Below are 110,000 nucleotides of genomic sequence, written 5' to 3' on the forward strand. Positions count from 1 at the left end.
GAATAATACTATCTTGATAATAATCCTGGAAAATTTACCTCAGAAGTTCTGGAAGTTTCATTTCGAGGAGCAACAGATCCAGCTGAGGAATAGGTCAGTTATATATTTGCTTTGTTCTAATCGCAAGTGTCTGTACACGCATAAAGAATGCGCGTTTCTGTGTGTGAATGAATGAACATGAGCGTTTCCACATTTAGCTCCTAAACTCTGGAATAACTTTTCTGATAATGTTCGTGGCTCAGACTCACTCTTCCAGAATAAATCTAGATTAAAGACGCATCACTTTAGCCTAGCATTCATATACAGGGTGTTATGTTCTGTGATTAATGTTCATGGACTGCAATACTGAACCAGTCCGCTAGGGGCTGTGAGACATTATTGTATGGTGTGGAAAAAGTAAGGAGAAGAAGAGTGAAGTAAAAGGAAAAGGTAAAATGTTGAAAACAACTGTTCTCTCGTCTGTTTGATTTCTTTTCATTACGAGTCTGAACATTACAAATTTTGGCGACGAGGATGTCTGCATCTGTACCCATGCCTGCATGTTTTCTTCCGACGGTAGGAGAGCCTGCTATACCGTTTTCTACATGGAAGAAAATTTTCCAAAACTACTTACTTGTCATCGGAGCGCAAGGTGACACATGGCCTGATGCTAGACTTCGTGCAGTTCTTTTACATTGTCTCGGTACGGAAGGCCAGAGACTTTTCTATACACTGCCAAACGGTGGTACAACGTATGATGAAGCCATGGCAGCACTTGATGCTCATTTCACGCCAAGAGTGAATGTTATCGCTGCACGGCATAAATTCAGACAACGCGCACAGCGCATTGATGAAACAGTAAGTCAGTTTATAGCGGAGTTACGTCATCTGGCGGTGGATTGTCAGTTCGGAGGAATGGAGGACGAAATGCTAAGGGACCAACTGATTGAACAGGTTTTTCTGGCCACGGTGAGAGACAGATTGTTACTTGAGCCCAAACTTACATTTGAACGCGCTTCTGCGTTAGCGTTGCAAGTCGAATCGGCAGTACAAAATGCTACACTTCTTTCAACTACTGGTTCATACAAAGGCCAGTTTCAAAAGAGGTACAAACTGGGAAGCCACAGATTTCAAATAAAAGACGCTGTTTTCGCTGTGGATCAAATACTCACTTGGCCAACGCACACACTTGTCCTGCTGCGTCTGACACATGTCACCAGTGTGGAAAGAAAGGACATTTTGCAAAGGTATGTAAATCTGCTGCTGTCAGAGAAGTGGTGGTGCCTGAACTGACTGTACTGTGTGTAAATCAGTCTCAGGAAAAAATTCGTTGCCAAGTACAGTTGGAAGCACCGCAAGGGAATAAAATACCACTTGAATTGATTGTAGATACAGGATCAAGTGTGTCCATCCTTACAGAGACCCTGTTCATGAAACATTTTGCAAATTGTGAACTGAAGGAACCTCAAGTGAGGTTAGTCACATACTCACGTGAACACCTACCAACCTTAGGCTGTTTCACTGTTTCTGTGTCACATGACGGTGTTGCAACCACTGCAAATTTCTATGTGGTCAAAACGGGTTCACCACTTTTGGGCATGGACTTAATTAAAGCCTTAAACTGTCACATTGTGGGAGATAAGATTGTTACATTGTTGAGCCCCGCTGCTTCACCAGTGCTAGAAATATGTAATACAGCAGCCAGCTCACCAGGATGTTTCAAAGGATTTGTGCACATTGTGCAGATTGATGAGTCTGTGAAACCAGTGCAGCACAAACTACGCAGATTACCACTGAGTGTACGGGAGGAGGTTTCCAAGGAAATTAATCGCTTACTGGTTGATGGAATAATTGAAAAGATTGATGCTTCGCCATGGGTGTCACCGATCGTCGTAACCAGGAAAAAATCGGGAGAAATTCGGGTGTGTGTGGATTTGAGAGAGCCTAATCGAGCGGTAATTACTGACTGCTACCCACTGCCTCATATGGAGGATCTTTTCACAGAGCTCAGAGGCGCTACAGTGTTCTCCCAAATTGATTTGCAAAGTGCATACCATCAACTTCCTCTTCATGAGAAGAGTCAAAATTTGACTGCATTCATCACACACGATGGGTTATTCAAATTCACAAAGGTTCCTTTCGGGTTGGCTTCGGCGCCTTCCGCCTTTCAGAAAATGATGAAAACTGTACTTGAGGGTTTACCAGGAGTACAGAACTACTTAGATGACCTCATCGTGTATGGCCAAAACAAAGCCACCCACGATGCCAATCTACGGGCAGTGATGACTCGACTCACAGACATTGGTCTAAAACTTAACATGAAGAAAAGCAAATTCGGCCAGAGCAGAATTCGGTATCTAGGCCATGACATCTCAAAAGAGGGACTACATCCTAACCCTGACTCAGTTGAAGCCATTGCAAATGCACCTGCACCAACCGACCTACCTTCATTACGGTCCTTCTTAGGTCTTACGTCTTGGTTTAGCAAGTTCATCCCGAACTATGCAATGGTGGTAGACCCTCTGCGTGAGATACTCAGATCATCTCAGAATGGATTTACATGGACGGAAGCAGCTGAGGCGAGTTTTCCAGGGCTAAAGCAGCTGTTAGTCCACAGCCCAGCCTTAGCTTTATTCGACCCCTCCTTACCAACATTTGTGTCCACCGATGCTTCCGATTACGGCATTGGAGGTGTCATCTCTCAACGGCACCCAGATCAGACAGAGCGTCCAATAGCATTCGCTTCTCGTACATTGACGCCAGCCGAAAGAAAATACAGTACAGTTGAAAAGGAAGCATTAGCGTGTGTCTGGACAGTAGAATGTTGGAGGACTTACCTTTGGGGCAGGAAGTTTACACTGAAGACGGACCACCAAGCACTGACCACATTACTGGCCACCAGAGGAATGAACAGAGCAGGAATGAGGATAGCGCGCTGGTCAGCCAGACTCCTGTGTTTCAACTACAATCTGGAATACAGACCAGGTAAAACGAATTGTGTTGCTGATTGTTTGTCGCGTTTACCATTACCTGATTCAGATGCTGGTCAGGAAGAGGAATTAGGCCTTGTGGCAGAGATTTCAAAGGACCTTTCAAAAGCCATTCCTATGAAGGATCTCCTGGAAGCCTGCAAATCTTGTCCAGAGCTGTCCAAGCTGCATGCCCAAATCACACAAGGCTGGCCTAAATCACAGGAACAAATGGATCCAACGATCATGGCGTACTTTCAGATCAGGCATGAACTAGCTGTGGATGATAAGTATATCTTGAGAGGGCAGAGACTAGTTGTGCCAGTTGCACTGCGCTCTAAATTAATTCACTTAGCACACGAGGGGCACCAGGGAGTGGTACGAACTAAGCAACGGCTAAGAGACTTGTACTGGTGGCCTCGTATGGACTTTGAGGTGCATTCGACCATTGCTTCTTGTTCCGCCTGTCAGTCCTGTGACAAAACCGCCCGGACATGTCCAGCTCCATTGCAGCCAGTGGACCTGCCAGATGGTCCATTTCAGAAAGTTGCAATAGATATTGTAGGACCTTTTGAGAGAGCCACACAGGACTGTCGGTTTGCTATTACGATGGTGGATTATTATAGTAAGTGGCCGGAGGTTGCATTTACCTCAAATGTTACAACCAACACCGTTACAAAGTTTCTAGCATCGGTGTTTGCGAGAGAAGGTAACCCACTCACCTTAGTCAGTGATAATGGCCCTCAGTTTGTTTCTTCTGCATTCGCTGATTTCCTGGCTGAAAGAGGAATAAAACACATTCGTTGCAGTGTTTACTGGCCCCAAGCGAACGGTGCTGTGGAGAGATGGAATCGAGTTTTAAAGAACTGCATCCAAGTAGCTGAAATGCAACAACTTCCATGGAAGTAAGCGGTCACAGATTTCCTCCTGAACTACAGAGCTACACCGCACGCAACCACAGGCGTATCACCTTTTGAGCTGTTAAGAGGGAGGAAGATGCGCACAAAGCTAAACACTCTGTCAACCACAACAGCTCAGGGTGAGAAAGTGACAATGGGCATACATGACCGTGTACAGCGGGTTCAGCAAAAGATGAAACTGTACACCGATAAGAAACGTGGAGCAAAACCACCACCCTTCAAGTGTGGAGATCGGGTACGTGTAAGAAAACCTATGCATGTACCAAAGGCTGGAAGGAAATTCACTGATCCAATGTTAGTGAATGAGAAACTGGGACCGAGCACTTATGTCTTGAGTGACGGGAAGAAATGGAACGCGGCTCACTTGTCTTTGGTTCCAGAAAACACTCAAATGACATTAGAAAATGCTCATTAACCCTGGAACAGAGGATGTTGTGTATGAGCCAGTTAAGAGCACACGGGCTAGACAGCCTCCAGTATGGTTAAAGGACTATGCTACAGAGTAAAGAAAAACCGAAAGTAAAAGTAAATGAAAGAACATTAGTGTTGTGGTAGGGAAGTAACTGAAATATATGGTGAATGTGTTCATATGTTTATTCATATGTTAGTTAATTGATAGGTTCTAAGATACAGAAGTAAATTTATAGTTTAAGGGCATCATTTATAAGTGGTTGGAAATTGGGGGCTGAATAATTCCACTTGTTAAGAGTCTTTCCTAAAAGAAAGAGGGGAATGTTATGTTCTGTGATTAATGTTCATGGACTGCAATACTGAACCAGTCCGCTAGGGGCTGTGAGACATTATTGTATGGTGTGGAAAAAGTAAGGAGAAGAAGAGTGAAGTAAAAGGAAAAGGTAAAATGTTGAAAACAACTGTTCTCTCGTCTGTTTGATTTCTTTTCATTACGAGTCTGAACATTACACAGGGCTCGACAATAAGGACTACCCGAATTCCCAGGGCCAGCGTGAAAGACACTCGGGCAAGTTGACAGAAGTGTTACTTGCCCGATCGGCTCAGTGTTACATCTTTACGGAAGTGGATAATTTGCGTGTATTTAAGCCTCACCTATTTAAATATTCAAGCGCACATAGACACTTCAGTAGCCGCATCTCTCAGATTGGTACTCGCATGTGTGATAAGTTTTGTGTGTGCAGCAACACACATCCAAAACACACGTCCAGAGCACTGTGTCTCACTACTTAACTTAAAAGCGTCTCTAACTTAAACGGATATGTTATGTTTTGTGTATGTGTGCGGCAGTTTTCCATGAAGGGCTGCTGCCTTTACTTTTGTTTTGTGTTTGTTTTTATTATTACAGTGTTTAAATGTCCGCTGGTTCCCGTCTTCTTCTTTCATAACAACATACCTCACTACAAACTACACGTTTAGTGTTCATATAAAGCGGCTTGCCCCATCAGACAGATACATGTGCTGACAGATAGATAGGCCTCCTTCATTGCTGTGTAATGTGTCTGAGATGTGCATAACCAATATTTCACAGGTATATTCTTCATCTGTAAATGTTAGAAACTTGTGCAAATATTTCCATTTTGCGGTCAGGAGTGAATCTCCGCCAAACTCTACAGATTTCCGTGAACGAGCGCAGCCACGCGCATGCGCGGAAAACAGATGGAGCGCAATAGAATAGGAGCGCAAATATGACTAAAATATACATATTGCAAAAAAATATTTTTTGTTGAACAATAAATGTGCCATATGTTAATTTTAAACCTACAAGTAAGTGTATTTTTATAACAGCAGTAACTAATGTGACTATTGTAATGGGGTAAACTTAATCAAATGTAAGTTAATTAGTCTTTGCTTTTGTTTGTATTTATTTTAATTTTTAGTTTAGTGAATGTTCTATATGTTTCAAAGATATCTCATGTGTAATATAATAATTTAAGTAAATAAAATTTTAATAGATAGAAATGAAAATATAATACACATATGTGATGATGTGATCATTATAGCTCATTATAGCATTATAGAGGTGACGCATCTAAATTTAGTATTTTCTGATTTTTTTTTACCATGGGACATGCGGTGGGGTACAATAGCTACGTGTTTGTCACCATTACTGTGGATTTTTTTGTGAATATGTTTTCATTGTTTTATATGTTTTAATTGTTCATTGAATGTTTTCATCCGAGCGGATCGCATTGCGGAACTAACGGGGAAAACGAGAGGTGGTGGATTGTACATATGAAAGCGCTATATAAATGCCCGATTCTATTCTATTCTATTCTATTGTGTTTCTACTTTAACGAAAGTTGGTGTTCAGTTGTAACAACGCTGAAGAAGATGTGCTCTCCTCATTTAGGGGCCAATTTCATAAACTGTAAACCTTTCTACTCGCCACGGGAGTTTTCCTCTTTCATTCTCGTGAATGTGAACATCCATCCAGATGCATGTGTGAGAGCAGCGCTACAACAGCTGGCTGAACAAACAGCTGAAACAGAAAGGTTCTCTCTTTTAATCACGCTTGGGTGAGCTCACAGATACTGTAACATCATATATCAGTTTCTGTGAGGATACATGCATTCCTACCAGGACATTCTTATCATTCACTAATGATAAACCATGGTTTACTGGGAAACTCAAACAGCTTTGTCATGCAAAATAGGATGATTACAGAAGTGGGGATATAACCAGGCCAGAAACAGACTGACAATGGAGATCAGAGTTGCTGAAAGAATCTACTCTGAAAAGCTGAAAAAACAGTTTTCAGCCAATGACCCGGCATCAGTCTGGAGAGGCCTGAGGAACATCACCAACTACAGGTCACCATCCCCCCGATCTGTGGAGAATCAACAACTTGCTGATGATTTAAATTTATTCTACTGCAGGTTCGAGAAGCCCAGTCTCACACCACACACCCGCTGTGATCTGCACTTCACAGTTCACACATTCACCATCACCTCCTGCACCCCCTCTCCACCCCCCTCCTGCCATCCAACCTGAGCTTAAGATCTGTGTGGAGGACGTGAGCCGAGTCTACAAAAAACAGAAGACTAGGAAAGAATAAGGCTCAGACGGCATTTCATCTGCTTGTTTAAAAGCCTGCATTGACCAACTGGCCCCAGTCTTCACGCAGATCTTCAACAGATCATTGGAGCAGTGTGAAGTTCCCTGCTGCTTCAAACGCTCAACTCTCATTCCGGCCCCCAAAAATCCCAAAATCACTGGACTTAATGACTACAGATTTGTGGCTCTTACGTCTGTGGTCATGAAGTCATTTGGACTGGTGTTGGCCCACCTGAAGGACATCACTGGACCCCTGCTGGATCCCTTTCAGTTTGCTTACAAAGCAAACAGGTCTGCGGATGATGCAGTCAACATGGGACTGCATTATATCCTGCAACATCTCGACAGACCTGGAACTTATACAAGGATCTTATTTGTGGACTTCAGTTCGGCCTTCAATACCATCATGTCTAATCTTCTCACAGCCAAACTGACCCAGCTCTCCATGTCATCCCCAATCTGTCAGTGGATCACCAGCTTCCTGACAGACCGGCAGCAGCGAGTGAGACTGGGGAAACTCACATCCAGGACTCTCACAATCAGCACTGGCGCCCCCCCAAAGGTGCGTTCTCTCCCCACTGCTCTTCTCCCCGGTATGGGTTGTGTAGAGTCATTCGTTAGTCTGGTTGTTTGATGAGAAAAAGATGAAATGTAGTTGCAGTAAATGAGATAAGAATCAGCTGCAGCAGCGGAGGACTCTTATTCTGCTGTGCGGAACTGAGGAAGAACTGGGCTGCGGGAACTGGGGATTGCTTAAGGTTGTGCCAACGGTGTCTTGACAACCACTGGACTACATAATTTACTCACTGCCCTGAAGCGGGAAAATCAACCTTTTAAATTCCAACCACCTGTTGGGCTCATTGTGTTCTCATTCATCATCGAGCAAGGATACGAGTAGGCTATTGCGTTTAGCCTACCTCAGCTATCAAACACAACCTACAACTTTAATTTTTAATGTGATTAATGTAGCCTCGCTTGCACAGTTTAGTTTTTCGTTTGATTTTCTGCTATTTAGTCTCATTCGTTTCTTTGCTCCTCTGGATTTGTGGATGTTTCCCTGGTGACACCTGCTTTCGGAATACTGTGCGCCATACAGACCCGGGTTTGTTCATTAAATGTTCTGGTCTGCCTTTGCTTTTTATAATTTATTTATTATACTTAAAATAAATTTGTATATTCGTTTATTTCTTTTTTTTTCTTTTTTTTCCCACAAATGTATGACTTTTGGAAGTGCAATTTGATTATATGCAGTTTTAATAAAGTTGAATTAACGAAACCTTCTGTCATTTTTACTCTTCAAAGTAGGCTACACTTGCAAGTGTTGATAGCCCCATTTAATAATATAGATAAACAATAAACGATAAAAAGTATATAATTATCTAACAAAATACACCATATAAAAATATTGTCAGAACGTCGTCTCTTAGTTGCTGAATGTCGCGCAACAACGTTGCTACAGCCCTGTCGCGTCTTACAATTCTACGTTGTTACAATGTTGCGAGCACGTAGACAGCGACGTTGCCATAGCAGAAATGCAACGTGCCACAGACGTTGCCACAACGTAAATGTGTTTGCTGGGATTACGTCACGAAAGTGCGGACTCAGAGGAAGACCGCAAATGCTTAGGGTTCCATTTGGGACAGGGCAACTGACTTTATTTGTAGTTCATTCTGTTTTAATACCCTGTATTTTCTTTCTCATTTTTAGGAAAAACACTTAAATACCATTGTTTATTTCTATTCTAAATGTCATACACTTGCAATGAAGCTAAAAATATAAACAACTACATCATTATGTTGATATCCTATATTTTTACAATAAAACTTACAACAAACATGTCTTCTAATATCCTCAGTTGTTGCGTATACCGAGCTGCATCGAACAAATTTGTAAATTAGCCTACTTTTCTTGAACCCATTGTGCGAGTTCACTTTAATACCACATGCTTTATATACATGTTGCTGCTGATTGGACTGCGGTTCTGACACACCCACCAAACAAGAGAAAACGTATCTCAAACCCCGTTGCACACCGGTGCACACCGTTTCCAGGAAACATGACGTTCAACCCGGAAACCGTAGCAAAACGTTGTGCACTGTTTTGAACGTGCCCCTGATGACGGAACAGTTTGATCTTCAGCTGACAAATCAGAGGAAAGGGGCGTTTCATTCCCGCCCACGTGGAGAAATCGAATATTCAAGCTGTTTATTCATTTTTCTACCTCAGAATGAAAAACTAAAATAATCAAGCTGAATTCTTTTTGTAAAAAATGAAAAAATGAAAAGGGAACTGTTTTCTAATTTTTCTACTTTCAATATTAAATCAAAAAATGACTGAATGAATGATACACAAATTTTTGTCCTTCCCATGACAGAGCTAAAACAACTTCCTTGTTCTGACTCACTCATAAAGAGTCTTTGCCACCATCTAGAGGCGTAATAATGTAACTTTCACTTAGTCCATATCACGATCCTTTCTCAATACTAAATACAGCATATTATATATATATAGAACAATATTTATTGAACAACAACATTTAAATTAACAACAATAGCCATTATAAAAGATAATAGGAAAAAAATTGTCCTTCCGGTTTGTCACAAGTTTCGGAAAGTTTTTTTCGAGTATGGCTCTGTCTTACGAAAGATAGAGCGGAATTTCCTTATATGGGTCCTAACGGTGCGTTTCCACTGGCACGTTGCGAGCGGAGCGGAGCGAGCGTTTTCAATTCATTCCTATGGAAGTTGAGCTTCACGCTCGCGCAGTGCATTTTGGGATTGCCAGCGGACCGGAGAAAGCGTTGAGAGCGACCGAGAGCGTCAAAAAGGTTGGGCAGTTCTCGACTTTATGCAAATATCAAGCGAAAAACGCGGTCGGTAGCCAATTGCTGTGAGGTTCGGGATGTGACGTCTGTTTTGAGAGTTTAAAAATATGCAAATTGTGCCGGAGTTTATGCTGGATTTAGTGCGTAAATCATTTTGTTTACAAATTAGACGCTTTGCAGTTGTTATATATATATGTTAAATATTTTAATTTGGATGTGTTCATTGTGATTTATATTGGCTGGGTTTATAAAAGTTTATAAAACTGAAAGGATATCTTTGCTTGTTGCATTTGGAAACAAAGCGTATCTATTTCTAAATTTAATCGCGTGCATCGCTTGATTACTGTCCGTGTGTTTAAAAAAACTTAGATTAAACATACTCGCAACAGACACACCCCAAAGCAGAGACGTTACAGCGTTGCCAGCGGCACTGAGCGGAGTTTTGCAGCTGTAGTGGACACGCACCGTAAGGGCACTTCTCCGCGGCCGCGCGCGCACTCGTAGACCAGAGAGAGAGAGAGCGAAAGCAGTACCTCATCAAAGCGCTCCTCTGCTCGGCTTTTGGAAGTCAATGTCACCAAAGAAGTGTGTTTTTGGTTCCCAGAGCAAGACAACCCTGCACATATTCCCAAAGAACCCAGCGTTAACGGACCAGTGGATGGAGTTTGTTTTTTCAGAGCATCAACGGAGCTGTGTAAGACTTTGTTCCCTGCATTTCGAGATGATTGTTTTATAAACAAAGCCTAGATCGACGGATTTGCAGATCGTCTAATGCTTAAGGATCGAGCAGTCGTAATGATAAAGGTTTGCGGTCGTGATTGGAACCGGTGAGTAAAACTGGCAGTTATCTGCTTCAAATGTCTCTGTGTTGTTAGTGTGGTGCGTTAGCTCACAGCTTTAGCTCCGCCCACACGGCCCGCCTTCAGCCGCTGGTTTTTTTCCGGAAAGACTCGGTACAGCCTATCTGTCTTTTTTTAGATATAACTACTTTTTGGAGATATAAAGGATGCAATACTACTCTATAGGTACTCAGGATTAACAGGAGATTGAGTGAAAATGAGCATTTCACCCCCCCTTGAAACTTAATTTTCCCCTTAACCAAAATGTATTTGCTCTGGAACAAGTCATAGATTAATAAGAACAAATATCATCAGTTTGATATACCCAAATTAATTATATATCATGTTTAACCACTATCTACATAAGAGCAAGCCGCAAATTGCGGAAGGACTGGCCAAGATAACGTTTCGGTTACTAAACGTAACCTCTGTTCTTTTTAGAAGAGGGAACGAGTATTGCGTAACCCGCCATGCTCGCGCCACGAGCTCATTCGCTTCATGCGACAGAAACCAGTGAAGCAGCCTCTGAGCCCCTCTGAAGCAGCCTCTGAGCACCCTCTGAGGTAACTGAATGGCAGAGCGAGCAGCGGGTAGGTGTGAGCACAGAGTTGTGGGCACATTTACTACACTTAGTACTCGAGCGGCGTGTGTCCGCTTTTTGAGAGAGCGTTCTGAGCGCGTTACCATGGGGACCGTGTTTGTGTGAAGCAGTAAGCACATGGGAGTGGGCACATTTTCTACACTTATGACACCTTCGGCCGGAGCCAGAATGTTTGTGAGCTTTAGAGGATCTGTAACCCGGGGTAACTGTGACAGAGCGGGCAGTGGGTAGGTGTGAGCACAGAGTTGTGGGCACATTTACTACACTTAGTACTCAAGCGGCGTGTGTCCGCTTTATGAGAATGCGCTCTGTGAGCGTTACCGGGGAGACCGTGTTTGTGTGTAGGAGTGAGCACGTGGAGTGGGCACATTTTCTACACTTATAACACCATCGGCGTTATAGGAAACTGACGGGAGGGTGTGAGATGCAGTTTCGCTTTCTGTATGTAAGAAAGCTGGCCGCGAGCTCGGAGAAGCCAGCAGAAAAAAATATTTATCTGCCGCCAGAGCCGGATTCGAACACGGGTCTCCCGCGTGGAAGCCTAATGTTCTGCCACTGAGCCACAGGGGCACACATAAGCTTTCAGTTAGTGCGAGCATATGACCGAGCGTCGTGTTTCGTTTCGGCGTCTGTTAAAACAGGCTCGTTTACTACAGTATTAGTATTTCCAGCCGCCTGAACTCAGAGGGGACTGAGAAATAAGCGGGAATTGGAGGTAGTCCGGCCTAGGCGGGACGAAAACACTCTCTCTTTCTCCTTTCGCCGGTGCTCGTGACGTCCGCTCTGATATCCCTTGAGAACGGCGCAGTTGCGCGGCTCGAACAAAGGGAGAGAGAGCGGGAAGATGTCATCATGTGCTGTGACATCGTTTGTTTGCAGGCGTGCGTGTATAAAAACAGGCTCGTTTTCTGCAATATAGATATTTCTAGTCGCCTGAGCTTAGGAGGGGACTGAGAAATGTGTGAGAAACGGAGGTGGCCGTTGAGTGACGCGCGCAACCGAGACGCGGGGTAGCTTTCTTATAACGTAAAGGAAGCCAGCCCGAGACCGTCTACTTCTGACATCCCTTGTGAGCGGCGCGTTTGCGCGGCTCGACAGAGGGGAGTAAGCAGCTGTCTATGATAGCAGCGCTGTCTGTTTCATCCCCTGAGGCGACGGCAGTGCGGGCGAAGCCGGCCGCTGCGCGCCGGGAGGTGGGGGGGAGAAGGAGATAGCGAGGCTCGCGGGAGGGGCTCCGGCGAGCGCTCAGCTGTCATAACCGGCTCGGGAGGCCTTTGAGAGTGGCGTTTCTTCTACGCGGCCCGGAAGAGGCAGCCGGAGAAGGGGGAGGATCATCAAACATGGCGAGTCGAGCCCGCAGGGTCGACATCGGCAAATCCTCACACTGTTCGCAGCCGCCCGAGGACGCACGAGCCACAGGATGAGCGAGGCATTTGAAACAACGCCTCGCGCTCTTTTAGATGCAAAGTGTGTCGCGGGGCGAACACACAAACACACACAACACAGAGCAAAGAAAGGATATATTCGCCGGATAGCGAAGCAGGCAGGGAAAGCTGAAGGTGGCGAAGGCGGCCGGCTTCCTCAGTCTGAGATCCTCGGCTTGCTGGTCGCTTGATTCAACGGCGGCTTCCTCAGAGTCCAGCGATGCAGAGAGCTTTGCTGAAGAGACAGAAATCAGTGAAGCAGCCTCTGAGCCCCGTTTATATACGCTAAGCCACACCCCTTTTGCGGGCTGTGACGCATTAAGCGCGCCAAGCGCGCTCATTGGTCGTGACGTCACGCCAAGGGCTCAGCGGTAGGCTGCTGCAGTTGCCGCAGGGCAGCCAATGGGCACGCTAGTAAGCCTGCCCTAGGTCTGCAGGCTGCCGCACTGCGTTGACAAGATTATTAAAAATTAAGGATAATTTTTGGCTTCAGTATCTCGAGAAAGAAGACTTTCCCGCAGGTTAAGCTACTTACGCAATACGAGAGAACCTCTCGTAAGAGAACGCTGTTCTCTGTGGAAACATGAGCGCTGAACGCCCGCTGAAGGCCTGGAGCTCGCATCTGCGAATGCATTTCAACAGATCGTAAAATAGGCACAAATTTTACATATTAGTCACATAATTGCAGTCTAAATAACTACATTCTATGCTAAAAAACACAAAAAATACTACTGTAGGATTTTTCAAAGAAATATGGTGGATTTTCTCAATTTTCTTGTTAAATATCTGGACAATTTAAAATAACTGTTTTCTATTTTAATATATTTTAAGATATAATTTATTCCTGTGATCCAAGATGAATTTTCAGTATTATTACTCTAGTCTTCAGTGTCACATGATCCTTCAGAAATCCTTCTAATATGATGATTTGATGATTAAGAAACATTTATTATTATCAATGTTGAAAACAGTTTATGTTTTTCTCATATTCTTTGATGAAAAGAAAAAAAAATCTTTTGGTACAATATAAATGTCTTTACTACAACTTTTAATAAATTTAATGCATCCTTGATGAATAAAAGTATTGATTTCTTGTTTGTAGTGAATGTGACAGACATACATTTTACTGCAATTACCATTTATATATATATATATATATATATATATATATATATATATATATATATATATATATATATATAAAAGGGTGTAAAAAAAAACTGACGGATATAAACTACCTAAAATGACAAAATATCTTTGAAAAAAATGTATTTGAAGTGTAATTTAGTTTCCATCACGTTCATTAGAATTTGAGGTGGGGTTTATGACCTATACTGGGACCAGCCACCAAGGAGCGATCAAGACACGTTGGCTTCACTTTTCAGCACTTGTGCGGCACACTTGATGTGAACACACCTACAGAGAGCATGCACTATTGAAACGCAAATGATCTGAAGCAACCCATGCAAACCTGTCTACGCCCACATCAACTCGATAAAACGCAGTTTAGTCAGATTAATGTACTATACATCATCTTGCGACACTGTGAGGAATAATAATAGCATAATAGTATTATCCTGGATAAATTTACCTCAGAAGTACTGGTTTAGTTTCGTTTCGAGGAGCAACGGATCTAGCTGAGGATTGGGAATAGTAAGTTCTTTATCCTTAAGTGCTTTGTTCTAATCGCGATATGGAATAGTGTCTGTAAACCGCAAAAAGACTGTTTAAATATGAATCGTGTGTCTATGTGTGAATAAACGGCACAAATGCGCGCTGTTGTTTACTACACACTTACATTAGTAAACATCCTATTGGTTTAGCTTTTCCCAAACTATATTGCTATACTGAGATGAGTAAAAATCTACTGAAATATGTTGAAATAAAATGTCTTTGAATAAGCAACGTATTAAACTGCAAATTAACATGTATATGCCCTATATTAAAATATCATTAAAACAATATGTTATTGTTTTACAAAATATGAATGTTTAGACAAGATTTCGTTGACCAGTTTTGGACAGATTATAAAGTCTTTTCTGTAAAATAGGCTACGGCCACATCAGTGATGCTTTTTTTGCCAATTTCTGCCATTCCCTCGGCGGTAAAATTAGGAATGTGTATTTGCTGCCTTTTACCGCTAAGAGGCACTACAATCACAGACTTTGAAAAGTGTCAGTTTATTCACTCTATTACGTAATCTGCCACGGTTCATTGAGAGCTGGTAGCAGATAAATTATGTGAAACATTGTAGTTAAACGATTACTTAATCACAATACTGAAATTACAGTACAAATTTAGAACTGAATCAAATGTAGCTATTATGTAGCATCTATTATTGCATCAAATTTAAGCAAAGTGGGCTAAACGTTAACATTGTGTGCACATATTTTTTTATAATTTAGAAAGGCTATGCATGTCAATAGGTTGTGTCTTATACTTTGTGTTATTCGAATGTGTTAGTAGATTTATTAACTGAAACATAACGGCGAAATAAATTAAAACATTGTCAGGACTTGCTACCTGATGTTAGTTGGCAGCATTTGTGTTTTAACATTCTTTATTTAAATAGGCTTACAGTAGGTTGTTATGATTAACATTATTTTCTTTAATAAAGAATGAAAACATTTAAACATAAAACAATCACTGAGGCTTTGCATGAGAGTAAGACGTTAAGCTCATGCTCTTCAACTTTCAGACGATAGCTCTGTGGTCAACGCCTCAACATGTGCGTCACGGAGCTTCAAGCGTTCTGAGTTCAAATCTTAGCTCTACCATCTTCATTATTTTGTGTTTAGTTTAATATTTGTCAAAAATAAAACTTCTGAAATCTTCATTTATTGATTTGAAACACTTTTCTGAGCTTTGTATTCATTGTCTGTTTTTATTAATAGGCGTTTAGACGATAACATTGTAGCCTACATGCTGTTAACCGATGTTGGCCAACATTGTTTATGTTTTACCGTTCTTGATGCTTAAATAGGTAACAGACTATTAAAGTCAAGCATTTTGTTTAATTAATAATGGCACATTACAACATAAATTTGCTATATTCCAGTAAAGCCTCTGTTGCGCTGCACAGACAACAAAAACCCGAAGCTGCTGATGAAGGAAAATTGTCAGTCAATCGCAATAGAAAAAGATAAAGCTTGTCTTTAATCTGCTAAATTTTTGTTTTGTGAATCATTCACAAAATTGAAATGACTGACAGTGATACCCGGCCATAACAACGAAAGAAATTTTTCAAAACAGATCCATACATTGAACAAATCAGAAAAATAATGATTTTGTTGACTGCAAAAAAATAACAGACTAACTAAATAGTATTGCTTTCAATATAAAAACCAATGAAAATGTAAAAAAAACCCACTAAAATAAATTAAGTTTAAAACCCCATCGTACATTTCAAGGTTTAAATAAAGTGTTGAGACAGTTTATTTATTTAAAACAGGGTTGCATCGAGTTTAGCGTTAAGCCTACTCCCTTTGCGATGCAAAATGAGAAATACAGAATCTTATTTTTGTGACATTTTGTCACAATGTGGGTTTTGTCTTGTTCTTGTCTGTCATGTGTTCCCCTGTCTTTTCATGTTTAGCTGTCTCCAGTTATGCTGATTAGTCTTCCCAGGTGTTTCTGTTTAGCCATGCCCCCTTGTTATCTTGTTTAGCTTGTCTGTCTGTGTATTTAAGCCCTGTGTTTAGTTCAGTCTTTGTCAGTTCTTGTATATTGTTGCACCATGGTGGTTGTTCTGTTCCCGAGTCTCAGTCCTGAGTTTGTGTATGTGAAGTTTTGAGTTTATTTAATAAAAGACTACTGCACTTGGACCTGCACCTGCTTCCTCCTCTGCTTCAACCAAAACGCAACAGAAGAACTGACCAAACAATGGATCCAGCTGCCGAGTAAACCCAAACCATGGACCCAGTAATCCGTCTCTTCCAGCCTGATCTCACGACAATTCGTACGAATTCGACGAGGTGGCTAATTCGTACGAATTCATACGACCTCACTCGTATGAATTAGTAAGATTTTTCCTAAATCGTACATATTTGACGATTTACCCAATTCGTATGAATTCATACGAATGACCTACCCCTGACCCCGCCCCTAAACCTACCCATCACGTGAGTTTAGACAAATCGTTCAAATTCGTACGAGTGAGGTCGTACGAATTCGTACGAATTAGCCAATTTTCCCACACTCGTCGAATTCGTACGAATTGGTCGTGAGATAGCGTAGTCTCTTCCGCCTCAGCCAAGGTAACCGCCTGATAGAGGAATATGTTGAAGAGTTTTTTTAGCTCTGCCATGGGGTGGACTTAAACGATGCTGTCTTAAAGGACATGCCTCATGCCTGACAACACGCCTCAATGGTCTTTAAGTGAATATATTGACCTCGCCTTTCGGATAAGTGGTTCGTCCTTTACTGTGGGCTTTGTGGATGAGGGGTCCCACAATCTCACAGTATCCCCTCGGCCTAAGCTTCACGTCATGCCTGTGTCTTCGGACAAAATGGCCGCCGCCGAGCCTGTTCACGTCACATCTGCCGAGCCTGTGTCTTCAGACAAGATGGCCGCCGCCGAGCCTGTGTCTTCGGACAAGATGGCCGCTGCCGAGCCGGATCCAGTGTCTGCGGACAAGAGGGTCTCCACCGAGCCTGTTCACGTCACGTCTGCCCAGCCAGAGACTGTTCACGTCACGTCTGCCCAGCCAGAGACTGTTCACGTCACGTCTGCCCAGCCAGAGACTGTTCATGTCACGTCTGCCCAGCCAGAGACTGTTCACGCCATGTATGCGCTGCCTGAGCCCTCAGTGACCGCGACACTGGCCATTATGGCCACAGCCATGTGGTGTGTGTGGGCTGCGCCCTGTGTTTATTTCAGTCTTTGTCAGTTCTTATATATTGTTGCACCATGGTGGTTGTTCTGTTCCCGAGTCTCAGTCCTGAGTTTGTGTATGTGAAGTTTTGAGTTTATTTAATAAAAGACTACTGCACTTGGATCCTGCTTCCTCCTCTGCTTCAACCAAAACGCAACACATTTTATACACATATATATATATATATATATATTCTTTTGTCCTTGCATTCTTGTGGTTCCCTCTCAATGACATACCTGACTAAAAGGCTCATTATGCAGGTCATTGTCTTCTCAGGTGTGAATCACAGCATCATTCATGATTATTCATAACACATATTGTCTTTCTAAACAAAAAGTGTCTTAAATTTAAATCAATGTATTGTTTAATGTGAATGAGTAGGCAAAAACTATAGTCAACAACATTCATTAATCAAAAGTCTTGTGGACACATATTTAGTATGAGTTTTGTAGCCTTATTTCAGAAACTTTCATTTTTTGTTTTTTCAATAACCATGCATAAACATTATTCTCTCAAAAATACAAACATGTACCTACATGTTGCTCACATATTATTGTAGCCCTGTTTGTGCTGAATAGAGTGTAATGACACCTTTGCCATTAATATGTTTTTTAAGAAACTGAAAAAAGCACAAATGTCAGTGCATGTCAAAACATCTCAAGGACCTTGAAAACACATTAGACCGCTAAGTGTTAAGGCACGTTAAGCATTTTCATGTTAAGCATTTTATAACGTCATACTCTATTTTTAGTGGATGAAATACTGAGGTGGGTGTTGTATAAGAATGAATCTCAAACCTCAGTATCTTAAGCTGACATTGTGGGTTCTTCAGTCCATCCGAGAGCAGCTTCACTCCTGAATCTTGCAGGTTATTGAGACTCATGTCCAGCTCTATCAGAGAGTTTGGTGTCTGCAGGGCCAAAGCCACAGTTTCACAGCAGGTGTCATTGAGATCACATTGGGAGAGTCTGTAAAAACAGTACATTTGTCTATGGCATGTATTGTGCCATAATCTTTTAGGAACAGTGCTAGTAGTAACAGTGATAGTTTGTCACATTCTTTGTGAACATTGAAGATTACTGGAAAAATATAAATGTTATGTAAGCTGGAACTGATGTGACAGCCAAGTGAAAATAACGTTCAAATGTATGTCTATACAATCACTGTCTATACAGTCACTGTTTAGTAAATCAATTAAATAAAAAAAAAACAGATTGTAATCAGTAAAAACTAGGGCCGGGACTCGATTAAAAAAATTAATCTAATTAATTAGAGGCTTTGTAATTAATTAATCGAAATTAATCGCATTTTTATCGCATATAAATTAGGGCTGTCAATCAATTAAAAATAATTGTGTTGAACATGTTATTGAAATAATGTTCAAAGGGTGAGCATTGAAATAATTGTGCCTAGCAAATAATCATTACAATACAATTGAACATTATTAAATTATTGAACATTATTAAATTATACATTTAATATTAAACATTAAATTATAAACATTATTTACACTTGCTTTACAGGTTTTTAACATTACTTCGAAAATTCTGCAATTTAAAGTTTGAGATGTTTTTCATCTGTTTTAGAAAGTATTTTTAGACTTTTGTTTTTTCAGAATAAAACTTGTTTTACAATCTTGAGCATGTGTTATATTTTTATTAAATGTGTTTAATTAAGCCATTGCTGCAAGTAATTTGACAGTTAACAATATTTTAGTGTACAGTTAATCACAAATTCAGTCAGCATTGTCATGACTCATTATCCCATGATGAAAGGTAAGACGGTGAAACAACGTCACGATATCAACGTTGATTCAATTTGCAAAACCAAAGCATAATTCAACATTGGTTCAGCGTCAACATACAATCTTTATTCACCCATATTGAAAGAAGAGACGGTGAAACAACGTCACGAAATCAACAATGAAACAACGTCACGACATCAACGGTGAAACAACGTCACGATTTCAACATTGATTCGTTTTGCACAATCGAAACATAATCCAACATTTTGGTGAATCAACGTTGAAATGTCGGCTGTTTTTTTTTTTTATAAGTAAATGTTCCAATCAATGATCCAGGCAGCGCCAGTGCGTTCTCGTCTCCCTCCTTCATTTTACAGTCGAATGGTGGCTAGAACGGCTCCAGGTTCAAAGGTCAATATGGAATGGATTAATCTGCGTTATTTTTTTTAACACGTTAACATTTTTTCTCAGATTAATAAATCGAAATTAATGTTAATGTTAATGTCACAGCCCTAGTAAAAACATGATACTTCACACTGCATTGTACACTGAAACAAATTTAACAGCCGTCAAAAAGTTTCTTACATTGCTTTTCTGCAGCATCTCACAGCTGGCAGGAGATTCATGCGGCCTACCCATGATGTCCAGTACATAATCAGGTTGAGCTCATCCAGCACCTCCTCTGACATCAGCAGTACGTAAGCCATCAATGAGCACATGGAAGACGAGAGCCTTTTTTGTAGAGATGGTCTGAAGTATCTTTGTATTTCTGTATATAATGAATTGTCATTGAGCTCCAGTAAGCAGTAGAACAGGTTGACTGAAGTTTCAGGTGAGAAGGTTTCATACTGGTTTTGTAAGTATTCTTTAATGTGTTTTGTTATTTCTGTGACGCTGTCTTTGCTGTCTTCAGTGTGTGTGAACAGGCCGCTGAGCAGTTTCTGATTTGATTCCAGTGAAATGCCCAGCAGAAACTGTAAAAATAGGTCTAAATGTCCTTTCTGACTTTGCATTGCTTTCTCAACAGCCTTCTTTAGTAAATCATCTAAAGCAATATTTTTGTCAGGCCTGACCTTGAATTGTGTTTTTCCAGAGAAAAACTGCAGTTCGTCCAAGTGCTTGTTCAGGTAGCAGAGGAACACGTGCACTGCAGCGAGGAACTCTTGAACACTCAGATGCACAAAGCAGAAGACCTTCACCTCATGAAGTCCAGCTTCTTGCTGAAAGATCTCAGTCAGCATTCCTGTGGACTCAAAATCTTCACTCGCATCAATACCACATGCTGTCAGATCTTCCTCATTGAACACTATGTTTTCCTTCTTCAGTTGTTCAAACGCCAGCTTAGCTAACTTTAGAATCATTGTTTTATTGGAATCTAAGAGCTTGGTATATTGTCTTTCTGTTTTTATGTCATGCTTCTGGCTCTTCATGTTCATCTGTATCAGCAGGAAGTGGATGTACATTTCAGTGAGTGTTGTGTTGATGTTTTCTGCATTGTTCCCAATGGGGACATCCAAAACAACTGTGGCTGTGATCCAACAGAACACGGGAATGTAACACATGATGTAGAGACTAGGAGATTTCTTAATGTGTGAGATCATCCTGGAGGCCTGAGTCTCATCTTTGATTCTCTTTCTGAAATACTCCTCCTTCTGCTGGTCAGTGAATCCATGCACCACCGTGAACAACCCTACATACTCAGGAGGGATCTGATTGGCTGCTGCTGGTCGTGAGGTCACCCAGACGTGAGCTGATGGAAGCAGAGACCCGTTCACCAGACTTGTAAATAGTTCATCTATAGATAATCGCTCCTCAACACTCCTTTTGATTTCACTGTCAAAATCCAAAGTCAGTCGACTCTCATCCAGTCCGTCAAAGATAAACGCAAGCTTACAACTAAATATCTTACATATCTTTGCTGTTTCCAGTTTCTTCAGTTCTGGATTAAATTTCTGTAGAAACTCATGCAGACTGAGTTTCTCTGTGTCTTTAATGCAGTTCATCTTTCGGAATGGAAGCAGGAAAACACAGTCTATTTCCTGATTGGCTTCTCCTTCTGCCCAGTCCAGAATGAACTTGTGCACTGAGACCGTTTTTCCAATGCCAGCGACACCTTTGGTCAGCACAATCTTTTTCTTATTATTTTTGTTCAGACTAAATACATCATTGCATTTGATTGGCCTGTTCTGTGATGTATGGGGTTTAAGGGCTTTATTAATCTGCAGAATCTCATGTAATCTATTTACTTCTTTAATATTGCCATCCGTAATGAAGAGTTCTGTGAAAACATCCTTGAGATGTGCTTCATTTTCCCTTTGACCCTCAAAAATGTGTTCTACTTTCTCCTTCATGTTCATTCTGTGAGTTTTCAAGAATTCCTGCAGCCAGAAATCATCTGTTATGCAAAATATAAATAAACAGGAAAAGGTGTGAACAAAACAACATACAAAAATTAAACACAAAAAGGTTTTTCACATTAGCATGATTTTCATCAAAATCAACTAGAAAAGACATATGGTATTTAAATTCATAGCACTGAAAGCAGTTATGTTGAGTACTAAGATCAATATACAACAAACATGCTGAAATAATTTTTGATCCCACTATAAGGCAGTGTGTAAGGTTAATTCACCCTGTTTTCTTGTGTGTTTCTCAGCTGCTTCTGATGATTCTTGCGCTGTGAAGACTGAAGAGAGAGAATGAAATGAGACTTTATGTTCATCAAAGTATCCTGAAAAAGGCACTGCATTGTGTTTCCACACTTCATTAAGCAGCACTGCTGTTAAACTATCAAATAAATCCTCATAGAATGATTTCTGAAGGATCATGTGACACTGAAGACTGGAGTAATGATGCTGAAAATTCAGCTATGAAACTTACTTTTATGGCAAAATGGGATTTTTTAAAAAGGTATTTAAATAGATAACAATTGTTTTAAATTGTAATTATTTCACAATAGTTTAACAATTTCTGATCATATAAATGCAGCCTTGGTGAACATAAGAATATTCTTTTTTTTAACTTGAATATACATTTCTATGGATCTATACTGCCTCTCATTCTCTATTCCTTTTTTTTTTTAAGATATTCAAATAAAAAAAGTTCATTTAACCCCCTGGGGTCGGCGGTATCGCCGGCGGTACCAGCTCGCTTTTTTTTCAGTTCAGTTCAAAAGAAATTAATTTTGCTCTGTTGACTTTGATATTACAAACAAGTTTCATACATCAATCGATTCTGTTAAATGTGTATTATTTTTGTTTATACTCACAATAAAAACAAAGTGTTGTGCTTTTTGCTAAATTTGCTAAGTTCTGCTTTCTCTCTGTCAGTTAAGTCCATTCTGAAATGCGTCCGAAAATGAAGTGTAACTCAGCGAATACTCAGTCAAACAGACATACACACGCACAGGCATGAAGCTTGAATTCTCTTCTTTTAAATGAAGTAATTTATATAAAAAACAAATATTCTCATCTTGTGAAATCTGTATTAAAAGAGAGCGATTCCAGTCGAGCTCATTAGAGCTCATTCAAATGTAATGTGACCACGCCCCGGAGAGCGCGTGCTATTCAAACGCAAATTCTGAGAACCATTTCAGACCTGTGAAACGCCCACATCAGCTGTAAACACAGCGCGCCGCGAGTGAGGCATAATATAGCCTACCTAATAATCCTGGAGAAACGTTTCCTCAGAACAGTGCTGATATGAGGAGCAATAGATCCTGCTGAGGAGTGAGGTAGGCTGTTATCTTTTCTCAAGTGTTAATGTGGAATAACGTTATAGAATAACGTTAGTGTAGGCCTATGTAAACCGCAAAAAAATGAATCGCGTTTCTATAATATGAATTGCGTTACTGTGAGATGAATGAAGGGTACATATTTGTAAAGACTGTTTAGCCTAAATATGAATCGCGTGTCTGTGTGTGAAAGAATAAATCGCTTTAATCAACTAAAATGCTTTGCTATACCTCAGTATCATCTCAATGAGTAAAAATCGACTGAAATATGTTGAAATAAAATGTCTTTGTATAAGCAACGTATTAAACTGCAAATTAACATTTATATGCCCTAATATTTCATAAAAACAACGTTACAGTCAGGCGAAATATGAAAGACAACATTTTGTTGACTAGATTTGGGTACAGTTTTTACTGTAGAATATACTGCCACATCAAATAAGCTTTTGTTTAGTAATTTCTGCTCATATGTTATATATATATATATATATATATATAATACTATTTTTGTCAAAAATAAAGTCATAAACTAAGATGTTAGATGTTCCAATGTTGGCTATATTCAAACTAATGAAAACATATGATAAAATGTAGGCCTATAATAATTTTTTTACAAAGAGTACACTTGAAATATTGTTGAAATTGTAATTATTGTTGTAATTGTAACCTTTTTAATAAAATAGCAAAACATATTTACAAGATAGATGTAAGCAAAATCTTAAATGGTCAATACAAGTCTTCTTCTAAATATATCTTTTGTCCTTGCATTCATTCTAGTGGGGCTCAGTCAGTGTCACACCTGAATCAATGGCTCATTATGCAGAGTGGGTGGGACATTGTATTCTCAGGTGTAAACTACTCCTCCTTCACGCCCCCCTCGCATATTGGCTTTCCAAGCAAAACCTGTTTTACACAATTTAAATCAATGTATTGTTTTATTTGAACGATTAGGCAGGATGATTTTCACTTCATTTTGAAGCCAGAACTCGAAGCGACAACATTCATTAGTCAAAAGTCTTGTTGACACATATTTAATATGAGTTTTGTGGTCTTATTTCAGCAACTTTCATTTTTATTTTTTTCAATAACCATGCATAAACATTATTCTCTTAAAAATTCAAACGTATACATGCATCTTGAGCACATATTATGGTAGCCCTGTTTGTGCTATATAGAGTGAATTTACACCTTTGCCATTATCATGTTTATAAATAACTGAAAAAAGCACAAATGTCAGAGCATGTCAGAACACCTCCAGGGCCCAGAAAATCCCTCAGACCCCAGAGGGTTAAATTGTAATATTTCACAATATTTTAACTACTTTTGATAATTAAATGCAGCCTTGGTGAAATCTCCTTTGAAAAAAATCTGAATATATATGTCTATGAAGCCTAAGCTGCCTCTCGTTCTCTATTCTCTCTTTTAATACCTTCAGTGTAGTTGTTCTGTAACTCTTCAGCCAGCTGGTTCTGGTTCATCTTCTTCAGGATGTTTAGTGTTTTCTTCACAGCTTCTTCTTCTCCAAAACACTCCATCATTATATTCACTATATCAGTGACACCAGCATCCTCCAGTTTACTAGCTCCAATGGGTCCATCTTCTTTTAAGAGACTCCTAAATTTGTTCAGATTGTCTTTTTCCAGCTCTTCTAGAGTATCTTGAAGCAGCTCTAAAACAGTTGCCATCGTCCTTCATGGAATATTTGAGCAAAGGAAAAAGTATTTAAATAGTTGTTTTTTTATAGCAGAAATATTTGCAATAAATGTGTGTTATGAAATGACAGACACTGTGATCAGATCAATTATTATAAAATATTATTTTTTTTACTTTTAGGGTCTGAAACTAATTATTATGATTGTCATTATCTCATTAGTAGATTATTGTTTGGTCAGATAGATTCACCTAAATGTTGGAGATTATTGAGTCTCAACATGATTAGACTATGATTATACATATATAAGAAGTACTTTCACATTTTGTCATATTCTTCTTGGAAGACTTGTCTTTTACATTTCAGACCAGACTGGAATAAAAAGAATAAGGTGACATTGAAAATACTAAAAGTTACAATAGTGATTGTGAATGATAACAATTCATTCTAAAAAATAATGAGTATTGGAAAAAATAGTTTCACACTCTCTCACACGCGCACACAAACACAAACACTAACTCACACTCTAACACACACACACACACGCACACAATTATATTTGATTACCTTTGCTGCTTAAAAATGAATAAATTCTCATTATCTAAGTGAATCTGTATAATTACATAATGGTTGCAATGTTGAATCAGTCTGTTTATTCATGATTGGAGAACAGGAGATAAAGTAAGAGAAGTTTAGTTGAGAAACTGAGCTTTTTAACTGCTTTAGTGTCATAGAGCTAAAGCCATTTAATGTTTGACAGAAATGAAAACAAGGCTGAGGAAATACAGTGTGCCAATTGTTGAACTCACAAAACATCTTTTATAAAACATTTTTGAAAGTTATGAGTTTTGAAACTGACACGTGATCTAGAAGCTTTATTCAGTGGATTCCACTGTAAAGACTGCAATCTGAGACTCAGAGACTCGTTTCAGAAACGTAAAATTCATTAACCCTCTGAGGTCGACAAACGCGCCCGCGCGTTTTGCTGGATTTTTTACACATAGCAGCAACATAAACTTAAAAAAATCCGTAATTTATGGTCATATAAATAAAATAAATACATGATTATAAACTATAGAGTGTCTTCTTTTTTTTGTGTACACTCACATTAACATCAAAACCTTGTTTTTATTTTTAAATAAATAAAATAAACAGGGTGCGCTTTCAGCTCACTCTGTCTCCGCAAAAATCTTTCTGAAACAAGTCTGGAAAATGAGCTGAAACTCAGCTAACTTATCACACAACCATGAAACATGCGTCTAAAGAAAGCTTTAAATTTCTACTTTTAAATAAAACAATTCACATTCAAAACAAATATTCTCCTGCAATTTAATCTGTATGAAACTAAAGAGAAGTACTGTTTCTCCCATCTCATCTAATTAACTGTAATGAGTTCACACCAACTCGCAGAGCGCGCTATTCATAAGATAATGTGCTGAGGTGATCTATGCAAAATAAGGTAAACGCCCCCTGAACTGAAAGTTCTTAATACCAGCAGTTCATTCATTCACTTTCCTGCGCCGTTGGAAGATGACACGGTTCACTGTGAAGGAGCCCTTCAGCTCGTCCTGGGCTGCGTTTCCCAAAAGCATCGTAAGCCTAAGTTGATCGTAAAAACGATCGTACGACTGATCTTAATATTACGGTCTGTTTCCCAAAAGCATCGTAGCTTAAGTAGCACTTGAAAATCTTCGTAGATCTACGAGTGCTCTGGAGTAATCGTACATCCGCAAGTGCATCGTAAGAAGACAGATTTATGAGGACACCTGCAGGACAACCGCCAGATTACACCTTTAACTTTATTCAAATGTATGTGATTATAATATAAGGTTTTGATTGTACTTTATTGTACACTTTATTACTCTTTTTTGTTGTTGGTTAAATTAATGTATAAATTAAATAATTAAAAAGGTCAGAAAAAAAATAGAAATAATTTAATCTAATAATTTTAATCCAAATTAAATGAATGAATAAATAAATATATAAAAGAAATCCTTTAAATCTGTTAAAAATTACATATTTGTTTCGCTCTATCTCCTCTAAAAGGACATTAATTTCATCTTTTTGAAAGGTATCTTTTCGTGTTCAGCAATTTTGTCAGTGCCTCCGCCTGTAGGTGCTTTATATATACTTGTCTTGATTGCTAATCCACAACAGATGACAATTATTAGGTTAAACGTTCAGAATACGATTCCATATAAGGTTATATTTCAGCACTTCGCGAATGGACAGCGACTCTTAAGTAGCACATAGAGCGCGTTCTCGCGCGTTCATGTTAAGTGCAATTTTGGGAAACGCTCGTGGAATTGCTGCGAGCGTTCGTAACTTTGCACGTAGAAAGCGCTCTTAAGAGCTAAGATACATCGTTATCGGGAAACCCGGCCCTGGATAGTGATGAGGAGTTCACTTTTTCCTCAGAAGAAAAGCGGGACTCTGCGACGAACGTTTGTATTTTGAAGAGCGCCTTGATCCAGCCGTGGATAATATTTCGGATGAGTAAGTCTTTTTAAATTTACTTGCATAAGTTGACAAGCTATTTTATATAGGCCTAAACGTAGGCTACATATTTTACTGGTTGGACCATTTCCATACTTGTTGCCATTCAGAGTAATTTATATTTAAATGGTCTATGCTGTATAAGTAGGCTTCATGCAGTCTGTTTTCTTTCGTTTTTTGTAGTTTTGTTCAAAATAACACATTTCGAGCTTTCTATATATTTCTCTGGTATTTTAGGCAAAGCTTATGAGTTTGGGTTCATTTATGAGACGAGCTCCAGTTCACATGCCGACACGGAGCTCTATTGCCTGCTACTTTTAATTATTATGTATTAAATACAGGCAATTTGTTGATGAAACAACGATTAAAATTAAGATACAATTAATACAAAACGAAATTCACTTTAAAGAAAGGCTTTATACAAAAAATAAACCTAATGAAATGGTCAAAATCTTGTCTGCCCACTCCATTTGTCTCGCGATTGCACATGATCTTAGATCATGTCCTGTATGAAAGTTAGGATTTTGAAATTAATTTAGAAAATATTATGTATGTTTAGATTATATTTTGACTAGTGTTTATACTGCCTCATTATCATCAATGAAAAGTGCTTGCAAATATCTATTGCATATGTGTGTATGTGCTGATCTGCTGAAATGTGTAAATATGCCCAGCTGATGAATTGCAAATGTGTTAATGTTTGCCTTGTGCTATCTCCGTAATGGCCCATTGACACGCAATATATGCCTACAGCACGTGTCTACAATTATTCGCATCAGTTTTTCATATAGACTAATGGTAATATACTTTGAAATATTTGTTATAATAGTTTTCAACTTAAAAAAAAAAAAAGGAATGTCTGCATCACCTTCATCTGCAACTCGGAGGGCGTGCAGCAACACAGTCGAACATCAGAACGAGTAAGTACATATTTACCCATGTTAGTTAATTTTTTTTTTTACAATATAAGCCTGTATGACTTTATTTTTGGAGGTTGGTTGATAATGTTACATATTTTTTCTTTGTGTTATCTTATCAGCATGCTAATGTCTATCAGTTGTGCATGTGCTGGAATAGTACTCTAAAATATATGTTAATAATATTTTTCAACTTTTTTTGAAAGGAATGATGTAGGTTCTGCAACTCGCACTAAGAGGACACGCAGCAACATAGACAGAAATCAGAAAGAGTAAGTACATATTTACCCACTATTTTACAGATGTTAGACCTGATGTTGTTTTATCAACATGCTGACTGTCCATCAGTTATGCATGTGTACTTAGTACTTTGTTCAACCTTTATTAATATTAATATTAATATTAATATTATTATTTTTATAGGAATGTGGTAGCATCACCCTCAGCCTCACCTGCAACTCGCACTGGGAGGGCACGCGACAGGTGTCATTCAGTTTTGAGAACAACTGAAAAGTAAGTACACTTATTCCCTTTCTTTCAGATATTAGTATAATTATTTTTACATATTCTGGTTTTACATAGTCCATACAAACATTATGTGTCTGTATGGCTTTGCATCTGGCCAATGTTACTTTTAATGACTGAAATGCAGTTGTTATATTTTGTGTAATAAACATGCTCACATTGTTTGTTTGTTTTACAGCTATAAAAGTGATGGTGATCATCAGACACCTGTTGCAAAGAGACTTCCACAGAGAGGTTCCACAGACTCTGAGATTCCTGCCTGCACGGAAACCTGGCCCACAGCTGAGTCCTGCTGACGCACACACTCCTCTGAGTCTCTTCAAAATGTTTTTTTTTTTTTTTTCTGAGAATGCACACAACTCTGTGCCACAACACCAATGCTCAAGCTGCTGGTGCAATTTGGTGCTGGTGCTCCGGTTTCAGGAGCTGAGCTGAGTTTAGATGCAAAGAACATTTGCACAGTTGGTCGCAAGAGCTGTGTGCTTTGCAAAGGACAGCTTGGTAAAAGGCAGGACACACCTTGGAAATGCCAGGCATGTAATGTTCACTTGTGTCTTCAGCTGAACAGGAACTGTTTTCAAAAATGGCACCAAGACATGTAACTATATTCTCTCTGCCTTTATTTTAGTTTATTTCGCTCATTTTGCATTATTTTGCTTAGAGCCCGCCATCAAAGGGGCATAGGCATTTACTGTGAGATAACTGCAAATTTAGAACATTTAGTTCCTCCACATAGAGGAATTACAATAAAACACATTGAAAAACAAAACCTTTGAATCTCCTCTTCTTTGTTCAGGCACTTGATGGCCCATTAGTCACTGGGGGAGTGTATGTCACACCCCTGGTCTGAATCTCATTAATATTGATGGGCCTATACCCCCCCATGCATAAACCTCTTCTGACAAAAAAACTGTTACAAAGTTTAAATCAATGTATTGTTTTATGAGAACGATTAGGCAGGATGATTTTCACATCATTTTGAAGAAAAAACTATAGGCGACAAAATGCATTATTCAAAAGTCTTGTGGACACATATTTACTATATGTTTTGTGATCTTATTTCAGCAACTTTCATTTTTATTTTTTCAAATAACCACGCATAAACATTATTCTCTTAAAAACACAAAGATTTACAAGCATGTTGATCAGATATGATGGTAGCCCTGTTTGTGCTATATAGAGTGAATTTACACCTTTGCCATTAATATGTTTATAAATAACTGTAAAAACAACAAATGTCAGGGCATGTCAGAACACCTCCAGGGCCCAGAAAACCCCTCAGCCCCCAGAGGGTTAAAGCTATATTAGTTGAGCTGCATGAATCTTCTGTGATCACTGGAAACATGACACTTAAACATTGTCAGTAACTTAAATTATTTCCTAACTTACCTTGAATAATGACAATATTTGCAGATGTTTCTTTGTCCTCCTCTGAAATGGCACCTTTATCATCAAAAACACTGAACTCTCTTTGTGTTCATGAAGAACTGTGTGTTTCTCTGCAGATCTGGTTTTCAGGAGTCAAAGTGTGAGATGAAACCGAGAAAAAAAAAAATCCATTCAAGGAAACAAACACATATTTGTGTATTTTCAAATTTTCTATCATCTACACCTAAACATATCCCTCACAAAAAAACTTTTTACATATTAATTTAAATATTATTTAGTATGTTTATTTATTTGTTTCCCTCAAATTGGAAACACTAATTTTATGTTTCTTGTATGGAAAAAAGAACAAATGCTATTCTCGTAAATTCTGCTTCCATCATTTACTAATTAAGCCCTAGTCTCAGTTGTTGCGTTCAAAACCTCATACTCACTTTATAGCCTGAATATGTGTAGTATGAATGCGATCCGGAGATCATCCGCCGGCTGGTTTGAGATGCGCCTTGCCTCGCCTGTTATGTAGTCGAGAGTAGGCGGCTGTGTAGGAGTGGGAGGAGTGAAAAAAGTGCAAGCAAAACAGACAGTTCTCTCTTCTCGCAGTGGATCTGACACCTGTGAAATCAAAGACGGATATCACAGGATTTACGCTCCTGCATGGTGTTGCTAATAAACTGGATGTAATTTAAGTTCTGTTACTTTTATGTGAAAATAAATATAATGAATAAGATCCCCAAAGTACTTAATTCCATTAATTAATTCCATTCCAAATACGTGTTTATCAATAATTTTTCATCTATCATATCTTTAAAATATATATATATATATATATATATATATATATATATATATATATATATATATATATATATATATATATTATACACATACACGTGATGAAAGGTCCAATGGAGGCAAGTTGAGGTGGGAACCCAAACACAAATTATTTACAACACAAGATTAAACTTAAAACAAAAACATGACAAGGCATGGAAACTCTAAACTAAACCACGAACACGAACACGAACACAAACAAACACAGTTCTGAAATAGTCAGAGGATGCAGTGCAAACTATTTTACCCTTAAGCGGTCACCCCATGCTTCCCAAAAGGTGTAATTTTTGTGATAGTCGCAAGCTGCAATATGCTAAGTCAGTGATAGTCCGAATTCGGAAGGTCTCCTTAATGATGTGCCCCATGCTCCATTCATAGTGCCTTCAGTTTGATCTATCCTGGAGAAGCTTTGCGGAAACACCAGACGACACATTAATCTACTATGAATAATGATTTCAGAATACTTCAGAATAAATCAAGATGAAACATTTATTTGTCAGGTAAAAATGTATCATCCCAATTACACAAGGAAATGATTAAAAGCCAATTCAGAAATAATAAACATGACATCAATTACTCAAAGATTTACTCTAAAAGTAAGCAATGCATTCCTGAGAGAGACAACGGGAAAACACTGAAACAGCACTGTATGAGGGTTTTCCTGGTTACTGGCTCCCAAAGTCTGCTTTGCCACTTCCCCTTAAATACCCAGACCTGAACAAAAGGGTTATACCAATATTTTCTAGAGTTGTTTTGGGTCAATTCATGTACCCCAGGGGGTAACACCTGGTTTTGGGAGAGAGGGGAGAATTATCAGATATATTGAAGAGACATCACCCAAAGAGGAGAACAGGATTCTCCTAAGTTTTCAATCTTTCTCATAATACCAATGACTGCAATGAAATTAAGATCATTTTACCAATCGCACCAATCGCAATCGCACAGTCATTTAAAATGATATCAAACATGAAAAGGAAAAACAATAGATTCACAAGATACATAATATGTGATATATAGACATTCTTAGTGAACTTTTGGTGGCTTGACTCAGGGGGAGAGGAAGGGAGGAGGGAGAGGGGGATGCAGAGATAAGGAAGGAGAAAAGTTTGGACAAGACAATGTCATGTGCTCTTTCTTTGCGATCTTCTGTCCAGGTTGTGTTTTATTGCTTTATTGTAGGGTGCATTTATCTCAGCTTTTGTCTTGAATATCAGTTCTTACAGCAGGACGAGATAGCTGTGGTTACTATCATGAGTGCTATATCCTCTGGAACTGTCTCAAGTGCAGCAGCCATCTTGTCTGAAAAGAGAACAATACATCAGGTTTTTTAAACAAATGAGCATTAAGCTGTGTTGTCAGCAAGTCGTTTCCCATTGTGCTTTTAGGCTTGTTCGACTTCATGCAGCTCTGCGCAGACTGATTGGCGGCTGGCTTGAAGAAGTGCATGCTGGTTAGCAATTTTGTCTGACTTGATACAGTGTCGACGCCACGTAACTGTGGTGTATGCCATTAAAGTACCACGTGAGCGATTCGAGAGTAGCCGGAGAACTCAGCCAGCGCAGCTTCTCAAGAGCGGCTGCACAAGCTCTGATGACAACACAGCTGTTCCACGATTGGCCGGATTCACCGCATGACAACGATCATAATGTATGCGAACACCACGTGAGCAGTCACTACGGGAACCAGAAAGTGTCCGACTTCACGTCTCCGTTTTCAATTCCTCCCCGCCTGCACTCGGCTACTCTCACCCATCGGTTACATCCAGCTGCAGCCGATGTCTAATGTGTGCTGGATGTAACTGATCGGTGAGAGTGGCCAACTGCAGACAGGGAGGAGCTGCAAACGGAGACGTGAAGTCGACACTTTCTGGTTCCTATAGTGACCTCAAACGTGGTGTTTGCATACTTTACCACAGCTGAAGTGAAATAAATGCAATATTTGCCAAATAATACACAGATGTTTCAGAGACATTTTCATTCAATACTTTATGTACTGCTTCATACAGCGTCTGTTTGAACAAAAATAAAGTTATACAACATAAGCCTATAGCTACTATATACACAATGTAACATCGCAACAACATGAAAAGAGTGTTTACTGTTGTAAAAAACTGATTTGTGAGTTTAGTGGAACTAAAGGTGTGAGAATAAACACGAAACACACGTGATCGTTGTCATGCGGTGAATCCGGCCAATCGTGGAACAGCTGTGTCGTCATCAGAGCTTGTGCAGCCACTCTTGAGAAGCTGCGCTGGCTGAGTTCTCCGGCTACTCTCGAATCGCTCTCGCGGTACTTTGATGGCACACGTCACAGTCACATGGCGTCAGCGCTGTATCAAGTCGGACAAAATCTCTAACCAGCATGCACTGCTTCAAGCCAGCCGCCGATGGTAGAGCTGCATGAAGCCGAACAAGCCTAAACTGCAGAATCCGACACGTGCGCCTTGCGGTCACAAGAGTTTTTTGACATACGTCAGCATGACATCAGAGCAAGACGGACTTTGCTCATCTCAAACAAGCCTATTATCACAAGCAGAACAACTTGAAGATATGAGCGACAGGTGCACTAACTCCTTATTGCATCAGTAACTCGACAACCCTACGGTTTTCCTCAGAGTTTGCAATGTCTGTACAAAGGAGACGTCGTGCAGCTGCTCGAAGACTGGTATTTTTACACTCGAAAAAGGTGTTGTAAATGTGTTGTTGTGTTAAAAATGTAAGTATCACTGCTTAAAAATTAAGATTACCTCAGAATGAATTGCATTGCTAGCCCACCTCAATACTTACGCACAATAATAATGATAAATGCTGACCAATACTTAATTATATTACACATTTTCATACTGAAAATGATATATTTTAGTAAAACAAACAAACTGTTTTTTAATTCTATTGTCATGTGACATAGCTATGCATGAATACACAATAGACAAATGCAGCCCATGTGAATACATCAATTATCAGTCAAGCAGTAGATTCACTTCGTGTTCTCATGAAGAACTGTGTGTTTCTCTGCAGAACTGGTTTTTCAAACTATGTGAGATGAAACTATGAGAAAAAAACATCCATTCAGGGAAACAAACACATATTTGTTTATTTCCATGGAATCTTTCCATTGACATCTATTGATTTTATACTGAGATAATATTTTCTATCTTCTACACCTAAACAAAACCCTCACAAAATCATTTTACTTATTAATTAAAACATTATTATGTATGTTTATTAATTTATATCCCTCGTTCATTTAAATTGGAAACACTAATTTTATGTTTCTTGTTTGGAAAAAAGAAAAAATTATAGTCTAGAAAATTCTGCTTCCATCATGTGATTTGATTGGCTGACCAAATCTTCTTATTAAGCCCTATCTCAGACACTTACGCACAATAATAATGATAAATGCTGACCAATACGTAATTGTATTACATATTTTCTTACTGAAAATTATTTATTTAGTAAAACAAGCAAACTGTAATTTAATTGTTTTGTCATGTGACATAGCTATGAATGAATACACCTCTAGACAAATGCAGCCGATGTGAATACATCAATTATCAGTCAAGCAATGGATTAATGCATGAATTAATGAAATTATTATATTTTATTTACTGACAACAATAGGAAACATGAATAAAAATGAGTAAATGAATAAAAAAAAGTAACCTTAAATACACACATACACTGTAAAAATGAATACGCTGTATCTAGTCAATTAAATTGCGGAAACAGATTACAAGCAATACTATTAATTAAATTTAACAAATTAGAATTGAGTAATAATTAATCAAATTAATTTCTTAAAAGTTAACCATTTAAAATGAGTACAATTTTCAAAAAAAAATTTAAAACAAAACTATCTGAATAGCAGACAGACGTCAAAGATTAATTAACCCTCTATTGCATGAAATATTACTTAGACATGGTAAAAAATGTTTTGCATGTTTTTATTACTTAAAATGAGCTAAATAACAGATATATAAAAAAATGTTTAAAAAAACAGTTTAAAGGGCAACAATATGCATACCATATGGCAACAATATGCAATCGTGGAAAGTACCAGAAAATAAAATAAAAATGTCAAAAAACTAATTTTATTTAAAACAAGACTCAACAAATCCATCTCATACTTAGTGAAATGTTTGAAGAAACATTTATACAGTAAAAACATTATATCATTTCAACAGTTATCTGAAATGTCTGGTAATAATAACCAGGAACCTGGAACCTGTCTCACTGAAATACACTATTCATCCGTTTCTATTCATTCGTACACTATTCATTCAGTCATTTTTTTGTTGTTTCATTTCATTTAATTCTCTTCATGCCTTGTGAAAGTCAGTGAAGCAGAGGAAAACTAAACACTTGGAGCACTTGCTTCTCACAATGCCCTTGCATCCTGGCATTTTGCATCTGCCCTTCTCAGATGCATGCAAGGGCCAGTGGTCTGTGCGGTCTCTGCGGACAGGATCTGGCGGGACAAAGCTTTGGGGCCCTCTTTTATTTTTCCCCACCACAACAGCTTGTGAAGGTCTAATGTTTTTTCCTTTAAAATATAAGAAAAAGTTGTAAACATAGTCTCAGAGTAGTTTCATGCTATGTAAGTCAATGGGACTCCATTAGGTTGAATGCACCAGGACGTTTCCATATTTGCATATAGTTGCCATATGGCAACAAATGTATTTTAGCATATTACAAAAAACGTATAAAATCAAAACTGAATTTAATGTTAAAAAATTTATGTTTACTTACCCCAGATAGTGATTTAATTTTTTTATTTGATGAAAATTTTCCAAAATTCTTAATAAAAGGCAATCTTCAGGAGCCCCAGACAGTGATGTTTGCATGTCAATGTCCATGAGCAAAAAGGACTGGCAAACAGGATATACTGATCATGTGACCTCATAAATGGTATTTTCTTAAAAGTTAAAGCCCCCCCTTTTCACAACTAACTGTAACAACATAGATTTTATATCACAGCTTTTTAGAAAATTAAGATAAAGTAATTGTTGCCATATGGCAACGCTATGCAATAGAGGGTTAAGAACTCTTTATTTTTTATTGCTAACGTTGAAGACACCTGATGTTAACAAGCAGAATCACTGAAGGAGAAAACCGTCAATTTAAGTCACCGTTATGGTGATCAGTGTTTGCTTTAGTTGGGCTCTTGACCCTTAAATCATTAACTTTAGATTTTGTTTGGCTGCTGTAACTGAGTTATAACAGCCAGATGAACAAGTAGAAAAGGTGATATGATGGTGTTGGTTGTGTTTTAACATAATCATTATTTCACAATCATTTGACCTGAATCACTGAACTCATATAGAGCCCAATTTCTGAGTTAGGTTTACTTTATTAATTATAGCAACACTGTCCTGTTGATCTGTTGCCACAATTTTATTGAGTAGATATAGTGTATTCATTTTTACAGTGTATACAAGTCAACAACACATCAAACAAAGGTTCATTCAAATGTATTGCTCTAACAAACTATCACACATTCACAGGCGGTGAACCCCAGATCCTACAGCCATCTCAACACAGCTGTTCTTATTCTGCAGATTTATTTTAAAGAAACCAAGACCTCTGTGCTGACACTGTGCACAGAATGATCACGGCAATCATGTGAATTTTGAGGCGGCTGATTTGCTTTCCAACCAGAGATGACCTGCAGGCAGTGGGAGCAGGATTTGCACAGCAGGGCTGGGTCAGCATCTTTCAGCAGAGCAGTTGGTGCAATATACGTCTATCATATCTGAATTAAACCAAATAGCTGGAGGTTCCAGCTTCACAATCTGGCTCTTCTCAATGGGGAGATCGTTGATCCAGAGGATGAGGAAGACCATGTCGTCGGCTCTCCTGAACCCCACAAACTTGAAGCAAGAGAACATGTGCGGGACAATCAGATCTGTGTCTTCTCCAAACATCCGTGTTCCTGCTCTCCTTGAGCATCACAACCTGTAAAACATTTATACAGTTTAAAACGTTTTACAATTCATGTCAGCATTCTGTTTTGTGCCATATTTCATATAATATTTTTACAATTAGATGCTAATTTTTGTTGTAGTTTTATTATTTTTGTGGTGTAGTGGCTAAACCACTGAACTGGTAAGAAGAAGTTTGCTGGTTCGATCCCTGCAGTCGCAGCACCAGTGTGTCCATGAGCAAGGCACTTTACTCCAGATTCTCCAGTGGGATCATCCCTGTAACAAGTGCACTGGAAGTCGCTTTGGATAAAAGCATCTGCCAAATGCATAAATGTGATTTTTGTAAATTATTTTTTGCTCATTAGTAGATTATTGTTTGGTCTGATATATTCAGCTGAATGCTGCCGATTATTGAGTCTCAACATGATTAGATTCAAGAAGTAGTTTCACATTTTTGTCATAAATCTCATTGTAAAACTTGTCTTTTACATTTCAGACCAGACTGGAATAAAAAGAATAAGTTGACACTGAAAATATTAAAAGTTACAATAGTGATTGTGAATGATAATAATTCATACTAAAGATTATGAGTAATGAAAAATATTATTTAACATTTTCCCAGTATCCAGTTATGCTATTTATTCCAGTTCTGTACTATCTGAAGCACCAGATACACACACACACACACACACACACACACACACACACACACTTGAAAGTTATGAAAATGATGTGATCTAGAAGCTTTAATCAGTGGATTCCACTGTAAAGACTGTAATCTGACACTCAGAGACTCGTTTCAGATGCCCAAAAGTCATTAAAGCTCTATTAGTTGAGCTGCATGAATCTCCTGTGATCATTGGAAACATGACACTTAAACTTTGGTCAGTAACTTAAAATATTTCCTAACTCACCTTGAATAATGACAATATTTGCAGATGTTTCTTTGCATCTTGATCATCAAAAACACCGAACTCTCTTTCACTCTGTGTTCTCATGAAGAACTGTGTTTCTCTGCAGAACTGGTTTTTCAGTTCTATGTGAGATGAAACTGTGAGAGAAAAACATCCATTCAGGGAAACAAACACATATTTGTATTTTTCCATTGAATCTTTCCATTGACTTATATTGATTTTATACTGAGATAATATTGCAAAATGCATTAAAGGTCTATTAGTTGAGCTGCATGAATCTTCTGTGATCTCTGGAAACATGACACTTAAACTTTGGTCAGTAACTTACGATATTTCCAAACTCACCTTGAATAATGACAATATTTGCAGATGTTTCTTTGAAACTTGATCATCAAAAACACTGAACTCTCTTTCACTTTGTGTTCTCATGAAGAACTGTGTTTCTCTGCAGAACTGGTTTTTCAGTTCTATGTGAGATGAAACTGTGAGAGAAAAACATCCATTCAGGGAAACAAACACATATCTGTATTTCCATTGAATCTTTCCATCGACTTCTACTGATTTTATATGAGATAATACTATCTTACTTTTCTATCTATAGCTAAACATAACCCTCACAAAAAACTTGTTTTACATATTAAGTAAAACATTATTTAATGTTTATTAATTTGTTTCTCTTATTAATTTTAAAATGGAAACACTCATTATCTTCTTATTTCTCTTTTGGATTTTCGAAATAATTATGTTATTGTCCTCTACTACTCATGCTGTTTATATCAGCTGCAGAATTACATATTTCAATTGATCATTTATTATTATTTCATATATAACATTTGGCAAAATCATTAAATATTATTTGAAAGAGTAAGTGAATGAGGAAGTAAATGGAACTTCTTTTTTTTTGGTTTATTGAGCCTCTTAAATAATTTATATATAATTTCTTTTTTAAGATAATAGTTTTCTCACTCTTTTCTGCATCTTCTCTGTGTAGTAATTTAGTTTTTACTATAAACGTTGAGTTTTATGACTTATTGCTTAAGATGTTCCTGATTTAGGCCTATAAATCTCTTTAAATAAAAGCGTCTTCTAAATGAATAAATCTAAATGTAACAAATAATATTAAATCAACATTAATAATTTGGAAATGTAATAATAATAAATCTTTGATTAATTCACTGGTGTAATTGTTTGATGAAATCAGGCTCATCTGGGGTGTCCGTCTGCGCAGTGCAGCGTGAAGAAGTGCTTCGTCTGTCCGCCCGTTCCGAGGTCATGAAACCCGTTCAGCAGGAGTGTGATGGAGCCGGACAGCAGCACCGGACCCGAGGAAAACACATGGAGACATCCGTTACCCATCAGACCCTAAAACCCCTCTCTTACACAGGGTTCCACCATAGACAGTATAAGAAGTGGACAGAGCCATCTCATTGGAACTCAATTGAGACAAGTGAAGCCCATTTTTAGCGATTTTTTAGCACTTCCGTTCCTGACGCGCAGACTCAAACCGACTCAACCTAAGCTTGATGACGTGAGCAACCTGTCTGACAGATGTAAATCTTCTAGTAGCTGTGCGTGCAAACTGCCAACGTTAATCTTGCAGAGACGGCGAGCTTGAGCAAAGAGTTCTTTGGCGTGAGTGAGCAGGAGTAAGTATTCTGATTAATTATTTTGTATAGTATTTATTTTAAAATGTAACGCCAGGGCTTCTCCCTTGACGTCCCCCCGATTGCCTGTGAGCTTCTCCTCCAGTCTGTACGGTAATTTCTCTACTGTGCGACAGAGAGTCGAGTGGTTATGACGCAATCGTTAGCCTATTTTTATTTCTACAGGGCCATAATGTAACATAGAAGGTAATGGAGCCCTTTATACATTGTCGTGTTTCTTTAGAAATAAATAATGGACAAATGGAGTCTTTAAACGCCTCAGATGTAAAGTTATTCGCTGTCAAAGTGACGCCAAAATGAATGGGAGTCAATGGAATGCTAACGCAAGTGAAGTTCTGCTACAAGATGGCGGTGCGCAGCCGGCTCCAACTTCCGGTCGATCGATTACCCGCCTGGGTTCCACACATAGATATCCATATAAACGCTAGATGTCTTACGGCGAAGTCACTTCCAGCATCACCGGCGGCCATCTTACCACAGGAAAGCTGTGCATTAAGGTGAGTGATCAGCACGCACACAAATCCTTTTATCTCGCTGAAATCTTGACGGATTTACAAACGGTTTGGTTTCTTACAAACGTTATTAAAGTGGCTATAATTCTTTCATATGGAAGTCCACTGTTATAATTATTCATATGTATGCAGTGTCATAACTACATCTCTGACGTTTATAATAAACCAAACCGTTTGAAAATCGGTAGAAAATTTAGCAAGTTATGGTTATTTAAAAGTACAAGATGGCCGCCGTGTGCAGACGTCGACCTCCATTGGCCAGCAGTGTGCATGAGACATCTAGCCTTTATTATATGATTTCTATGGTTCCACACGTTCTCTCACCGCGAGCTGACGGTCATCACGAGCGATTGGGACAATCGCCCCCTGGTGGACGGAGGCTGTCGGCTCGGCTCCGGCGGGTTCGGCGTCGTCTTCAGAGGCCGGATGGGAGACACTTATGTAGCTGTGAAGAAGCTCAATCCTGTGAGTTTGAGCTCAGTAGTGCTGCGAAATACCACTAAACTATAAAATCAACATGTTTCGTGTGTTTCTGATAACCGTTTTACTTCTGCATTTGAGTGAAAGTAGACAGTAAATATGATCTAAGCAAAGTTAAAAAGCATCATGGTTATGTTTGTTTTGTTCTAGATGGACGACGGCTCACTCGAAGACCTGAAGACTCAGTTTAATCAAGAGATTCAAACTCTCAGGAGGTACTAATATATATTTAAAAATAATTATAATTATAAAATGACTTTTTAATTAAAATATGGATTGAATGTATTTTTAAATGCAATTTATAAAATATTATATGTACTATAAAATCTATTTATAAATAATCAAACATTTTTCTATATAATACAAAACAACATACATGTATATATATATCATACATTTTATAATTACATTATGAAAATTATGGATTTAATATATATTTAATATAAATTTATAATATATATTATTATATATTTATAAATAATTACAATAAATAAACAATAACAACTCTCTCTCTCTGTCTCTCTCTCTCTCGCTCTCTCTCTGTCTCTCAATTTCAATTCAAATGTGCTATATTGGGATGAAAATTATTTCAATGTATTGGCAAAGCATTTCCAATCATCATACACATACATAGATAAAAATAAAAAAGGTAAGTAGAACTGTGAAATTAATCAACATTTCAGAATTCTATGAACAATTTAGAATTCAGTGAATGTTTGTGTGCGTGCGTGTCGTGTGTGAGCGTGTACGTGCGAGTATGTGTGCGCATCACTGATTAGTCGACTCCTCCCTCTTTTTGTGACAGGCATCTATATATCTTGCTGCTAGTAGGATACAGTCTCTTTTTTCACCTAATAAATGTTTTGTTTTATTGTTTAATTTTATGAAGTTTGGCCAAAGTATTTAGATTTTTTGATTCGGTTGTGAATTTATGTTTGTATTTGTTGTCCTTTTTAGATACACAGTAATTTGGCTGTGATCTGATAGGGGTGTTTAGCCTGGTTAAAACCAGACCATTCTCAGTAGTAACTGAGTTATAGCCTGGCAAAGCTCCTTTAATAACTCATTTCCAAAGGGGAGTCACCAACGGACGTCGCTCAAATGCCTCTGGGCGTAATTGGATGGACCTAAAACTCCTAAAACCAATCAGAGATCGTCATGTGTAAAGCCATATGCTGCGTCCCAATTCACCTATGTTACACTACGCCATATGTACTCTTTTTGTGAAGAAAATGTATTTACTTTTGAATGTGTAGCAAAAAAGTAAGCAACTTTGGGACATACTACTTCGTCATATTTATCGGACGGATCAGTCGCGTGCATCCTGTCACGTAAACTGCCCTGTCAATCATCTTGTCACAGTTAAAATCCTCTATTAAATCGAATTTAATTTCCTACCATTTCGGAGAGAAATGTAGTAGCACGTTCATCTGCCAGTTGGTCTTTCATGGAGACTGTCCTCATGTGCTTGCCATTTGATTTTGAATATAATAATGCATTTAAAAGTTGGTGCGCAGCACTTCACCAACGGACGTCGGAGTGGACGTCGCTAAAATGCCTCTGGGCACAATTGGATAGGCTAGACCTAAAACCAATCAGAGCGAACGTCATGTGTAAAGCCCGCCTCAACGTTTCTGATTGGTGCCGCGATTTCTCGGCATGTGGAAATGGACTTGAATGAGCTCTTTGCCAGACTACTTGCAGAGCAAATCTAAATTTGCCGGAAGTTGTCTGGGTTTTCCCAGGCTAAGGGGTGTTAGTGGTTTGACCGTGAATGCTCTGAAAGAGAATAGATCTAAGTCTGTGATCATGTAGTCAGTGTTGAGCAACCATGAACGGAAGTGTTGGTGTATCTCTAGAACCCCCTCTCGCCCTGCCGTTGACGAGGTACAGACAGATGCTCCGACAGAGCTCAAGTAGAAGTCTCCCGTTTTTATTGACTTGGGAATCATATAGTTATACCTTGGGAGGTTTACAATGTTTTGTGGGAAGCTCTGTCCAGAAATATAGTTATTCCCATTATCTGTGGTGTTGTCAGGAAGGGTTCCTGTTCTGGCGTTGAGATCTCCACAGATCAACACACGCCGCTGGGCCTGGAAGTGGTTGATTTGACTGTGGAGAGATTCAAAGATGTTCTCATTATAATATGTAGAATCAGAGGGAGGAATATAAAGAGCACATAAGATCACATCTTTTGTTGTTTGAATAAGATGTGTAATTCTTCTTTTTTAACTGTTTGGATGTATTTATTAATTTATTGTTTGTGCCAGATTATGATTCCCCCTGAATCTCTCCCACGTGTGATTCTTCTGTGCTTTCTGGAGGATAGAGATGTTTCACAGTATCCTGAGGGACAAACGGTGACTTCATCAGTTTTGCGCAAAGTTTTCTGCAATATTATTATGTCCATGTCTGATATATGTTTTTTTTTAAATCTAAGGTTTGGGTTTTGTTACCAAAACTGGATGAATTAATACCCTGTATGTTCCACATTGTGATAATTAATGATCTCATTTTGTCAACAATTCTATAATCTAATATTGCTCTAGAATAATACAAACCGTGTTATTATTATGTATATTTTTAAATATACTGTATGTATCTGTTTTACTCTACTGTTCCAGCAATGTGCATATAAGTTTGAGAAGGTCCTTAATCTCTACTAGGTTGGTGTGGCTCAGTCAGGGCTGCAGCATAAAGGCATGTTTACACCAAGCACGATAACTATAATGATGACTATATTTGTGTATAATATATATTTATTATTGTCAGCCCCTTTTTATACAGTATAAAACCCCAGTTTGAACATTAACACTGCACTGTGCCCCTTACAGCTAAATAAAAAACTTAAATAAAGATTAAATGAAAATGAATTGCACCTAAAAGTGAAATTAAATATTTACTTAAATAAAGATTTAATGAAAATGTATTTTACTTAAATGTTAATTTCAGGGAACAGTGCCCATTTTTGCTTGCCTGTCCCTGGCTACAGAAATACAGAAAAAAAACTACCTCGGTCCCCGTTTTGTTTTTGAAGACACAACATTAGGTTTTTTAATCAGATTGTTAGCCAAAATGTCCGGTTTTTCCCCCTTTTCGGGGATTATGTTCCCAGTTTTGATCTCGGACGTCTGGTCACTTTATATCATATATCAGAATATTCTATTACTGTTAAGCCCTCTATGAATATTATAATATGCCGAACCATGTGTCCTGTATCATAGCTACATGTATGACCTTTGCAGAAAAGAAAAAAAAACCCTCGGATGAAAATCAGTTCGGTTATTCAGTGAGGTATGATTAATTAAATGCGCTGACAGCTCATTGCACCTTCCAAACAGATTACACTGAGTGGAGCGGATGACCGGTCTAAGATGGCGGCCCCACGGCTCGTCCGCGCCAGTAAGCAGTAGCGGTCGATAGGGCATCTATCTATATATTATGTCTATGGTTTTACTCACATACGTACTACCGGTGTGGTGAACAAATGAGTCCTATTGAAGAGATGAGTCCGAGCTTAGGACCCCATTAGTATGCCAGTAGTATGCCATATCTACTCAATAACTTGTAGCTAACGTGAGCTGTCTAAACTGTTAATAAGAAAAATAGTAATATACACAAATAAACATTATTTTATGGTTATTTTAATTTTTAAAAAGTGACAATTATAATTGCATTACGAATTGCTGTGAATACGGTAAGGCAGTATCAGGGCAGTATAAGCTCAGGTAATGCTCAGCTAGCACGATCATTGGATAACGTTAGCTGTATGCTATGCTACTATCTAAGCTAACTAAAAAAAAAAACACTAACAACGAGAAATGTTTAATTTCACAATTTATAGCTTTGGTTAAATGCTAGTTTATGAAACGTAGAAGTTAAAATACATTACAGACGTCTTCTATAATAAAGTGATTTTGTATGATTTGTAACCAGGCACTAAAGCGATTACCCATAAAACGTGCTTTGAATCAATCGGATTGCTTGGGTCCAAAGCTCTGACTCATCTCTTCAATAGGACTCATTTGTTCACCACACCGGCACATCCGGGAACTTAACTGCCAATTTAGTCACCGCCCCTTTTTAGGGGAAAACAAACTAGACTTCCCATAGACTTCAATACAAAATAGCGGCACAAAACAACTTTCGTACACAGCCGGCAGGCGTGAATAACTTAAAGGGGTCATATAATGTCATTTTTGTACAAGCTAATATGATTCTTTAGGGTCTAAATTAAAAGTTTGTAATATACTTTAATTAAAAATACTCATTAGTATTGTAAGAAAACACTAATTTTACCTGGTCAAAAACAGCTCTGTTTTCAGCATGCTGTTTAAGTGCATGTGTCTTTAAATGATAATGAGCTTTGCTCACCCCGCCCCTCTGTTCTGTGCGTACACCATTTCAAATAATAATACAAAAACCATAATGCGTTGTTCATTATAAACGTGGGATTATGAATTATATTGAGAACGTCGTACATAGAAAACATGCCATAATGTACCCTGAGTGTAAAAATAGCCACATTCATCATGAAGCATGCAAGCTATTTGCAAAGATTAATATAAAGATTAATATAAAGGTCAATAAAACGTTACACTCACTTCTTCTGGAGGTTCAGCAGGAACACGAATAGTTGGTACTGATCCTTTTTTCTGGAGCAGCTTCTTAGCAAAAACAGCTTTATACTGACCCTCCTTTGTAAAGCAGTCTCGACTCTCGAGTCTGGTGAAATGATTCGCGCAAACATGACAGCATTGACGTTGATCGTGGGGAATATACTCTTCGAAAACAAACTCAGCCACTGCGTCTTCAGCTGTACGGATTTAGAAACATCATCAATATGACTGCTGTGTTCGTTATTACACCCAAGAACAGAACACCACAATCGCTTAGACGCCATTCTACTCAGCACTCCAGCTATCAACAATGAACGTGCCAGTCGGCGCGTGCTATGATTGACAGCTCGCTCACGAGGGCGCGAGGGCGGGTCTGTGTTTGAAACGCTGCTGTCAATCACCCATCGTGGGAGGGGCGTCGATTTTGTGACGTCACAATATCGAACAGCTTGATTTGAGACAGGAGGAAACATATAAGAAGATTAAAAAAAAACCACTGGATGGATTTTTATCATTTTATGATGGTTGTGTACAGGCACTGCCAACACACATTTCAGTACAATCAACTTGTAAAAGTGCATGTACCATTATATGACCCCTTTAAGAAATCACTCATATCAAAAATGTCAAGTAATTATATGTCCACCCTGCCTGCCATAGAGCGTAAAAAATACATCAGCAAAGTTAATTTGGTGAATTTAAAAATGTCCCTTCATTCTCCCAGCGTCAAATTGGTGTAACAACCCAACCCAGTGGCCAGAGGTGTCTTATCCGGACATTTATTTTTCTTTTTACAAGGCAAAGGAATGAATTTCAAATCTGGGTTTTTACAAACGTTATTAGTGCACCCAACCACACAACAACTCTTTGGCATGTTCTCTCTGTATGGCTATGGTTGAAAGGTTAGTCCAGTTCCTTACTGATCCGATACTGTTTGTTTCCCCCTAAAAGTGAGGGTGAACCTGTTCAGAGATATTCTATGACACTGCACTGGTTGTGAGTGTCGGTGTGATTGTACATGCGAAATTCAGTGATTCCTCTGCGTACCACTAGAGGGAGCCTGCGTACCACACTTTAAGAATCAGTGGTCTATATAATATAACTCATAACTGAACGTTTTTTATGAACTAACGGTAACTCTTATTAAAAGTATTTATAATGTACATTATAATACTTTATATCTATCCATATATCATTTTAACCAAAGTTAAAATGCATTATAACATCTGCAGATTCTGAAAGTGTTACCAAACTGTTTTGCACAGACCAGCACAGCGACACATATCAGTAACACGAGGGATGTTGGACAGACTCACCAGAGCTGCAAAGTGTTGTTACAAAAGCCTCAATGGTTCATTCTCAAAGATGTCTCTCCTTCATCAGAGTGTTCGACTCAGGTTCATACATACATATTGGGCTGAACACCTTTAGTCATGTTGTCAGTCATATTGCTTCTCCTGATTTATTACTGTCTTAGGATATGCACGCGTTGTAAAGGCCACACCCTCTTCTGGAAAGGGGGCGGGGAGCAGTAGCTCATTTGCATTTAAAGAGACACACCTGAAACTTTGTTTTTGCTCACACCCAAATAGGGGTAAATTGGACAAGCTATAATAAATTATCTGTGGGGTATTTTGAGCTGAAATTTCACAGACACATTCTGGGGACACCAGAGACTTACATCTTGTGAAAAGGGCCATAATAGGTCCCCTTTAAACCCACCCTTCGTGTTATTTGATTATTGGTTCATTTGCCCAGGGCCGGAGTGGGGCCCATTTTCAGCCCGGGATTTTAATGTCTAAGACCAGTTCACACAAGACCAATAGTATTATACAGATAAATTAAATAAATAAATAAGATCCAACTTATCAATACAACTGAAAAATAGCCACTGTACAAAGAAATTACAAAGTCAAATATTAAAATGAATATCAGAAAGCAGCAGCATATGGTGGACTATGCTCATCGATAAAGACCAAATCAAGAACAAATGATTGGGTCTGTGTGGAATTGATTGGATGATTGAATTGTGGTTGTGGTTTGCAATTGGTGGATCTCATGTGAGTGACAGGTTGCCCCACCCTCGTCATCAGAGAAGATAAGAGATGCTGCAAGAGGAACTTATTCTGATTCAAGATTATTAACACAATAATAATGTGCATCGATAAATCATTTAGAATAAACATTGTAATATTCCATAAAAAACAAGAATTGTCCATTTTGATTTCATATTGACTTTAAATGGTTTTCTAGTCTAGTGTAATTTACAGCATCATTCGGCAGAGGGCGCCGAACACCAAACAGCCAAACGTCTGAATGAAAGAGCGTGAAACTGATTTTCATCTAAACCATTAACAAACTCACTATATGCTTTACTAAACCTCTGGTTTACTGTTCCCCATGTCACAAGATCTTTATGATCAGTCACTTTTATGTACAGTAATAGTTAGATTTGTTATGAGGGACGATACTGATATGAACTTTTATAGAGGTTTAAATGGAGAAACATCATAAAACTTTATTAGCAACAACAGTTCCTATATCAATATCCTAACCAATAGAATAGCCTTAATGTTTAGCCAGAAAAAAAAAAAAAAGTATATATGGTAAATATGGTATAAAAATGTATCTTATGAAAAGGCTGTTTCACTTTTTTTTTCCTGAGAGTGCATAAGTGCTATTGTTTAATTTTTTCATTTTTTTTTTTTATGAAAACAAATGCAAAGACATTTATAAATGTTTAATTGTGGCTTAAGTATCTAAAATACTTTTAGTGGCCGCTGTATATGAACATTATCTAAATCTTTACATTTCACCTGAATCGAAACAATGTAATGCATCATCAACTATGAACACGCACAAATCACCATCATAGCGCTTGAATGAATGTGCTCGTAGACTTTCTGGTTAAACACAAAAGCAGAGGATATTCTGTACAACTGGCTAATGATGATTTAATGATTATCAGCACAAGCTCTTCTCAGGTCCCTGTAAAGCTCTTTCATAAAACTATCCTCAGAAATCATCAAATATGTGAAGAAGCAGAGAAAACAAAAAGATAAAAGAAGCATTTCAGCAGATTACTTCATCCTTTTCCCTTAGAAACATTTAAACATATTAAAGGAGAACTCTGGTCAATTTTAACATTGAGCTCATTTTTTTGTACATTTGGAGTGCTGTCAGTATAGGGAACAACGACAAAAATCGGTGTTGCCTACACCGTGTTATCCTCTTTTTAAAATTTGCACCTTGTTGACTTCAATGGGGCAGGTTTTAAACCTGCGTTTAGCCTGCTTTAACATCCTTGATTTGTCATTACAAGTGCACAGCCATGTGAGTGAGTTTATTTAGAGTGAACACGGTGAATCTGACTGCAGTAGATGTGAAAGAAATGAATAAAAATGATAATAATTCAGCCAGCGAAAATACCTGTATTTACATCCTGTTTTCGGTCGAAGTCCATCGTAGTCGATTGTCGAGTTCACGCGCATAGGTTTAGTACCTATGATCATGCGCGTGAACTCGACAATTGACTACTCTGGACTTCGACCTGCTAAACGCAGGTTTAAAACCTGCCCCATTGAAGTCAACAGGGTGCAAATTTTAAAAAGAGGATAACACGGTGTAGGCAACACCGATTTTTGTCGTTGTTCTCTGTACTGACAGCACTCCAAATGTACAAAAAAATGAGCTCAATGTTAAAATTGACCGGAGTTCTCCTTTAAGAGGAAATAATCATGACTGTATTACAACCAGTGAGGAAAATAAAAACAAACTATATAAACTGATTGTGTTGAATGTGTGTGAGTGTCAGAGACGCTGTAGAAGAACAAAGTCAGTCCAGAAACACTCCTACTCTTCTGATTACAGATTCACTGGCACAGTTCAGACTCCAGGATATTTTGTTGAATCCAGATGTACAGTGTCTCCTTCCTTTCCTGCTGATTCCTTTATATGTCACTGATATTCATTGACTGAATCCAGTCAGACTCTCTCCACACAGAACCGGAGACACTCATCAAATCTCTCTGGATGATCAGGATATGACTGATCCTCAAACACGTGTGTCATGTTTCTGTTCTCCTCAGACAGAATGAGAAGAGTGACTGCTGTGTTTGGATCCAGTGAGAGATTACTAGTGTCTGAAGACAAGAAGAGAGAACAAAACAACATTAACCACAGATGCATGTGTGTGTGTGCAAACATACCTGTGCCATATTCCATGATTTACACTATAAAAACACACATTTACTTAATGAGGACATTAATTAGAATAAAGCCATTATATATATATATGTTTATAAAAATGTGCAGTCACTCAAAGAGGAAATATGACAAACCTGTCAGTCCAAGCACAACATGGTTATATTCTTATCAAACCAGCACCAAAGAAGCAATCCATTGATTGTGAGCCAAATAAAACCTGCAATTTCTTAAAGAGACAGTTTACACCTATTTACTTCAGTTTAGGCCTATTCACTTCACACTAAACCTGCACGATTGCTTCTTTCTGCCCTGCTGCTGCTGCTGCGTTGCATTGGTTTGCGTCTGTAAGCTTCGTATGTTTCTGTTTTTAATCATTATTTTCTATCATTTCTTGTTATTTATACTGCTAAATATAACTTAAGCAACATCATACATTAACCTGACATCGCTAGCTTCAATCTAAATAGTTACTGCTAGCACAACACGCTAGTAATTTGCTAGCCTGTTAGCGTGTCATCCGTGCACTCTTTATTTATTTATTTTTTCTCTCGCGCCTTTTACGAGTTCATCAGAAAACTGTGGTGAGTATCAGTCAACAAACACGGTGAGTCATGTCATCTTCTCCTCTTATTGTCACCTGCACCTCATGTAACATGTATAGCATAGCCTTCTCTGTCAGCACAGGATTTACATGTGATAAATGCAGGGAGCTGACGGGGAAGATTTCAGAACTAGAGACACGCATCCAAACTTTAATCGAGGTTAATTGTAAGAGTGCAAGGGCTTTAAATACTGCTTTGGATGCGACAAGCTTTGTGAACTCTGTACACTGTTCGGTTCCAGCTGAAGTAGAGCCCGTGCAGCAGGGCAACTGGGTGACGGTGAGACGCTCTAGTTGCAGGACAAAACACCGCTCTTCCGTTCCGATTACAACATCAAACAGATTCTCCCCACTCAGTAAAACACCCACTGAGAATCCTGTTGGTTGTGCCCTAGTTATTGGCGATTCTATTACACAGAACGTGAAAATAGAGACACCAGCCACCATAGTCACATGTTTGCCGGGAGCCAGAGCGCCTGACATCAAAGCAAATTTAAAAGTGCTGGCTAAAGCTAATCGTAAATTCTCTAAGATTATTATTCACGTCGGCACTAATGATGTTCGACTCTGCCAGTCGGAGATCACAAAAATGAACATAAAAGAGGTGTGTGACCTTGCAAGTACGATGTCAGGCACTGTAATTTGCTCTGGCCCCCTTCCTGTTCGCCAGAGTGATGAGATAGTTAGTAAATTGTCCTCACTCAATGGCTGGCTGTCGAAGTGGTGTCCGCAAAATAATATAGAATTCATAGACAATTGGAAAAGTTTTTGGGGCAGACCTGACATTTTCATGTTATCAATGTGAAGCTGCTTTGATACAATCTGTATTGTAAAAAGCACTATATAAATAAAGGTGACTTGACTTGACTACACTAAAATTAAAACTGTAAAATGTCGTTCCAAACCTGTATGGATTTCTTCTGCTGAACACAAAAGATGATATTTTGAGGTTTTGGTGACCACTGACTGAAAAGAGTGTCTTCTTTTGTGTTCGGCAGAATAAAGGTAGTCATGCAGGTTTGAATGACGTGAAGGAGAGTAAATATTGACAGATTTTAAATGTTTGCGTGAACTATCTTTTTCAGAAGGCCTACTCCTTGAGATTGATATTGTAACAAAGTAAATCAGTAAATCTTGTCCTCCATGCAGCTCTACTACAGAGCCTTTCGACATCTCACTCCCCTGCACACTTGACTATGGTAAGACTGAAATGCACATACATATATTCACAGGATGAGATGAATCTTATTGCTCAACATACACAAGTTTGTTCAGTGTGCAGTTTGGATCCTTTAGTAGATCAGAGAGCATATTGAGCCCTGAGTCTCCCAGGCAATTGTCGCTCAGATCCAGCTCTCTCAGGTGTGAGGGGTTTGAACGCAGAGCTGAAGCCAGATAACCACAGCCTTCTTCTGTCACCTCACAGTCCTGTAATCTACAAACACACACAGAAACAATGAAGATATCTGAGACTGTGACATCAGAACTCACAACAAAAGCTTGTTAAATCTGCTGAATAATTACACATCCATTTAAGATAAACTGATAAGAGAGCTCTCATTTCATACAAGTTCTGCTGAACTTTGAGTATTTTAATTTGTTGAAACTGTAACTTACCTACATTTTAAAGCCAAATAGATTTTAGACAAATCTCCTCTTGTTAAATAATGAACTTGCTCGTGCCGGCCGCTCTAACCACCAATAAACACAACGAGAACTGTTTGACCCCTTTGAATTAAACACTACTATGATATGGGAACCGTAAAGACAGTTTCTAACTAGAGAAACTGAAGAAATTATGAATTTCCATTTTTTTTTTTTTTTTTTAAGAAATCATTTGGCCAAATATATTAAATATCTTATTTTTTTTTATGAAATATACTTGAATTTAAAAAGAAATGTGTGTGTGTGTGTGTGTGTGTGTTTGGATCCAGTGTGAGATCATAGGCCTCTGAATACAAGAAGAGAGAGACATTTAGAACAACAAAACAACAGTCACTAGACGTGTGTGTGTGTGTCTGTGTGAGTGTGTGTGTGTGTGTGTGTGTGTGTGTGTGTGTGTGTGTGTGTGTGTGTGTGTGTGTGTGTGAAAATGTGTGTCTGTGACTGTGTGTGTGTCTGTGTGTGTGAAAGAGAGAGGGTGTGTGTGTGTGTGTGTGTGTGTGTGTGTGTGTGTGTGTGTGTGTGTGTGTGTGATAGAGAAAGAGAAAGAGAGAGAGAGAGAAAGTGAGTGTGTATATGAGAGTGAGTTTGTGTGTGTGTGTGTGTGTGAGTTTGTTTGTGTGTGTGTGTGTGTGTGTGTGTGTGTGTGTGTGTGTGTGTGTGTGTGTGTGTGTGTGTGTGTGTGTGTGTGTGTGTGTGTGTGTGCGTGAGTGTGTTTGAGTGTGTGAGTGAGTGTATGTGAGTTTGTGTGTGTGTGTGTGTGTGTGCGTGTGTGTGTGTGTGTGTGTGTGTGTGTGTGTGTGTGTGTGTGTGTGTGTGTGTGTGTGTGTGTGTGAAGAACAATGTGTTGTACAGTCAGTGCTTATGTTGACTCTGTTTACTTGAATATTCACCAAGGTGGACATTTGGACATATTCTGTGTATTTGACCGTTTAGGCGTGCAAACAAAGACAAAGTCTACTATACTTGTTCGTATTCTATATGTTTCTCCTGTGTAATTTAATAATTTAATTAAATTATATTAATAGATGTAAATGAAAATATCATAATACATATATATATATATATATATATATACACAGTGAGGAAAATAAGTATTTGAACACCCTGCTATTTTGCAAGTTCTCCCACTTAGAAATCATGGAGGGGTCTGAAATTGTCATCGTAGGTGCATGTCCACTGTGAGAGACATAATCTAAAAAAAAAAATCCAGAAATCACAATGTATGATTTTTTAACTATTTATTTGTATGATACAGCTGCAAATAAGTATTTGAACACCTGAGAAAAACAATGTTAATATTTCGTACAGTAGCCTTTGTTTGCGATTACAGAGGTCAAATGTTTCCTGTAGTTTTTCACCAGGTTTGCATACACTGCAGGAGGGATTTTGGCCCACTCCTCCACACAGATCTTCTCTAGATCAGTCAGGTTTCTGGGCTGTCGCTGAGAAACACGGAGTTTGAGCTCCCTCCAAAGATTCTCTATTGGGTTTAGGTCTGGAGACTGGCTAGGCCACGCCAGAACCTTGATATGCTTCTTACAGAGCCACTCCTTGGTTATCCTGGCTGTGTGCTTTGGGTCATTGTCATGTTGGAAGACCCAGCCTCGACCCATCTTCAATGCTCTAACTGAGGGAAGGAGGTTGTTCCCCAAAATCTCGCAATACATGGCCCCGGTCATCCTCTCCTTAATACAGTGCAGTCGCCCTGTCCCATGTGCAGAAAAACACCCCCAAAGCATGATGCTACCACCCCCATGCTTCACAGTAGGGATGGTGTTCTTGGGATGGTACTCATCATTCTTCTTCCTCCAAACACGTTTAGTGGAATTATGACCAAAAAGTTCTATTTTGGTCTCATCTGACCACGACTTTCTCCCATGACTCTTCTGGATCATCCAAATGGTCATTGGCAAACTTAAGATGGGCCTTGACATGTGCTGGTTTAAGCAGGGGAACCTTCCGTGCCATGCATGATTTCAAACCATGACGTCTTAGTGTATTACCAACAGTAACCTTGGAAACGGTGGTCCCAGCTCTTTTCAGGTCATTGACCAGCTCCTCCCGTGTAGTTCTGGGCTGATTTCTCACCTTTCTTAGGATCATTGAGACCCCACGAGGTGAGATCTTGCATGGTGCCCCAGTCCGAGGGAGATTGACAGTCATGTTTAGCTTCTTCCATTTTCTAATGATTGCTCCAACAGTGGACCTTTTTTCACCAAGCTGCTTGGCAATTTCCCCGTAGCCCTTTCCAGCCTTGTGGAGGCGTACAATTTTGTCTCTAGTGTCTTTGGACAGCTTTTTGGTCTTGGCCATGTTAGTAGTTGGATTCTTACTGATTGTATGGGGTGGACAGGTGTCTTTATGCAGCTAATGACCTCAAACAGGTCCATCTAATTTAGGATAATAAATGGAATGGAGGTGGACATTTTAAAGGCAGACTAACAGGTCTTTGAGGGTCAGAATTCTAGCTGATAGACAGGTGTTCAAATACTTATTTGCAGCTGTATCATACAAATAAATAGTTAAAAAATCATATATTGTGATTTCTGTTTTTTTTTGTTTTTTTAGATTATGTCTCTCACAGTGGACATGCACCTACGATGACAATTTCAGACCCCTCCATGATTTCCAAGTGGGAGAACTTGCAAAATAGTAGGGTGTTCAAATACTTATTTTCCTCACTGTATATATACACACTGTTGTTCAAAAGTTTTGGATCGGTAAGATTGTTTATGTTTTTAAAAGACGTCTCTTCTGCTCACCAAGTCTGCATCTATCTATAGGATTAAAAAAAAAAGTTTTTTTTTGAAACTTTCATAATATTTCACAATATTACTGTTTTCTATGATCAAAGCTGAATTTTCAGCATCATTACTCCAGTTTTCAGTGTCACATGATCCTTCAGAAATCTTTCTAATATGAGGATTTGATGATCCAAAAGCATTCATTATAATTATCAATGTTGAAAAAAGTTTTAGAATTCTTTGATGAATAAAAAGTTCAAAAGAAAAGCATTTATTTGAAATAGAATCTTGTGTAACATTATAAATGTCTTTACTGTAACTTTTGATCAATTTAATGCATCCTTGCTAAATATAAAAGTATTGATTTCTTTTATTTCTACCCCCCAAAAATAAAATAAAAATTCTTACTGGCCCGAAACTTTTTAACGGTAGTGTATAATATTACAAAATCTTTCCATTTCAAATAAATGCTGTTCTTTAGAACTTTCTATTCATCCGAATCCACAACTGTTTTCAACATTGATAATAATCATAAATGTTTCTTGAGCATCAAATCATCATATTAGAATGATTTCTGAAGGATCATGTGATACTGAAGACTACAGTAATTATGCTGAAGATTCAGCTTTGATCACAGGAATCAATTACATTTTAAAATATAATAAAATAGAAAACAGTTATTTTAAATTGTAATAATATTTCACAATATTACAGTTTTTTTAATCAAATAAATGCAGCGTTGGTGAGCAGAAGAGACTTCTTTTAAAAACATTAAAAATCTTACCGATCCCAAACTTTTGAACGTGTGTGAGTGTGTCTGTGTATATATATAACGTAACGTACACAAAACTGATGGTTCAGTACAGCGGTGGGAAAGTTTACACTAAAATGAAAAAAACTCTGTCATCATTTACTCACTCTCATGTCGTTCCAAACCTGTATGAATTTCTTCTGCTGAACACAAAAGATGATATTTTGAAGTTTTGGTGACCACTGACGGAAAAGAGTGTCTTCTTTTGTGTCCGGAAGAATAAAAATAGTCATGCAGATGACGTGAGGGAGAGTAAATAATGACAGATTTTAAATGTTTGCGTGAACTATTTTTTTCAGAAGGCCTTCTCCTTGAGATTGATATTGTAACAAAGTAAATCATTAGATCTTTTCCTCCACGCAGCTCTACTACAGGGTCTTTCGACATTTCACTACCCTGTACACTTGAATATGGTAAGACTGAAATACACATACATATATTCACAGAATGAGATGAATCTTATTGCTCAACATACATGAATTTGTTCAGTGTGCAGTTTGGATCCTTCAGTAGTTCAGAGAGCCTCTTGAGTCCTGAGTCTCCCAGGGGATTGTAGCTCAGATCCAGCTCTCTCAGGTGTGAGGGGTTTGAACACAGAGCTGAAGCCAGATAACCACAGCCTTCTCCTGTCACATCACAGATCCGTAATCTACAAACACACACAGAAGCAATTAAGATATCGGAGACTGTGACATCAGAACTCACATCAAAAACTTGTTAAATCTGCTGAATAATTACACACCCATTTAATATAAACTGATAAGAGATCTCTCATTTCATAAACTATAAGTTCTGCTGAAAGGAGAATATGGTTCTGATCAGATCTATACAGCCATCTAGCAGATAATGAGGCAGAGATGTTCACAAGTCTTTCATCTGAAGTCCGTGTCGAGTCTGGAGTCATTTCAAGCCTTAAAAAAAAGAAATCCTATTTTTATTCTAGCTGTATTATATAGACAAAACATATGATCTATTATCTGTTTTGTTTGTAATAAAAGTCCTAAGATGCAAAGGATAATGTAAATCTAGCTTGTTATTTTATAACCCATTACAATGTACAAAACAATCGTCCTGGCAACAAAACAAGTAGTTATTTTCAATACAATCTCTAAGTGGACACAAGATGGCGCCAGTCGCGGTTTGAAAAATCTCCCTTTAGGGACGTCCTTACTTGTAAATCTTGTAAAAACAAATCATCCACCTGCCCCAATAATTTTCTCTGATTTAAGTATCCGCACTCGATGGTCAAATTACAGTTATTCTGTGTTGTTAATTATTCTTCGTTATTATAAATGGATGATCATCACCTTCAACAGCGGACTCAGCGACGGTTGATGCGTGCATCTCTATGGTAACATGATACACTGATAAATGAGTGCTGCTTTTAAATGAACATTTCTTTAACCCTTGTGTGGTGTTCATATTTTTGTTATTCAGCCAGTGTTCGTGGGTCTGGTGGATCCGCTGCATTTTTGGGTTCTTAATTCAACATAATCAAACAATTTATGTTAAAACACTCAACAGATGTTTACTTAATCCCAATTTTTTTGTAAATTGTTGCATGGGCATGGGGTCCTTTCCATAAGATCATCTCTCAATGCAAATTAAACCAGCTATTAGGCTAACTGAAATAAAACCATGCCAATCTCTAGGTGTGGTAAAGGGTATGTGATGATGTGGGTCTATTTTAATTCCAAAGGGCAAGGGAACTTTATCAGGATGCATAGTATCCTGGATCTATGAAATAACTGGGCTTTAAAAATAAAAATCTGCCTGCATCTACGGGAATTTAACAAAGGGGTATCCTGACTTATGCACCCTGTATTTTAAGGTAGAACATTTATCTATTTACGATACATTATTCATTCACAAAGAAAATTGGTGTCCTTAAAGGTTGGAGTTGTATATATATACTGTATATATATACAGTGAGAAAAATAAGTATTTGAACACCCTGCTATTTTACAAGTTCTCCCACTTAGAAATCATGGAGGGGTCTGAAATTGTCATCGTAGGTGCATGTCCACTGTGAGAGACATAATCTAAAAAAAAAAAAATCCAGAAATCACAGTGTATGATTTTTTTAACTATTTATTTGTATGATACAGCTGCAAATAAGTATTTGAACACCTGAGAAAATCAATGTTAATATTTGGTAAAAAGTAGCCTTTGTTTGCGATTACAGAGGTCGAACGTTTCCTGTAGTTTTTCACCAGGTTTGCACACACTGCAGAAGGGATTTTGGCCCACTCCTCCACACAGATCTTCTCTAGATCAGTCAGGTTTCTGGGCTGTCGCTGAGAAACATGGAGTTTGAGCTCCCTCAAAAGATTCTCTATTGGGTTTAGGTCTGGAGACTGGCTAGGCCACGCCAGAACCTTGATATGCTTCTTACAGAGCCACTCCTTGGTTATCCTGGCTGTGTGCTTCGGGTCATTGTCATGTTGGAAGACCCAGCCTCGACCCATCTTCAATGCTCTAACTGAGGGAAGGAGGTTGTTCCCCAAAATCTCGCAATACATGGCCCCGGTCATCCTCTCCTTAATACAGTGCAGTCGCCCTGTCCCATGTGCAGAAAAACACCCCCAAAGCATGATGCTACCACCCCCATGCTTCACAGTAGGGATGGTGTTCTTGGGATGGTACTCATCATTCTTCTTCCTCCAAACACGTTTAGTGGAATTATGACCAAAAAGTTATATTTTGGTCTCATTTGACCACGACTTTCTCCCATGACTCCTCTGGATCATCCAAATGGTCATTGGCAAACTTAAGACGGGCCTTGACATGTGCTGGTTTAAGCAGGGGAACCTTCCGTGCCATGCATGATTTCAAACCATGACGTCTTAGTGTATTACCAACAGTAACCTTGGAAACGGTGGTCCCAGCTCTTTTCAGGTCATTGACCAGCTCCTCCCGTGTAGTTCTGGGCTGATTTCTCACCTTTCTTAGGATCATTGAGACCCCACGAGGTGAGATCTTGCATGGAGTCTCAGTCCGAGGGAGATTGACAGTCATGTTTAGCTTCTTTCATTTTCATTCATAATGATTGCTCCAACAGTGGACCTTTTTTCACCAAGCTGCTTGGCAATTTCCCCGTAGCCCTTTCCAGCCTTGTGGAGGTGTACAATTTTGTCTCTAGTGTCTTTGGACAGCTCTTTGGTCTTGGCCATGTTAGTAGTTGGATTCTTACTGATTGAATGGGGTGGACAGGTGTCTTTATGCAGCTAACGACCTCAAACAGGTGCATCTAATTTAGGATAATAAATGGAGTGGAGGTGGACATTTTAAAGGCAGACTAACAGGTCTTTGAGGGTCAGAATTCTAGCTAATAGACAGGTGTTTAAAAACTTATTTGCAGCTGTATCATACAAATAAATAGTTAAAAAAATCATATATTGTGATTTCTGGATTTTGTTTTTTAGATTATGTCTCTCACAGTGGACATGCACCTACGATGACAATTTCAGACCCCTCCATGATTTCCAAGTGGGAGAACTTGCAAAATAGCAGGGTGTTCAAATACTTATTTTCCTCACTGTATATAGGGCTGCAAATGGAGGTTAACACGGGGGGACGTACCCCAGAGACTGAATTCCGAGGGGGGACAGCATTCCAATTAATATTGTTTAAAAAATGTTTTAGGGAAATAAAGGGATTTTTATATCTTATTCTCTCAATAGACTACAAAAGTGATACGAGTTCAGCACAAAAACATTAATCAATTAATCATCGTTTCTACAATGCATCGTGATGCAGACGAGGACGATTCGGTATCGGTTCAGTAATAGACCATAACCAATCATAATGTACTGACGCTTTTCTGACGTCATTTGCCTCATACGTGCTTTGTCGCAGTAGCATACAATGGCAGAGGGAGGCGAGACACGAGTGCGAGAAAATAAAAAATGCTCCAACTACTTTAAAAGCCTACATCTGGGCACATTTCAGCTTTTATGAACAACCTGGTAAGCACGACCTGCAGAGGACACGCGTTGTTTGTGCTCATGTCACGCACAAATAGAATATGCAGGAGGTAATACCACAGACTTGATAAACCACATTAGCCGTTTTCACCGTGAGCTGTTAACACCTGGCAGAGTCTGACTGCTTTAAAGTAAGCGGATGAGCTCCAATGTCACCCGAATCCACAGACAAAACAAATCATCCACCCGCCCCAATAATTTCTCAGATTTAAGTATCCGCACACGATGTTCAAATTACAATTATTCTGTGTTGTTAATTATTCTGTGTTGTTACACGTGATTATAAATGGATGATCGTCACCTTCAACAGCGGACTCGGCGACGGTTGATGCACGCATCTTTAATGGTAACATAATAGGCCCACGCTGATTAATGAGCGCTGCTTTTAAATGAACATTTCTTTAAAATAAAATTTATTTGACAGATTTTCCTTTTCTTAATGGCATAAACAAGCTTTACTCCCTTGAAACTTAAACTGGAATGTCACTGTTTCTGTCACTGCAATTTCCCGAACAGGCGAGCACACGCACACACACACGTGCACACCTTTGAAGTAAAATTTTAAATTGAGGATGCAATGCATTGTGATACATCGCGATATCGAATTGAACTAAATTGATGACATGATAATCGTAATCGAACCGAACTGTGAGACCAGTGTCGGTTCACACCATACCAAACACCCATGTGATCTTACTCAGTGCTTGAAGGAGGCATTACGCACCAGTATTGCAGTACCAGCACTTCTATATTTGAAGCTATATACCCTCTCTTTTTCTTGCGTGCCGGCACTTCTCGCATGTTTTCGGTATTCTGACCAAAACATAAAATCAGGCTATTAATTAATTGTATGATACATCACGCAATCGGAGCCTTCATAAGCATGAGTGGCGCGAATCACTGTTGGCGCATTCACCAGCGCGCTCCAAAAGTGTGATAAGATTTGTGCAAGCCATTGATAAAATGGACAACCCATTTAAATTCTATTGAGAATGTAGTAAAACGCTGTGGAGAAAGTCAAACATGATCTAAAAACAGCCACTAAATATATATATATATATATATATATATATATATATATTAGTGCTGTCAACGTTAACGCGTTAACGCATGCGATTAATTTTTGTCTGGTTTAACGTGTTAAAATATTTAACGCAATTAACGCAGCATCCGTCTTTTCTGCCATCCGTTGGCTAGCTTTACATTATATGATCACGCTCTTATTCATTTAAATGCTTTTAAACATTTCAAGCGCGGCAAGACAAAAGAGAATGCGCTGTCTGTGAATGTCCTTATGTGACACACACACACACAGAGACACACACACACATAGACAGGGCGCCAGAATCCAGTTCTCTTTCGCGCTTGAACTAACAATAACAATAACAATAATTTTGTCGATTATCCTCATAAGAGCAGTCTTAAATGATTTATATAAAGTCTAAAATGAACAAAGAGTTGCGAGAGAATGAGGCGCGTGTGAGATCCATAGACAGTATATAAACGGTGAGCTCCGCGTGTGTGTGTGTGTGTGTGTGTGTGTCTGCTCTTAAAGGGACAGCAGCCAATAAAGCTTCCTGTCAGTAAAGTTAAAGAACAAAGGGAACAGAGAAAATGACTCACTGCTGTTGACTAAATAACTTTTGTAGCTTTAATAAGGATTAACTATTTAATTTATAGTTTATGCAGTGCAGACTGCATATAACTTTGATAACTTTATTAAATTTCTGTATATTTCCTAACTGTTAAGACAGGAAGGGCACGAATAAATATGACATTTATTATGGGTTTATGTTAGCATTGTTTTAAGTTCACTTAAATTAAAAACTGTTATATTTTTGAAGCCTAATAAATGTGAAAAAAAAAAAATCAGTAGCTGTATTAATATCAGTAATACTGGCCTTCATTCATAAAAAGATGCCATTAAACAATTATTTAAAATATACTGTCTTTATGTTGTTTCTACATTAATTTGATTAACTGTGAAATTATTACATTATAAAATATATTAAAAACGTACAAAAACATTTCTTTTTTTATTGCGATTAATTGCGATTAATCACAGAAAAAATGTGTGATTAATCTAGTTAAAATTTTTAATCGATTGACAGCACTAATATATATATATATATATATACATATACATATATATATATATATATATATATATATATATATATATATATACATATATATATATATATATATATATATATATATATATTAACGGTTAGTTCCAGAACTTGATTCTGGTCATCCTGAGAAGATACAGAGTGCCCAAATGTCGACTTAATCGGTTTAAAAAACTCTTTTGTGCCTCCATTAGAATCCTGAATGGCAAGTACAAAGAGCTATGGTTGTCTCTGGTTAGCACTGATTACTTTATATAATTTATTGTTTTATATTGTTAATTACTATCTACTGTTGGTTATTATGGTTTATACCGTGGTTAATTGTGCAATAACATTGCCCTTTTAGCTGTGCAATAAGACACATGATATACATGTTTAATATACATGTAGATATACAAGGTGATTTTAATATACATGTAGATAATGAAAAAGATGCATTGGGATTGGCATTTAAGTCTTAACTCTTGGCAGGTTTTCTCTTAACTCTCTCTTTTCCAGCACTTTAGACACAGTTGCTCCTTTGCGCTTAAAGAAGATTAAAGAAAATAGTCCAACGCCGTGGTACAGCGAGCACACTCAGGCCCTTAAGAGAGCAGCCAGAAAAATGGAGCGCAACTGGAAGAAAACAAAACTAGAAGTATTTCGTATTTCATGGAAAGACAGTTCGATTGCATACAGAGAGGCTTTAAAAGCTGCTAGATCTGCTTATTTTTCAAACCTATTAGAAGAAAATAAACAAAACCCTAGGTATTTATTTGAAATTGTGGCTAAACTAACGAAAAATAAATTTTCAACCCCAGATGTTTCCAAGCAGCACAGCAGTAATGACTTTATGAACTTCTTTACTAACAAGATTGATAATATCAGGGAGAAAATTATAACTATGCAACCGTCTACTACAGTATCGCATCAGGCAGTGCATTGTAGTGTCCTTGAAGAAAAATTTGATTCATTCGTTGCTATAGGAGAGGAAGAATTTACTAAACTCGTTAAATCATCTAAATCGACAACATGTATGTTAGACCCTATACCGACTAAGCTACTGAAAGAGATGCTCCCAGAGGTCATAGATCCTCTTCTTAATATCATTAATTCATCTTTGTCACTAGGATATGTACCTAAAACATTTAAGCTGGCTATGATTAAACCGCTTGTTAAAAAAACGCAACTTGATCCTACAGAATTAGTCAATCTCGAATCTACCTTTTCTGTCAAAGATACTAGAAAAGGCGGTATCCTCACAACTGTGTTCCTTTTTTAGAAAGAACTGATATCGGTGAGGATTTTCAATCAGGATTTAGACCGTACCATAGTACGGAGACAGCTCTCATTAGAGTTACAAATGATTTGCTCCTATCCGATCGTGGTTGTATCTCGCAATTAGTGTTACTCGATCTAAGTGCTGCATTTGACACTATCGACGATAACATTCTTTTAAATAGACTCGAAAATGATGTTGGCATTAGTGGAATTGCACTAGCATGGTTTAAATCATACTTATCTGACCGTTATCAGTTTGTAGCAGTAAATGAAGAGATGTCTTATCGATCACAAGTTCAGTATGGCGTACCACAAGGCTCAATACTAGGGCCGCTGCTGTTTACTCTGTAGATGCTACCCTTAGGAGATATCATTAGGAAGCATGTAAATTAGTTTTCACTGTTATGCTGATGATACTAAGCTCTATTATTTCTTCACGCCCTGACGAAACTAACCAATTCACAAAATTAACGGAATGCATAGCTGATATAAAAATTTAGATAACTAGCAATTTCCTACTACTAAATTCTGAAAAAACAGAGAAGAAATAAAGACATCCAGTTCAGAATGTCCAGTGTGCGTTCCAGTGATTATATATAAATAGCTTTAGCCAGTGAGCAAACAAGCAAATACTACATAGTGTCAGAGTAGAGGCTCTAGTACTTACGTTACGACAAAAAAATGGATAGTTACGGCGTCCCAGCACCCAAGATGGATTGGGAGTCAGCTAACTTACCAGAAGCGTGGCGATGTTTCAAGCAGCACGCGGAGCTAATATTCTCCGGACCCCTACGGGAGAAACGCGAACAGGACAAATGCAGCTACCTCCTCTTATGGATCGGGGAGAAAGGACGCGACGTTTTCAACACATGGACACTAACAGATGAAGACGCGAAGAAACTGCAAACATACTACGATAAGTACACCGCATATCTCACACCAAAGTCTAACCCGATATACGCAAGTTATTGTTTCCATGAGAAAACGCAAGGAGATGGGGAAACTTTCGAACACTTCGTCACGGAACTGAAGCTGCTAGTTAAGGACTATGGATACACCAACAGCGACGAGATTGTGCGAGACCGCATTGTTTTCGCTACAAACTCACTGCGAGTGCGGGAGAAGTTACTCAGCCACGGCGCGGAGCTAACGTTAGACCAAGCCATTGACATCGCGCACTCCTATGAGCTAGCACAAGTCCAGCTCAAAGAGATGGTGGGAGGCAGAGACCTCAACAACGATGCTGTACAAGCCATAGGCCGAAGACCGGTACACAGACAAACGTACACGAGCTACAAAGCCAGGCCAAGAGAACCCGCCACAGCACATAGAGAATGTCATCGATGCGGTGGTCTGCACACCACCAAAGGCAGCGCCTATCCAGCCAAAGGCAAGCAGTGCATGAAATGCAAAAAACTCAATCACTTTGCAAAAGTCTGCAAGTCAAAACGCCACACAAACACTCACACAAGAAAAGTGATTCACACTATGGACGAAGACACTGAAGATGAGAAGGTAGGACTTTTTATTGATGGTCTTACAACTGAAAACACAAGAAAATGTAATGAACAAGCTTATGCTGAAATTGAAATCGGAACTCAGAAAGTTAAATTCAAAATTGACACAAGTGCACAGACCAATGCAATTCCCGTACACATATTTGAAAGACTGTTTAGAGACACTGCCATAAAACCAGGCACCAAAAAAGATCTCCGGCTATGGTGGTGAGTTCCTGAAAGTGAAGGGCACCTGTCATCTAAAGTGCAAGTACAAAAACACCGCAATTGTGCTTGAATTCTACATAGTAGACACCAAAGCACCTCCCATCCTAGGGATTAAAGCTAGTCTAGACCTTAAGTTCATCAAACTTCATAAGTTCATCATAAGTTAATCAAGCTGATACTGGCTGTGGCAGAGGAAGAAGTGAAATCATGCACAGACACAGACAGCCTCCTTAAAGAATACACAGACGTCTTCCAGGGCATAGGAGAGTTTCCAGGGGAGTGCAACCTCCATGTCGACCCGCACGCCACACCAGTAGTATACCCACCACGAAGAGTACCGATCGCTCTGCGAGACAGACTGAAAAAAGAGCTCGAAAAGATGGAAGAGAGCAACGTAATTTGCAAAGTGACAGAGCCCACAGAATGGGTTAACGCCCTCGTAGTCGTCAAGCTGAGAGTCTGCCTGGACCCCAGAGACCTCAACAAGGCAATACAAAGGCCCCACTACCCCTTACCGACTTTAGAAGATGTCACCACTAAGCTTGTCGGAGTGAAGTACTTCAGCGTCCTCTACGCCAGATCAGGCTATTGGGCCATAAAACTGAGTACAGATTCGTCCCTACTAACCACATTTAACACCGCCTTTGGCAGATACAGGTTCCTAAGGCTGCCATTCAGAATCAATTCAGCCCAAAACGAATTCCAAAGGCGTGTCGATGAGACATATGAAAGCCTCACAGGTGTAGCCGCCATTGTCGACGACATACTCGTTTTTGGCAAGACAAAGCTTGAACACGACAACAACCTCAAGGCCATGCTACAGCGCACAAGAGAAAGAGGGGTAAGGCTAAATCCCGACAAATGCCAAATAGGTGTACCAGAGGTCAGCTACTTTGGCCACACGCTCTCGCGTGAAGGCGTCAAGCCAGACCCGGCGAAGGTGAAAGCGATACGAGAAATGCAGCCACCCATAAGCAGAGGGGAGTTGGAAACCATCCTCAGGATGATTAACTATTTGGCCAGATTCGCACCACTACACCAACTACTGAAGCAGGACAGTGAGTTTCTATGGGACGAAAACCACAACAAAGCATTCATGCAGACGAAAAAATTGATAACACATCACCCCGTGCTCGTGCACTTTGACCCCCAAAAAGTACTGAGACTCCAAGTAGACACTTCAAAATGTGGCCTCGGTGCTGTCATGCTCCAGGATGAAAAACCCATTACCTATGCTTCCAAGTCACTCAACAGCACTGAAGTGAATTACGCTCAGATAGAAAAGGAACTGTATGCAGTTTTATTCGGCTGTAAGCGTTTCCACGAATACATGTACGGCCAGAGAGTGATTGTAGAATCCACAAACCTCTGGAAGATATCCTCTGAAAACCGCTGGCCACAGCACCACCGCGGCTACAGAGGATGATACTACAGCTCCAGAAATATAACATCCACATCATCCACCGCCCCGTAAAGGACATCCCAGTGGCCGACACCTTGTCCCGGAAATCCATCGAGCACCAAGACAGCAGCCTTATGGAGAGCATGGAAGCACAGGTACACACACTCATAAGTACTGTTCCAGTGAGTGACAGCAAGCTACTGGAGATCAAGGACGCAACAGCACAGGATGCACAGCTTACTACACTCAGAAGAGCCACACAGAACGGATGGCCTGACGAAAGGAGGAAATGCCTGCCCAGCATCCAGGAATATTGTAATCACGGAGATGAGATTTCTGAGATGGATGGTATACTATTCAAAGGTGAGAAAATTATAGTCCCCCAGAGCCTCAGAGGAGGGATGATCCAGCGCATACACGCAGGACACATGGGCGTGGAGAAAAGCAAGCATATACAGTATATAAGCATGATATATACATGTGATAATGAGCTGATGAGTTGAATCAGGTGTGTTTGATTAGGGAGACAACTAAAACGTGCAGTGTTGGGGGTTCTCCAGGAGCAGGGTTGGGAACCACTGCTCTAGAGGACAACCAGGGAACACTAACACAGTGTCACTGTGGCGGTGGTGGTGGCGCAATGAATAAGACACATGCCTTTGGTGTGAGAGACCCGGGTTCGAATCCACTGTGAGACACCAATGTGTCCCTGAGCAAGACACTTAACCCCTAGTTGCTCCAGAGGCGTGCGACCTCTGACATATATAGCAATTGTAAGTCGCTTTGGATAAAAGCGTCAGCTAAATGAATAAATGTAAATGTAACAGAGAAATGGCACTTTGTTTATCTTAGAAACGTACAGCAAGATTTGACGCCATCTGTCATGCATGGGCATAATGGGGAGAAAGCATCCATATTGCAATACATGCTTCATTGACTTCATCATCATCATCTTTCATATAGTGATACACTTTATTAATAAAATATTCAATGTACAGGCAAATAGATGAACCCAGAATATGAACGCAATGTGCAATGTTTCATGTAAATTGTTTCCCCATAGGAAACAATTATAAAGAAAAATAATTAACATGCAATTAAGCGCATAGTATTCAAATTCTGGGTTCATCTGCTTGCCTGTATATATTAAGCATCATCAATACGGTGTGAGTTTGATATATTAAAATCATTTTCTTTGAGCATTAAACGTACAGTATGTAAATTTTTCGCCGCTAGGGGTCGCTAACCTCTATACAATAACAAATGCGTAGTTTGATGACGCAACATTTGCTAAGAATTATGGATCTTGTCGTCAACGTCAAGCCGACCAATCTAATAATGTTTATGGATGAGTAAATACATCGATGTTTTTATCATGACTGTGATATGAAGCAGTTCATATCACGCAACGCGAGTCCCGCGGATATAAAAGGAATATGGACATTTCATTCTACCGAATTACACACAAGTGCAGAATTACAACTCACAGGTCAGTTTATTAGACAAATTAAACTTGTGAGGTAACGCAGCGCTTTTTCACTTGGTCTAACATTACACTATCACACTAAACTGCATTTGAATGTGTTGAAATTTATGTGTTAGTTTGTCTGTATGAGACTAGCAGTAAGTTAGATCAACATTAGAATAACATACAGATCATATTCTAACATTTTATCATTGTTGAACTATATAACATTGATTAGTTTTATGTAAATGTGCTCACCTGTTTAATAAAGTACATGCAGGAGCGGTCGAAGTTTCGGACGTAGAGCTCTCGTTTATACACTGTATATGGGAGCTCTCGGCATCTCGAAAACACCACGCCGATATTGATTCTCGTTTTAGTTCTCCTTTTTTATCCAAAGTCTGCTTGCCATGGTCCATAATGTTTGAACGAAACAACAACAGCATGCAAATAGACATTGCGAACTACACAGTTGTCCACGTCTGACGCCTTGGTAACTATCAAAGGGCTCTGGTTCATAGCTCTGGTTGCTATGGCAGTACAAGTGGAAACCAGGGACAACGCGGATATGACGCCATTGACGGCGACAAAACGGAAATAAAGAAACGGGACGTGTCTTCGAATTAAATTACAAATTTCTCCTGGTTTGAAAGTTGTTGGAAACAGTCGGGATAATGTAAATACACAACAAAAAAATATATATAACATAGATATAGTGATTTTTGCTATTTTTAAAGCAAAAAAGTTACATATTGTGCCTTTAAGGGATTTTAAGCATTTTCTTGTTAAGTGTTTTATAATGTCATACTCTGTTTTTAGTGGATGAAATACTGAGGTGGCTGCTGTATAAGAATGAATCTCAAACCTCAGTATCTTCAGCTGACATTTTGGGCTCTTCAGTCCATCAGAGAGCAGCTTCACTCCAGAATCCTTCAGGTTATTGTCACTCATGTCCAGCTCTATAAGGTGTGAGTTTGGTGTCTGCAGGGCCAAAGCCACAGTTTCACAGCAGGTGTCATCGAGAGAACAGGAGGAGAGTCTGTAAAATCAGGACATTTGTCCATGGCATGTTTTGTGTGTTCATCTTGTAGGAACAGTGTTTGTAGTAACAGTGATATGTTATGTAATGTTCTTTGTGAACATTTAAGCTTTCTGCAAAAAATAAATATAAATGCCATATATGCTGGAACTGATGTGACAGTCAAGTGAAAATAACGTTCAAATTGATGTCTATAAAATCACTGTTTAGTAAATCCATTTTAGTCAATACAGATTTTACTCTCTAAAATCAGTTAAAACATGATACTTCACTCTGCATTCTTTTCAGAATTAAAAACTTTGATTAAACAGCAAGTTTCTTACATTGCTTTTCTGCAGCATCTCACAGCTGGCAGGAGATTCATGCGGCCTCCCAATGATGTCCAGTACCTCCCCAGGTTGAGCTCATCCAGCCCCTCCTCTGACATCAGCTGTACGTAAGCCATCAATGAGTACATTGAAGATGAGAGCTTTCTTTCTGGAGATGATCTGAAGTATCTTTGTATTTCTGTATATAATGAATTGTCATTGAGCTCCAGTAAACAGTAGAACAGGTTGACTGAAGTTTCAGGTGAGATGCTATCATCCTGGTTTTGTAATTGTTCTTTAATGTATTTGGTTAATTCTGTGACGCTGTCTTTGCTGTCTTCACTGTGTGTGAACAGGCCTCTGAGCAGTTTCTGATTGGATTCCAGTGAAATGCCCAGCAGAAACCGTAAAAATAGGTCCAAATGTCCTTTCTGACTTTGCATTGCTTTCTCAACAGCCTTCTTTAGTAAATCATGTAAAACAATATTTTTGTCTGGCTTGTCGATGTGGTCAGGCCTGACCTCGAATTGTGTTTCTTCAGAGAAAAACTGCAGCTCGTCCATGTTCTTGTCCAGGTAGCAGAGGAACACGTGCACTGCAGCGAGGAACTCTTGAACACTCAGATGAACGAAGCAGAAGACCTTCATCTCATGAAGTCCAGCTTCTTGCTGAAAGATCTCAGTCAGCATTCCTGTGGACTCAAAATCTTCACTCACATCAATACCACATGCTTTCAGATCCTCTTCATAGAACACTATGTTTTCCTTCTTCAGCTGTTCAATAGCTAGCTTAGCTAACTTCAAAATCATTGTTTTATTGGAATCTAAGAGCTTGGTACGTTGTCTTTCTGTTTTTCTGTCATGCTTCTGGCTCTTCATCTTCATCTGTATCAGCAGGAAGTGGATGTACATTTCAGTGAGTGTTGTGTTGATGTTTTCTGCATTGTTCCCAATGGGGACATCCTGAAGAACAGTGGCTGTGATCCAACAGAACACGGGAATGTAACACATGATGTAAAGACTAAGAGATTTCTTAATGTGTGAGATCATCCTGGAGGCCTGAGTCTCATCTTTGATTCTCTTTCTGAAATACTCCTCCTTCTGCTGGTCAGTGAATCCTCGCACCTCTGTGAACAACCCTACATACTCAGGAGGGATCTGATTGGCTGCTGCTGGTCGTGATGTCACCCAGACGTGAGCGGATGGAAGCAGAGACCCATTCACCAGACTTGTAAACAGTCCATCTACAGATAATCGCTCCTCAACAGTCCTTTCAATTTCACTGTCAAAATCCAAAGTCAGTTGACTCTCATCCAGTCCATCAAAGACAAACGCAAGTTTACAACTATATATCTCACATATCTTTGCTGTTTCCAGTTTCTTCAGTTCTGGATTAAATCTCTGCAGAAACTCATGCAGACTGATCTCTGTGTCTTTAATGCAGTTCATCTTTCGGAATGGAAGCAGGAAAACACAGTCTATATCCTGATTGGCTTCTCCTTCTGCCCAGTCCAGAATGAACTTGTGCACTAAGACAGTTTTTCCAACGCCAGCGATGCCTTTGGTCAGCACAATCTTTTTCTTATTTTTTTTCAGACTAAATACATCATTGCATTTAATTGGCCTGTCCTGTGGTTTATTGGGTAGATTGGCTTTATAAATCTGCAGAATCTCATGTTCTTGATTTACTTCTCTAAGATCCCCCTCCGTAATGAAGAGTTCTGTGAAAACATCCTTGAGATCTGCTTCATTTTCCTTTTTACCCTCAAAAATGTTCTCTACTTTCTCCTTCATGTTCATTTTGTGAGTATTCAAGAATTCCTGCAGCCAGAAATCATCTGTTATGAAAACATATAAATAAACAGGAAAAGGCGTGATCAAAACACAAGAAAATTAAACAAAAGTTTTTAATTAATTTCTGATCCCACTGTAAGGACTCATTTATGGTTAATTCACCTTGATTTCTTTGGCGTTTCTTAGCTGGCTCTAATGATTCTTGCACTGTGAAGAAAAAGAAAACAATGAGACTTTATGTTCATCAATGTTTCCTGAAGGATCTGCATTGTGTCAACATTTTATTAAGCAGCAACTATTAAACTATTAACTAAATATTAATATTAGAATGATTTCTAAAGGATCATGTGACATTACTGGAGTAATGATGCTGAAAATTCAGCAGTGAAACTTCACTGTTATGGCAACATAGGATTTTAAAGCTATTTAATTAGAAAACAGTTATTAAGTCGGCTTGAAAAAGCTCTTTATTCTTCTTCTTTAATTTACTACTAATTTTCTAAATGCATCTCCTCCTAGACTTTTCAAGCTACATCCACCAAACTCAGACTAGACCTTGTGGGATTACACATTTAAAAATCTGTTTAAGATCTGATGATTCTACATCTTTACATTACATGAAAAACTAAAGTGAACTACACTGTATTTGGCATTCAAGGTGAACCTGGTGGCTAGGGCTGGGCGATATGGCTGAAAACTGTATCACGATATAAGTGTTTCATATCGGTTGATATCGATAATTATTTATATTTTTTATGACATATTTAAAACAAGGACCAGGAGACAAATATATTACATTTAAACATTTTTATTTTAAACTTAACTTTCCTCTGATTATAATCCCCTCAGTTATAAAGGCAGAAATGTCAACACAACCATGGAAAACACTCAAATAATTAAAATGTAAACATAAGTCTAAAATCACAATGAACACTTAACAATTATCTCTTAACATTAAGGTCCAAAATTAAAGAATACGTAATAAATGCTTAATAAAGTGTAATAAAATAGTGCAATGTGTTAAATATAAACATAGAGAAACCGACGACGGTCTTGCATAATTTGCAGACGACATTGGTCTGACTATGGTAAGACTTATAAAATCCAAAAAACCTGCCATACTGGAGAGCTGACTTTTCCTGTTTTATCAACAATTGCTGCTGCACTTATTTTCCACTTATCAAGGGGGTCGCACACCGGACGAGAAGCCCGGCGTTGCATCGCATCTAGAACAACTCGAGGTATCGCACACCGGACGCGCACTTTCTCGGTTTATGGCCAGCAATATTGTTATGTTTAAGGACATTATGGAATTAAGATAATGTCTGTACTATGTTATGATTGTACTGAACAATTAAATACAATCGTTGCTGAGTCTGCAGTCTGAATTCACTTTACCTCAGAGCGTCCGTTAACTGAATGAATTGAGAATATCTCCTGAAAATTCGATAACATCAGCAGTTTTCATCCACGCAGCTGATTTCTGTAAATTAATGTAAAACTAAATGTATATTGCAGCACAGGGTGAAATCAGTATATACATTAACGACGATTTGAGACAAATAAATGTAAATTTAATATAAAACTATGTAAATGGCGCTCTGTGGCGCGGCAGGATTTTGAACAAGGCCCTGAGCCGTAGATGGGCGCCGCCGGTTTGTGTACACTCACAGAGAATAATGTGTTCGAATTTTAAAGACATGGTGCTGCGCTTCTCGTCCGGTGATCGACCCCCTTTACATGACTGGTTGTTAGCGTGTCACCCCCTACGTTGCTAGGTTACCAGAGAGTGAGTGCCTTTGTTCATACAACCAAACTTGCTTCGCAACCTCTGGTTTATTCCGACGAAGAAAAAAAATTATCGAACGTTTTATCGAACGCATTTTTTATTGATATTGATAACGTGTCTATCACGATACATATCGTTATCATTTTATCACCCAGCCCTAATGGTGGCATCAATTTAGTGATTAGATTTAATATAGTTTCCAGTGAGGGGGGTTTGTCAGTCTTTGATCTTCCTACTGAGAGTCTTACAATGTGTACATTTTTACATAGTCTTAGTTCTCGTGACCAGCTGATTTTTATACAATGAGGGGGTTAATAAAGGCCTTCTGAAGCGAATCCATGGGTTTTTGTAAAAAAAAAAAATCCATATTTAAAACTAGCTATAATAACTAGCTTCCAGCAGACGGTCTTAAGCAGCGATTAAATGTTTAAACCGCTAGAGGCTAAACAAGCTTACGATACTCCTACATCCTACGTCATACATCGCGTCAGGAGCTACTCTTGTGGTGCAAGTCGACTTGCACAGAATGTGTACGGCCGTCTGCTGGAAGCTAGTTATTATAGCTAATAAAGTTTTAAATATGGATTTTCTTTTATTACACAAATGCATGGCTTCGCTAGCAACACCCTAGCAACCACCCCAAGAACCCTAGCAACTGCATAGCAACACCCTGTCTGTGTCTTTCTGTCTGTCTGTCTGTCTGTCTGTCTGTCTGTCTGTCTGACTGTCTGTCTTTCTGTTTGTCTATCTATCTGGCTGGCTGGCTTTTAAAACTACTAAACGAAAACTTTAAACTATTACAAACTGAAAACCTTCAAACTTCAAGCTTTTAAAATTACTTTTTTTTTTTTTTTACTTTTTAATCTAGTTTTAAATTGTAAGATTTTAACCATTTTTTATAATTAAATTCAGCCTTGGTGAACAATAATCTTTTTTCAAAATAAAAATATTACAGTCAGTGTAGTTGTTCTGTAACTTTTCAGCCAGCCGGTTCTGGTTCATCTTCTTCAGGATGTTCACTGTTTTCTTCACAGCTTCTTCTGCTCCAAAACACTCCATCATTTTATTCACTATATCAATGACATCAGCATCCTCCAGTTTACCAGCTCCAACATCATCGTTTAAGCGACTCCTAAATTTCTTCAGATCATATTCTCCCAGCTCTTCTAGAGTATCTTGAAGCAGCTCTAAAACAGTTGCCATCGTTCTTCATGGACTGTTGGAGAAAAGGAAAAGGGAAAAGAATTTAAATAATTGTGCTTTTATAGCAGAGATCTATGCAGTATGTGCAAATAAATGTGTAACGAATGACACTGTGGCCAGGTCAACTATTATGAAGCTTTTTTTTTTTTTTTTTTACTTTTAGGGTCTAAAACTAATTCTTCAGGTTGTTATTCAGTTTGAGTGTCATTAGCTCATTAGTAGATTATTGTTTCTGATATATTCAGCCGAATGTTGGTGATTATTGAGTGACACTGAACATACTAAAAGTTACAATAGTTATTGTGAATGATAATAATTCATACAAAAAATTATCATTAATGGAAAAAAATTGTCAGCAGACACCAGATACACTCACTCACACACATACACACACTTAAACACTCAGAGCCTCGTTTCAAGACTTGTAAAATACATTAAAGCTCTATTAGTTGAGCTGCATTAATCTTCTGTGATCACTGGAAACATGACACTTTAAGTTAAGATATTTCCAAAGTAACTTACCTTGAATAATGACAATATTTGCAGATGTTTCTTTGTCCTCCTCTGAAATGGCACCTCGATCATCAAAAGCACTAAAAACTTCCTTTCACTTCCGTGTTCTCATGAAGAACTGTGTGTTTCTCTGCAGAACTGTTTTGTTGTTTTTTCAGTAAGTTTGTCTCATAGTTCATTGTGTTCTATAATCTCCACGGTAAAAACTCGTTTTTTATGTATTAAACTGACTTTTATACCAGGTGAAGCGTGCAGATCCCTGTTTACACCTTTTATTTGCGTGTAATCTCATATAGTTTCGGTTTAAAGCGGATGTTGTACGAAGGGGAAATGACAACAGATCAAGGAAGTTACTCAATCTCGGAAAACACAAGAAGAAAAGCCCTGAATGTGTGTGAACCCTTCAGGAGAGATTCTGCGCGTGTTTATGAAGAGTAAACACGGTTCGGTTCAGCATGTGTGACGTCACGCGGGACACGCCGGTTCGGAAGCTCCGGTTCTCCACACTGAGGGCTTTATCTGACCAGCTGGACCCGCAGGAGAACTGGAGGAGCGTCATGATGGACATCAGCGGAACCTCCGGAGAACCCAGATACTCACAGCTGCACATCCGGTACATCATCATCATCATCATCATCATCATCATCATCATCACACACACACTAGCAGACCTTTAAAGAGAAGCTCTTGATGATGGTTTAGACGTATGTATTGGCAAATGATATTACAAAATCTAAAATGAAATAAAAGTGATATCATATATATATATATATATGTATATATATATAATTATATATATATATATATATATATATATATATATATATATATATATATGTATAATTATATATATATAAATATATGTATAATTGTTTTTATTAGAATTTATTTTTATATTTTTAGTTATTATTTTAATTTAGATAATTTAATTTTATGTTTTTTTAATTTTTAAATCCATCCATCCATCTATTGTTCCATCCATCCATCATTCTATTTATCCATCCATCCATCTGTCACTGTGTCCATCAACCCAACATTCTGTTCATTCATCCATCCATCCTTTAATCCATCCATCCATTCTTCTATCCATCCATCCATCCATCCATCCATCCATCCATCCATTCATCCATCCATTCAACCACTTTTCTGTCCATCCATCTTTCTATCCAACCATCATCCATCCATAGTTTTATCCATCATCCATCCATCAGTTGGTCTATCCATCATTATTTTTTCATTACTGATATACTATTATAGTGTTTAATAATATTTTGAATTAGCTTTTATTTTTATTATTTAAGTTTTAAGTTTAGTTTTAAAATTTCAATTTTAATCATCAAAAAGGATAAAGGATTTCTATTTTTATAATATTTTATATTGCCTAATTTCAATTACTGAAAACAAATTTTTATTTTATACTTTTAGTTAACGATTTTTTCAACACTGGTGGTATTCGCCTGTTCAAAACTCACCGCTCCAGTACTGGGGTGTTTGGGATGGTTGCTATGCAGTTGCTAAGATGTTCTGTATGGTTGCTATGTGTGGCGTCTGATTTCAGGAGGTTTGAAGCAGCAGTTCTCCAGGGAAAGAGTCCCACGATGGAGATGCTGTTCGACTGGGGAACCACAAACTGCACCGTTGGAGATCTGGTGGAGATTCTGGTCCGACACCAGCTGTTCGCCGCCGTCAGCGTCCTGCTGCCAGAAGACAAGATCTGCCACACTAAAGCAGGTATTCTGACCGCCATGACCTGTTCTGACAATCTCAGGCTACGTCTACATTAATCCGGATATGTTTGAAAACGTTGTTTTTGTTCCAAAACAAACTCTGTCAACTCTAGCGTTTCAAGCGTTCTCCAAATGTTTCTCGTCCACACTGAAACATCGAAAACTGCTTAAAGGAGACCTGTTATGCCCATTTTCACAAGATGTAATATAAGGCTACGTCTACACTGATCCGAATACATTTTCAATAAGTTTTCGTCTAAAAACGCTCTGCGCCCACACTATCATTTTCAATCGGTTTCCAAAAGTTGCTCATCCACATTGAAACGTCTGAAAACGCTTACATCCCCGTACTGCGCATGAGTAAATCATCATATTCAAAAGCACAGCGTTTTCAAATTTATCCGCTTTGGAGAGCGTCTTCCAAAAGCTACGTTTTCGTTTTCTTAAAACGCCGTCTCAGTGTGGATGGAAGGCCAAAACGGAGAGAAAAGTATAAGTTTTCAAACGAAAACGTATTAGTGTGGACATGGCCTATGTCTCGGGTATTCCCAGAATGTTCCCAGGCTTGATTTTGTCTGTGGGAAATTGATTGGATGATTGTGGTTTGCTATTGGCTGATCTCATGTGAGTGACAGGTTGCCCCGCCTTCGTTATCAGAGAAGAGAAGAGATGCAGCAAGAGGAACTTATTCTGATTCAAGATTATTAACACAATAATGATGATGTGCACCTATAAATCATTTATAATAAACACTTTTGAAATCAGGCCCATCTGGGGTGTCCGTCTGCGCAGCGCAGCGTGAAGAAGTGCTTCATCTGTCCGCCTGTCCCGAGGTCATCAAACCCGTTCAGCAGGAGACGCGTGTGATGGAGCCGGACAGCAGCACCGGACCCGAGGAAAACACATGGAGCAGCTCTGAAGGTCTTTATATAATCACATCAGACACCCGTTACCCATCAGCCCCTAAAACCCCTCTCTCACACAGGGTTCCACACGTTCTCCCACCGCGAGCTGACGGTCATCACGAGCGATTGGGACGATTGCCCCCTGGTGGACGGAGGCTGTCGGCTCGGCTCGGCGTCGTCTTCAGAGGCCGGATGGGAGACACTTATGTAGCTGTGAAGAAGCTCAATCCTGTGAGTTTGAGCTCAGTAGTGCTGCGAAATACCACTAAACTATCAAATCAACATGTTTCGTGTGTTTGATGTTTCGTTCATTGTAACGTTTGTTTTGTTCTAGATGGACGACGGCTCACTCGAAGACCTGAAGACTCAGTTCAATCAAGAGATTCAAACTCTCAGGAGGTACAAATACTGTATATATGTTAAAATCATTATAATTATAAAATTAAAATTGTTTAATTGCATTATGAAAAAACTATGGCTTGAATGTATTTTTATATATAATTTTATTATATATAAAATATTATTTGTAATATAAAATCTCTTTATAAATAATCAAACATTGTTCTAGATATTTTATATATATATATATATATATACAAAACAACATATCTATATATATATATTATATAAAATGTCTTATAAATAATCTAATCAAAATTATATTTAAAAAAGTTTGATTATTTATATATATATATATATATATATATATATATATATATATATATGCATATACATATACATATATACATTTTATAATTACATTATGAAAATATATATATATTATATTATATTCTTTAACCATATTGATTATATGTATAAAAAAATTATTATATTTATTTATTACGTAATTTGTTTATATATAAAACATTACGTATTATATAAGATATTTATAAATAAATATTATTTTATACTTATATACACACACACACACACACACACACAAACATATTTAATCATACATGAATGAATAAATGTATAGTGGAAAAAAATATGTATATATCTTTCAAGCCGTCTGTCATTTCATCTTTCATTGATTCTGCAGTTTTTCGATTTAATTTATATTGAATATGAATTTGTTTTATTCCTCATTTAAGTCGCTTTGGACCAAAGTATTGACAAAAAAAGAATAAATGCATGAATCCTTCACAGAGAAAACAATCCCAAAGTGACAAACTCCATACAGGATTGTGGTGGAAGCATAATAAATGTGTTTATGTGATCTCCTGTGGCGGTGGGTTGATATGATTTATTTATTTTTATTAATTTTTTTAGAAACGAGTATTTTGCTTTTCTAAGATGCTATTTCATGTCTTGAGACTCTGTTGTTGTTGTTTTAATCCATGGCTCTCATTCTAGTTGTTTTTAAAAGTTTTTTTTTTTTTTTACTAAAAACGTTATATCTTTAATGTTTTTGTAAATAAAGTGATCTTAAAGTCAAGTCTCTCTCTGTCTCTCTGTCTCTCTGTCTCTCTCTCTCTCTCTCTCTCTCTCCCTCTCTCTCTCCCTCTCTCTCTCTCCCTCTCTCTCTCTCTTCACTCAGTCTGAAGCATGAGCATCTGGTGGAGCTGCTGGGATCCTCCAGTGACGGGCAACACATGTGTTTGGTGTACTCCTTCATGCCCCACGGCTCGCTGCTGGACCGGCTGGCGTGTTTGGACGGCTCTTCTCCTCTCTCCTGGCGGAGCAGATGTTGGATCAGTGCAGGATCGGCTCGAGGTCTGCAGTTCCTGCACCAGAACAACCACATCCATCGAGATGTCAAGAGGTGAGCGACCACAGCAGCTTACAACTAATAACTTCAGCTCTAATGTGGCCTGCTTTCTGTTTTAGACACAAGTATTTTTAGTAGGTTTTCAAAAACATTTCATTTTAACATCATAGTAAAATTATGATTAAACTTCAAAACTCAAATTTAGTTTTAGTGTCTTGATAAGTTAATAAGTTTCTGATGTTTTTAAAACTTTTCTATTCATCAAAGAATTATGAAAAATAAAATATATCAGTTTCCACAAAAATATTAATGTTTTCAACATTATTAATAATCATAAATGTTTCTTCAGCATTAAATCATCATATTAGAGTGATTTCTGAAGGATCATGTGACACTGAAGACTGGAGTAATGATGCTGAACATTCAGCTTTGATCACAGGAATAAATTACACTTTACTGTATATTCACATAGAAAACAAATTGTTATATTTCACAAATAAAATATATTTCAATACTATATTTCAAAAATATATACAGAGTAACTCAGAGATTTATAAAACAAACATCCCCGTTATTTCATCTGTTCGACAGCGCGAACATCTTGTTGGATGAAGGCTTGGTTGCGAAGATCTCCGACTTCGGTTTGACGCGAGCTTCAGCCAAACAGTCGTGCTCGACGGTCATGACAGGGAGGATTGTGGGAACTACAGCATACATGGCACAGGAGGCGCTGAGAGGAGAGATCACTCCTAAATCAGACATCTTCAGCTTTGGCGTGGTGCGTTCATTATTACAGTCTGCATCAAATGGATGTTTTTCTTGTCTTTTTTTTCCCCTATTGTATCGTATATCGTATAAACGCTTCTGGAACAAGAACAAATGTGGGCGGGGCTTGATTTTGTCTGTGTGGAATTGATTGGATGGTTGTGGTTTGCTATTGGTGGATCTCATATGAGTGACAGGTTGCTCCGCCCTCGTCATCAGAGAAGAGAAGAGATGCTGCAAGAGGAAGTTCCCTTTCAAGGGAACTCGCGCTGCGTCGATTGACATGATGACGTCTTGAAGCACATGTAAAATCAGTCCAATGGTGTAGCGGAACGTCAGAGGCGAGTGATGTCACGAACCAGGAAACTAGCCTGCCAGAAACAGAGCAGCGCTAGCTTCTGTGGCTTCAGTAGCACTCACTGTGAAACTGTCCCTGTCATATTTGGTGTTGTTTTGTCTTTATCTATATCTACATATATATATAATAATAATAAGAAGAAGAAGAAGTTTTATTTATATAGCGCCTTTCCATAGCTCAAGGTCGCATTACATTGTACATTACAATACATTTAAACACCCACACATACATTACAGTCACATAGGATACACATAGTCACATTATCCAAAACGCATGTTATATAGATATGTTTTTAACTGAGTCTTGAAAGTAGCCACAGATGAGGTATTACGTAGTGTAAGAGGTAGTGAATTCCACAATTGAGGAGCATTAACACTAAATGACCTTCCACCTACAGTAGACAGCCGGAAACGAGGGATGGACAATAAACCAAGTTCAGCTGATCTAAGGGACCGGGCAGGGTGGTAAGGGTAGAGTAGGTCAGACAGATATTGGGGAGCAAGACCATTTAATGCTTTGAACGTCAAGAGCAGTACCTTAAAGTGGATACGTGATGCCACAGGTAGCCAGTGAAGGTCATGAAGCAGAGAGTAATGTGAGCAGAAAGCCTAGTGGAGGTGAGAACTCTTGCTGCAGAGTTTTGAACATACTGTAATCTTGAAATAAGTTTTTTGGGAAGATCAAGAAATAAGGCATTGCAATAGTCCAGGCGTGATGTGATTAATGCATGAATTAAGGTTTCAGCATCGGCTAAAGTGAGAGAAGATCGTAGACGAGCAATATTACGAAGATGGAAAAAAGAGTTTTTAACAAGAGAAGAAATATGAGAGCCAAAAGATAGAGTTGGATCGAATAAGACACCAAGGTTACGAATTGATGACGAAGGCTTAACGTGAATTCCATCAATATCAAAGGACTGGTCCATCCTTTTGACTGAAGCAGTAGAGCCGATCAGTAATATCTCGGTTTTCTTATCATTTAATTTGAGGAAATTCAGGGACATCCAATGCTTGATACATGCAGTGAGTGAGTCAGGCAGAGATGGCCTATCGGAACTGGTGGTAAGATAGATTTGAATATCATCAGCATAGCAATGGAATTTAAGCCCATGCCTGCATATGATGTCACCGAGTGGATATATGTAGATGATGAACAATAGCGGGCCAAGAACCGAACCTTGAGGAACACCGTGTGTAAGTGAAGCAGTGGCAGATCTAAACCCTTGTATAGTGATATAATACTTTCTGTCGCTGATGTAGGAAATGAGCCAGGAAAGAGCAGAGCCAGTGATGCCAATATCAGAAAGCCTAGAGATCATTATTTCATGGCAGACTGTGTCAAATATATAGTCATGGCGAGCAAGCAGCAGTTTAGAGTGTGTGTGGACCCCTGCCTGCGTTATTTAACGGCTGGGGACACACATGTTCTTTGTGTAGCTTGTTTGGGTGAGGATAGTCTTTTTCAAATAACAATCATTGTCCCTGACAGTGAGTGACCTTAAATGTTCAGATAAAATCAAATATTCTGTAGTCATTGATAAAAAAAACTAGCGTCAGAGTTAGAGATGGGCACAGCCTTATCTCTGCCTTCACCTGGTAGATCCAGTGCCTTCTCTCAGGGTTTGGAAGCACACACTGCGGTTCCTTCCGCCCCGATTGAGGCACCGACACTGCAACTGTTTGTGTCTTGAGAGACGTCTTTGGTTTTCCCTCACGCATCTAGCTCCTCTGGGACTGGATGCTATGGTACAAACTTGGCTGAGGCGTTTAAAAGCTTTTCCCCCGATCGCTCTGCTCCCGGGAGTTCTGGAGAGAGTTTGCAGGGACCAGGTTCACCTACTTCTTATGTCTACTTCTACTTCTTACGAGTATGGTTCCCCGATCTAGTGTCTCTCCTCGACGGGCCTCTGCTGGAGTTACCCGTCAGGAGGGACCTTCTGTCCCAAGAACTGTTGAACCTGTGGGCTTGGCCTCTGAGGGAGCCCAGCTCAAAGGCACAGGTCTCTCAACTGAGGTTGTGGAGACCTCTCTACAGTCCAGAGCTCCACAAGGCAACTTTATGCCTTGAAGTGGAGAGTCTTCACTTCATGGTGTAGTGATCACTATCTAGTTCTGAGGATTGGTTCTGGTTGAGGTTGTGACATGAGCAGTTGAAAGACTGAATATTGGCTGGCCAGCAGATAAGCAGGACGTTCTCTCCAAAAGCAAGTTGGACAAACGCTTCCTGCCATCACGGTCACAACCTCAACACCGGGGCTTACTGTTTTTCCCTGATCTCCACACCGAGGTGTCAAGATCGTGGGAGAAACCGGTTTCATACAGAGTGTATAGTGCACAAACATCTAACTATTCCTCTATATCGAATTATAAAGAGCACAGTCATGGGAAGATGCCAAAAGTGGAAGAGACGCTCGCGAGCTATCTCTCCCCCGAAGTGGCATCTTCCCTAAAGGCCCGACATTACCCACTAAGCCAGTCATAACCACATCTTCACTAGTGGGTAAAGCTTACTCAGCCGCTGGTCATGCTGCTGCAGGCCTACCAAGATGAGTTTTTAGGAGACATGGTTGAGGGCGGGGGAATTGGCCGGGACGCAGTTTGCGAATTACGTCATGCCACAGATTTATCTCTCAGGGCCACCAAGGAGACGGCTAAATCCATCGACCGCTCTATAGCAGCCCTGGTGGCCACTGAGAGGCATCTGTGGCTCAATTTAAGCAATATTAAGGAAAAAGACAAAAATATTCTTATGGATGCGCCCCTGTCACCTTCTGGCCTCTTCGGTGACGCTGTGAATTCAGTCGTCAAGAGGTTCCAGGAGGCAGCTAAACAGGCGGCCGCTTTCCAGAAGCTCCTCCCCCGTTGCTCTCATGTCTTTGGGGCTGCTAATCAGATCCGATGACTGGTTTGTCATGATAGATCTCAATGTCGATGCAGGCACACCTTTCACCGGCACATATAGAGTCCATCCTTTTGGCTGTGAAAAGAATAAAGCTAGGCCAGTCACACTCTGTCAAGCAGTTTCAAAGACTGTTGGGTCTGATGGCCGCAGCGTCCAACTTGATATCTTTTGGACTGTTGTAAATGAGATCCCTGCAGTGGGGCAACTTTTCCCCGAGGGGCAACCCCTTTCGCATGATCAGCGTTACGCGGCGACGCTTACGTACCCTGGTTATGTGGAAGAAACCTTGGTTCCTGTCCCAGGGTCCCATGTTGGGAGCTTCTTGTTGTAGCGGAGCGATCCTTGAAGGACGCTCGACTCAGAGTCTGTGGAGGAACCACCATCTCTCATGGCACATCAACCGCCTGGAGATGTTGGATGTATTTCTTGCCCTAAAGAACTTACTCACAGACCTCAGGGGCCATCATGTGCTCATCCACACAGACAACACATCGGTACTCACCTATATAAATCACCAGGGGGGTTTGCGCTCGCGTCCACTCTGTAAACTCGCACACGCCAAATCCTCCTGTGGTCTCTAGAGCAGTCTAAGCTAATGTCACTTAGAGCAGCTTACATCCCTGGGGCCCAGAATATAAGAGCAGACATCCTGTCAAGACAGGGGCTGAGGCCCGGGGAATGGAAGCTCCCCCCCGAGGTGGTGGAGAAGATATGGAGGGTGTTCGGCCAGGCACAAGTGGATCTGTTTGTGTCTTGAGAGACGTCTTTGGTTTTCCCTCACGCATCTAGCTCCTCTGTGACTGGATGCTATGGTACAAACTTGGCTGAGGCGTTTAAAAGCTTTTCCCCCGATCGCTCTGCTCCCGGGAGTTCTGGAGAGAGTTTGCAGGGACCAGGTTCACCTACTTCTTATGTCTACTTCTACTTCTTACGAGTATGGTTCCCCGATCTAGTGTCTCTCCTCGACAGGCCTCTGCTGGAGTTACCCGTCAGGAGGGACCTTCTGTCCCAAGAACTGTTGAACCTGTGGGCTTGGCCTCTGAGGGAGCCCAGCTCAAAGGCACAGGTCTCTCAACTGAGGTTGTGGAGGCCTCTCTACAGTCCAGAGCTCCACGAGGCAACTTTATGCCTTGAAGTGGAGAGTCTTCACTTCATGGTGTAGTGACCGTCGGTTGGACCCAGTTAACTGCCCGGTTGCTCCAGTGCTGGAGTTCCTGCAGGAGCGGTTCACTATCCCCGTCCACTTTTAAGGTTTATGTGGCAGCCATAGGTGCTTACCACATTCCTTTGGGTGGAATGTCTTTGGGTAAAGACCCGTTAGTATCTCGTTTCCTCCGTGGTACTCTGAGGCTGAGGCCTGCAGCTCGCACTCAGGTGCCGACATGGGATCTGGCCATTGTCCTGCAAGGCCTTTCCCTGGCTCCCTTCGAACCACTGGAGGTTCCGGCCAAGTTTCTGACCTTGAAAGCTTTGTTCCTCCTCGCTATCACTTCTCTTAAAAGGATAGGAGATTTGGACCATTGGACTGATTTTACATGTGCTTCAAGACGTCATCACGCAAAGCGTTCCCTTAGCGTCAATCAATGCAGTGTCTCGTTCCCTCTTCAGGGAACCGAGGTAACAGTCGTAACCGAGGTGTTATTCTGATTCAAGATTACCAGGAACAGGAATTTAACACAATAATGACGTGCACAGATAAACACTGCAAAAGCAAGAGTTGTCCATTTACTTTCATGGTGCTTTAAGACAGAAATGTGTATTTCAGATACTGATGGTTTATCAGCACACATGCATCATTCAGACGTGCTTCACTCGTTCCTCTTCAACACTAACCGGGTTAGAGGGGGAACCGCTTCATTCCAGCAATAGTTTTGGTGTTAGTAGTCGCTCGGAGCGTCTCATTGAAAGACTTTAATGAACACAAATTACAGGAGGAACGAAACAGAACAGAAGAAGGTTCGGCCAGTTTGAAACTGCAGGAGCTTTTAAAATACACTCTTGAAAATAAAGGAAACTTTGGAAACAGAAGAACAATTTTTGGTTCCCCAAAGAACCTATTTTATTTTATTTTATTTTCATGAGGGAGGGGGAAGTTATTCTGATTCACGATTAACAGAAACATGAATTATATTTCTGTGTTTATCGTGCAGGTGTTGCTTGAGATTTTGTCTGGTCTTCCTCCGGTGGATGAAAGCCGTGATCCTAAACTACTGGTGTGTGTGAAGGTTCAGTCAGATCTTCTCAAACTCTCCTCGTCTGTGTGTGCAGCTCAGTCACCTGTGTGTGTGTGTGTGTGTGTTTCAGATGGAGATGAAGGATGAGATCGATGATGACGAGGTCTCCCTGCAGGACTTCATTGATAGTAAGATGGAGGGATGGCAGATGGAGGAGGTGGAGAAGATGTATGACGTGGCGTCTCAGTGTCTGTGTGAGAAGAAGAACAGAAGACCCACCATCACACAGGTGTGTGTGTGTGTGTGTGTGTGTGTGTGTGTGTGTGTGTGTGATGTATGACGTGGCGTCTCAGTGTCTGTGTGAGAAGAAGAACAGAAGACCCACCATCACACAGGTGTGTGTGTGTGTGTGTGTGTGATGTATGACGTGGCGTCTCAGTGTCTGTGTGAGAAGAAGAACAGAAGACCCACCATCACACAGGTGTGTGTGTGTGTGTGTGTGTGTGTGATGTATGACGTGGCGTCTCAGTGTCTGTGTGAGAAGAAGAACAGAAGACCCACCATCACACAGGTGTGTGTGTGTGTATGACGTGGCATCTCAGTATGTGTGTCTGTGTGAGATGTATGACATGGCATCTCAGTGTCTGTGTGAGAAGAACAGAAGACTTGCGATCACACAGGTGTGTGTGTGTGAAAGAGAGTGTGTGTGTGTGTGAGTGTGTGTGCATGTGTGTGTGTTTTTCCAGTTAAATTTTATGTAAATGTGTAATGTTTAAATAAATATGTAATATATTATGATTTTTGAATGGTCAGGTTCTCTCTGAGCTGGAAGATCTTCATCTCAAACATTCCCAGAGCTCCGGATGATCCGCTCGAGGTAAATCAACATTTACCGTGCAATCCTGAACTGATTTTTAGACACAAACAGCCATTTCCCATGATCCCGAGTCTCTCCTGTGTGATGTAATAAAGGACAGTCCATTCAATGATTTAAATACTTTATTTTTCTCTAAAAAAAACAAGTATTTGAGACGTCTGAACACAGACAGGCTACATGTGAAACGTAAGAGCGTCTGCGTCAGTACAGATGTTCAACAGTGGTTTGCCAAACGACAGTAGATACTCAACATGACCTGCGCTAGTTCTGACCTAGCAATGAATTCACACACACACACACACACACACACACACACACACACACACACACACACACACACACACACATAATCCCGTCTTCCCTTTTAACATACTTTCAACTGAATAATTCTGTGTATCCTGATGCGGCTTCACAGTCGAGTGGGAAACACAAGAGAAAAAAACATGTTCAAAAACAAAATTGAATAGAAAAATGAGCATCCTGGAACATGAGAACAAAACACGATCATATCAAAAAATGTGAATGTCGTAAAAAAGTATGTGATGTGAGTTCGGGTCGATCCGTCAGATGTGAGCTGTGATTAACATGTGACTCGTGTTTGGTAAAAAAGACAATGTACAAGAATGTAACAAAATAAGACGCGATAAAAGGAATGGCGAATGTTCAGGTCTTTTCGTTTCAGTAACTGCAATTGTGAGTTTGGCACGGTTTAAAATCACAAAAGCCTTTCTGAATTTGATTGATCATTTGTTAAAATAATTCTTTGTTCATTTTAATATGAAAGTCTCTGTTGAGTTGAAGCACACCTCATGATGGGCGTTTGTGTTATGGTGCATAGTTCAGCGCATGGCTTCCTGCAGGGGATTGTGGGAAGTAAGCGCTCGACAGCTTGGTGGCCTCTTGGGTTGCTGCTAACGCTAGGCTAGTCGTCGGCGGGCCGTGTGATCCTGCGGTCTCCTCTCCGGCCCGGCGGCCCGCGCGGTTTAGCGAAGGCCTGCTTGTGCGCGTGTTGCTTCGGATGAACCTCGTCGTACAGGAAATCAGCCGTCAGCTCGTCGCCGTTATCGATCTCCAACTGCGGGGTGAAACACACAGAGTTTAGTGTCTATTTTTAGAATAGAATAAAAAAATTTTATTCAAATAATAATTATATATAAAATTTGAAATAAAAATAAAAAAATAATAATTTTAAATAATAAATATAAACTTTTTATTCCTAATAAATATAAGAAGAAATAAAATTGAAAAAGATATGAGTAAAATCGAATAAAATTGAAAAAGTAATAAAATTATAAAAATAATATAAAATAATAATAAAAAATAGGATATAATTAGGAATAAAATCATGTTAGCATCATTTTAAGTTTTAATTATTATAGGATATTGTAAATATTAGAAATAAAATTAAAAAGTAAATAAGTGCAATCAAACAAAATCAGAACTAAATTTATAAAAATAGTTTAAAATAATAATAATATATATTTGGTGCATGTGGTGTGAGGGTGTGACAAATATATATATTTTTTGTATTTAACTCGGATTAAAACTATTTTAGGATACTTTAAAAATATATATAAAATAATACATTTACATTTATTATTTAGCAGACACTTTTATCCAAAGTAACCACTTTTATCCTCATTTATGTGACAAATGAGAATAGAAGCAGTTCATCTAACAGTAGGACAACAGAATGCATCTTGTTCATCACTTGAACACTTTCGGCAACACTTTGAAAAAAAAAGTTAGATTAAACTGAGAAGGTCTCAGTTTAATCTAAAGCCATACATGTACTTTTTTTTCTTCTTTTTTTTTAAGTGTTGCCGAAAGTGTTCAAGTGATCAAGTGTTGCTGTAAAGATGCGTATTCAGCGGTTTCTTGAAAATGTCCTCGGACTCATCAGCTCTGGTTGAGTTAGATCATTCTTCCAGCAGGAACAGTCCAGGTGAAGATCCGAGAAAGAGATTTAGCGCCTCTTTGAGATGATGCACCACATGACAGTTTCTGGATGGCACATGAGTCTGGAGTAATGAGTTTAGGTAAGAGGCAGCAGAGCCAGTGTTTGTTCTGTAGGCAAACGCCAGAGACTTGACAAACACTAGCTGCAGCATCTGGATCAGTGTGAGAGGTTTACACACACACACACACACACACACACACACTCTCTAGATGCAGCATCTGGATCAGTGTGAGAGGTTTACACACACACACACACACACACACACACACACACACACACTCTAGATGCAGCATCTGGATCAGCGTGAGAGGTTTACACACACACACACACACACACACACACACACACACACACATTACAATAGTCCAGTCTGGATAGAGCAAGCGCTTGGACAGCGAGTTGTGTTGCTCTGATAGGAAGGGCCTGATCCTCCTAATGTTGTATAAGGCAGATCTGCAGGACGGGCAGTTCTAGCAGTGTGATCTGTGGAGGTCTCTTGATCATCACTACAACTCCAGGGCTCCTGACTGACCTTGATGAGTTCTGGATGACGAACCTACAGCTGAGTGGAGAAGTTATGATGAAGTGTTGGGTTGGCCGGGACCACGAGCAACTCTTCTCAAGGTTTAGCTGAAGGTGGTGGTCCTTAATATATAAAATAATAATCTAACATAATAAAAATAACCATTTATATTTCTAATATACGAAATTATTTTGGTAACACTTTACAATAAGATTTAATTTGATAACAAACATGAACTAATAGCATTTATTAATCTTAGTTCATATTAATCTCAACAGTTATACATTATGAATATCTAAATTTGTATCTGTTAATATTATTAAATGGACCTGAGCTAACAATTAACAGCTGTATTTTAATTAACATTAAAAAAGATTAATAATGTAACAACTGTAGTGGACATTTTTTGTAAATATTAGTTAATGCATTAACTACAAAATATTGTTGCTTTTGTGTTTCCACAACGAGCTGATGCAGCGGCTAACGAAGCTCTTAATCAGGAGGTTAATGAGTGTCACATTCCTCCCTCAGATATCAGACCGATTATTAATCCATACATATTAAATAAGTGGCAAGAAGAGTGGAATATGTGCAAGAATAATAAGTTGTATGAAACTCATCCGGAAATTACAAACAGACTTTCCTCACTCTTAAAGCTAGACTTGATCAGTGGTGGACACCAGATGTCGTCACACAAGTTTGACTCGTGCTTCTTTTGCTTAAAGATGAAGACTCAACTTTATGCATGTTTTGTAAGATTCCCTTATCGGTCAAACATATTTATTGGATTGACCTGGACTTAATACAAGTAGAATGCTCTTTTATGAAGTTACTTCACTTAAGTACATTTTTAATAAGATTATGCCTGAAAAGGTTTTGGATTTTTTATCATATGCTAATTTGAAAAAATCTTGTATAATATGACTTGTTTTTTTTTGTATTTATATGATATTTGTATGTTTATAATTGAATTTTAGCCATGAAAATAGCTTTGAATGCTGACATGGCATTAAATAAAATAATCTGAATCTGTTGTTACACACTGCAGACGAGTCAAAATGATGATGTAGTAATTTATGTAGAAATGTAGAGTTTATTTATTTAACACAGAATATTCACGTCCCGAACAGAACGAGCCGAACCAAAACTTCATTATCAGATCACATAAATTAAACATTAGGTGGAGTTTGTTTAGAATTAGAAATGAATAATAAATACATATAATTTGAAAAAGAAATGAAGCAAAAATCAGAAAATAAAATGACACAAATAACAATTTTTACTTTTAATGTTCCCAAGGTACCGCAGAATTGCTGTTGGTGTTTACACACTGCAGACGAGGCGAAATGCTCTCCTGTATGAACCCGGATTACTGACGTCCCGAACGGAAGGAGCGGAAGCAAACGGACCTTCTTCTCCACCTCCATCTGCAGTGTGTTCTCCACCATCTCCAGCAGAGGATTCTTACAGCTGGAGTAAAGCATGCGCTCACGGATCCCACAGCTGTATCCCGGCATGGAGTAAATGAACACTGATGATCCAGAGGAAGAGGAAATCATGTCATTTCCCTGATGATCAAACATCTACAGTGTACAGTAGAGGACAAAACTGCCGGCCGGCCTCGGAAAACTCACTTCATTCAGATATTATTGTTGAGATGTTGTAATCACATTAGTTGTGCTTGCAGTCGATTGTTATAATTGTGATAATAATACCACAGTGAAACATGACAAATTGTGGCAACATAATGTTAAGTGTACAGCACTTTGATTTTTGATTTTTCATCCAAAATTTGCCAGATTTCATGACATCCTGCGTTATTCTGTAATTCCATTTCCATGACATTATTCCGTGATTCCATCAGTTTTCCGCAGCACTGAGCCGTCCTGATAAACAGAAGCTCAGACACCAGATACTACAATGATCTAAAGTTTATTGAATATTCACATATTCATCCTGAAAAAGAGCTACTAATTTGAATTCAAAGACCCAGAAACATCTTCACTCACCGTAACGTCAGTCTGAATGATCTCGGCTTCACTGAGACTGGAGAGATTTGGCGGAAGGGAAGATTTTCAGTGAATAACATCTTGAAGTTTTGAGATCACTAAGCATGCGTCCAAATTATTAGTCTGAATGCTTTAAGAGTTGAAAAGCAGCATCTCTGCAGCCCTGAAGATTGCTATGCTGGCTAATTGAAGAGTACATCTGAAGAAAGCTGAGTTTTGTGCTCTGGAAGTGTCACAGTCGAGCTCAAACAAACACGTCAGGAAAGAGCAGATTACAGGGATGTGGATTACACTGAACTCTCAGGATGAAAAGCTCACGCTGCGCCATCTTTCGCAGTCGCTGTAAATGTTCTACTTATAGCATCTCACAGGAGTTCATTTACTACAGCGATTAGCACATGTTCAAACTGAAGGGTGAGCATGACTTTATTTGAGCTGTTTTATAAGATGCATTCATTCGCACCCAAAACCGTGTATGTGAGATTCATTGTGAGATGATTAAATACAGTCAAATAAGGGGTTGCTCATTTGTCCTATTAAACCGTGGTGGAATAGTTAGCGCTAACAGTAGGAGGTGTATAAACCACTTCCAGATCCGGTGTAGTGGAATAATCAGATTGTGACAGCGGTAATACCGCGGCCAGAGTGTTTACCGCAGTAAATGACTCTTCTAGACGACGGGGAGTCTCCACAGCTCACGGCCCTCAGCCTTCCGCTCCAGCGCTGGGAATTTCACTCTCACACTTTTCCACTCCTCCTCCTCTGGGAATTACAGAATCCTGGCATTCCATACAGGATCCAGGCCCGCATCAGAATGACTCAATCATCACGGAGTTCTCTGTTAAATGCCACAGTGGAATTCCGGCAGACCAGGGTCAATATGGTTAACTAACACTGAAACTAAATAAATCGTTACTTGAACTATATATATATATATATATATATATATATATATATATATATATATATATTTTTTTTTTTTACAATTACGCAGAGGCAAGATTTCTCATTTTAATTTAGTTTGAACTTGATGTACTAAAATAACAAAAAAAAAAAAATAACAAAAAAAAAGTTACATGAAATAAAATAACTTTAAAAAAAAAAAAAAATTCAACTAGATGCCAAGGTGACATTTCTAATTTTAATTTAGTTGAAAAACTTTATGTACTAAAAATGTTACTTGAAATAAGATAATATAACTGCAATAAAATCAAATAAATATATATATATATATAAAAATATTTCAACTAGATGCCAAGACAACATTTCTCATTTTAATTATTTAGTTTAAGTTGATGCACCAAAATAACTATAACTAAAATTAAAATTAAAACTAAAACCCATAAAATAAGACATTGTCATTTCATTAAATAAAATGTAACTGGACTAAAATAAAATATAACAAAATAATTTAGTTTATCCTGATATACTAATATAATGAAAATGAAAATAAAGAAAAGCTAAAGTATATAGATAAAAAAAAAAAAAACACCAACAAAAACACACCAAAATGACTAAAACTTTAACAAACAAATGAAATGAAAATGGTTATATGATGGCTTTAATAACACAGCTACAGATAAAGCAATAATAACAGCTGAACTCTGACCAATAAGAGGACAGTTTAACTCACATGTGACTTGCATAAACACATTTTGGTGCTTTGAAATGTTGCCTTGTTGTGAAAGCGAATGAGCGAAGAAAAAACTGCAACTTTGTGACAATTTAAGACTCGGAACAAAGCAAATGATCAACAGGTCTGAAACGAAAGACTGGAGTCTGGATTACAATGCTTCGCTGCTCTAAGTGTGTTTTTCATTCTCCTGCAGGATTGAGCTCTAATGATGCCACACATGGAGGCTGTCGTCTGTGGATCAGGAGACATGAGGTGCAGTGTTGTACCAACTCATATAAATTAAACATTTATTATTACCACACACCATGACTGAGCCTGTCTACCCTCTCTGAGGTGTGCAGACACAGCCGAGTCTTCAAACACACACCTAAAGCTGCTCCAACACACTCACACTCACAGAATTCATCAACATAACACACATGCTTGTGTTTAGGATGTTCACTTTTGCAGAATGACCAAAAAATAAATATTGTTGTTATGTCACTTATTACCTTCTCATCTATCCAATCGTGTTCTAATACTTGTAGTATAAAAGATCGGTACTTACACATGTCTGAGTTCGCAGATGCTGACGCTTTCATTCCCCTCCATCCTCCCCATCATCACCACCATCATGTTGATGATTGTTGATTGATGGACAGGGCCTACGCCAAAGAACTTTATATCATAATACTTGCTTGCTGGGCTGTTAATAAATGCATACTTGTTACGTTATTTTGCCTCCCGAGTCTTTCTGGTAGAACTGTTCTGCCGTTGAGCACAGACGAGCACTGAACACTATTGACCAGAACATGTCACAGCTGTCTTATAAAGACCTCAGGAACTGTGTACACTTGTGGAGAAGTTAAACATGATGATGAGATGATCAATGTAACTCCACAACAACAATATACATGTCTCTACTAACAATTAGAAACGTCCAGGTGTGTCTAAAAGTGAAAGTCTCTCCGTAAGGCTGCACTCGCTACTGGTTATTCTGGGATTCTGGATGAGTGAGGTTCACCTGTTTTGTTATTGCCAGAGTATCTGAAGCTTCTTACTTCTTCTTCTTGGTTTTTAACGGCGGCTGGCAACCAGTATATCAGGTGCATTATCAATCGCGTGAAGCCATCAGTGAAGACCATCAAGGTGTGGCCTGCGGGGGCAGATTTCTCACTCCAGGAAAGGTTTCTACACACAGACTGGAGTATGTTTGCTTCTCAAGCCACCAGTGGCTCTCACACGGACATTGACTGCTACACCTCCTCTGTACTGGATTATATTAATACCACCATTGACAGTGTTACAACCCAGAAGCAGATCACCACATACCCAAATCAGAAGCCATGGATGAACAGGGAAGTGCGACTCCTATTGAAGACACGCAATACTGCCTTCAGATCAGGAGATGCACAAGCCTATAGCACATCCAGAGCAAATCTGAAAAGGGGCATCAAAGAGGCCAAGCACTGCTACAAGCTTAAGATAGAGGGACACTTTTCCAACGCTGACCCTCGGCGCATGTGGCAGGGCATTCAGGCCATCAGTGACTACAAACCCTCTCACTCCACCCCCGCAGCCACTGATGTCAACTTCCTGAACGAGCTAAATGACTTTTATGCTCGCTTTGAAAGAGACAACAGAGAAACTGCCACCAAGCTCAAATCCTCAGCTGACCACCCACCGATCACACTCTCCTCCACAGATGTCTGCAATGCACTGAGCAGGATCAGCGCGCACAAGGCTGCTGGACCAGACAACATCCCTGGACGCGTACTCAGGGCATGTGCGGAGCAGCTCGCTGGGGTTTTTACAGACATTTTCAACCTGTCTCTTGCCCAAGCAGCTGTACCAACATGCTTTAAATGCACTTCCATTGTGCCAGTGCCAAAACACTCCAGCCCGAAGTGCCTTAATGACTACCGCCCTGTAGCACTCACACCCATCGTAATGAAGTGCTTTGAGCGGCTGGTCCTGGCACACCTAAAAGACTCTCTACCATCCACATTGGACTCACACCAGTTTGCCTACCGTAGCAATAGGAGCACAGAGGATGCAGTCTCCATGGCACTGCACTCTGTGCTCACACATCTGGACAATAAGAACACTTATGCACGCATGCTGTTTGTTGACTTCAGCTCAGCATTCAACACTGTCATCCCAACTAAGTTAATAGCCAAACTTGGAGACCTGGGCTTCAACACCTCCATGTGCAACTGGATTTTGGACTTCTTGACCAACAGACCCCAGAATGTTCGATCAGGCTCCAACTGCTCCACATCCATCACACTCAACACTGGTGTACCACAGGGCTGTGTGCTAAGCCCGTTCCTCTACTCCCTCTTCACCTCCGACTGCAAGCCTGTGTACGGATCTAATTCCATCGTCAAGTTTGCGGACGACACTACGGTGATTGGTCTCATCAGCAACAACGATGAGACTGCCTATAGGGAGGAGATCAAGCACCTGGCCACATGGTGCACCGAAAATAACCAGCTCCTCAACACCACCAAAACGAAGGAGCTCATCGTGGACTTCAGGAAAGTGTCAAGAGGCACACACGACACCATCCACATCAATGGAATGGCTGTTGAGCGTGTCTCCAGTTTCAAGTTCCTGGGGACCCACATCTCGGCGGACATGACCTGGACAACCAACACCTCCAGCCTGGTCAAGAAGGCTCACCAGCGCCTCTTCTTCCTGAGGACACTGAGGAAGAATCAGCTTTCCTCCACTATCCTGGTGAACTTCTATCGCTGTGCAATAGAAAGCATCCTGACCAACTGTGCTACAGTGTGGTATGGGAGCTGTTCTGTTGCAGAGCGCAAGGCACTGCAGCGGGTGGTGAAAACCGCCCAGCGCATCACTGGGACTCCACTACCTGCCATCGAGCACATCCAGAGGAAACGCTGTCTGCATCGAGCTCGCAGCATCCTTAAGGACTCCTCTCACCCAGCCCACAGACTGTTTTCTCTCCTGCCTTCCGGCAGGCGTTTCAGGTGCCTCCGGACCAGGACCAGCAGACTAAAGAACAGTTTTTTCCCCAGAGCTGTCTCTTTATTAAACTCTAACCCTCATTGATCCCACTCCCCTTATATACTGATTGACTCTCCTCTCCCTCCTCACACCTGCCTCCATTTTGTTATTTGCAATACTATAATGTTCATTTGCACTGCTGACTGTTATTACAGTAACAACTGTTTACATATGCATCTTGCACTACTACCTTGACTGGAATATGCTCATTTGCACTGCCGACTGTTTATTACAGTACCGACTGTTATATATACATTGCAATATCGTACCTTAACTGTAATATGCAATTACTTTCCACTGCACTCACTCGGATAGCTTCTGTCCAAACTTTATTTGCACTACTTTAAATCCATTGTTATACTGCTCATTAGCCTAACTTATACATATATCTATTTGTAAAATTTTGTTTATAGTAATATCCATCTGTATATTATGCTCACATTCTGTTTATAGTAACAGCCATCTGTATATATATTCATAGTACATATCTATCTGTAAAATTATGTTTATAGTAACAGCCATCTGTATATTATATTCAGTACATATCTATCTGTAAACATTCTGTTTATAGTAATAGCCATCTGTATATTATTATATTCAGTACATATCTAGCTGTAAATTCTGTTCACAGTAATAGTTATCTGTATATTATATTCATAGGACAATCTATCTGTAAATTTTTGTTTATAATAGTATTCAACTCTATATTTATTCAGTACATATCCATGTTCTGCACTTATGAACCACTGTATATCCTGCACTTGCTGCTATTGCACTTCTGGTTAGACCTAAACTGCATTTCGTTGCCTTGTACCTGTACTTGTGTAATGACAATAAAGTTGAATCTAATCTAATTACCACCACCTTCTGCTCCGGAGTGTGCTCTGCTTAATTATCTGAGGGTATTTTGAGCTGAAATTTCACAGACACATTCTGGGGACACCATAGATTTATATTACATCTTTTGAAAAGGGGCATAATATGTCACATTTAAAGGGCATGCATGACAATTGCTGCAATGAAATTTTGATTAATTTTACAAACTGTTCACTTTCAAAATAAAAACTGCTTCCCACACTTATCAGCCCAGCAGAAAACGCATCGATCATGTAAAAAGGGCAAATATTGGCCGATATATTGGTCGGCCACTAACACCAACATCATTGCCCAAAATACATCTAGAGACAACTGACATCAACCTTAAACTATAAACACTGAAAGAGAATCTTAAACACAATCACAGTCAATATTTACAATATAGTTATCATAACCAGCAAAATCCAATATCAACAGAAATAGAAGCCAAACATCTGACAAAACATCTTGCATGACGTCACAGAAACCCACAGTGAAATAACTTTCTAAAAATAGAAATGGCAAACAATTATGATTTGAACCATAGTGATAAATATCCTACACTTAAACTCTGCTTGGTGACACACAAGGATTGATCGTGTTCTGGCTTCTTTTAGTGGAGTAAAAATAAAACAAAAGATCATTATAAAGACGTTTAGGCAATACTGCGATTAATCTGCGATGACAATTTAAAACTGCATGTAAGAAGTGAAGAGCTGTCTTACTACAATTAAGTCCTTACTCTGATTATTGGAAATAATAACTGCATTATTGGTGCACATGTGAACGTAGTCACTCTACAGATTAACTAAATGAAGGTGCATTATTAAACTCAAATTTCCCAGATATTAACCATGAGTATGTCTGATCTGCTCAGATGTGTCGTTGAGCTGTTCGGCGTCCACTGAAGATCACAGCAGTGACACTGAAGAGCTGAAACACAAAGCTCAAACACGCACAGGCCCGCACTGGAAACCAGCGCTGTGTTTCTCGCTGATTCGCTGCTTTTGTCACACGGCCCTTTTATATCACAAGCTAAAGACTCTTTGAAGACTTTCATAAATCCAGCGGCTCTCTGTTTATTTAGCTGCTGCGTGTGTCCGTGTCTTTTCAAACTCAAGACTGTGGAAAGCCAAGCAGCTTGTGTTTGTACATCCGTGAGAAGAGCCGAAACCTGAACAAGGGATGAAAAACACAGAATCTACAGCGTTTCACACCGTTTATGTCAATTCTAGTCGGACGTCTGAACAGGCAAATGTAAACACCGTCCACAAAAGCCACATTTCCTCACAACACAGAGAAAGCATTAGCAAACACCCTTTCAAAGACTTCATGTCTTCATTCACTTATTATATTACCGTAAAGCTTTTCCATTTGTCTTACTGTGGCTTTATAGATATAATAGACTGTAGGTATGATTTACAGCAGAACGGCTGCGTTCAGTATAATACGCTAATATAAACCATTATTCAGAAATCTTTCTTGACAGAAGCCAAGATCAAACTACATCAAAGTGAATTATACATGTAAAATAAATATTTTCAAAATGATAACGGAACCGGGAACACTTCCTATAACACCCGATGTACTCATTACATCATAAGAAGAATGGCATCTATACGCTTATGTTAGTCTTTCTGCTTATTCCGAGGTTTACTGTAATCAGCCGGATCCAGATCAGGTGATGGACCTGCGCCCAGACACGACCTCAACGCATGATGTAGTCAGCCGGATCCGGGCCGTATCCAGATCAGATGGTGGACCTGTGCCTAGACACGACCACAACGCATGATGTAGTCAGCCGGATCCGGGCCGTATCCAGATCTGATGGTGGACCTGTGCCTAGACACGACCACAACGCATGATGTAGTCAGCCGGATCCGGGCCGTATCCAGATCAGATGGTGGACCTGTGCCTAGACACGACCACAACGCATGATGTAGTCAGCCGGATCCGGGCCATATCCAGATCAGATGGAGGACCTGCGCCTAGACACGACCACAATGCATGATGTAGTCAGCCGGATCCGGGCCGTATCCAGATCAGATGGTGGACCTGTGCCTAGACACGACCACAACGCATGATGTAGTCAGCCGGATCCGGGCCGTATCCAGATCAGATGGTGGACCTGCGCCTAGACACGACCACAACACATGATGTAGTCAGCCGGATCCGGGCCGTATCCAGATCAGATGGTGGACCTGTGCCTAGACACGACCACAACACATGATGTAGTCAGCCGGATCCGGGCCGTATCCAGATCAGATGGTGGACCTGTGCCTAGACACGACCACAACGCATGATGTAGTCAGCCGGATCCGGGCCGTATCCAGATCTGATGGTGGACCTGTGCCTAGACACGACCACAACGCATGATGTAGTCAGCCGGATCCGGGCCGTATCCAGATCAGATGGTGGACCTGTGCCTAGACACGACCACAACGCATGATGTAGTCAGCCGGATCCGGGCCGTATCCAGATCAGATGGTGGACCTGCGCCTAGACACGACCATAACGCATCCCTGAAGTGTCAGCAGAGACTGTGTCTACTAGACTCTCCCCTGTGAAGGCCTCATCGACACGACAGCCATCGGCACTGATCCTCAACAAACTCGTCTCCACACCGGTGTGATGATCCGATCTTAAACCAGATGGAACTGGATAATATTCTGATTGTTTCAATCCAATCTGACCTCTGACCTGTAATGCTGCCTGAATCATAATCATACACTGTTCGTTCGCTGGCCAGAGGAGAACTGAGCGACTGAGCCTGGTTTCTAACAAGGTTTTTGCTCCATTCTGCCACTGATGGAGTTTTGGTTCCTTGCCACTGTCCTCGCCTTTTTCACCTTTTTTCATCTTTGTTGCCATTGGCTGTTGGCTTGCTTATTTGGGGACATAAAATGTAACATTAAGTTTAATAGTCAACAATAATATTGATCTGCCTGCATTGAAACCATTATATGAGAAGTGAACTGAGCGGGACGATGACATCATGGTTTTCTCCAGAGCGGCTATATATATATATACAAGGCCGCCTTAATGCACGGGCTTACCTGGGCTGAAGCCCAGGGGCCTCCCATGTTCAGGTTTATGATGAGCTGAAAAGGTCATATTGTTTTAACTTGTCAGATTTTGTCGCTGTATGTCGCTAGTCGCTTGTGGACGTTGGTAGTGCTGTCGCTCTAATGTTATCGTTATGGTGCGTTCACACCAAACGCGAAAAGAGCGTCTGGCGCGAGTGATTTCAATGTTAAGTCTATGCAAAGACGCGTTTATGCGCGTCTAGAGGTCCCGCGGCGCGAATGAGGCGTTACGGTTCGTGTCCGCTCAGTGCCGCTAACGTCTCCGCTTTGGGGTGTCTGTTGCAAGTGTGTTTAATCGACGTTTTTTTCAACACACGGACAGTATAATCATCAGCGATGCACGCGATTACATTTAGAAATAGACAAGCTTTGTTTCCAAATGCACCAAGCAATGATCCTTTCAATTTTATAAACTTTTATAAACCCAGCCAATATAATCACAATGAACACATCCAAAATAAAATCTTTAACATGTATATAACAACTGCAAAGCGTCTAATTTGTAAACAAAATGATTTACGCACTAAATCCAGAATAAACTCACTGAGACTGTCGATAGTTTCTTTTTCCGTGCATCATTTTATTATATCCATGTTTGTGGTTAGTTACTGTCAAATCATATAAAACAGTGAAATCGCCCTCGAACTCTTCTGTCTCTCCTGCACTCGAGACGGTGACGGGAGCTGAGCTCCACTGAAAGGCTTCTTTCCTATTGGTTGTCGCTCGCGAAAATCGCTTCTCATTTGCATAAAGTTGAAATTTAGTTGCTGTGTGTGGTTGTTAAATAAAGTGTCTTGTGTTTATGTGCTCAGTGATATGTTAATAACAATATTAAAATTAAAAACAATATAAAAAAAAAAGAAGAAACTAATGCATTATGTGATGTAGATTACCTATTACACTTTTTTAAAATGAGACTCTATTAATCGAGGGGATGGGGGGCCTACAAAACCTCTCAGCCCCGGGGCCTAACATTAGGTTAAGGCGGCTCTGTATATATATATATATATATATATATATATATAAATGAACTAAATTAATAACTTTTTTACAACTAAATGAACCATCACTGAACTTACTTAGGCTGGACTGTGACGCTATTTTCTTCTGGAAACAAACTTTGTTGCATTTTCCTGTTATCTCAGAAAAGCTGATTTGAGACAATCTGTGTTGTAAAAAGTGCTATATAAATAAATGTGACTTAACTTGACACCGTTAACCACCACAATACCCTTAAAATGGCAAAGCAACAGTAATAAGTTCAGAAAGACACATAACCACCCAGAATACCTTAGAAAATTCATAACAACATGTTAAAATTATGAATTTTTCATGTTGAACCTTCTGAATCTCCCCAGTATTTTAGAGCGAGACGTTTTAAGACTTCCTGTGACATGCGAGTTTCCTGGATTACATCATAAAGAGACGCTTCAGTAACAGTGATATCTGCCCATCAACACACATCACAGTCATCATGAACGGGGAACCCTGGGTAACCGCCTGAAGAGGTTCATTATAATCAGTGATTGGTCAGCGCTGGAGGAGTGATTTCTGTCTAATCAGAGGTCACCGGTTCAGTTCGACTCCCCTCTGATTCCCACAGTTAAGCCCTGATCAGCTTCACGGACTAGTCCCTTGAGCTCCTGCTAGACTGGGTTTGTAGTTCTGCCCTTTAGCCCTGACTTCAGATCAGTCTGAATGCTCTAGGTATAGATTTAGGACCCGTATTAAGCTCTTAATGCAGTTTCCTCGACAGTGACCAATTCTCTCTCATATGCTGTCCAAATGAACCCCCGCAGGACTCTGAAATGTCAGGGTCAAAGGTCAAAGCAATGGTAAATGTATAGCATGAGTGTTCGCTAACTCAGCAGTATTAAGATCAGATGTTACTAGAAATGCTGAAAAAAAAAAATCCTAAAAAAGGCCAGACACATTTTTGGCAGAATGCAAGTTTGGTCAAACATAGCTAGAACCAAGGAAGTTAAGCTTTTATCTTTTTTATAGCTATGAAATAACACAGGAACTGCATGAAAAGTGGTGAAAAGTCAACACCACATAAAATACCTTAGCAATGACATAGCAACACCCTGGCTACCCTAACAAACAAACAAACAAACATATACAATTCCTTAGCTACACCCTGATAACCACCCAGAATACTCTAGAAGCTGCATAGCAATGTGGTACAAAGATTTTTAAAAAAACACCAAGGCAACTGCATAGCAACGCCCTGGCAACCACCCAGACTAATCTAAAAACAGTATAGAGTCATTGCAAAAAGTAAAAGCCACATGATAAAACACCCTGGCAAGAGGCAACCACCCAGAATACCCTAGATACTGCATAGTAACATGGTAAAAAGTAAAATCCACATCAGACACCTTAGCAACTGCATAACAATGCCCTGGCAACAAAACACAATACTCTAGAAACTGCATAGCAACGTGGTGGGAAACACAACAACATACAAACTTAAAACAAAACCACTCAAAGCAAACAACACAAACACAATACCAACTACATAGTATGGTAACCACCCAGAATAAGCTAAAAACTGGTAACGTGGTTATCAGTTAAAAAACAAACACACACACACACACACACACACACACACACACACACACACACACACACACACACACACATGATGGTGAATTTTGCAAACACCATTTGTTTTCTGAAAATATAAAAATTATTCAAACAAAATATGTTTAATAAAATGATTTTTAGTAAAAACTGCTCAGCAAAAATAATTAAACAAAATAAAACACATGAAGTACCTTAGCAACAGCTTAGTAACCACCCAGAATACTCTAGGAACTGCATAGCAACGAGGTAGAAAGTAAAAACCACACAAAAGCAACTCAATGTTGTATTACCCTGGCAACCACTCAGAAACACCATAGCAACATTCTAAAAAGTAAAAAAAAAAAAACATAAAACACTCAGAATACCTTGGCAACTGCATAGCAACACCCTGGAAACCACCAACAACACCCTACAATCATGATGTTGATTTCACATATACAAACTCAACTCACATGTTCAGAAAATGTACAGATCTAATCTCTTAACGTCTCTTTATTTTAAAGCTCACTGCTGCCCTCTATATGCTGTTGGGGAAACTACAGTATGTGGGTTGCTGAAGCATTGACAGTGCCTGATAAGTTTAAAAATAATTTTAGTCTGTAATATTAAAACACTAATAATCTAATTAAATAAGAGCACATTCACTGTGGTTCTCTAGTGACTGCTGGCTGTGTTTCTTTACTCTAAGCTCTTTTCAAACTCTCTTAAAGCATCAGCGACTCTAATGAAATCCATCCCAGGTGTTCATCTTCACTTTTTCAGAAAGGAAATGACATCACACATGCACCTGGAGCCCCGTCTCAGTCCAACTTCCCATCAGTTTCTTTCACACTACTAACATATAATCCACTTACTTTTCTGCACAGATGCAGCCGTGTAATTATTTGTTTAAAGATATAAACGAGCCGAAAGCCCCTCTGGTGGTGTATACATTAAAACTATGACAGATGTGTATAAAACATCCTCTAATGCGCTAAAGCCAGCTGTCCCGAGTCAACGGGCCACTGCGGAAGTCTTTGTGTTGAAGCAAACAGTCCAGCTTGTGTACGGCTGGAGTCATTAACGTAGTTATGTGTGTGTGACTTAAAACAGGTCAGGATTCAGCGCGCATCCTGTTTTCTGAATGGGTTTCTCAATGAAGCAGGAGGATTTTTGGCATCCAGTCTGAAGACTACAGATAGAACGAGAGAACATCCTCCATGAATAACCCTGTGCATCTGAGAGAGAAGAAAAACACTCTCGCTTTCATGGTCCATCTCATTCACTCAAGCCGCTAGAAAATTATAAATATTTTCAGCACAACAACCATTCGACAACATCTTCACTCTAAAAATGAAAAGTTCTTCAGGGGTTCTGAAGCCTGGCAACCACCCATAATAATCTAAAAACTACATAGCAACACCCTGGCAACCACCCATAACAATCTAGAAACTACATAGCAACACCCTGGCAACCACCCAGAATAATAAAAAAGCTGCATAGAAACATTGTAAAAAGTAAAAAACACAAAATATCTTAGCAACACCATGGCAACCACCAAAAATAATCAAAAACCTCCATTGCAACATTGTTAAAAGTAAAAAAAAAAAATAATTAAAAAAAATATATATAATAATATATAAACTGCATAGTAACATTGTAAAAAGTAAAACCCACATAAGACACCTTAGTAACGACATAGCAACACCCCGGCAACACAACAGAATACCCTAGAAACTGCACAAAAAACACACACATAAAAAAAAAAACCCTCAAAGCAAAAAGCAACTGCAGAGCAAAGCACACACACACACACACACACACACACACACACAGCTGCATAGAAACTTTGTTAAAAGTACAAAATAAATAAATAAAAATGTAAAATAATCTAAACTGCAAAGTAACATAGTAAAAGGTACATAGCAACACCCTGACAACCACCCAGAATAACCAACAAACTGTTAACGTGGTAAACACCACTCATTTAAAAGTAAAGGTTCTTCAATAGTTCTGCAGCCTGACAGTATAGTAAATAACCATAAATCATGAATGATCTTTTCAAGCAAATGACTAAATAACTCTCTTATAGGTTGATCATACAATTTATAATCATTAAATCCTAATGATAATTAAAGGGGAAATGGAAAAAGTTTTTTTTCTGATGAAGACCCCACTGTATGTGAACCAGTGATTGCACATTTCTGCACAACAGTTTTCTCATTGTGAAAGATTTAAACCGGGACAAAACTCAATTCTATTACGCCACCTAGTGGTCAAACACATACAGTGCAACGGCCTCCTGTTTGCTAACTATAATCTTTTAAATCTATTCATTTCATTTTAGACACAAATGTGAAAGAACGAAAAAACGGAAATGCATTAGTAGTAGTAGTAAAAATAACAACAACAAACATATGTGTGTGTGTGTGTGTGTCATCATTGTAAACATTAATCTCAGTACAATGGCTCATAGAGGACTGTGATTGGTCCATCCTTACCAGTATGGAAGCAGAATAGTCTCAAATATAATTCACGCAAAAAACATGATTCACACATGCATAGACAATTTCTCATGCATGAAACCTAATTCACGCACACACACAAAAAATTCACGTGCGTGAAAAAAATATATTCACAAAAAGCAATTCACATGCGCAAAATAAAATTATATATTCATAAATTACATTTCACAAATGCAAAACACAATTCGTAGATACACAACTGTGCACAAAAACCTTTGAATGTTTAAAATGTACGAGTTTATCCTTGAATATGAATGTACAAATCGTCATTCACGTGTGAATCGGTATCACGTGAGGGCGGGCCTACCGGCATGTTACGTCATCAGCTTTCGACCAAGAACCGGTTCGTGGCTGAGCAGAGATATGTGTACTGCACTTGATCAGTTCATTTATGTGTTTACTGAAGTTAAAGAGTTCGAGATCAGTTGAAGCAATAGTTTATGAACTATTAACTGATGTAAGCAAGTGCTGTGGTAATCAGATGTCCCATATCGTGTCAAAAATGAACTGATCAAGTGCAGTACACATACCTCTGCTCAGCCACGAACCGGTTCTTGGTCGAAAGCTGATGACATAACATGCCGGTAGGCCCGCCCTCACGTGATACCGATTGGTCGATCGATAAGCTTAAATCTGATTGGCTAAAGAGTACAACTCATCTGTGTAGGAGGAGTTCGCTGCCAGGAAAGTCTCAAAAACACACACACGCAAAGCCTGCGATTCACACGTGAATGACGATTTGTACATTCATATTCAAGGATAAACTCGTACATTTTAAACATTCAAAGGTTTTTGTGCACAGTTGTGTATCTACGAATTGTGTTTTGCATTTGTGAAATGTAATGTATTACATACACGCCACATGGGGTGGTGTGGCGCAATGGATAAGACACATGCCTTTGGTGTGAGAGACCCGGGTTCGAATCCACTGTGAGACTGAGCAAGACACTTAACCCCTAGTTGCTCCAGAGGCGTGCGACCTCTGACATATATAGCAATTGTAAGTCGCTTTGGATAAAAGCGTCAGATAAATGTAAATTTATGAATATATAATTTTATTTTGAGCATGTGAATTGCTTTTTGTGAATATAAATTTTTTTCACGCACGTGAATTTTTTGTGTGTGCGCGTGAATTAGGTTTCATGCATGTGCAATTGTCTACGCATGTGTGAATCATGTTTTTTGCGTGAATTATATTTGAGACTATTCTGCCTCCATAGACCAGCGCTAAGAAAAGCAACACGTTTCAAGCTACAGGCCTCCACACACACACACAGACACATGGACCTGACTATAATTCTGCACACATGGCAGTGGTTATATTTCATAATAATCATAATTCAGTATTACTGTACTATATTACTTGTCCTTGATGTTTTTTATTCGTCTCAATATTGATCATATGATAGAGTTTCAGTGGCACTCCTATCGCCTGGTCTCTGTGTGAGCGTGTGGTTTTGAGTTTAATCCCCATAATGAATTTAACACAATAATGATGTGCATTGATAAATCATTTTGAATAAAAACAGTAATATTTCATAAAAAACAAGAAGTGTCCATTTTAATTTCATATTGACTTTAATGGTTTTCTAGTGTAATTTACAGTATCATCCACCAGAGGGCGCCGAACACCAAACAGCCAAACGTCTGAATGAAAGAGCGTGAAACTGATTTTCATCTAAACTATTAACAAACTCACTATATGCTTTACTAAACCTCTGGTTTACTGTTCCCCATGTCACAAGATCTTTATGATCAGTCACTTTGCTGTACAGTAATAGTTGTTAGATTTGTTATGAGGGATGATACTGATATGAACTTTTATATACATTTAAATGGAGAAACATCATAAGGATAAGGATAAGGATAAGGATAAGGATAAACTTTATTTGTCCCCAAGGGGAAATTTGTCCTGGGCAAGGTGCTACAATACAACACACAACACAATACACAACACTGTATACACAGTACACCAATGTATAAAAAATAAATAAAATACAAAATAAATAAAATACTTAACACATTTAGTTGCTACTGCTAATGTGTAAAGGTGCATTGCTCCGGGTCATATTCAGCAGTTTTACTGAGGCAGGAACAAATGAAAACTTCAGTCTATTATTCCTACATATTGGCATTCTCAGTCTCTTTCCCGATGGCAGCGGCTGGTATTCACTAAAAAGAGGATGTTCAGAGTCAGTACTAATACTCGTTGCTTTCCTCATCATTGCCTCTTCGTATAGAGTCTGTATGGGTTCATATTGTTTTAATCCTATGACTTTCATGGCTGTTTTGTGAATATGGATCAATTTGCTTTTCAATTGAACAGACAAATTTCCGAACCAGACTATAATTCCATAACGAATAAGACTTTCAAGTGTGGCTCGATAAAAAACAAGTAGAATGTCACTGCCCACCCCATACAGTCTTAATCTTCTTAAAAAGTACAGCCTCTGTTGTAGTCGTGTACACAGACTGTCAATGTGTGTCTTCCAACAAAGAACATTGTCCATATAAAACCCCAGGTATCTATAAGATTTAACTTGATGTATCACTGTGTCTTTAATAATCACACACTTATCTTCAGATACATTTCTTGGGTCAAGGACCATTTCTTGTGTTTTTTGTACATTTAACACAAGACAGTTCTTGTCACACCACTGAGTGAATTGATCTATTTCACTATGGTAAGATGATAGGTCCATATCCTTGTGTAAAAGACTCAGAATAACAGTATCATCAGCATATTTTATAATACTATTATTCTTATGTTTGCTCCTGCAATCATTTGTATACAAAGCAAAAAGCACAGGTGATGACACACAACCTTGAGGCACTCCAGTATTACTGTATCTCACTTCAGAAAATATTTCATTGACTCTGACCTGCTGAGTTCTATTACTTAAAAAAGAGTAAAACCATTTAATTAAAAAAGCACTGACACCCATGCCGCACAGCTTCTCCAAAAGCAGATGTATCTGCACAGTATTAAATGCTGAGCTAAAATCAACGAATAAAATACGAGCATAGGCTTTAGTATCCTCAAGATGCTTAGACACAAGATGAACAATGCTAAGAACAGCATCCTCAGTACTTCTATTCTGTTTATAGGCAAACTGGCAGGTATCCAATTGTGACTTTACTTCTTTTTCCAGCAATGCAGTTACGATTTTTTCAAAACACTTCATGACATTTGAAGTTAAAGCGACAGGGCGAAGATCATTATTTGTTCTAGCACCAGGTTTTTTTGGAATTGGTATTATATAAGACTTTTTCCACAATGCTGGTACAGTATGGGTATCCAGAGATCGCTGAAATAAGGGACACCATGCTATTGCAAGCTCCTCAGCACAGTTTTTCAACAAAAAGGCTGTTAAACCATCTGGCCCAGTAGCCTTGTTAGTGTGCAAGCGCTTAAAAAGGTGCTGCACCTCACGTGGGTCTACTTCTACCCCAGGGGTCTCTTTATTATCAAACACTGATTGCAATATGCTATGATCCTCGTCTAACTCGTTTTGTACCTCAAATCTCAAATAAAAATCGTTTAGTTCATTTGCTCTCTGTAAAGTATCTAATGTTATAGTATTTTTCTTAGCAGGATTCATATTAGTTACTAATTTCATTGTTTCCCAGAGTTTTTTTGTGTTAGAAGTATAAAAACTATATTCCATAGCTTGCCTGTGCTGTTCCTTTGCTTTTTTCAACTGATATTTTAATTCTTTCTGTGCCACTAATAGTCCTAACTTATCCCTGTTCCTAAATGCCAGCTTTTTTTTATTAATGCACTCTTTAATGTCCTTTGTAATGTAGGGCTTATTGTTAGGATAAACAACTACATCCTTTTTTTCTACTACATTACCAACACAGAAATTAATATATTCAGTCATTGTGTCGGTGGCCTCATCGAGCTCTAATTGATAAAATATGGACCAATCTGTGCACAAAAAACAACCCTTAAGTGTTTCCATGGAATCCTCTGTCCATATATTAACGGTTTTGTACTCTGGTTTTTGTGACTTAAAAACTGACCTATAAGAAGGAATCAAATGTACAACATTATGATCCGAATTACACAAAGGGGGCTTTGACTTCGCTATATATGCATTTTTAACATTACCATAACATTTATCCAAGATTTTCGTTTTCCTGGTGTCACAGCGCACAAATTGTTCAAAACCCGCTAACACAGATTCTACTTTACAATTATTAAAATCACCCAAAAAGAAAATTGGGGCTCCAGGTGAGCGCTGAAGCTGCTCATGTGCACACTCAGCGATGCATGCGGCAGCTTTACCTGCATTGCCCTTTGGCGGAATATACACTGCACATATGATGACACAGCCGAATTCTCTTGGCAAATAATGTGGTCTAAGTGACAAACAAAGCAATTCGATATCAGGGGTGCACATCTTGGATCTTACTGTGTGTTGTTTACACCATCTGTCACATATGTACATACAAACTCCTCCTCCTTTCTTTTTTCCGGACTCAATGCAGCGATCTGCACGCACCAGCGTATATCCATCAAGTTCAAGAAGTGAATCTGGAATTCCCCCGTGAAGCCAGCTTTCCGTAAACACCATAAGATTAGACTCACGATATTCAAAGCAGGTCTTTGTGATGGCACGGAGTTCATCCATCTTAGGCGCCAGCGACCTCACGTTGCTCATGATCACTGAAGGCAGCGGTGGTTTATTGGTTCGCCGGCGGAGACGCTCCCGAACGCCTCCCCGTTTTCCTCGCTTGCGCCGCAACCGGGTCCCAGCATGTGTCGCACGTATAGCCGATGGAAGGTAATCCATCGCTGCGTAATGATGATGTTTTTTTAGAGACAGCAATGCACTCCTGGAATATACCAGTCTTTGAGTTTGGTCCCGTTGTAGTCTTAAATCCAATGCAAAGCAAGGAATGAACATTTCCCCGATGATCAGAGCCAAGAATAGAAGGAACAGATACGCGGCCATTGTTTAAGTCCACAAACATTCGTGTTAATCGCAGAACACCTTGCGTCGCATTAAATGTGTTAACTTTACAATCCGGCCTCTAAAATACTAAACAATCATTTAAAAGGCGCTTAAACAAACAAACAAACAAAACAAACAGTCGTAGCACGAGCCCGTGTCGCTGCAGAGCAACGGGCAATAAAACTTTATTAGCAACAACAGTTCCTATATCAATATCCTAACCAATAGAACAGCCTTAATGTTTAGCCAGGAAAAAAAAGAAAAAGAAATATGGTATAAAGATGTATCTTATAAAAAGGTAAAAAAAAAATTCTTTTTTTCTTAGAGTGCATAAACAATCTATTGTTTCATATTTAAATTTTTTGCTTGAAAAACAGACGCAAAGACATTTATAAATGTTTAATTGTGGCTTAAGTGTCAAAATACTTTTAGTGGCCACTGTATATGAACATTATCTAAATCTTTATATTTCACCTGAATCGAAACAATGTAATGCATCATCAACTATGAACACGCACAAATCACCATCATAGCGCTTGAATGAATGTGCTCGTAGACTTTCTGGTTAAACACAAAAGCAGAGGATATTCTGTACAACTGGCTAATGATGATTTAATGATTATCAGCACAAGCTCTTCTCAGGTCCCTGTAAAGCTCTTTCATAAACTATCCTCAGAAATCATCAAATATGTGAAGAAGCAGAGAAAACAAAAAGATAAAATAAGCATTTCAGCAGATTACTTCTTAAACATTTAAACATATTAAGAGTAAATAATCATGACTGTATTACAACCAGCGAGGAAAATAAGAACAAACTATATAAACTGATTGTGTTGAATGTGTGTGAGTGTGTGTGTGTGTGTGTGTATGTGTGAGTGTCAGAGACGCTGTAGAAGAACAAAGTCAGTCCAGAAACACTCCTACTCTTCGGATTACAGATTCACTGGCACAGATAAACTCCAGGATATTTTGTTGAATCCAGATGTACAGTGTCTCCTTCCTTTCCTGCTGATTCCTTTATATGTCACTGATATTCATTGACTGACTCCAGTCAGACTCTCTCCACACAGAACCGGAGACACTCATCAGATCTCTCTGGATGATCAGGATACGGCTGGTCCTCAAACACGTGTGTCATGTTTCTGTTCTCCTCAGACAGAATGAGAAGAGTGACTGCTGTGTTTGGATCCAGTGTGAGATTACCACCATCTGAAGACAAGAAGAGAGAACAAAACAACATTAACCACAGATATATGTGTGTGTGCAAAAATACCTGTGTCATATTTCATGATTTACACTATAAATACACACATTTACTTACTGAGGAAATTAATTAGAATAAAGCCATTATAAATATGTTTATTTATTAATATATAAACGCATAACAGATTTCTTTGTTTTGTAGATAAAGCTAATTAAGCAATATCACATGAGCAAGAGTATAAAAACAGAGAGGATCACAGCGGTCAGAGACGCCCGTCTAATGCTTGTTTATGAGAAATAGTGAAGACAGATGAAAGAACTGTGTGTGAAAGACCTCATACGTGTGTTAGCTTGTCAAAATGATCCCTTGATGGTGAAGAAAATGAAGATGCAGAAGAAGATCCAGTGTCAAAACATGGAAGCACCTCAATTGTATGGGAGTATTTTGGTTTTAAAAACTCAATCAGAAATGCCATGTAAAACCTGTACAGTAGATCATGTGCAGTCACTCAAAGAGGAAATATGACAAACCTGTCAGTCCAACACAACATGGTTATATTCTTACCAAACCAGCACCAAAGAAGCAATCCACTGATTCTGAGTCAAATCAAACCTGCGCTTTCTTAAAGGGACAGTTTACACTAAAATTAAAGCTCTGTCATCATTTACTCTCTCATGTCGTTCCAAACCTGTATGGGTTTCTTCTGCTGAACACAAAAGATGATATGTTGAAGTTTTGGTGACCACT

At 39.1% G+C, this 110,000-nt stretch overlaps 4 protein-coding genes across 10 annotated transcripts in view; 1 reads left to right on the plus strand and 3 right to left on the minus strand.

Annotated features, from left to right (window-relative positions):
- Positions 1-47,080: 47,080 nt before the first annotated feature.
- LOC311283215 (NACHT, LRR and PYD domains-containing protein 3-like) lies at positions 47,081-73,643 on the minus strand. Of its 2 annotated transcripts, XM_084397521.1 has the most exons (8): positions 73,503-73,643; positions 72,731-72,993; positions 70,151-70,195; positions 68,211-70,032; positions 67,714-67,887; positions 55,355-55,528; positions 50,921-51,094; positions 47,081-48,994 (listed from the first exon to the last, which is right to left on the minus strand). In XM_084397521.1, the coding sequence occupies exons 2-8, from the start codon at positions 72,978-72,980 to the stop codon at positions 48,988-48,990; spliced, it is 2,646 nt and encodes an 881-aa protein (XP_084253647.1). In that variant the 5' UTR covers positions 72,981-72,993; positions 73,503-73,643; the 3' UTR covers positions 47,081-48,987. The 2 variants fall into 2 exon arrangements, 1 of the variants encoding a protein (XP_084253647.1); XR_014626031.1 differs by lacking the exons at positions 47,081-48,994; positions 50,921-51,094 and having other exon boundaries at positions 55,389-55,528; positions 67,714-68,000.
- Positions 73,644-73,808: 165 nt separating this feature from the next.
- LOC311283216 (interleukin-1 receptor-associated kinase 4-like) lies at positions 73,809-91,340 on the plus strand. 6 transcript variants are annotated; one of them, XR_014626032.1, is made up of 12 exons: positions 73,809-74,106; positions 75,052-75,224; positions 75,986-76,356; positions 76,460-76,524; positions 77,666-77,890; positions 78,428-78,614; positions 84,011-84,073; positions 84,165-84,323; positions 84,848-84,911; positions 86,843-86,950; positions 87,323-87,507; positions 88,694-89,142. XR_014626032.1 is itself a non-coding variant. In XM_084397523.1 (10 exons), the coding sequence occupies exons 1-9, from the start codon at positions 73,949-73,951 to the stop codon at positions 84,899-84,901; spliced, it is 1,455 nt and encodes a 484-aa protein (XP_084253649.1). In that variant the 5' UTR covers positions 73,809-73,948; the 3' UTR covers positions 84,902-84,911; positions 91,233-91,340. The 6 variants fall into 6 exon arrangements, 2 of the variants coding, with proteins under 2 accessions (XP_084253649.1, XP_084253648.1); XR_014626033.1 differs by having other exon boundaries at positions 86,846-86,950; XR_014626034.1 differs by lacking the exon at positions 86,843-86,950 and having other exon boundaries at positions 87,319-87,507.
- Positions 85,016-88,977, minus strand: LOC311283220 (twinfilin-1-like; the record flags this gene model as incomplete). The annotated part of the gene is made up of 2 exons (XM_084397530.1): positions 85,016-85,986; positions 88,804-88,977. The coding sequence occupies 2 exons, from the start codon at positions 88,975-88,977 to the stop codon at positions 85,834-85,836; spliced, it is 327 nt and encodes a 108-aa protein (XP_084253656.1). The 3' UTR covers positions 85,016-85,833.
- Positions 91,341-108,359: 17,019 nt separating the features above from the next.
- LOC311282775 (NACHT, LRR and PYD domains-containing protein 12-like) overlaps positions 108,360-110,000 on the minus strand; it is an 80,426-nt gene continuing 78,785 nt past the window's right edge. Inside the window, exon 10 of the mRNA XM_084396783.1 lies at positions 108,360-109,258. Within this exon, the coding sequence (XP_084252909.1) occupies positions 109,249-109,258 (10 nt within the window). The 3' untranslated portion in view covers positions 108,360-109,248. The remainder of the gene's footprint in view (positions 109,259-110,000) is intronic.

The sequence above is a fragment of the Rutilus rutilus genome, assembly GCF_951802725.1.
Source record: "Rutilus rutilus genome assembly, chromosome: 23".
In the NCBI taxonomy this organism is placed as follows: Eukaryota; Metazoa; Chordata; class Actinopteri; order Cypriniformes; family Leuciscidae; genus Rutilus; species Rutilus rutilus.

Coding starts and splice junctions, on each gene's coding strand:
- LOC311283215 (XM_084397521.1), bottom strand. CDS start 72,980: ATGGCAACTGTTTTAGAGCTGCTTCAAGATACTCTAGAAGAGCTGGGA. Junction 67,888..68,210: donor AGATGCTGCAGAAAAGCAAT/GTAAGAAACTTG, acceptor CTGATTTTACAG/ACTCTCCTCCTGTTCTCTCG. Junction 51,095..55,354: donor TGCACACTGAACAAATTCAT/GTATGTTGAGCA, acceptor GTGTGTTTGTAG/ATTACAGGACTGTGAGGTGA.
- LOC311283216 (XM_084397523.1), top strand. CDS start 73,949: ATGTGTGACGTCACGCGGGACACGCCGGTTCGGAAGCTCCGGTTCTCC. Junction 76,525..77,665: donor GAGATTCAAACTCTCAGGAG/GTACAAATACTG, acceptor CTCTTCACTCAG/TCTGAAGCATGAGCATCTGG. Junction 78,615..84,010: donor ACATCTTCAGCTTTGGCGTG/GTGCGTTCATTA, acceptor TTTATCGTGCAG/GTGTTGCTTGAGATTTTGTC.